Source organism: Rhinolophus sinicus, linkage group LG12, assembly GCF_036562045.2.
Source record: "Rhinolophus sinicus isolate RSC01 linkage group LG12, ASM3656204v1, whole genome shotgun sequence".
Taxonomy (NCBI): domain Eukaryota; kingdom Metazoa; phylum Chordata; class Mammalia; order Chiroptera; family Rhinolophidae; genus Rhinolophus; species Rhinolophus sinicus.
The window spans coordinates 30,428,574-30,546,663 of record NC_133761.1 but is presented as its reverse complement, the minus strand read 5'-3'; the positions used below and the strand labels follow the sequence as shown (position 1 = coordinate 30,546,663).

The 118,090-nt window shown below is 40.7% G+C and overlaps 1 protein-coding gene across 4 annotated transcripts; it reads right to left on the bottom strand.

Annotated features, from left to right (window-relative positions):
• Window positions 1-2,626: 2,626 nt before the first annotated feature.
• Window positions 2,627-77,633, bottom strand: SNX31 (sorting nexin 31). Of its 4 annotated transcripts, none has more exons than XM_019716373.2 (14): window positions 77,308-77,633; window positions 77,127-77,201; window positions 65,206-65,320; window positions 61,797-61,861; window positions 51,679-51,789; window positions 47,390-47,480; window positions 46,369-46,456; window positions 43,235-43,304; window positions 36,200-36,292; window positions 24,838-25,041; window positions 19,651-19,764; window positions 16,604-16,681; window positions 10,583-10,651; window positions 2,627-7,909 (listed from the first exon to the last, which is right to left on the bottom strand). In XM_019716373.2, the coding sequence occupies exons 1-14, from the start codon at window positions 77,452-77,454 to the stop codon at window positions 7,814-7,816; spliced, it is 1,416 nt and encodes a 471-aa protein (XP_019571932.2). In that variant the 5' UTR covers window positions 77,455-77,633; the 3' UTR covers window positions 2,627-7,813. The 4 variants fall into 4 exon arrangements, with proteins under 4 accessions (XP_019571932.2, XP_019571933.2, XP_074172587.1 ...); XM_019716374.2 differs by having other exon boundaries at window positions 2,627-7,906; XM_074316486.1 differs by having other exon boundaries at window positions 10,583-10,648.
• Between the last annotated feature and the right edge of the window lie 40,457 nt (window positions 77,634-118,090).

Sequence of the window (118,090 nt, the reverse complement as noted above, 5' to 3'; positions counted from 1 at the left end):
GCACACACTAGGTGCTTAAAAATATTAGCTTAGTAATTCTCAAACCTGACAGCACACTACAATCACCACAGGAGCTTAAAAATACTAACACCAAGGCCCAGTATTTGCATTTTTCAAAGCTGCTCAGGAATTCTAGTGTGCAGCCAGGGTTGGGAACCACTGTATTAGACACAACTAAATGAGTGAATGAATGAATGGATGAAGAACACATTCGCTTGGGGTAGGATTTTATTTTAGGAAGTTTTCTTCTGTTTAAGGAAAAGAAGGGCTTTGTCTATATTGATTATATATTGTCTTAGAAAATGCAGAAAAGACTTTCAAAAACGTAATTGAAAGCTTATCAGAAGAGACTCAAAGTGATCTAGCAACCATCCCAATGTAACCAGTTGTCTCTGCAGAAAAGAAATGTGTCCAAATAACAAGGTGTTTAATAAGCACACTGCACCTACAAGGGAAGAGGCATGTCTTGTTTTTGAGCTCTAGTTATAGTCCAGAAGGCACTTTGCTTTGTTGTAGTCCTAACAAATGACCATCAGAGGGAGACATGCTCCTGAAAGTGTTTTCCACAGGTGTCCTACCTCACATCAGACTAGCGTGAATCAGGTGTTGTTAAAAACACTCTGGGTTCTCAAGGCATAATCATGAACAAGTCACAGGGTATGAGACAAGTAGCATATATCTATCTACACCAGAATTAGATTCATTTCAATTCTTCAACAGTTTAAACATTTAAATCACCGGGGGGGGGGGGGGGGGGCGGGGGGAATGAAGCGTGTATGTGTGCCAGGCATTGTATTTACAAAACTAAGGAAAAAATTTGAAGACTAGAAGATAATATTTTCCTTCAACAACCAGCACAAGTAAACATTAAGTATTCAAGCAAAACTTTCAGAAAAGGATCTTTCTCTCTTTGTTAACTGCAAAGTAAACATTTTAGATCTCCTTGAATTTCTGGAGTTATGAAGGTAACAGCTGGACCCCTGGAAAGAAGAGTTTGGCTCTTCACTGCAATACCACTTGTTTTTCTTTGCAGTTGTCCACACCTGCCAGAACCTTACAAATTTTTACACATATATTAGACAAAATACTGTATGTCTACCGGGTACACATGTAGTGCTTCGCCCTGATTAACCTCCCCTTCCAAAAGTTAAGTAACTGATCATTAGTATGGGAATCATTTTTGCCACGGTTTAAGCAAACATATTGCTTTTTCAAAGCCTTTAAAGGTGAGTAGTGAGAGGCTGGTTTCAGTCAAGGAAACAGAACTACTGTTACAGAACAGCGGATTTATTATAGGCATTCCACCTCACACAACTGCAAGGAGTCCAGAAAGTGAAGGTTTGGAAGGGGGTGTTGGAGAAAGATAGAACATCACAAACTAGTCTGCCTGAGGATTCTGGGAAGCCAAGCATCGCTTGGGGGTCACTGAAGTGGGACCACTAAGGAAGAGCTGTCGGAGAGGTCTATGGAAGCTGTTCCCTCTGTGTAGCTACTGCGTCTGTGAGTCCCATGCCAAGCATCTGGTGGTGGGCCCAGGGTTCTGTTGGTCAGCAGGGCCAGCAGGCAAGAAGAAGAGCTGAAATGGAGTTCGGAGGGGCAAGGACAAGCTGAAAACTGTGGGCACCTTGCATTTGCAAGCCGCTGTATCTGATTGTGAAAAGACCTTCAGAAGGTAATGCCACTCCCGTGCTGTTTCCCAGTTCTCATGCAAGGTTCTCTTTGGACTAATTCTAAACTGGAACCATACAGGTGAGGGGACTCTGGTAAACATAGTTCCAACTTAACCAAGTTGTTAAAAAATAATAATAATCCAGTACACATATAGGCTCTTACAACTAATTTTGCAGATGAGAAAACTAAGGGCCATATAGTTAGGTACCATGTTTCCCCGAAAATAAGACCTAACTGGAAAATAAGCCCTAGCATGATTTTTCAGGATGACATCCCCTGAACATAAGCCCTAATGCGTCTTTTGGAGCAAAACTTAATATAAGACCCGATCTTGTTTTCGGGGAAACATGGTAAGTTGCTGATACTCACATTGCTAACTTGAAGCAGAAGCAAGCTCAGAATTCAAGTCAAAAGGGTCATCTTCCACTCCACTATCATGCCTCTCATCCTCTGTGGAACTAAATGCTCTAAGTATTTCAAGAAAATTGCAGGAAAATTTCATGCCTCACTTCTGTGTTCCCTTCCTAGGCTAAGAGTCTATGAGCGGCCTAAATACCATCACTGCACATAAATCAGACTATCTTCATTCCATAATCTCTGGGCACCTGGATTACAGGGATGTTTGGTGAGAAGCTATGCCTGTGACCACCAGATCTCACAATCACTGAGTTAATGAGATAGAAGCTATTAGGCATGTAAAAGTACTATCTTAGGATGGAGGACTATGTGAGAACATGGGTTCCAAAGCACTCAAGAAATGATCTCCCAAAGAACACTGCTGCATATCATTGAAAAAGTCAAAAAAATTCTCCAGAGTGCACAAGAAATGACGATGTTCACATATGTAATCATTTATTTTGTACTTCAAAACAACTACCAGAAACTTAAGAAGTCAGTATGTTTATAAATTTTCTCAGATGCAAGGAAAGGCAATAGGAGATAATATGGGGAAAGCTCATAGTGTAGGCTAGCCTTGCCTTTTTAAAATTCCTTTCTGGACATAAGTTTCCTGTATAACCCTTTAATATTTCCACTCCTGAGAGGCTCTGCTAGTTCAGGGTTTGTTAAGTCTGGGCAAATGAGAAGCTAAAGAAGGGCTTATGCTGATCCCAAAAGGCCCTGGGATGTCTGCTTGGACCAAATAACGAGCAGCTTGGACGATTCCAGCAATCTGTGTTGTTCAAGAGTTTGCTCCAACCCTAGAACGGCACTTAGCTCACCCCAGGGGCTCAAACTGAGTTGAAATTTTAGGCTTAGAGGGATCTTAACTCCCATATTAGTCTCAAAACAGCTCCTGGCGATCATTCAGACAGAAGTAAAGCATTTCTCAGTCTTGAAATACACACCAGGAAGTGAATTTTATCAGAACTTGCCTCAATTCTGCTCTCCTCTCAAAACACTGATCCACCTTTACAAAACTGATGCCTAAATCAGGACAAAGCTCAAGGCTATTCCACTCTGACAACAATTTTCTGCAAATACAACTAACTGGACTAATACAACTTTGGAACCTAACGCTCCTGACCAACAAGTAAGGAAACTTTTGACATTTTTATAGGGGGAAAAAGTGAACAAATAATGCAAATTGTTCTTGGTCTATGCAGTTGTTTTAAGGCAAACAGAATGAGAAAAGACTTACAAATGATTTTTATTTTCTTTAAAAACCTGAAAAATATGTTTTATATGTCTATCTTCCAACCTCACAAGGCACATTAAAAAAAAAAAGTGGAAGTAGTTGCTTTTTGTGTTTGTTTTATCAATCATCCAGCAGACTATATTTTTAAGTCCCCCGTAAAGGGCAGTAAGATTGTAGAATTTTTCTATAGTGAATTCACACTCTAAGATCTCAGCCTACCTTTACTGTGATCCCGAGACTGCATGTCACCTGCTTTAATTTTGACAAATGAAAAGAGAAAAAAGGAAAGAAAAAGAGAAAAACAACCCATAGCTAATTGCAAAATTGTAACTAATGCTTACATACTTAATTGACATAAATCCAGTTACCTGTAAGAATCTTAGGTTTAACCACTGTGATGCATGTTCAGTTGCTATATGAAAATAAACTCTGATACACAATCTTCCTACTGTCTTCCATAACATGGTGCCATACACATGCTGGGAAGTGGATGCTTTCCTTTTGTGCATTAGCAGGTATATTTATTGGTTTAGTGTCTCTGGAAAGCATACTGCTCCACCAGCTATTGTGAAGCAAAATCTGGGAATCAACTCTATAGTGAATTGATTTTTAAATAGAACTTGTCTCCAAATGGTTGACTTTTCCAACATCTATGTTTAATAACTGCCATTTCACTTGTTTTACTCATCATTTTTGTACTGCTGAAAATCAAGTTCTGAACTTCCCTTGATTGGGACCCAGAAGCAGGTTTACAACATCTCCTCCTCTGCACACTAGACCCTATTACAAAGGATTGGAGCTCCTTAGAAGTTCTGTAGGGACCAGTTTCCAGTGCAAATGAGAGCACCCATATGCACAGCAAAGCCAACACACACGCACCAGTTTCAGCCTGCTGCTCAGAGCACCTCCACCCCAGACAACTGCTGCACCACAGAACCCATCAAACATGTGCTCATGTGGACAGATGGAAAACTCATTAGGAAGTACAGCCAACTCTGTGTTCCCACATTTCCGGGAGAGAAACCACATTCGGTGCACAAACAATGCAAAAACACTAGGGTCAGTGCCTTTAAATCAAGTGAATGTCTAACCCCTTCCAAGATATTACACAAGCAAAGCCCATATGGTTAGCTAAAGACTGCCCTACAGGAAAGTACATGGTTAGGGCTAAACCAAAGATGCAAGCTCACGGTGTACTTTTTCTAAAGTTCTATCTAATTTTTCTTGTCTGGAAAATTGTTATACAAACGACTTATCTCTTAAGAATATAACAAATAACTATCATAAAGCAACTTACATGCAAACTACAAATATAAAGTGGGGGAGAAAGTACAAATATAAGAATTAAAAGCCATCTTATAAGGGATTATTGGTTAGCCATGCTTTTTCTAAGTTAACTCAGCACATCTTATTTTTGGGTGATAAGCCAAGCAAAATACATTTAACTTCTTCTTGACTTTTTTTTCTAGGATCACTGATGACAGGATTGAGATCACCCTAATGAAGGAGAGAGGTCCTTTCCACTCTATCTCCCACCACCTTGAGTGCACACTGGCCCTCTTTCAGTGGCCCAGTGGACCACTGTCCACACACTGCAGGAGGAGGTACAAACAGGAAGCATCTGGAGAAGTAGCGTAGTCTCCATTGCTGAGTTTTCTTTTGTTTTGTATTTTAGGTTCACTTTGGCCACTATTTTCTCACTGAGGCTTAGAACCTATTTGATTTTCCACAAACTAAGACAACTTGGTGATTCTCAAATTCACTTTGGGGGTGAACTTCAAATAATTTCTGACTTATATACTTAACAAAAAATTTGCTTCCCAATTGTCCACATGGCGTGCATGCAAGCCATAAGCTCACTACTACATGCTGACCTTGACTGACACCTGGCTCTGGCGAGCACGTGAGCTCTTCAAACAAAGCCTGCACAGGTTTCCTATCATAAGACTCAAGGGCCTCGGGGCCTAACTACAATTTAATCAGCTCTGCCCTTTATTCTCGGTATGATTTTTGTGCAATTTTCAAACTCAAATTTGTTTGCTATGGGCAGAGAACTTATGCCAGTTATTTTAGGAGTATTAACAGCCGTAGAGACGAAGATGCATGTCTAGAAATGATGAGAGAAGTGATGTTGGTGAATGTAGACGTATCAGGAGAAAATCTGGCTGACTGAGGACCATTTTGCAGGTATATGAGGAGTGAATCTATAGACTGAAACATATGCTGGTAATTTCCAAAGACATGCCACAGCCCTTAGGAGTTACTTGGATGATTTAAAGAATTGCTTACCTTTATAAAGGTCAGGAGTTGGCTGATGCCTCTCCTGTGCTGGTTGGCTGCGTGGTTGGGAAGGTCATTCCAGCAGCAACACCCAAAGAGTGAGGTCATTACCCCCAGGCGTGATGGGGGACTTCTCTCAGGGGCTGCAGCAGGGAAGGCCACTCTGGCAGTTGGAGTTCATACTTTTTAATCTGATAATGATATGTTTTGATCCAGAAGTGATTCAAACCCCCAAACTCCTCCTAGATAAAGCTAGGCCCATTAATCCCCAAAAGGGCTAATAGCCCCTTCTTCTCTCACAGAACTGCTAAGGAATGTGTCATTTTACAAAGTAAATTTTGAATTTTGTTTTCTGCTATCCCAGTTCCTTTATTCTTCACAGAATATACTGTGAATGCATTCATCACTTGTATTTTTCTTCTCATATTCTGGTATATATTGATGATAATCTCAATGTCTTAAAAAACCTAACAAATACAATGCTTCTGTTTTTGCCATTCTCAAACAAGGGATAAACTGCTCTACTTATCTTACAGGGATGCTACATTTGTGTATACATATATACTCTTAGCACTGTCTCCTCACTACTCCCTTAACCTAAAACGTTGCTAGCATGAAATAGATTTGCTGATCATTGCCCAAACACTGTATTCATTCTCCCGTAGGTGTTTGTCCTTTCCTTTTACGTGTGTGCCCCCATCTCTGCGTCTACTTGGCTCTACTCTTTCTTCAAAGTCCCTCTTCCCCTTGGGACTTCTTTCCTGCCCCCCAACTTCCTTTGACACACAGGTCCACACTATACATTGGACACCTAGTACCTGCTGTCTGGGATTACTCACTCTTATGTATCAAGTTGAAACATATCAAATTGACAACATTCAACTATTTCTGACCTATATAACAGCACTTGCATATAGTTCAACCTAATATATGCATCTTCTCCAAATACAAATTCTGTTTGCTTTCCTAGTGTCTACAATAGTCCCTTGCACAGTGTAGGTGTTTGCTATTAAAAAGAAATAGACCTCGACTATTTTTAAGTTGGCAAAATAGTGGATAAGCTTCTATTTTCATCTAATAAATTAACATACTCACCATGGATTATTTAGGATATTTATGATCCCTCCTGCCAAAATTTCCTACTATAGACTAAGATATAAATATAAAACTTTATGGCACTAGAAGTTATGGCTAGAGGCATTGCTTTATAAATACTGTGGGGCCTTAATAGATTCTACACTTCAAAAAGATCATTCATAGAATTTTCATCAGTAAATTCTATATTCACTAGAGTATATTTCGTATTCATTATATAATTAGTTAACAAGCTGGTTAGAAAAGAACATTAGAATATTGCACTTTATCTAACGACATTACATTACATACATTCTTCTGCCCTTCTCCCTTACTACAGTCTTAATTCTACATATAGTTAATTATCATGATAAACTGAATTTGGATAAGGAAAATCTAGCGAAAAAAACATACATATTTTTAAAGTGAAGAGATGTGTAAGGTATCTGATATCAAGTGCAGGGCCCCACAGCTTTCCAAAACAAAAATATTCAAAATACACACAGCATGATGATTATTGAGCTGAATTCAGTATCCTGAGGACAGAATATAATTACAACAGTGGAGAAACAGAGAACTGGGCAGCCTATTACCTTGAGCATATGCATATTGGTAGGCCCAGAATTATGTAAGGAAACTGATCAGTACTTCATTCCCTTCTTGCTCTGGTGCTGTGGATGGATCAGTGAAGTCCAGATTTCATTTTCCATTATTCCATTTCTTAGAGTCACATTTTCCTCAGCTGATGAGTCATGTCTTCAGAACTGAACTCCAAATGCACTTAGTGTTTTATACAGAGCCTTTCATTCATGTGGTATCAGAACATACAAAAGATTTCATGAAGCCAGGTAAACATCTATTGGAGTCGGCGTGGGGGAGAACGAGCTTCATGTTAATTGATTCAGCTTTTCCACTTGTCATTTATGAGTCATTAAAAACAAGCTGTACAACTTTGGCTCATGTATCTTTTTCATCTTGAGATTAGCAAAGTTCTGCAGGAATCTTGATGAATATGGTCCATCTTAATGTCACAAAAAAATTGTGAAGGTGTCAAATTTCTTTCATTGATGGTAGGAAGCACAGTTTCAACTCCTAACCTCTTTCACTGTCAAGACAGCCATAGAGGACATTTTAAAAAGTGAGACTTTCTCTTCAAAGACCTTCTTCCTTTATGTTCCCCAAAACACAGTCAACTTCAGCTATTTTAATCTTGCTTTTTCTTGGTCGAAAACTAGAATAATCTTTCTGCTATAAAGTAAACAGAGAGGTCAGATATGTACATGGGAGGAAATAACTTCCATAACAACAATAACAATAAAAAAAAGTCAAGGATGTTAATATTAAAAAGGCAACAGAAAGTTAACATTTGTTTAAGCAATGGCTATTATAAATGGTTTTATCCTGTAGAAGATGTATTTTGGGTTAGGTGTACATCTGTTAGGGCTGAGAGCGCCCCTTGCTGGTGTGCCCAGGTAGCTCTGTCCAGAGTACCTTTCCAAACACTGGAATGTCTACAGGTTAACACTTGAACTCTGCTTCTCCTCTTTTTCTCCTTTCTTACAGCCATGTGACAGTCAATTTTTAACTTCACCCCAAATCTTTACTGTACATCCCACACAAATACACATTTAAAAAAATATAATAGTTATTTTAAAACATTTTAAGAGATTATGGTGGCTGCAAACCTCCAGTGTCTGAGTAGTCAGCCTTCAGTATTTATGAAATCTCAAAGACAGGACCATGGAGACTATGCTTTGGCATTGGCAAAATAAATGTAGGACACGTCAACAGCAGATCAGCTAAAGAAACATTTTTTTTCTATGAGGGATTTGTCTTGATAGAGAGATCCCATGGCAGAGTGGTTAAAAAAACAAACAAACTTTATTTGTTAAACCGCAAATAAAGGCTGCTTGGATTTGGACACTGCCTCTGCCATTTACTAGCTGTGTGACCTTGGGCAAGTTACTTAACCTTTCTGTGTGTTTTCAGTTCTCTCGGCTATAAACCAAGGATAATAATAGTACCTGGGGTGTTATGAGGACTCAATGAATTATACATGGAAAGTAATCATGACAGTGCCTGGCACAGGGTAAGCTCTATAGAAAGGTTTGCTATAAGGTATATAAATATCAAATCACTATGTCGTATGCCTGAAACTAACACGCTATTGAATGCCAACTATACTTTCATAAAAAAATTAAAAATAATCAAAATGAAGAAACAAAAAAGAAAGATTTGCTAAAATAAGTTGGAATTCAACATGGTGGGATGGATACCAGGCCCGCTTCTGACACGCTGGCCCTGCTCAGAGCATTAAGGAAGTTTGCCTGTTTGGCATTGCTGCTCCTCTAAGAGGATAACGGAATTAGCATCAATGCTGACCACAGTTGTGCTGTTGAGTTGCGTTGCCTGTTGTTCTAGGACAGTGGCTCTCAAATTTGAATATTGCATCAGACTCAGTGGGAGGATATGCTGAACACAGCTTGCTGGCTCTCACCCCCAGAGTTTCTGATCCAGTGGGTATTGGGCCTGAGAAATAGAATGTCTAGTAAGTTCCCAAGGGATGCTGATACTGCTGGTTTAGGGACTACACTTTGAGAACCACTGTTCTAGCATAATGGTTCCAATCCTGGCTGTACATGAAATCACTTGGGAGCTTTTAAAAACTCTGTTACCAGTCCCCAGCCATCACTAGTTTTTAGATGTCTCTAGGTGATTCCAGTATGCAGCCAAAGTTGAGAACCACAACTCCACATGGTCTCTCTGCTGCCGAAATGGATGCATTTAAATGATGGAGTGATTGCCACCTACATTTTTACAAATTAAAACAATTGAGGCTCCGTGTGGTGTTTCCCACTGAGGTGCTTATTATACGTTCTGATTCAGGGCCTCTACCTCAGATCTACTGCATCAGTCTTTTGGGGTGCAGCCCAGGAGGCACATTTTAATAAGTACCTCAGGAGTCCCTTATACACATTTAGGTTATTACCTGAAAAAACATAGCCAGTAAGTGGCAGAGTTCTCATGTCCTGTCTCTGATCTAAGTAGCCAGATATATTATTACGAAAGAGAGAAAGCTTTATATTTTAATCTGTTTTAAAATTTTTCCTGAGGTTATTGACTTAAGAAAGGACCCTATATACTTATATATTTATAAATACTATCCCCATATACTAAGTATTTTTATAAATACAGCAGAGACTGTGACAAGAGCTAGACCAATAATAAATTCCATTCAAATGCTGCTTAGAGGCCACCTTTATTTCATCCATCTACACTAAGATTTGAACCTATAAAGGAAGAGTTGGCAAAGGACACAGCTCTGGAGTCATAGTGCCTGCTTCCTTCCACCATTGATTACTGTGCAACCTGGGGCAAATCACTTAACCTCCTGTGCCTCAGTTTCCTCAACTGATTTACAGGACAGTAGTAAGGATAAAAGTGCTCAGAACAGTGCCTGGGAATAATGAGAGCCTATTAATGCTTTCTATTATGATTTTTACATTACTGTTATTGGCACAGCAGATTTAAATTCTCAAAAAGAATTTTATAAACTTAAAAGTTGTTTTATATAGAGTACACTGTAGAAAATCCATGAAACTAAAATATACAAACTAGAAAGAGAATTTTCCAAAAAATGCATGGGGTATAGAAGGTAATCACTAAAGAATTTTGTGTTCTTCTTTAAAAAATTTTATGTAAAAACTCAGAAAAGCATTTCTCCCAGCCCTAGTGGGGGTTACAATAAACATACTACATGTCTCTGATGGCCCTCCAATTGACCTAACCTACCTGGAAGAGCTTCTGAAAAAGAGAATTCTGGCTTACTCTTGAAAGTAGAATGACATTGGTTACTTAGTAGGGGGAAAAAAGGGCAGATTTATCAAAATTATAATGTACTAATTACATAATTTTACTCACCGACTCACTTTGCTGACTTTGTTGAATGTGGTATTTTTTACTTTTGCCTTGTTCCGGAACTTCAATCTGCTAAACAGATTAGAAAAATATCAGTCAGTACAGCTCTGAGAAGCAAGCATGCAAATACCTTATTTAACCAGCACATTTCCCCTTCCACAATAACCCTCGTAATGGCCCGGTCAGCAGGCACACCCGCTTCTAATCTGCATAGTCTCTCTTCATTTTCCAGTGTCTAAATGGTACAGTAATCGAGTCGCCAGAAGTTAAGTGAAGCTTAATGTTTAACCTTGGTGGTTGCCTATGGATACTGTGATTTAATGCAGATTCTAAAAGGACTTCACATGAAATGAACTTCTAAATCCTGAAATAATCCACAGAACTCCAATCCATATGCTGAATCAAAGCCAAATGGGGCTTTGATTAATCAAAAGGCACCATTAATCAAAAGGGAAGAATCAAACTGAAGTTTAAGACACTTGAATCTACCTCATGTACATAAGGTAAACTTAACATAACAGTCAGACTCCCAGCAGAAAACAGATGGCGCCCTCCTGGGGTGACTGAGGAGAGTTTTAAAAAGGAACTATTTAATGGAGGTATGGACAGGATTAAAGGGAATTAAAGAAAGGATGCTGAAGCCACCAGGGGCTAGCAATAAGGGGGGTAATTCTTAGCACCTCTGGGCCTGAAAGGGCAAGGAGAGCAGCTGGTGCTGGAAGGGGAGTAGCTATAGCTGCCAGGAGGAGAGGTCACCTACTGGAGTACAGCCCTCAGTAGAGTGCTGTGCCAACTGTAGAGACCCAGAAGGCACAGAGTGGGAGAAATAAATACCCACTCTCGCTTTTCTTTCACTCTCCAATCTCGCTAGGTTTCCCCATTGGTGAGCCTGGTTGGAGGTCAGAGGGCAAGGTCACAGCGCACGAAGGTCAGTCTCCAGGGTACAGAGAAAGTGGAAGAGAGTAGAAAGTGAATCTGGAGGGGCAAAGAGAGGGTCTGGTACAGCCAATAAACGTGACCTAGCCAGGGTTTCGGGGAAAGAGTTCTTAGACTCTTCTTACAGGAAAAGAACTACTGTTAAACAACTATACATTATGTACATGTCTTATCACTCTCTCACTCACTGTGTCTCTTTATTAATCGCCTTTCTCTCCAACAAATAAGCTCCTTGATGCGTAGTCTTGAACCAATGCATGGTAAAAAAAGGCATTCATAAATGATAGAATTAGGGGTGAATTATTAAGTTGTTTATTATTGCTTATTATTCATGAGCATACAGAGCGGGACATTTCCAAATAAATGGGGTAAATAATGTGACACTGCAAAGAGCATTATCTTTTAACTATGGTTAACTTAATTTTGTTGTAAAATGTATTGTTTTGAAGTATGCATAGGACTTCCTTTAGGTTAGTATTATTAATAGAAAAGTTCCTATATTTGAGGCCTACCTCAGTATTTAAAAAAAAAAAGTCACTTATTAAGTCTCACTAATAAGAACTTAATATTCTGATGTTTTATGTGTTTTGCTATATTGTTATTATTATTATTATTATTTTACAATATTACATTATAGTGTATAAATAGTCTTGGGCAGTGAAATACAGAATTATGGAAAACCTCTTGGACTTTTTCTCTCTCCTAGTCTCCTCATCCTCTCCCTCCCCCTCCCTATATAAAAATAAATAAAATGCTAAGTAATTTCTGATATAACTTGTTTCCTTGACTTATTTTAATAATGCTTTACTAGGGGAAATAAAGTTGGGGGGAAATCGTAACCCTTTTTCCTAACACAGTATATTCCTGAACTCTCTCCTTCATCGATAGTTTCTGATGATAATCTAACCACTTATTCCTGCATAGCAGTGTCCCCCGGCTCTCTAAAACTTTGTCTTCCTGCTATGCTCAAGCCATTTTCGTGATGGCTGTAACGTGTCTGCATGAGCTATTCAAAATATTTTTGAACTGAATGAGCTTTTCAAAAGCCAACATTCCTGGGGCATCAGATAGTACCGCCCTTGGTGTGCCCCCTCCTTACCACATCACAGGAACACACTTCAAAGCACCCATCTCTGAGCCCAGTGGCGTTTTACATAGTGTGACCTTACCCAAAATGAAAAATAAGTAAGAGAGAAAAATATATATGGTGATAGTAGTTGGGGAGGGGAGTGAGAGGTATGAGGCAAGCGGGAAGCAGAAGTTCATCTTGTTGTTGCCATTTTTCAGAAAAGCTATGTAGAGATTCAGACCCACTTTTAAGTGGACCTAAGGAAAAAATATACAAACAAAACAATTAAACTAGGTATGGATTATTAAAAATATAAAATGTTTTACAACTCAGAATATTATTCACCAGCATCATCCTGATACCTCTCATGTATTTCTATTATGGTTCAATATACAAAATAATAACAGCAACAATGCACTTCCAGAAACTCCCTAGGAGTACATCTACTGCATAAAATACATCTGCTTTTTGTTGTTTGTGTCTTATATTTCATTACATGGCAGAGATTGCTGATAGCCTACTCCATTATTCATTCTGCCCTTCTTTCTTAGTTATGTGGGCCTCAAGAACACATACATCTGCCAAGAAGGACTCCTTATGATTAACAGGGCCTAAATTCATAATCAGAGTCTAACAACCATTGTTTAGAGGCCTCTCATGCACACTGCATATTAAGGAACAACCACAAACTGAACCAAGCCTCCTGCACTTTGTATTGCTGGCTGAGCTGAATCTTATAACAGAGTTCCTGGAATTGTATTTCAACCAATGCGCTGAGACCTGCCCTATCCAATGGAGCTGTGCAACTATATACTTATTTGTGTCTTTTTTTTTCTTTTTAAAATTTTTATTGGAGAATATTGGGGGACAGTGTGTTTCTCCAGGGCCCATTAGCTCCAAGTCGTTGTCCTTCAATCTAGTTGTGGAGGCTGCAGCTCAGCTCCAAGTCCAGTTGTCGTTTTCAATCTTTAGTTGCAGGGTGTGCAGCCCACCATCCCATGCGGGAATTGAACCAGCAACCCTGCTGTTCAGAGCTCATGCTCTAACCAACTGAGACATCTGGCTGCCCCTCATCTGCATCTTTACCAACCAATCCAAGTGGCTCCATAATGGCCATTTCAGACTTGTGGTTCTGACCAATCAGGACAGTACTATTTGGAGAAATCACCTTGTGCAAATCTGGATTTCTTATTTGCGTAAAAATGGTTCAATGAGGTACAAGGTAGGCACTTTCTCTATATATGTAGGCCTCCCCTTTGTCTCAGTGGAGAGCACTTTCTGTTTCCACTAGAGGCTGCCTCTCACTGGTTTGCAAACTGTTCATCTGAATCAAGTTTCTCCTCTTTCTGCATCCCAGACTGGGGACTCCTGTTGGCATAAGATTAGTGGCAGTGACTTTGTTGACAGTAATAACACCTGAATTTATTTGGAGAGACAACATACCCTTCAAAAAGACTACACTTACCAGCTCCCTTGCAGTTAAGTGTGGGCCTGTGATGTGACTAACTCTTGGCCAATGAGCTGTAAGCAAAAAATTTGTGTGGGACTTCTGAGACAACTTCTTAAAAAAAAAGAAGGGAGCCCTTCTTCATATTTTCCTCATACTTGTTCCCTAGAATGTGGATATAATGACTGGATCTCAAGCAGCCATATTGAGCATGAGGTAAAAGTCACTGAAGATGGCAGAGAGAAAAGCTCTCTGATGACATCATGGAGCTACCATCCCTGCCCTAGACTCCCTATCTCTGGGCTTCTCTTAGATGAGAGAGAAACAAACTTTCCTTTTGCTGAAGACACTTATCTATTTCTAACTAGTACAATTTATCTTCAAATAAAATAATCCTTGTAATTCTGTAGTGGTTAAAAGTAGCACATATTAACAAAACTTATTTAGGTTTTTCTGTAGGAGCATTTGTTATTTCTCCTGGTTTGCAGTTAATACTGCTTTTAAGAATTTAACATATTTTTTTACTGTTGAGCATTTACATTTTTCTTTAGTGCATTTGTTTGACATCAAAGTTTAATGATCTCTTTATAAACATTTCAAAACTTACCTTTGAAAACATTGCCTAAAGCTAACTAAGCTAATTAAGTTGGCACTAATTTTCTTCTTTTATTCTTTCCTTCTTACTAGGATGAAACAGTACTATTTAATCTGCTTCTAGGGACCATCCGCTTTATTTATGGGGCTCATTTGGTTACAGTTTCTTCAATGTCTCTCCCCTTCCCCATATTTTTCATGATTATTAAAATCTTGAAATCTATGCTGCCTTGCAAAATAGAGACCTGTTTCCTAGTCCATACAAGCCCTCTATAAGTGATACACATCAGTTCAGACTTTACGTGTTTACCTAGCAAACAAGTGAATGTCACAGTCACACACTTACATGGCTACTTTAAGCTCTACAGTTGTTCTCATCAACTGTACTTTGATACAAGTCCCAGAAACAGTTGAAATCCAAACAGCTGATCTGTCTGCTCTTTTTTCCTGCCAGAGTCCCATTCTACCCAGGGGTTTGTAGATGAAATTCCAGATTGAAATGTGGACTATCCCTACAATATCCTCTTGAAAACCCAATTTTCAAGAGGAAGGGTATTAACTTGTCTTTTCAAGAGCCAAAATAATAAAAATAAAACTTGAGAATTTGGATAAAGCAATACAACGATTGACTGATACACTGATTTTGCAACCAGGGATAAACTATAGATTTCATTTTGTGTGCAGATCTAAGGAATGTAGTTAGTGTGGTTATTTTTCTTGAAAACTTTATAAATAGATCACTACTTTTTTTATTATTATTATTGAGCAAACTCTTTAGCTCTTCATGGTAGAAGTACTTCCTGCATCAACTAGCTTACATTTTATTCAACCACATTTGAGGGCACTTCTCCCTTTTAATAGGGCTATTTCAGTTAATTACTTTTCTCTTTCTTCTTTTTGTGTATATAATAACTGGAGCCTAAGGGGATCCATCCTGCCTAAGAGGTTAGATTTTATTACTCTTTTAAAAAGAGCATCCTTGATTTTTTTTATTGCTTTGATTTGCTACTCTAGTACATTTTGAATTGTTTAAATACCAAGAGGCAGTACATTTTATTTTCCTTGGAGAAATACTTTCAGTTCTGGAAGAAAGAGATAAAATACAACTATTTGCTTAGAAAAAAAGCTGCAAAGTCAAGAAAGAGCAATGTTAAAATAAAGATGTCATCCATCCTCTTATAAAGAACTAAATTTAAATGAAAACATTAGAGAATATTTCCAAATGTTTTCTGTTGTATTTTTAAAGATCAGTGTAATATTCTGAGTTACATTTATAAATGTCAACCAAGCATTAGTATTTGTAACCATGTTTTAAAAAGCAAACTGTACTGTCTTATTGGGGACATGCTTTTATGATCTTGTAACAAAGCAAGTAGAACAGTTTAAAACCTCAGTAACTCTTTTCACAGCCTGCCACCAACCCTTTCAATGAGTTATTAGGTTCTTATTAAAGAGATGTAGACTAGAAAAACAAGTAACAAAGTAACTTTCAGAAAGTAACAAAGAAAGTAACAAAGCTTACTTTCACATTGAGAAAAAAGTATAGGCGGGAGAGCTTCTTTTACTCAATGGCTTCTCCCAACTGATAAAGGCATTTTAATATGGCACAGTGGAAGTATCATGAGGCTGGGGGTTCTTCCTAGAGACAAAACTGTAGAGTTTAAGATAACTGCTGTTGTGTTCAAGACCCCTCAAGATCCCGACTTTATGATGTAGCTTTTATGGTGAATCCAGAATCCTCCATTTGCGGGGAGGCAGAAACACAAAGACACAGGGTAAAGGGTTAGAGAGTTCTTAGCAATGTAAGAATGACTTCTCCTTGGAAAAAAGGCTTGAATGTTCAAGACTGAGCTCCCAAGGGGTAGAGGTGGGCCAGTGGATTCCATCCTTGAGGCCTAGACTCGAAGGCCTAGGTTGCTGATCAGGGTAGTTTAGTGGGAACTTAAAGTGAAACGTATACACAAATAAGAGCACTTACCATTTCTGGATTCTCTGCTGCTTGCTTTACCATCTTTTCTGAGATCATCTTTTTCAAGCAGCTACTCAGCAAAAAAGCCTAAAAAATCCAGAAAAAAAGAAGTCTCTCAACTGAAGAGACTTCATTCTCTTCTTTCCCTCCTCACACCATGAAGCAGATTTTGAGTTCTGCCCTCCAATAGTATGAGTTTGGATTTCTTCAACTTCCATAACTTTGTGTAAGGTGCAATTAGCAAGTAATGATAAATTTTCTCAATCATGTAGATATATTTACAGTAAAATTTTAAAAGACAGGTGAGAAATGGCATGGATCTCATTACTTCTCTTTTTCCCTTTTGAAACTTCCCCCTCACATCCCATTTTTTTCTGTTACTTTGCAAGCAGCTCATGTTTTACAAGCAACAAATAATAAAAACTGCTTATTACTTTAACCAAATAAGCTGATGCTGTTCAATCTTACGGTTAATTGTATGCATAATAACTGAGACACCTATTATGAGGCATAAATAGTAACCTGTCTGCTTGAAAGACTATATTAAGCGCCTTACGGCTTTTACTGAACTAAAAGAAATTAGTTGTTTTTCTTCACTTTCTTATTTTTCTGGTATCTTTAATCATTCACCTTCAAGTCTGACAGTTGCCCCCAATATCACCTGTGGCTTTACTGTTCGTTCATCATGGTTAGTCCAAGACGTGTTATGCATCTTGCTACACAAAAGCTGGGGCTTCCTTGTTCCAGGATCTTTACCCCTATCTGCCAAATATAAGGTACCCTATAATGTTCCCATTTGTTCCTTTCCCATTAATTCTTTTTCTCTCTTGTTTTGCTCTCAGTTCTTGCCTTGCTCTCTGTTCCCTTTCAGCGCTACCAAGGTTTGAGACAACTGCTGCTCAAAGTTTGAGGCTAGGTGACCTTAGTATAGGCTGAGTTTGTGCTCACGGATGGTCACTGCAATGGGAGTTGGGTGGGGCAGAGATGATGGAAAGGAGGAAAGAGAGAGAAAACTCAGATTGTGGTGGTAGCCCACGTAGAAAACTCTTGGAGGATAGTTCATAGAAATAATTAGAGGGAGAGTGGGCTACATAGAGAGAACATCTCAAAGTCTTGCAGACTATAGAACATGATAGGAATTCACTTTATTTTAAGGGGACAGAACGGTGGGAAGAGAGAAGAAAGACACTGCCACTAATAAAGAAGAGTAACATACGCATACGCAGGGTGTATATACAACAACAATAAATGTTGACTTCTTGGTTTTGATAAGAACTAACCCTGTTTATCTGTGTATATATGTAACCTACATAAAACCAGGGTATGAAATAGTTAAACAACTACCCCTGAGCTGAGGCAGCTAGGAAGGCTGTTTAATGGTGTCCCACAGGTATGGACTGATTTGCATTATTATACAATGTACATAAATATGTAGGTTAGGACTCTGCTATAAACCAGGTAATGTTTATTAAATATAAAAGTACTGAGCTTTTGTTTAAAGGGCTGAATAAAGATTTGGGCCCAAGTCCTCAGTTGTATGTATTTGCAAGGCACACAGCCACATTTCTGCCTTTTGCAGAAGTAGCCCCTGGGTGCATATCAATAAACCTACACTCCAAAGGAAGTAAGGCCTTACTAGGAATCATTTAAAAGAATGTTTATTATACCTCTCTATAGTGGCTTAAACTCATTTGCTACAGACTAGATTAAAAGACCATAATAAAATTTAACTATTGCACTTAGCAATCTGGGGGAGGGAGGGTGGTTTCACTACTAAAATCTATCTCTCCAAGTGACTGCAAATCTTGCGTAAGCAAACATCCTGCAATTTCCCTAAGAATGCTTCATATTAAAGGTAAACCTGAGGACCCATTTCTTTTACCTAGGATTTTCGTTTAACACTTCATGTTTTTCAGAGAACTTTGATATCTATTATCTCGTGATCACAACTGTACTACAAGTAGAGAGTTGAACAGACCTTTGGCTACCTAAAACCAGAATGCTCCATGGAACTTAGTGTGACCACCAGGGACTCCAGTTGAGCATAATGTTGACAAAAGGATTACTTTGCTATTTTTGTTTCATTTTAGAACATTTGTAGTTTTGACTCCAAATTGAAATTACTTAAGTTAGTTCAGTAAAAGGAAGTTTTATATTGAATTTGGTGTTTAGAAAACTAGATCTTGTTTTCAGAATTGCTTTTCCAATTTTAGTTATAAGCCTGTGGCAGACATGGACAGTTTGCTATCCAACAGCCCCTTTCCCTTCTAACTGAACACTGTTACAACAGATTTTGTTTGGAATGACCAGTGCTCGGCTCCAGGCAATGACTCATGCTTATTCTGAGCTGATTATGAATCCTGTTCCTCTTTGCTACATGCTTGATTTCTAGACTCCCTTGCAGCTAGCAGTGGTCATGCAACCCAGTTCTGGCCAATGAGACATAATGGAAAGCCTACCGGGCGCTTCTGGGGTAAAGCTTTTGCTTTCCAGATAAAAGGGATAGCATTTATCTGCTTGGAAAAGATCAAGAGAATTATAGAGATGCCAGTCATCTACCTGTGGTATTCTTATTCAGATGATAAAAATCTATATTGTCTAAACCAGGGGTCAGCAAACAAATTCAGCCCCCAATCTATTTTTATAAATAAAGTTTTATTGGAACATTGCCGTACCCACTTGTTTACATACTGTCTGTGGCTGCTTCTGTGCTACAACAACAGAGTTACGTAGTTGCAACAGAGACCATATAAACCTTAAAATCTGAAGTGTTTACTATCTGGCCCTTTGAGAAAAAGACTACTGACCCTTGATTTAGGCCACTGTTCGTTGAGTCTTCTGTTATCTAGTAACAAAATTCTTTTTTAATTGATATAAGGCTGTGGTGACTAGTAAAATAAAACAAAACAAAAAGCAAACAAATTATATTAGGTCAAAAAGAAATTGTGTAGCATATTCTAGCACTCTGCTCCAGTTGGTAATATACTTTGTCCACCCCAGCAAGCAAGAGAGCATTTCAGCATAGGTCATTTTCATGCTCTGTCCTGAGAACTCACCTGTTTGGTGTAAATAACAAACCACTGCCAGCGACTATCCTCGCTATACTGAAATCTGAGCTCTAAGTTCTGGTTCAGAGTTCGCTGGGGCCCATCCATATCCAACAGAGTCCCCTACAGAGAAAAAGATATTATTTGATATTCAATAGAAATTTAAGTGTCTCTTATGTGTTGGCAAAATATCAACACAAGTGAGACCGCCCTTATTACAAAAAGCTATCAGTCTATGAGGAAACATGAGAGTAAATCGTCACTACAGTTGGATATAATAAGTGTTGTAAGAGAAGTAAACACAGGTCTATGGAAGTAAATAGGATGGGCATCTAATCCAGACCAGGAGGGTAAAGGTAGGCTTCTCAGAGTTGGGGGATATGAGCAGAAATAGAAACTAAGTTTGTCATGTGTGGGGTTTTTTGGGGGCCTGGGGGAACAAATGGTTCCTAGCAGAAGAAATAAGTACAAATTCACTGAGGTGTGAGGGAACTTGGCACATTAGCGACATGGCAAGGGATTAGTGTGGCTGAAGCACAGGCTGCAAGGCATGTGAGTGGTGAGAGAAATTTAGGGAGGGAGGCTAGGGCCACATTCCTGAAAGCACAGGAGGAAGCACCTGGGATTTTTGCTCTACAGCATCTCTTCCATTTCCTCCTAGTAACAGAGTCTCACATTCTCTTGGGAAAACCTTCCCTCTTCCACTGCGGCTTTCTAGGTAGGACTATCAGGGAACACTGCCCTCCTGGGTGGCACCTGATCCAAGTTCATGCAATTGAACAAATATTCTCTGTGCTCCTCATCTGATTCCATAGCAGAGAGACTCAAGGAGCAGCTCTTGAGAAAAAAAATTCCTAGAAAATTTCCTAGAAAATCTGAGCTTCTTTTGCTCCTGATTTTCCTAAATCTCTGCTTCAGCCCTTCCTTTAAATCAGTGAGTTACCCCGTATCCTTCCAATAAATTCCTTTTTTCACTAGAGCCACAATTGTTAGTTTTTCTATTGCTTGCCACCAAAGGGCCCTAACTCTTACAGATTTTACAAGCTAAGTTAAGGAGTCTGGACTCTAGTTTGAAGGCAACAGGCATGTATTAAAAGATTTTAAAAGCTGGATAATAACACAATTAGATTTATGTTTTAGAAATATTGCTCTGACGCCATCAATGTAAGAAATGAACTGGGAAACAACTGCTTTGACACTGAACAACAGATAATACATGACTATTAACTCGGGGAGAAAAAAAGTGAGGTGAGTCCTACACTTTTACAGTTTACTGCCTGAGGGAGTCTCCAGGATTCAGAGCAGGGACGGGGGACCCAAATAGAGCCCCGAGTTCTTGCTGAGTTGAAAAGAAAGAGATAGAAGTTTGAAGAAGTTCAGGTTAGAATTTGTGGGACAGAAGACCAAAGACAAGGGCTTTATACAGAGACAAAGCTCCAGAGAGCTCCTTTCAGATCTTTAGTTGAATAATGATCAGAGTCCGTGTGGGGATGTACAGATGTGCACGCACATCTATGTATGTGAGGCTTTATATGGGTGAGTTGTATGGTATATAAATTATATCTTGATAAAGCTATTACAAAGGAAGGGAATGATTGTGTGGTGCTGGTGGAGGGATACAAACATAGGTCAGTGGAACAGAATAAAGAATCTAGAAATAGACCTGCACAAATATGCCCAACTGTTTTATGACAAACATAGAGAAGCAATTCAATTGAGGAAAGATAGCCTTTGTAACAAACAGTGCTGGAACAATTGGACTTCCATAGGCAATAAAGGAACCTTGTTCTAAGTTTCACACCCTATACAAAAAGAAACTCAAAATGGATCATAGACATAAATGTATAACCTATAACTATAAAACTTTTAGGAAAAAACCTAGGAAAAGAACTTCAGGATTTAGGGTTTGGCAAAGACTTGATACCAAAAACGCAATCTATGAAAGGAATAAACTGATGAATTAGACTTCATCAAAATGTAAAACTTTTGTTCCATAAAATGCCTGTTAAGAGGACAAAAAACCATAGAGAGAGAAACTATTTGCAAACCACATATCCAACAAAGGACTAGTATCTAGAATGTACTAAGTGCTCTCAAAACTCAACAGTAAACTAACAATCTAATTAGTAAATGGGCAAAGGATATGAAAAGACATTTCACCAAAGAAGATAGACAGATGGTAAATAACCACATGAAGAGATGTTCAGCATCATTAGCCATGAGGGAAATGCAAATTAAAATCACAAAGAAATACCATTACACACTTATCAGAATGACTAAAATAAAAAATAGTGACTATACCAAATGCTGATAATGATGCAGAAAAACTGGATTACTCATACATTGCTGATGGGAATGTAGGTTGGAATAGCCACCCTTGAAAACAATTTGGTGGTTTCTTAAAAACTAAACATGCAACTTCTATATGACCCAGCAATGCACTCCTGGGCTTTTATCCCAGAGAAATAATGATCTGTGCTCAGACAAAAAAAAAACTATACATGAATATTTATAGTAGCTTTACTCATAATAGCTAAAACTGGATACAACCAGGTGTCTTTCATTGGGTGAATGGTTACACAAATATTGGTCAGTCCATAACATGGAATACTGCTCAGCAAAGAAAAGAAACCAACTACTGATATACACCACAACCTGGATGAATTTCCAAAGAATTATGCTGAGTAAAAGGTTACATACTATAGGATTTCATTCATGTAACATTCTTTTATTTTTCTTAAGGTAATCAATTCTCTGCTTTTATTTATATTTCTACCTTCTAAACACAGTCAATTGTTATAATTCATAGTAGTCATGTTCTATAAAGTCACTGTAAACACTGAATTACTGAATACTGAACATAGACCAAGGGGAAATACAGGTTTATGTCCTGTGAACCTCTGGTCACAACATTTTCATCAACTGACCAATATATAACCTCATTTTATGTGTGTTTGTTTTATTTTTAAATGGTTTTACTGAGGTATGGTTGATATACAATAAACTGCACATATTTAATGTATATCATTTTATGAGTTTAGACATACGCATACATCCATGAAACCATGACCACAATCAATGTAATAATTATGTCTATCACCTCCAAAAGTTTCATATAATATTCTTGAAATGATGCACTATGGAAATGGCAGACAGATAGTGGTTGAGGCGTTAAGGAGGAGTAGCGGTGGGAGAAAGTGGGCATAACTATAAAAGAGGACATAGCTATAAAAGGCCAACATGAGGGTGGTGATGGAAATGTTCTGACTCTTGATTGTACCAATGTCAATATCCTGGGTGGTGATATTGTACTATAGTTTTGCAAGATGTAATAATTGAGAAAAATAGGTAAAGAGTACACAGGATCTCTGTACCATTTCTTACAACTGCATGTGAATCTACAATTGTATCAAAATTAAAAGTTTAACTAAAAATAATGAACTGTTCAAAGCAAAAATAATTGTAATGTGGCATGAGGCTAATAATATATGTAGAGATAAAGTTTGGCAACCACTATCATAAAGGACAGAAGGGGCAAATAGAAGTACACGGTTGTCATGTTTTTACACTTCTTGTGAAGTGGTATATTTGAAAGTAGACTAAAATAAGTTAAAGATGTATATTAAAAACTCTTAAATAATCATAAATAAATAAAAAATGTATAGCAAATTTAAAAAGCCAATAGTACAAACAAGTGGAATCATAAAATAAGACAGGAAAACACTGATAAAATGCAAAAGGCATAGACAAATCCACAATTATATTTGAAAATTTTAACACTCCTTCAGTAACTGATAGAACAAGTAGAGAGAAAATGTAGAAGGCTATAAGAGATTTGAACACTATCAACTGATTGACATTTATAGAATAATCTACCCAGTAGCAACAGAATACACATTCTTTTCAGATGCACATGGAACATTTACTAAGATAGATCAAATTTTGGGCCTCAAAACAAATTCCCATAAGTTTAAAAGGACTGAAATCATATGATGTATTTTCTCTGACCCCAAGAGAGAAAAAGTGAAGCAGGAAAAAGGGTTAGGAGGCTGTTGGATCCATCTAGGCAGGAAATATTGGGAGCAAGTGATGAAGGTGGAGAGAAAGGGAGAATTCTAAAAAATAACAAGGTTGTAGAATGCATATGTCTCCACCAGCAATTAAACATGTAAGGTAAGAGAGAGAGAAAAGTCAGAGATATAATTTCAACGTGACCTGTTTGGTAATTAGGGGGTGGCAATAGAAGTCCCATTTACCAAGATTGGGAACACAAGAGGAAGAACCCTAGGATGGGCATGAGAGAGAAAGGATGAGTCTGGTTTGGGGAGAGGTTGAGTTTGAGATGTCCATGAGACAGCTGGTGAAGACGTCCAGAAGGCAGCAGGAAACACTGGGCCTTTTGAGAGGGGTCTGGGTAATCGATTTCAGAGAATACATAGAGGAAAGATGCTAGAAATAGAACCCCAAGAAACCAGCATTTTTGGAATTGTCAAAGGGAGACGTGGCCCACAAAAAGGGGAGGAAGGAGAGGGAGACACCTAGTACTCTTCCAGATAAAAAATTCCCATGGATTCTGTGGATTTAACAGCTGGTAGTACAGTTGCTTTAGTAGTATTTGCCCTCTACTAGTTAACCTCAGTTTCCTGTGTAAAGTGGATATTCCCATTTAGTTCACTGAGTTATCGTAAGAATTAAATAATAGATGTGGCAGTGTCCCACACAGCACCTGGTACAAAGCATGTACTCAACAAATCCAATCATAAGGGTTTCTTTTGGAAGATGGCAATATAGGTATGATGCCAGTGGTCTTTAAGTATAACTGGCTGGACAGCATCCAGTTTCTAAGGATAGAGATCTTGTCAGTACTAAGTACATATTGAGTGTTCTATACATGGTAGCTGTTATTTCTGTATGCTGTTATTACTATAGCCACCCTTCAAGCAATAGAGAAGCCTATTGTTGGAAGGTGGAAAGATGGCTGTTGCTACTGCTGTGGGTGGGAAACTTATATCAAACAATAGATAAGTTTTACCAGTGGGTGACACTTACTGTGGCTTAGATGTTAGTTCACTCAAGGTACTGATTCAAATGGCAACTTTGTCGCCCTAGTGTCAACATTGTCACCCTAAAACAATAGGATTTTAAATCATGAGTGGAGATGTTAAATCATGAGTAAGGCAGTGCCAAGATACTCACAAGGAAAGTGACCTGCCAGCACTTCACTCTGTTCATCTGGAAAATGATGTCCTGGGTCTGGTTATCAGGCAGGGTTATGGAGCAGCTGATCTCGTTATTGCCCACAGAAAGAATGGCCCCACAGCCCGGTTCTGGGTAGTCACAGGTACAGGGGTCCAGCTGCATGTATCCATAATGCTGTACCTCCTGGGACAGCTCCAAAAACTGCTCCAAAAGAGGGTGTGAGAGGTAGGAGGAAACAAAAGACCATTTGATGAAAACCTCACGTCAGAAGCTACTGCCATTCTAGGAGGACACATGGTATTAAGTTACAGTGAATGCACCTTTTTCTTCTGGACAATATGAAGACAATGCGCCCTGTGCTCTCTGACAATAAGGCCTGGGGTAGTTCGTGTTGGGTTCTAACAGGGCACAGACCATTTCTGCCTCATGGCATTACGTCTCTACTCCTGTTGCGGTGCTTGCTACATACTGGGAATGAAAATATTGGATGTGTGAATGATAAATGAAGAAATGAGTAGAGGGAATAAATGAATGAGCAGATATGATTCATCTCAGCAGATTATAACAGCAAAATAAACAAAAAGTATACATTTAAAATGTGGTCTTTTAAAAAACTAAGCTGAAGTCTATGTAGGAGGAAAGTAGTTCATTTTTACAGTAGTTCATTTTGTGATGGTGATGTCATTGTCAAAGAAACAGATTTTGGAAATAGACATGAAATGAGAGCAAGAGTAAGTCTGCTTTCTTAACAGAGTTTCAGACAGCCCCAAGTGTCAAGGGAACACTTTTATGTGATGTTTTGAAGTTTAGATTTTCCCTCTGCTTCTGACATGACTTAAGAACAGAGGGCAGCTGCAGTTCACAATTGTGGTCCCAGCATCCCATCCTGTTTATGTCTATTGAGGACTTATCATTCTTTTTAACAAAGTGATTATTGACGGTTGCATTTAAATAAACTGCTATCAGCTTGATGACCTCTACCTTGTTCTTCCAGCTTTCACCATGGTCCTGCCTGCTAGTATGTGAGATGTGTATGCACAGAGGGGAGTTCTCACTTTAACAACTTTAACACATAAATTAGAAAAACCACCCAGTGACAACCTGGCTCTTTCCGGTTCCTTTCCTGAAGCAAGGTAACTTACGCCTCCCTTTCAAGTACTACATGAAGCACTCTCTAAAAAATGTGCTGAGACACATGCAGTACCTTTGGTACAAGGTGGGAGAAGTATTTGAGGCTCCTCTCCCTCCCAGCCACCTGTTGTACCAGCTCATTGTGCTGTAGCCCAGGCATTCCCCTTAGGAGATGCATTAAGCTGCCGGGCCTCCTCTTGGGTCAGAAATGACAGGTTGTGAGTAGATGTTACTTGTGCAGGGGTGGAGCCAGGAGCTGAGTAATCCTGCCACACAAAGCATATAGTTTCATGCTCTTCCTACAAAAGTTTCTTATTTGTTATATGGTATAAATCATTAATTGTTTAATAACACTTTAAGAATTGTAATAAACTCTTAGCTGCAATGCTCTAAAAGAGATGAAAACTTTTTGTTTAATTAAATATTAAGCTGCATTTCACAAGAAATTTGGTGATGAATAAGTAACTTGTTTAAAATACTTGCTGGCATTTGCCATTCAGCAAGAGGGTGCAGTAATATTACTGATTGCATGAAAACCAGAAGACAGAAATCTGCAAGGATTATCTACTCGAAAATAGTTCTAAGAAGACTGTGGGGCACCTCCATTTGGGACCCCTGACCCTTTACTTTTAATATACTATCCTCTTTTTAAAACTCCAAAAAAAAAAAAAAAAAAGACTGTACCTGGAAAAGATAATTTAACATGTGTAACTGCAGAAGGTATGTTTATATATTTTCATTTAGATCAGAGGTTTCCAAATGTTTCTGCAGAGCCACATAGTAAATATTTTCCATTTTGCAGGCATATGGTTTCTATTGCAACTACTCACCTCGGTAGCTCTACCACAAAAGTAGCATTGGACAATACACAAGTGAATGAGCATAGCTGTGTGCCAATAAAATTTTATTTACAAAAACAGTTGCCCATACACCATAGTTAGCCTATTTGATTTAGATAAAATGACTGCTTCTTTAAATGAATTTCACTAATTTTTCAGTTCTGAGTTTTGTTGTATATGTACATAAAGTAAAGCAATAGTTGCTAATGTGTTGGCTCCATTAGCAGAAGAAGAATTTCACAAACATTTAAATAATGCTGATGTTATAGCAGTATCCTTAGATGCTTCAAGAGAAAAATCACTTAATTTGAATAATGATTCAATTTTTTTTCAGAGAGTAAAACACTCACACACACCCTGTCCCCACACAGCGTGTATGAGTCAAACGAGCCATATTTTAACAGAAGAAATGGACTCCGCTTCATTCTGTTGTCTTTTTTTATTCTTTACACTTAGTCAATGTTCACCACTAAAGTATTGATTTTGAACAAAATGCAAAGAAAACTTAGAGGACTGAATTTAGAAGACAAATTCATGCATGTGAAGTTTTTAAAAGACCACCGTAAAAATTGTATCATAAAGACTTCTGGTCAAGATGGAGGAGTAGGTAAATACTGTGCTTGCCTCCACCCATGAGAATTACAACTAAACTACAGAACAACCATCATGAAGAACCGCCTGAAGACTAGCTGAACAGAAATCCTATAATTAAGGACATAAAGAAGAAGCCACAAGACTGAAGATGCAGAGTGGGCTGGTCCCACATCACATGTGGGGGTTAAAAATTGGGAGGGATATATCAGCTGCAGAATTCCCCCCTGAGAAGTAAGGGATACCAGTCCCACACCGGCTCCCCAGCCCAGGGTTCCAGGGCCAGGAAAAGAAGTCCTCATGACTTCTGCCCGTGAAAACCAGTGGGGATTGTGGCTGAGTGAGACAAAGGGATGCTGGAGATCCAGGCATTCCTCTTAAAGGGCCCATACATGGACTTACTTGCTGAGGGATTCACTCACTCCAGCACTGGGACAGGAGCTCAAAGCGCATTGAGGAAATACAGGGATGAACTGAATTGTCTGGTTTCAGAGTGAGGGCTGGAAAGGCAGCTTTCTTTCAGACAGAAGTGCTGGCAGATGCCCTTGTTCCTTGGTTGAGTCCTCCCACTACAGAGCCTGCAGGCACAGGTAGGCACCAAATCTAAGTCTCCATCAAACCTGGCTAACACCATTCACCCAGCCCTGGTGATTCCCTGAAACACTGCCTTATCCAACTTGTGGGACCACCGAAGCCTCTTCCAGCAGTTTTTCCACACAAATAGCTTGACTTGGCTCATTCCGTGGACTTTCTAACATTTCTCAAACATTCACAACCCCCAAACAAGCAGCAGCTGGCCTAGGCATGCCCATATCACTTGGTAAGTGGCCCCAAGCTCAGCACCAGTGGCAGCCAGCCTCTTAGTTCTCAGCTTAGCTCTTCCAGGTGCCTCCAAGTCTAACACAAGTGGCAACCATCTACAGATCACTTTGTAGCTCATACCAAATGGCACCAGACTGGGCACAGGCAGTGGCTGACCTTGTCCTGTACCAGAGCCCCCACCAAGGAGCCCCAGAAACCAACACACCCAGTGGCCAGCTTCAGACCATACCAGAAAACCACCCTACCACCTCCACAAATGACACACCCAAAGGGTGAAGTAGGCAGGCACCACTGTCCCACTAAAGTGAATCCTGATCTGTGGGGTCAGTCCCTGCACAACAGCTCCTCTGCTCTAGTCACAGCCATTCCTCACAACCAAACATCCAGAGAGTCAATTCCTCCCACTAACATGCCAACAGCAATCAATGCTCAACTACAATTGGAGGGCACACACAAACTACACAAGGGACACACCTGGAGCACCTGGCTCAGGTGTCTAGGGAGACTAGGCCACTGGCCCACTCAAGACACCTATCAAATAAGTCCACTCTACCAAGACCAGGAGATGTAGTACATTTGCCTAATACATAGAAACAGAGAGTCAGTCAAAAAGGGGAGACAAAGAAGCATGTCCCAAATGAAAGAGCAGAACAAAAACTCTAGAAAAACAATGAAACAAAATGGATACAAGCAATCTACTAGTTGCAAAGTTCAAAACACTGGTTATAAGGATGATCAATGAACTTAGGGGAAGAGTAGATGAACTCAGTGAAAACTTCAACCATGAGATAGGAAACATAAAAATGGAGATTAAAAAAACATAAAAAATAACCAGTCAGAAATGAAAAACACAATAATTGAGATGAAGAATACATTAAAGGGAGTCAATAGTAGATTAGATGAAACAGAGGCTTAAATCAGTGATTTTGAAGACAAGAAAGCAAAAATCACCTAAACAGAACAGCAAAAAGAAAAAAGAATACAAAAAAATGAGGACAGTTTAAGGGGCCTCTGGGACCACATCAAGTGAAACAGCATAGGGGTACCAGAAGAAGAAAAGGGAGAGCAAGAAATTTAAAACCTATTTGAAGAAATAATGATGGAAAACTTCCCTGAACTGGTGAAGGAAGTAAACATACAAGCTCAGGAAGTGCACAGTCCCAAAAAAGATGAGCCCAAAGAGGCCGACACCAAGATACATAATTAAAATACCAAAGGTTAAAGACAAAGAGAAAATCTTAAAAGCAGCAAGAGAAAAGCAGTTAGTTACCTAAAGGGAGTTCCCATAAGACTGTCAGCTGATTATTCAACAGAAACTTTGCAGGCCAGAAGAATTGGCACGAAATGTTCAAAGTAATAAAAAGCAAGGGACCTACAACAAAGATTGTAATACCCAGCCTATCATTTAAAATTGAAGGAGAGATAAAGAGCTTCACAGACAAGAAAAAGCTAAAGGAATTCATTACCACCAAGCCAGTATTACAAGAAATGTTAAAAGGACTTCTTTAAGAAGGGAGAAAGCAAAAAAATCAAAGAAGATCAAAAGTATGAAAAAAATGGCAATGATTGTATCTATCCATAATCACTTTAAATGTAAATATATTAAGTGCTCCAATCAAAAGACATAGGGTAGCTAAATGGATAAGAAAACAAGACCCATGCATATGCTGACAACAACAGACCCACCTCAGATCTAAAGATATACATAGACTGAAAGTAAAGAGATGGAAAAAGATATTTCACACAAATGGAAATGAGTAAAAAGCTGGATTAGCAATACTTATATCGGACAAAATAGACGTTGAAACCAAGGCTACAATAAGAAACAAAGAAGGACATTACATAATGATAAAAGGATCAATCCAACAAGAGCACCTAAACCTAGCAAACATCTATGCACCCAACATAGGAGCACCTAAATATATAAAACAAATATTGACTGACATAAAGGCAGAGATCGACAGTAACACAATCATAGTAGCAAACTTTAAAACCCCCATTGACACCAATGGACAGATCTTCCAGACAGAAAATCATCAAAGAAACAGTGGCCTTAAATGACACAGTAGACCACATTAATTTAATGTATATTTTTAGAACATTTTACCCCAAAGCAGCAGAATATATGTTCTTTTCAAGTGCACATGGAACATTTTCTAAGACAGATCATATTTGAGGCCACAAAATAAATCTCAATAAGAAAAGACCACAATAGTATGAAACGAGAAACCAATTACAAGAAAAAAACTGAAAAAACACAAACACATGGAGGTTAAATAACATGCTACTAAATAATGAATGGGTCAACGAGAACAAGGAAGAAATCAAAAGACCCCTTGAGATAAATGAAAATGAAAACACAATGACATGAAATCTATGGGACACAGTGAAAGCAGTCCTAAGAGGGAAATTCATAGCAATGCAAGCCTAAAGAAAACAAAAAAAATCTCAAGTAAACAATCTAACTTTACACCTAATGGAACTGGAAAAAGAACAGCAAACAAAGCCTAAAGTGAGTATAAGGAAGGAAATAATAATGATCAGAGCAGGAATAAATGAAGTAGAAGCTTACACAACAATAAAAAAGATTGATTTTCAGAGCTGGTTTTTTGAAAAGATAAACAAAATTGACAAACCTTTAACCAGACTCATCAAGAAAAAAAGAGAGCGGGCCCAAATAAATAAAATAAAAAATGAAAGCAGAGAAGTGAAATGGACACCACAGAAATATAAAAAAAAAAATTTAAGAAAATTTTATGAGCAACTATACGCCAAAAAATTGGACAATCTGGAAGAAATGGATAAATTCCTAGGATCAGACAATCTTCCAAGGGTGAATCAAGAAGAAACAGAAAATCTGAACCAACCAATTACTACTAATGGAACTGAATTAGTAATCAACAAGCTCCCAACAAACAAAAGTCCAGGACCAGAGAGCTTCATAGGTGAATTTTACCAAACATTAAAAAAAAAAAAAAAAAAAGTTAACACTTATTCTTCTCAAACTATTCCAAAAAACTGAAGAGAAGGGAAGGCTCCCAAGTTCACTTTATGAGGCCACCATTCCCTGATCCAAAACCAGACAAAGATATTAATAAAAAAAAAAAAAAGGGAAAGAAAATTATAGCCCAATATCCCTAATGAACAGAGATGCAAAAGTCCTCAACAAAATGTTAGTACACTGATTTCAGCAATACATTAAAAGGATCATACATCACAAACAAGTAGGATTCATTCCTGGTATGAAAGCTTGGTTTGATATCTGCAAATCAATGTGATACACCACATAAAGAAAAAGAAAAATCATACAGTCATATCAATAGATGCAGAAAAAGCCTTTGACAAAATCCAGCATCCATTTATAATAAAAACTCTCAACAAAGTGGGAATAGAGGGAACATACTTCAACATAATAAAGGCCTTATATGAAAAACCCACAGCTAACATCATATTCAATGGTGAAAAACCGAAAGAAAGCATTTTCCTTAAGATCAGGAACAAACCACTTTCACCACTTTTATTCAACATAGTATTGGAACTCCTAGCCACAGCAATCTGACAAGAAAAAGGAATAAAAGGCATCCAAATTAGATAGGAAATAGTAAAACCCATTATTTGCAGATGACCTGAAACTATATACAGAGAGGACCCTAAAGATTCCACTAAAAAAAAAAAAGAATCCACTAGAACTGATAAATGAATTCAGTAATGTAGCAGGATACAAAATTAATATTCAGAAATCGGTTTTGTTTTTATACAACAATAATAAATATCAGAAAGAGAAATTAATAAAACAATATCATTTATAATTGCACCAAGAAAATACCTAGGAATAAATTTAACCAAGGAGGCAAAAGATCTGTATTTGGAAAATTATAAGACACTGAAGAGAGAAATTAATGAAGATACAAATAAATGGAAGCACATACTCTGCTTATAGATGGAAAGATTTAACATCATTAAAATGTCTATAGTACCCAACGCAATGTATTGATTCAAGGCATCCCTATCAAAATACCAACGACATTTTTCACAGAACTAGAACAAATAATCCTAAAATTTATATGGAACCCAAAAGACCCTGAATAGACCCAGTAATCTTGAGAAAGAAGAACAAAGTTGGAGGTATCACATTACTTGATATCAAACAATACTACAAGGCTATAGTGATCAAAACAGCATGGTATTGGCATAAAAACAGAGACACAGATCAAAGGAACAGATGATAGAGCTCAGAAATATGCCTATACCTATATGGTCATTTAATCTATGACAAAGGAGGCAATAATATACAATGGAGTAAAGACAATCCATTCAATAAATGGTGTTGGGAAAACTGGACAGATACATGCAGAAAAATGAAACTGGACCACCTTCTTACACCATATAGAAAATACACTCAAAATGAATGAAACACTTAAATGTAAGACCTGAAACCATAAAACTAGAAGAAAACACAGGCAGTCAACTCTCTTGACATTGCTGTTAGTAACGTTTTTTCTGATATCTCTCCTTGGGCAAGGGAATCAAAAGAAAAAAAAAGTAGGACTACAACAAACTAAAATGCTTTTTGCACAGCAGAGGAAACCATTAACAAAGCAAAAAGGCAACCTGGTGAATGGGAGAAGATATTTGCCAATGATACATCCAATAAGGGGTTAATAAGCAAAATTTATAAAAAGATCATACAACTTGACACCAAAATAACCAACAATCCAACTTAAAAATGGGCAGACGGCCTGAATAGACATTTCTCCAAAGAAGACATACACATGGCCAATAGACATGAAAATATACTCAACATCACTAATCAACAGAGAAAAGCAAATTAGAACCACAATGAGATATAACCTGATACCTGTCACAATGGCTATCGTCAGTACATCAACAAACATCAAGTGTTGGTGAGTATACGGAGAAAAGGGAACCCTCATGCACTATTGGTGGTACTGCAAATTAGTGCAGCCACTATGGAAAACAGTATGGAGGTTCCTCAAAAAATTAAAAATAGAACTACCTTATGACCCAGCAATTCCACTCCTGGGTACTTATCCAAAGAAATCCAAAACACTAATTTGAAAAGACATACATATGCACCCCTGTGTTTACTGCAGCACTATTCACAATAGCCAAGATATGGAAACAACCCAAATGCCCATCAATAGGCGATTAGATAAAGAATTTGTGGTATATCTATATATGGAGTATTTTTCTGCCATAAAAAAGAATGAAATCTTACCATTTGCAACAATATGGATGGACCTTAAGAGTATTATGCTAAGATAAGTCAGAGTTAGAAAGACTAAATGATTTCACTTATATGTGAAATCTCAAGAACAGAATAAACAAGCAAACAAAACAGAAACAGACTCATGGATACAGAGAATAAACTGATGGTTGCTAGAAGGGAAAGAAGTTGACGGCTGGACAAGAGAGATGAAGCAATTATAAAGTACAAATTGGTAGTTACAAAATACTCATGGGGATGTAAAATACAGATTGGGAAATACAGTCACTAATATTGTAAAAACTATGTATGTATAGTGTCAGATGAGTACTATACTTATTGGGAGTATCCCTTCATAAATTATATAAATGCCTAACCACTATGTTGTACACCTGAAACTAATAAAAATAATACTGAATGTCAACTATAATTTAAAAATATGCAGTAATGGAATTTAAACTACAACATAGGGAATATAGTCAATGGTATTGTAACAGCTATGTATGGTGTCAGATGGGTAGTAGACTTGTGGGGTTATCACTTTGTGAGGTATGTAAATGTCTAATCATTATGTTGTTTTTGTACACCTGGAACTAATAAACAAAAAGAATATAATTAACATTTTTAAAAAAAGAAAACAAAACCCTTACATATGTTGCCTACAAGAGACTCACTTCAGATCAAAAGACACACAGACTGAGAGTAAAGGGATGGGACAATGATATTTCATGAAAATGGAAACAAACAAGCAAAAAAATCTGGGGTAGCAATACTTATACCAGAAAAATAGACTTTAAAACAAAGGCTATATAACAAGAGACAAAGAAGGACCCAATAATTCCACTTCTTTGTGTATTTATCTGAAGAAACCCAAAACGCTACTTCAAGGGAGACACGTGCACCTGTACATTCATTGCAGCATTGTTTACGATGGCCAAGATGGGGAGGCAGCCTGGCTGGCTGTCAATGGTTGAATGTATAAAGAGGAGGTGGTATACACACATATATATATATAATGGAATATTACTCAGCCATAAAAAGGGATGGAATCTTGCCATCTACAACAACATGGATGAACCTACAGGGTACTGTGCTAAGCGAAATAAGTAAGACAGAGAAAGATGAAAACCATGTGATTGTCCTTAAATGTGGAATCTAAAAAACAAAATAAGTGAACAAACAAAACAGAAACAGACTCATAGATACAGAGAACATTTTGATGGCTGCCAGATGGGAGGGGAGTTGGGGGGATGGGTGAAAATGGAGACGGGAATAAGATGTGCAAAATGCCAGTTATAAATACTCATTGGGATGTAAAGTACAGCATAGGGAATATAGTCAATAATACTGTAATAACTATCTATTGTATCAGATGGGCACTAGACTTATCAAGGTGATTACTTTGTAAGTTATATAAATGTCTAATCACTGTGTTGTACACTTGAAAATAATATAATATTGTATGTCAATTGTAATAGAAAAATAAAAAATTATTTAAAAGAATAAAAATTTTAAAAATAGTATTATAAAATCAGATGAAACAGTCATCATGGAAAATAAAATTTGTTTTGTGGCAAAAATACAAATTTTGTTAGAGCATAGCAGCATGGTTAAAACCAATATTCTTACTAAATGAAAAAGTTTATAGAGCATAAATGTCCTCAGAAGTGGTAATTGTATCCAAAGTAGCAGAAATATTCTAGCCATCAAAACAGAAGCTGTAGGGATGGCCGGTTAGCTTAGTTGGGTAGCTGCGTGGTGCTAATAACACCAAGGTTGCCGGTTCAATCCCCACATGGGCCACTGGGAACTGCACCCTCCAAAAAAAAAAAAAAAAAAGAAGCTGTAATTGTAAAAGTTTACAAACAGGCAGAGAAATTGAACTCCAAAACTTCTGTGACAAAGCTATGATGGAATACCAAGAAGGAGAATATACTAAATCATGGCAGTATGTGCTTTTTCCTTTTCGTCCCCCAGTCTCATCAGTAAAATTCTCAAATTATCACAGACTTTGAAGAATTATTCTATATCAAGCTAAGTATAACTGAATTCTCTAAAGTTTGTTCAAAATCAATGCTTTAGTGGTGAATAATGGCAAAGTCTTAAAGAATAAAAAAAGACAACACAATGAAATAGAGGCCATTTCTTCTGTTAGAATGTGCCTTCTTTGTCAGACTTGCATGTACTTCTTGGGGGCAGGGGTGTGTGACTTGGCACCATCTTCACAAAGTTTTAAAAATGGCTGTTTAGAAATATATTCTAAAGAATAATAGAATGTGTACTCAAAGACCGAGGATGCAGCTGCAGTGTGTAGGGACCTTCAGCCAGGAACCATACCAGGTGTTGGGAAAACACAGGGACATATATATTATTAGACACAGTCCTGAGGCTCATGATGCTCGCTGCCAAAGTGATTTATAGCAGCAACAGCTGGAAAGAACCTGACTTTCAATCTCAGGAAACTGGTTAGCTAAATGATAACAAAACGTAAAATGGAGTACTCTGTGGTCATTAAAAATGTTGAGGGTCTATATTAATTAACTTGATAAAGGATTCACAATATATTATATTTTTTAGATTCTTTAAACAAAAAAGTCTTTATTAATTTTATAATCAGAAAAATCAATGAAAGTATTCTCGTTGCTTTAAAAGAGCCCCATGTTGATGGTCTTATAAATTACCAACAGCTCAATTCCAATATGTTTAATTCCCTTCCAAGGGATTTCTTTGGGTGCAATATTTGATTTACCTTTGTTTGGTTGTCTTCTTTCTGGAGAGCCTCTAATTTCTGCCTCTGCAACTGGGTCGGTTTGGCCCATTCTTTTTCAATGTCCTGTATTGCCTTAAAACAACATAAGTTGTAAAATCAGCAACTTAACAGAAATGAATTACTCTGACAAAAACATAGTCATGTATGAAAGGCTATAAAAAACAGACCCAAGAGGACCTAGTATGTCATAAAAGTTACTTTTTAGTGGGTATAGAAAGATTGTTCAATGGTTTGGGGACAGCTGGCAGCACTTGAGAAAGAAAATAAAGTTAGCTCTTTTCCCACACCACCCAATCAAATAATTTCAGATGCATTAAAGATCTAAGTATAAAAAACACCATAAAAGATCCAGAAGAAAACAAAGGTGAATATTTTTATCTGATCTTGAGATAGGTTATATCTTTTTAAGATAAAAATACAAAATGTCACAATGAAGGAATATATAATACATGAAATATAAAACACATGCACATAAAAACCACTAAGAACAAAACTAAGAAGTAAATGGCAAACCAGGGAAAATGACTGTATCCTATGTGGCAAAGAGTTAATATTATTTCCATAAAGAAATAGGAAAAATGTCCTAATAGAAAACATCCCTAACAGAAAAATGGACAGAGGATATGTATTGGCAATTGACAAAAATGAATTCCAAGTGACAAACTGGATATATATATATATATATATGCATATATATTTAACCTCACTAGTAATCAAATAACTTTTTTTCCCATCTCAACTTAGCAGAGACTAAAAAGTATATAATATTGAGGGTTGGAAACAGGAAGCTTCATATAGAATTGGTACAATTTAAATTGATACAATTAGCCTGCCCTGCTTTTATTTATTATGCTTTGAAAGGGTTTTCCATTGATCCTCAATTAGACTGTTAACCCCTTGAGGGAAGACCCTGTGTCCTTCACCTCAGTGTGGCTTGTCCAATGTCTTACATACAGCAACACGCAATAATTCTTTGCCAATTATCAGGTGCTTACTCACACCTTAGTCTGAACATAAATCTATATATTTCATCCCTCAGTGATACTGGCAGGTTTTACCTTACCTCTACGAGGAGAATGAAAAGCTGAATAAATTTTTGACATTGCTATTTAGAGAGAAAATGAGATGAGTTTAGAGAGAAGAAAAATAACATTTACTGAGAACCTGTTTTAGATAGGATTTCTCAGTTGCTTTTTCCAAACTATTATGTAAGGTAGGAAAATTACCACATTTTATACATGGGTAAATTAAGATCTAGAGAGTTTAGGACTTTCAAGATGACCCAGCAAGTTGCGGCAAACTTGGATTAAAACGCAGATCTGACCACTACACCAGGTCCTCTTATCCCTTCCCAAGCCACTGAATTCTTGCCACATAAAAGCTACCCAACCCAAGACTTTCTTCTTGTTGCCAACTGTTCTCAAAACTGAACCTGGACACCACACTAGAATGGATTCAGGATGGGTGCGAAGAATTAAACGCCATTTTCTGTCCTGAATTCTACTTGCGGTCAGAGTCCTGTAAGGGCTGTTAGCTCAGGGCAACGATGTCTGAGAGAAAGCCTGGCTAAATAAAGAAGGGAAACAGCCATCACGGCAGTAAGTCCTAACCGAAGACACATCAATAATCATTAGGGCAGCTGGGACTCAAACAGATACTTAAATGTCTTACAGGAGAGGAAACATAACTGTTTTTCTTTCACTACGTTTGAAAATATTTTACCCTGATGAAACGTAGGCCCAGAATTGACCAAGCCTTCAGTACGAGTTCACAAGTCATCACTCAAATGCATTATATACAGTACCTCACTCCAGATGAGGAAATCAAGTTTAGACAAATGTCTCTACTTAGTTCTGTGGTTCCCCAAAGACCGGCTGATGGAGACTCACACAGAACCTAATTTTTCAAACCATGTGAAATTACATAAGTCATGGTTTTCATGAGCTTCAATCACACGTACGCTAGTGCTCTCTGCAGAGGGTACACTAGTGAGAAATAGAAAACATGTGCCTCTTTTAACAAGGCATCAGCCATTTGGCTCCAGCTGGTTGCGGCTGAGCAAGGCCAGCGATGTGTGACCAGCCTGGTGGGCCGTGTCCAAGGGCACCGGCCACGGGGGCATTAGGAGGCTAATGAGCAGCCCACAGTCCCCTCACCAAGCCATGGGCCCTGCCTGGATGAAGGGGCACTTTTTTCAAACTTGCACAGTTACCATACGGGCCCTGCTGAAATGCAGGCCCAGAATAGACCAAGCCTTCAGTATTTTTGAGAAAACCCCCAAATTTACAATTTTATATGCAATCTTGCATTTTGTTAATGTCAGTAAAATTTTTAACAAGAAGAAGAAAGGAAACACATTGTGGGAATTCACTTGATCCTGACACATCTTGATTCACATCTCTGGACACATCTGCTTTAGAAAAATCAGAAGAGTATGCCTTAGTAGTCGTTTGTGATGGCACCGTTATTTATCAGTGCTCATAAGAACTTCTGCATTAACTCTTTAAAGGGATGATTGTTCCTGACTCCTTCACATATCCTAGGCACCCCGGACACAGCCTCTGCCCTTGGCAATGCAGAGTCTAGCTAGGGAGATACGTATGTGAACCAGTATTTACAATGCTGGGTGAGAAGCATCAGAATAGGGGGTTTAAACAAAAAACATGAAAGCAGAGGAGGGAGGCATTTTCTTTTGGGAGGAGCCAAGGAGGGCTTCCCAAAGGAGGCAGCGATTTGGGGTCTCTCCCTCCCGCTGACCTTGGGCCTCTTTTGATTTCTCAGAACCTCCACTCAGATTCAGGGAATACTAATGATGACAATGATAATGGCACAGGTTATTATGACATCACCTCCAACTTTTTGAAGACTTTGCCAGGCAAAGAGCTAAGGTTTGAATAACAGTCTATTTAAGCTATGAGAAAACTTAGGGCCTGTTAGTTCCACCTCACTGCTTAAAAGGGAGTCGTAGTTCTAGTTCCAGAAGGAAGAAGTGTCTGGGCCAAGGCCACGTGGAGAAAGAGCCAGTGGCAGAGCAAGGGACAGATTCATCTTTGAAACTGCAATTCAATATGCTTTCCACAAACCCTCTTTTTTCCAGCTATTATATAAGCAGAGGAAATACCATCCATTCTCTCTGGGGTGCAATTCTATAACAAAGACAGATAAAAATCATATTACGATGCTGGCCGTCCCTACCTCTCACCACAATGTGACCCTGGAAACCATGCCACAACGACCCTATTTCCCACAGGAACAATATTAGAATTAGGTAACGCATTCTCAACCAAGGATGTCCTAGCAAATAAACCATATATAAATGTAGTCACACAACAGCCTAGCCAACTGTCCCCCGTGTCTTTCCTTAAGGAAAGAAGAGTCTGTGAGACTGTGCCTTTCTGGAACTCTGTTCCATCCTTGTGTTTACACCTTATGTCTCTCTGTCTGGTCCCCAAAAGATGGTTTGCAGCTAAAGACAGGTAAGATATCTCATGGGAGATACAACCTGAGCCAGGCGGAACCGAGTGGGGACCCCCAATGAGCTGCCTTAGAAAAACATGGGAAGGGGCCTTGCCTCCCCTTCCCCCTGCCTAGGAAAAGCCATTGCTGGCTCTGGCTTTTCCTTTACACCTATTTGTGAGAGAAGTCATGAGAACAATAAAGATCAGTTCTCTCCACTTGTCTCAACAGAACTGTTACAATATGAGAGACTTGACCCTGAGAAGGTACATACCTTAATTAAGACATCAGGGGACCTTGTGCTTTGGCTGTTTACAGACAAAGGGTGATTGGAATAAACACTGTTCTGCTATGATGTATGAGTCTCACAGGCCGTGTAAGAAACAATGTTACTTTCTTGTATTTGTATACCTATCAATAAAAACCTTCAGTAGGCCTTATTCTGGGCTCCAGTCCTCTGAGACTGCGAGATCCCTGGCCTTCGGAGATTTTAACTGCATTAAGTCTCTGTTTCTTCTTAAAAACTTAACCCAGGCCGCCCCGTCTCGCACCCTCACTGCCCGTGTTGCGCTGGACGTGACACATAAATAATAATGTATCATAATAGCAAGGATACAATGCTGATGAGCCTCAGTAAACATTTAAAATGGTAAATTACCTGCCAACTACTATAATATGGGTATAAGCACACTGCACATGGTTATATGTGGATCAAAGTATATTATGAAAGGAACTCAAAACTATGTTCTAGCCATAAAAATGCAACAGTGGACATTAAGCATGTATTGAGTGATACTCTGATATGTCTCCTTAGAATTTAGAAGAGTCTTACAGAAATGATTTAGTAGATGGTCTTGATCTCTTAAAAAGTCACCTAAGGAGGACTGGATATTAAGGTTGTGACTCATCTGACATTCTGGTTGCTGGGATCCGTTTTGTCTGCTCAGTTATGCACCTAAGTTCTTAGCCCTGTGCCAAAAGCCAAGGTCCCTGCCTGAGGCTGGTGGTCTAGTGGGGGAGATGTGTACATAAATAACGTTCTATTTTGTCAAAATGAAGATACTGTTGGTTCTCAGATAACCATGATTTTGTGTGACACCAAGAAAAAAACACTGTCAATTAAATAATAGCACAGTGCCTTGTGACAGTCCTGTATGGTGCATAAGTCAGTCATGCCAGCCTCTTCCAGTAACTACTTCCATTTCTTCGGAGGCATTTAGCAATTTCTCTTGCCTTTTACTGCACTGCTCAGCCTGTGCTAGGCAGTCCATTTATACATATCTTAGTATAAAGCATAGCAGTTTCCTCTCTCTGGGCACAGAAAGCACCTGTTTGTTGCTTTGCAAGAAAATATGGAACTCCCGTGTTTCTCTGAAAAGAAGACCGGGTCTTATATTAATTTTTGCTCCAAAAGATGCATTAGGGCTTATGTTCAGGGGATAACATCCTGAAAAATCATGCTAGGGCTTATTTTCTGGTTAAGTCTTATTTTCAAGGAAACACGGTATGGTCATTTTTTTAAAGATGAACATTTGCTTTACTAACTATAAAAAGGAACTCTGCCACTCTTTGTTTTTCAGTGTAAGTGATAACTCCCATTCCATGTAGAATTATAGTGTAACTAACGTCCTGAAGTAGTTTAAAATGACAATTAGGCTCAATACATGCAATATATCAGCAACACACCTACTTAGCTAAAGGGAAAACAATACAGCTTTGTATCAGTTAGCTACTGCTGAATAACAAACCACTCCAAAAATATAGAATTGCTTAAAATAATACAATTAAAGCAATGTAACTGCTTAAAACAAAACCAAAGTCACCTAAGGAACTATGTGCCAAGGCTGTTTTCCTCTTCTGCTCTTCAGGAATCCAAAGCAGCACACTCCACCCAGTGAATATTACAGTAGGTTTTATAAATGCTTGTTATTCCTTTGAAAAGCTCACTGAAAGTAATGACTGACCTGTATTTCTCCCCTCTCTTTAATTTCAGTTTATGAAAAGCTACAGAGTATAGCAGCTTAGAATCATGCTATATAAAAGCCACCAGCAATAAGTATTGTTAAATCCCTTTTCTTCATCCCACTGAATCCTTTGTCAGCAAACTTTGTGTTTCTTCTTACAACGTGGAGGGTTATTATGAGTTTATATGAAACAATGCATTTAAAACAAGCATTACAATGTCGGGCCCACCACAGGGCTTAATACTAATGTCATGCCAGAAACAGTTATAGCTTCCGGGGATACAGCAGTGAACAAACAAACACCTGCTTTTGTGGAGAAATCATTCTAGTAGGGAGAGAGACAATTTAAAAAATGTTAAAAATGGATAGACAAACATACACACATATATTTATATTTGTGCGAGTGAGGGAGGGAGGGAGGGGGAGAGGGGGAGAGAGAGAAAGGAAATGCTAAGGAGAAAATAAAACAAGTGTGCAAAGATTTAGGGTTTAGTCTGAGTGAGATGGAAAGACTCGGGAGAATCTGAACAGGGCAAGGATCTGACCTGCCACTCTGCCTGCTGTGTGAGAACAGACTGTGGGATCTCTCATGGAACTCCTTAAAAGAGGTTTCCACACCTCCCTCCCAGAGCTGCCAGGCCTTAGAAAGGATCGGGCCTCCCATGATGCTGACTTGGGGAGCCCTGTCAGGGGTGCTGGTGAAGCAGGAGGGAGAACTGAGATGGGGGTAAGCGGCCGCGTATGATGAGGCAGCCTCTGCTGACCATTACACTGCTTAGCAGAACCTTCACCACGTGAGCTGGAGAAAGGAGTGGAGGCCAAACTCTAAATTTACTTTTCTGGGGGTTGGTGGGTAGGGGGAGACAGGATCAACTACATAATTTGCAGGGCCTAATGCAAAATGAAAATGCGGGGTCCCTTGTTCAAAAACTACTGAGAATTTCAAGATGTGACAGCAGAGCATTAAACAAGCAGTGGGTCCTTCTGAGCACATGGCCCAGTGCCGGCTTCACAGGCCACTTGCCTGTGAAGCTGGCCCTGGGGGCTGGAATGTCACTTGTTGGCTCAGGGAAAAAGAAGATAATGCTAAAATGAGATTTAGGGACCATGTGTACCTTTCAATTATCAGGGATGTCATTTCTAGGCTCATGTAGATTAGCCCAGACGATGGGTGTCAGCTGCAAATTCAGACAATGATTGTTAAAATGGAGGTAGAATTCTTTTTTTTTCCTCCAAACACTCTAATTTTTTATTTTGATATTTTTTACTGTGGTAAAAAATATATAACATTTATAACTTTAACCATTTGTAAGTGTACAATCCAGTGGCACTAAAAACATTCACACTGTTGTGTCACTGTCACCACTCTCTATAGCTAAAACTTTTATCATCCCTAGCATAAATTCTTTCTCTACGAAACAATAACTTCTCCCCTCCCCCAGCCTCTGGTAACCTCTATTCTACTTCTGTCTGTATGAATTTGCCTACTCTAGATATGGAGATAAAAGTCTTAACTAGTATAATTCTTTCTAATGGCTTCAAACCCAAAAGACTTATAATATGTGGTGTTTTGATGGTTCTTGGTTTTCCTCACCTGCATATAGATCAACTTCACAGCTGCTCTGCAGTCCATCAGCATGGAATCGAGGGATGGGTCCATGTACCTGCATAATTGAGGAGTATTAGGTTAATTAATTTAACACGGCTAATGGGTACACCTGGGAGCTCATGGGCTCTGAAGTGGTGCCTTCTACACTTTGAACCTACACCCCCTTTTCTGACCAAGCTCCACCCATCTACTTGCCTAACCTTCAATTTGTCCCTCCATCTCTTCTGTTTCCTTTCCGTATACTGTAAGCTCTTGCCTAGTGGGCACTGAGAGCAAAGATGCAAAATAATAATAATAATGATAAAAGCTTTAGGGGAATGCTCTGTATCCCTATTCACACTCAGCCCCACTTGAGTCACCACGTCCTGCATGCGTTTTCCCCACCCACAATACCTGGCATTCTCATCTGCCCAGTGCCCACATTCATATCACCATCCTGTACCCAGGTGACCTTTGTCTCTTGTCTGAGCTGCTCCAGTAAGCTCCTCACCAGGCTTTCTGCCTCAGTCGTGTTCCCTCAATCTCACGCTCCACATTCCAACTGGAGTGGTCTTTCCTGAGTAACCTTTTGATTCTCATAGTCCCAGGAGTTAGATTATTTATCCTGCTCACTTCCAAGTCCCTTCATGGTATGCCCCAGCTTTCATTTCCAATTTCATCTCTTACTCCCCTCCCCAACACTCTACATTCCAATCATATTTTCTCCCTTCTCCCACTGCCTGGAAGACCACACCCCTCACAGACCGCCTTCCCTGGCTTATCTGCCCCTCCGCAAGCCATATTTTCATGGCCCCTCCTCTGATCCCTACTCTGCAAGGCTGTGTTAGGAGCCCACTCTGTGCTTCCTCAGCACCTGAGTTTATCTTGATCACTGCTCTGATCAAGTTGATATTGACACTAGGTGTGAAGACCCCTGAGCTTAAGGGCTGGGTCCTATTCAGAGTTGCGCCCCTGGCAAAATGACTTGTCTGTCTAATGTCTGTCTAATGGAAGCAGAATCACCAGGATGAAATGAAATAACAGTTACTGTATAAGCACAGTGTCATGCTAAGAATTGACAGAAACTGTCAATAAAGGATGAGCTACGGCTGGTCTGTAACAAGTCTGGTCAGAGGTAAGCAGAATCACTGCACTCAGACGTGTAGGGCGAATAGACCGATGGCATTGGCTTAAACAAGGAAAAGGATGAAAATGTTACTTAAAGAGCAACTTCATTACTTACATTCCATTTAGCTATTTTACCCACTCTCCCAGGGGCCCCCTGTGGCAGAAAATAGGAACTGTTGCATCAGAGAGTTAGAGCCCCCAGACCCATCCCAGACTGGGGCTCTCAGAGGCCAGGGCAGGGTCTGGAAGGAACTATATCATTGGAGAGATGCACCAGGGAATTTATGAACAGAGAAAAATCCCTAAGACTCCAACTAGGCCTCACTGCAAGGCCTCACCTGCTGGGAATCCCACAGCTCGTGGCAGTCAAGCTAGGCTCCCTGCTCCCATCTCACTCTGGAAAGGGGACCAGGCACCTGTGGGATGCTATGCCAGGTTCTCACGTTCCAGTGAGCTGATTCTCACCTCTAACAGGTGAAATGGGACCACCTTTCATCCCAGTTCCCATGAGCAAAGGCAATCTGCCTGGATACAAGATGCTGGCTTGTTATGCAGTAGACATTTTATCATGCACTTCACTTATGATCTAGAATTTACCCATTTAATAAAGACACAGGCAAAGCCCAATTTCTAATTCGAGCTTCAAGGTGAGGAACAGAATCTTCATCTGTCCTGTATCTCAAGTTCCCTGGAGAGCTCGTGAGCAAAAAAGTCTAAGCCCCAAGGATTTTTGTTGTTACGATTATCAGCATTATTATCCTCAATATAACAATAACAAACCAGACCAAAAGTTATTGAGTATATGACCCCATATAGATAACTTTATTTAACCCTCACAATAATTCTATGAGGTATACGCTATTGTTATTATTCCCATTTTACAGATAGAGAAACTGAGGCTTAGAGAGCTTGTTGAATAACTTGGCTAAGGTTATTCAGCTAAACCCTATGAGGGTTGGGATTTAGATTCATATACGTTGATCCCAGGAATAACTGAGTTCAGCCTCTTACTATACTAAGCAGCTTCCATAACTACTCTATAAACGCTTAGATGGAATTGCTAGGGGTTTTTCCTTTTCCCTTCTCAGGGTTTCACAGATTTTGACCATTTCTCAGAAATACTTTTGAGTAACAGTAAATGAACTTCTAGCCTTGCTGGGTATATTCTTCCAAAATTCAAAACTGCAGACTGGAGGTCTAGCAGGGCATCACAAAGTCAAGATAACTGCTATTCCTAGATTTCAAAATGCCTTTCTTTCAAGCTTCTGTGCTCAGATTACAGAATAACTGGGCTGGGAGAGGGTAAACCAAAGAAGCAATCCAATGCAGCCATGGGAATAAACCCTGGGAACTACAGGTTATACGATGTGTGTGGGGGTGAGCTGGGGAGTGTCTTTGTTATTTTCTTTTTGTTTGCTCTCCATAGGGCCCTGTGTTTCTGGGGGGAATGATAGTATTTTCAGCAAAGTGTCCTATCAATCTGGGAATATAGCTGGCCCTGGTATAGATGCATTTATTGTTGGAATCCTTTAGGAATGTAATCCGACTGTTTACAGTTCAAGTGCACTCCGAGTTGGCTGAGTCCACCTTTTGCCTTCAGGGAACACCACAGTTCAACAGATGAATCAGACCTGTTTGTAACCATCAACAAGTTCCTTCAATTAATAGTCAGTAACCCATTCCAAAACAAGTCCACAGCCCACAATTCTTCACCATTACCTGCTTCAATCCCACCCCAACAGCCCTTGTTTTTCAAGCCGTATCTTCATGGCTGCCACCCTCAAGACACCACCCCTCGAGTATTTCCTTGAGACCAGTATAAGTCATCTTCAACATCCTATCCTTTCGGACAAATAGCCTTGTTCATTCCCCCCTCTCTCTTCTTCACTGCTTTCCTCTTCACCTTCCCAAAGTTCCTGCTCTGTCATGAGCTGTTGGGCTGTGAGACTGACAAATTCTGATCAGCAATGGTAAGACAGCCTCAAATGCCTACTGTCACAATGCTTACTCACCACTTCCTGAGTCCAACCTTGCAGTTTTCCACTTCAGAACTTCGAAGACTCACATAAGGGAGTTCAAAGTCTGCCAATTTTTTCATGACTAGAGAAAGGGGAGAGGACATCTTACGGGTTGAAACAGCACAAATAGTTTACATACAGTGGCTTTAAAATGAGAACACAAAGCACTATGTTGGAAAGAATAAAATACAATAATAATATTCTCTTACACATGTATGTAGTTTTTAACTTTCTAAATTTTTTTCAGAAAAATAAATAACATTTTAGTCTCATAAAATACCAACACCATGAGAGAGAGAGAGATTTTACACTGTGATACAGATGAAGAAACAGGTTCAGAAAGATCCTGTGCCTTCACCAGCACACCACAGATCCCAGTGGCCACGCCCACACACAAACCCTTAACTTCCAACTCAGAACCACCTCCCCACAGTTTCATGAAGACATATGAAAACTACTTGAAGATAACTGATAGCATTTCACAACTGAAAAATTTGCAATATCTAGAAATGCACTATAAAGCAAAAGCTATATGAATCATACTGTCATCTTTCACTATCTCATTACATCTTTTTTAAGAATCTAAGAACTTATTTATGTCATCTGCATTTTCTAGCAAATATTCCTTAACAAGGAGAAATTATGGCAATGGGGGATGCCCTAACGCCTGGAATTTAGCGCTCCATCCACAAGGGAATTGTGGTGTGGCTGGTGGTCAGCAGCCAGGGCACAGTGGTGAAGGTGACATGGACATCATTTGGGACCGGGGCAGATAGGAGAGGAAGTTACTGGAAAACCCTGACCTCTTGCTCCTATCTGTGCCACCTCTCTGGAGCTGCTCATCCTGAATACAGACACAACCTCCCACCCATAAACTTTTGATCCAGGGGCTGAGAAAAGTAGTAGAGACCACACACTGGGGAGTTCCCCTGGGGGATAACCAGCTGTGACTCCTGCATCTCCTGGGCGGAGTGCCTGCCCATACCTGCCCACCCTGTATTCCTTCTCTCCTTACCAGACAGCTTGCCCTCCTTGTAAAACTGAATGAGAAATAGGCCGAAGTAGCCCAAGAGCTCACGACATAGTCCAATTTTGTGTGACACCACCTTTAACCAAAAACAAGGGGTGGGGAGGGGAGTTATTAGTATCCACCATGCTTATCGTAGTGTGCAGAAAGAAGTTGAAATTGCCTATAAACATCTATAAAAGTGCTTTAATGGGCTAGCAGACATTAAATGTTTTCTAAATCTAAAAATGGTACATACTCATTTGAGAAAATTTAGATATTCAAAAAAGTTAGAGTGAAGAAGAAAATCTGTCTTACCACAATGGGCCTGAACTGGCCTCAGCTGAGGTCGGTTGCCCCCTCCCAGATGTGGAGTCTCCGGGATCATTTTGGACTTTATTGTCCACTGGGGGGCAGCAGTCATTCTCAATGAACATCTATACTTCTGTCAGAGTGCCCCCAGCGCCCTGCACTTCCATTTGCCTTCCTAGGGGCTGGATTGCTGGAATGGGAAAAAGGATGTTCCCCCACTGCTTGGCTGTCATATAAAAGTGTACCAGCTATTATCTGCCTTTGACACTCCAGGCCTGCTTCTCTCTCACGTCTCCTGTGATGTTCAAGTCTAATTTATATGGCATTTTTGCAGTGAAATCCTCAGATTCCAGGCTGGGGCTGCCCTGATTTCATATTTCTTTTTGACGTTCACATCAAAAGGCTTTCATTTCAACACCAATGGGTTCGTTTTTACCAACAGGTCACAAGGCTGTAACATTCACCTGCCCTTAGCAGGACCGTCCATGCTACCCCAGACTCTCTCCCTTTCTACCGACCCAGGCCAATCCCTCTTTAAGACTGGGTTCCTGAGTGATTTCTTTGCATGCCTCACCTGAAATCTCTGGGTCATCTCTAACACCCACGGACTCGCCTTTACAGCACTGTGTGAGCTGATGCTTCAGCCATGACTCCAAGTTCTCCCGGTGGAAGTTGTCCTAATACCAGGCTCAAAGGGGGACCTTTTCTTGTCAGAGACCTGAAAATTACCTCGTGGGGCAGTCTTACTAGGTGGATGGTATGAGAAGGTGTCCTTAGGACAGCTTTGCAAATAAAGAGCCTGGGAACTTTTTATAAGTTTACTCAACACTTAACCCCATTCTCCTTTCTACCTCATTCTCCCCCACACCTCTGTAAAACAAACAAAAAAAACCTAAACCACAACACAGGGCTCTGTGTGCATGGGTGAGTGTGCGCTGATAGGTAACATTGTAAAGACATCTTGTCCTAAAATAAATATGACCCATGTCCACTCAAATTATTAGATTTCTCTCTTCTCTGACTCATTCCGTGAAGACCACAAGCTTACATGCCAAGGCGGATAGAGGAGTGGGAAAAGGAGAATGGAGAAGCTTTTATATAATTTATATAGACATAAATAGAAGCACCTTCTTTTGAGAGGAGTAAGCATCTACGTAGAGACACAATAATATTTCCTTCTTAGCAAATATTAACAATGCTTCAAAACACAAATGCCAGCAATAAAACCATATTAGCGCAAATGCATAAAAAATGAAAAAAGGATTTTTAGTATACTGTTGGTCTTTAAAGAGTCCAGCAAGATGGGATTGAAGTCATTGGTAACAGCAAAGTGAGAGTAACAATAGCAAGTGTGCTTGAGAAGATACAGACCATGATTTTTAATTACAAAATTTAAATTAGTTTTATGCCAGCTATAGAATTTCCCAGCCCCTGGAAGAGAAGCCACATTTCTGTTTGGCCATGTGCTCACTTTACCTTTTATAGAAACTCCACCACCTTGAAGGTAGAACCTCCAGTTAAACGTACCTGATACTAATGATGTCAGTGTCATGGGTTGGAATTTCTCACAAGCAATGTGATTGGAAGAGAGAAAGCACATTTTTCTGAGATCATAGATGTGCCTAATTAAATTTAAGCTATTAGCTACAAGGTGAACAGGACAAAACAGGTGGTACTGTAGAACCCTAGCCTTACTGCCCTACTCAACACTTATTTAGCACTCCCTCTTCTATCAATAACAATACCAATTATGATCAGTAATCAGAACCCACTGTTGAAGGAACATGAACTATTTCTATAATTCCTTAGACACTGTCTTGAAAAGTTAAGTAGCTTACCCAAACTCACACAGCTACGACATGGCAGCTGTCATGCAGGGCAGCCTGCGGGGTCTCTGTTCCTGCTCCCCACATAAAAACACAGGATATGGCTATGCCAAAAAGGAACACCCACGGAGCCATAGGTAGGGGAGTCACACCACTATAGTCTCACTGGAGGCTGGATTCACACGACGTGCGACCTGCTGTCTGCTTTGTTGCCAACCAACCAACTCTCCTTGACTCCCCAGCGCAGCCGTGGCAGTTATATCAGTGGCCAATGGCTAACCGGCTACAGCTAACGGCCAACTAGCTACAGCTGATGGCCATCTACCACCTGAGCCAGCACCTTTCTACGTGAGGCCGAGAGCCTGGAAACTGCTCTCTGGGGCTCTGTCCCCACAGCAGTATTTTTATTTGAATCCAGGACTTGTCCTAGCCGCAACAGATAGGAGACCCCAAAATCCCACCAGCAGGCAGTTTCAGCTGCAGGTAAGTCTCAGTTGGCCAGTGAACCCCGTGTGTTGAAAACATGTCAATAATAATGTCATCAGGCAGGGCAGGTACTCTTTAGTGCTCCACAGGCCCAACCATTTCCAAATCATCTTACATCCGCAGCTGCGCCTGAGTTACCTGCCTGGCCCCAGAGGGATCTGAGTGTGTGGTCCTCACTGGTACTATCCTCCGCCTTCATTCATGTGCCTGTCTCTCATTTTGTAGGTCCCAGGAAGGCAATTGAGGGAACTTTGATTTGGGGTTTTTGGGGGGATAAATCCCCTAAAACATTAAGCATCAAGGGCGTTTGATGCTTTTTAGAAAGCTCATTCTGGAAATCAGTGTAGAAGATTAGCAAGACTGGAAGCTGGGAGGCTAATTTCAGGGCTGCTATAGAAATCTAGCTGAGAATGATGAGGGCTCGAAACAGGAGTGAATAGGAAAGAGACTTGGGATACAGTGGCCGGAGGACTCGGGGGACAGGGAGGAGCCCAGGGTAACTTCCCATTGGGTGGCCTCAGTCAGCTGATACTATTCAACCAGGTCAGCAATACAGGAGCCATGAAAAGGCTGAGGTCGGGTGTGTGCAGTGACTTTAGCAAGAAGAAAGGTCCAAAACAATCATACTCAGATGGGGCCAAGACCTAGAGAAGGGGTGTTTCCTAATCTGGGGACACAAACTGCTCTTCTGAGGCCAGGAGGGTACCAGTGGGCTTGAATCTGAATCTCCAAGCTAGAAAGAAGAGCCACAATGCAGGGAGGAGCCACCCACCCCCACTATCTTAGGTAAAGACAGCTTGAGAGCTGGGAGCCCAATAGGCAACATTTCTGTTCATTTCCGGCTCAGAAGGCATCAGATACCATGACCCTAGCACGAGAACTTCCGGTCCCTGGCAAGGTCCTAGAAACTTCCCCACTTCCTCCTGTTTATAACTTTTTATGCTCCTAGGTATGTGTCTCTGGAGGATTAGAACTAAAACCCTCTGAAGGAAAGGGGCCTGGGAGCACTGTGTGGATGTGAAAAGACGTGTCCCCTCAGCAGCCCAGCTCAGAAGGAGGATAGGCCTGGGGCAGAGCTGGTGACGACCACATCTGAAGGGGAGGATGCTTTCTGGGGCGTCCTTGGAGTTCTCAGAAAACTGACTAAAACCGGGAATGGTACAGAATTAGACCCACTGGGGTGTGGATTTCAGTGGCTTTCTCTGTGGGGGAGGAGGGACACGTCTTTCAGCCTTTGAGAAATCCACTATCCCTGTCACTCTCTCCTAGAATCTGTCACCAGTCCACCTGGATGCAGCCTGTTTCCTACTCATCTGGGCTCCAGCCTCCTTCCTGCTCCCAACAGTGGAGCACCCCATAATAAAGCACTTTTCATGTTTCCAGGATACATCCCTAGCTGAGTTCCAGGAAACTGACAACAGCCTTAAGAAAGCCCTAAGAAGTCTCCGGAAAATTGATGCCCATAGAGAAAGTAAAACCAAAGGGGCTAGGGGAATGGCTGTAGCTCAGATTCCCTGGTCAGTCTTCCAGAAAACCCCAGCATCTCTACAGAGAAGTCATCCAGAGTAAAATGAGAGGCAGGAAGCTTGTGGAAGATAACCAATCCTAGTCCCTGCCTTCAAGTACAATACTTCCTCAGTTTAATTTTGGGGCTGGTGTTTGGATAAAGTTTACCTCTAGGACTCTTTCGACAGTGTCTGATGTTAGAATGTCAGCTTGAATGCTCCTTCCATCAGGCAAAAATACGTCCAGAGAGGCTTTCTTGGTAGTGATGCCAAACGTGTCCTGTGAGCAAAGGGAAAGCACAGTCAGCCCACACAGCCTCAGGGGCCCCTCGCTGCCCACACAGCCTCAGGGGGCCCTCGCTGCCCACACAGCCCCAGGGGCCCCTCGCTGCCCACACAGCCCCAGGGGCCCCTCGCTGCCCACACAGCCCCAGGGGCCCCTCGCTGCCCACACAGCGTCAGGGGGCCCTCGCTGCCCACACAGCCTCAGTGGGCCCTCGCTGCCCACACAGCCTCAGGGGCCCTCGCTGCCCACACAGCCCCAGGGGGCCCTCGCTGCCCACACAGGCTCAGGGGCCCTTGCTGCCCACACAGCCCCAGGGGCCCCTCGCTGCCCACACAGCCCCAGGGGCCCCTCGCTGCCCACACAGCCTCAGGGGGCCCTCGCTGCCCACACAGCCTCAGGGGCCCTCGCTGCCCACACAGCCTCAGGGGCCCTCGCTGCCCACACAGCCTCAGGGGCCCTCGCTGCCCACACAGCCTCAGGGGGCCCTCGCTGCCCACACAGCCTCAGGGGGCCCTCGCTGCCCACACAGCCTCAGGGGCCCTCGCTGCCCACACAGCCTCAGGGGCCCTCGCTGCCCACACAGCCTCAGGGGCCCTCGCTGCCCACACAGCCTCAGGGGCCCTCGCTGCCCACACAGCCTCAGGGGGCCCTCGCTGCCCACACAGGCTCAGGGGGCCCTCGCTGCCTAAATAAACCACAAGGCATCCACTTTAGGAAAGAATCACCCGCGTGAGCCTTAGTGGTCTCAGATTTTAACTCTCATTTTGAATATTTCCAGGCATCCCTAAAAGTCCATAATGTGCAGTAATTTATGATTCTGCTATAGTGAAAATCTCAAGTGTGCAAACTCTGAGGCCTGGGGCAGCAAGTCACTGTCTGCGCATGGGTGCCCAGCTGAGTGCAAACACCCGCAGCTCAGTGAAGCTCTGCTTGTGCTTATGTATTCTGTGAGGGGATGTATGTGTGCTAGAGGTGAATGCAAATCTGGGGACCTGTGAGGTTCCGGGGTGGGGTGCTCTAGAATGTCAAGGACACGCTAGACACTGGAAGGCTGTCCGAGTTTAGGAAAGTGCAAAGCTGAGGATAGTGCTCAGTTACCACAGAGAGAAGGACCCCCAGGAGGGCATGGCCAGTGGTTGCCCAGACAGGCCTCGTAGGGTAGCTGCAACTGGGGGTAGGCTGTTTCTAGCACCTCCCAAAGGGGATCCTGTCAGTTCACAGAGCTGCCTCATGGCCAGGAGGCTGAGTCAAGTCACAGCCTTTCTCATCCCAGGATCTACAATAGGATTAATGTTCCATCATCCACTGTATATACTAAGCTCACTTCTCTCCTAGGCATTTAGAATGGTACAAGCTATGGGTCATCTCCGGGAGAACTGAGAGTCACTCAAATCGTTTCTGTGTTCTAAACCTACTATATAAGCCAGAATATTAGTAATACAGAGGGTGGAGTCAGGGGGTGGGGTGTGATCTCTTTTTAGTGACTAAAACTTTTTATCCAGCCCAAGTATCCTTTCTGGTATCAGGTTGGGGAGAAGAGATCCAAATCGTCAACCTGAAGATTGGAGATTGCAAACTTGGGGCTCAGGTAAGCTGACCAGGTGAAACCCTTCCACCTTAACAGGCAACACCTCCCTTTTCCTTAGTCTTCCTGAACACACCCCCACCCAGCCACGACCCCTCCCCCATTCCCAGACAACAGATGAGATATTAGGTTTTATAGGAAACCAGAGGGATCCAACAACTCAACCACATTGTCCAGTTATCTCAAAAGGCCAATCACATTAGTGGCAGGCTTATTTTGCCTAATTTTGCTATCAAAAGGCAAGCTGTGACTTTAAATTTTAACTCCCCCTCTCCATCATACTTATAATTACTAAGTTTCTATGATTTGTAACCTAAGCACTTTAGAAGAGAAAATCTGCTGTTTTCCGAATTCAAAAGGCTGGTCCAAAAAAACAACATATGTGTATGAATGTATTATGTCTATACATATAGGCAACTATGTAAATAGCATATTATTTATGAATAAACACATCTAATTTGTTACATACAAATATACTGTTAGGTCCTGATACTGATCCTTGTGCTGTGTGCTAACTGCTCCACATACAGTAGCTCATTTAATTCTCAGAACAACTCCATGAGGTATAGATACTTATTAATCTCCCTTTTTTCAGGTGAAGTAAAAGTTCACAAAGGTTAAATAACTTGCCTGAGGACACACTAGATGGTGGCAGAGGCAGGAGGCAAGGCCAGCTCCACATGACTCTAGGGCCTGGGCCCTAAGTAGAGTGGACACATCCCCCAGCTGGTCCAGGAAGGTTCCAGTATGAGCCTGGCATCCAGCATTGCTATGGACTGAACGTTTTTGTCTCCTGGCCACGCTCTAGCCCTCCACCCCACCCCGCATTCATATGCTGAGGCCCTAACCTCCAGTATGATGGTGTTTGGAGCCGGGGCCTCAGGGAGAGGATGTGTTAGGTGAGGTCATGTGTCTCAGGATGGGATTAGTGCCCTTATAAGAAGAGCGACCAAAGAGCTTGCTCTCGCTCCATGCATGCACAAAAACTAATTTATGTCTCATAGGTCTAGACATTTCTGTTCTTAAGCTACCCAGTCTGTACTTTGTTATGGCAACCAAAGTGGTCTAATACATGTGTAATAATTATAGCACTCCTTTCACTCCCCAAAGTGTCTGTTTGGATAAGTTATATAGCCACCTGGTTACCACCATAATACCAGCATAAGGTACTATGTTATGTTGTTTCCCGCCACATAAAATAAGTTTCCGGCTACATAAGAATTTGCCACTTACTGATCACTGTGTTTGTCACTCTTCAAACAGTCCTATGGCTTCTCCCTGTCAGAACTGGCCTTGGAATCAGCAAATGCAGAACCACCTCCCAGGTTTTCCCTCCAGGCATCCAGGGCTGGGACAACCCATTTCCCAGAATCCTTTGAGAATCACTCCAAGCCCTTCCACAGAATGTCAGGGCCACCGGTTTGCCTCCTCCACCACATAGGCTCTGAGCAATCCCCATACAACCTCAGGCCATACTTTGTTCACTTCTACTTTTCCAGGGGAATTTTGGAAGGTTTCCGTAGTTCCCTGCAGTCATTATAGCTGATTGATTGTGAACCACACCAGGACCCCCCCAAAACCCCATACTTAGCTGATACACAGGTAATCAGCGATAAGGGATTCCCCAGAGTAACTGTTGCAAATAGTCCTTTTCTAGATACACCTTTGCTCAGGTGTTGGGTTCTTAAAGGTTTTGGGCCTATAATCACAGATATCTGTTGCCTCAGGGGAAAACCACTCACAAAATCAATGGAAAGAATGTGAGTGTTTTTTGATGATTCTAAAGGAAAGCCTACCATTAACTTAGGTTACCTCAATGCAACTGCCAATTCAAACCATATTACAGACCAGTAAAATATCGAAATAATATAAATGCATGTCTTTATTAAATTCTTCTGCGAAGGAAAAGTGAGGATGCAGATTGGACTGGTAGAGCAAGTCAGATTATAGATGGCCCTGAAATCAGACACTTGAGAATTTTATTAAAAAGGCAAAAGGAAGCCATGATGATTCTGGATCAGGGAAATGGAAGGATAGAAATAGAGTTATAGAAAGATTTGTCTGGAAGTGTGGTGCAAATGGACTAGAGTCTGGAAGATGGGGGAGACTCAAGATAGGTGGGTTGCAGTAATCCGTGGGTAAGGTACTAAGAGACTGGGCCAGACCACGGGCATGGTTAAGAAGCACACAGTCCACAGAGCAGATGCTTAGGTGAGCCGCCTACCTTTCCCTCTCACTGCATGTGACCTTGTATACACCTGAAAGGTCCCTTTCCTTCTTTACACCTCATTCCTTCAGCTCTAAAATAAGGATGGTAATAGCGCCCACCTCATAGGGCTCTGGTGAGGATTCAAGGAGGTAACATGTGGAACTTGGAACAGCACTCATTACAGTCCCTGAAATGGCAGCTTTATTGCTTTGTTATTGTTGGGAATGAGGAGGAAGTTATATCTTTGATTTGAATTAGTGGCAACAGATAAAAATTAAAGGAATCAAGGAAAGAGTCAGGAAGATGTTTTCAATACTCATATCTAATCAAGTTCGGAGTCCTGTACATTTTATATCTTAAACTACCTCTTGAATCCATCCCATTTTCATCTCCAGAACCTTAGACCCAACAGACGTCTCCTCTCTCCAGACGCCTACCATGGCCTCCGTATTGGTCTCCTGCCTCCATTCCATTCTTTCCCTCCTATAAAGCACTCTCCATACAGCAGCCAGATTTTACATATATACTCTTTAGGGGTTTTTTTCCAACTTAAGGACATTTATTTGAGGAAGTGTGGGGGAAGTGATTGAAGCCCCCAAAGTCCTTGGCATGTCCTTTGGGACTCAAAACACAGGAGAGAAATATTTTTTAATGCAAACCTAAGAATGTCCTCTTGCTTAAAATCCTCCAATATTCTTACATTGCTCATTGGACACTAAAGAGAAAAGCACTGTTTTTCTCTATTCACACCAATACTTCTGACACTAACTACCTGGAGTTAGCACAGACCCCAGAGGTTCAGGGCTCAGTCCCACAAGGCTGCCCCTCCCCAACTTCAGACACCAGTCGCAAGTCCAGGCCTCTCATACTTCAGGCCAACCAGCTATTAGTCGGGGGTTCCCATGACACACTCCTCAAGTTTGATAATTTTCTAGAACAGCTCACAGAACTCAGGAAAGCTCTTTACTTACAATTACCCATTTATTATAAAGGATACAACTCAGGAAGAGCCAAATGGAAGAGGCAAGGTATGTGGGAAGGGGCGCAGAGCTTCCATGCCCTCTCCACGTACGCCACCCTCCCAGCACCTCTGCATGTTCACCAGCCCTGAAGCTCTCCAAACCCTGTAGTTCAGGGATTTTTATGGAGGCTTCCTCACGTAGGCGTGACCAACTATTAACTCAATCTCTCACCCCTCCCCAGGGGGCTGGAAGTTGGGGCTGAAAGTTCCAACCCTGTAATTATGCCTTTGACCAGTCCCCATCTCGAAGCTATCTAGGGGCCCCCAGTGACTAGTAATGTCATTAGCATACAAAAATACACTGTTTTTTATACAAACTGCAGTAACATTGGTTTATAACATTATATAAGTTTCAGGTGTGCAACATTATAACTCCACGTCTATATATGAGTCTTAGAAGCTCTGTGTAAGACAAGCCTATCACCCCATCACTCAGGAAATAGCAAGGGTGTTTGGAACTCTGTGTCAGAAACCCAGTTCAGAGACCAAATATGTATTTCTTATTCAGTCACAGACACCCAGCCTTTTGCCACTGGTCAGGTTGAGACAAGTCAGTTGGCCACCACCCCTTAACTTTCCTTCCTCCTTCTCTCTAGCAATTATCATGTTTCCCCAAAAATAAGACCTAGCCAGACCATCAGCTCTAATGCGTCTTTTGGAGCAAAAATTAATACAAGACTTGGTCTTATATTACATTATATTATATAAGACTGGTCTTATATTAAAATAAGACACGGTATTATATTATATTATATTATATTATATTATATTATATTATATTATATTATATTATATTATATTATATTAAAGACCCAGTCTTATATTAAAGTAAGACCGGGTTTTATATTAATTTTTGCTCCAAAAGGTGCATTAGAGCTGATGGTCTGCCTGGGTCTTATTTTGGGGGAAACACGGTACCTGCAGGTTTCCTCCCCCAGTGGAGTTCTGGTTCCATTAGAAAGAAAGAGGAAGGAAGTTGAGGGTATTCTCCTTCAGCTGGGGCTGCTAATTTTGAAACAAATGGCCATTTTTTCAGAATGGAGGGAGGCTATGTGAGAATGAAGTCAACAAAGAGAAAAAGCAGAGCTTGGAGTAGAGAGTGGGAAAAGAGTGCCAGCCAAACTTCGACTTTTCATTTAAATGAATAAATTTTGCATTTGTGACTTTAGTCCTTGCAACTGAAAAAGGGCTGACTAATAAGGAAGTAGCTGAATTCTACCTTATCCACTCTAAGTGTTTATTTGTTGAATGTTCTTGGCTTTTTTATACTTAATTTGTTTACAGCTGGATTAGATGGCTGCTTAGATGATAAACTCCTTCAGAGCAGGGATTATGCAATAAATTTATTTTGAACAGTGCCTGCACAAATAGGTATTTGAAAAATCTTGGTGCTGTATTTCTCAAAATAATCCAAGTGAGAGGCTGAAACAAAACTAGGATGGTGTCATCTAAAACGGAACATTTAAACATTGATTGTTTATACACATTACCTCCCTCTCTAGTCCATCACTGCACATTTACACTACTGGTATTTTAGAAGAGAACATTAATATTAAAGTCTCCAATGTTCTGTTTAACACAGCAACAATGGTTTCAGTTGAGATAACTTTCTCTCAGTGGGTAACCTCCACATTAAGGCAGGTAAAAGTTTCAAGGATCACCCAATTCTTTGCCACTGGTTGGAATGAGACACATTGGCTAGCAATTGGCCCTCAGTCTCCTTCCTTCTCTCTGGCATGTCCTACCAGTTACTTCAGTCAATAGAGTTCTGACTCACACTCTATTTCAACCTTCTTCACTTTCCCTGAACCACCAACCACATCCCTCAACCCACCAGGTGGCCTCGCCTCCTATAACTACAAAAGAAACATCAAGAAGGGACTCACTCTACTTATACTCATAAATCTTGGACCATGAACGTTGCCTAGCCCTATGTTTGTCTTTCTCTTTGTCTCACACTTGGTTTAAAAGGCATCCTTCCTCCACTCAATCCCAATTCACGTTCAGTCCTCCTTCCTCAAGTACTTGGTGCCATTGCTTATCAAGACCAATCCCGCCCACTCCAGTCTCAAACTCTCTTTTTCTACTGGCTATTTCCTACTAGCAGGAAAACTTACTCAAGTCTCAGCTTTAACAGAGACTCTGCATGGATCCCCTGCAAGAAAAGAATCTGACTGGATAGACTGTGGGGAAAATTCTGTTTTCAGCACTGCGATAAGTATGGAAAGAGTCATATGTTTAAAGACAACTAAACATATATTTTTCTTTTAAATGATGCCTTTTTAACTCCAGGAATAACAAAAGTTGTTTTAAAAAGTAAAGGTAATTATAAACATTATTTATTCAGCAGTAAGTAATAGTTACATATGTATTAAGGTGATCAAAATACTAAGGATTTATTTTTTTTAATTGTTACATAACAAAATTGGGGAGAAGAGGGGAATGGAAGAAGGTGATACTAGAAAGCTGGAAGAAAAAAAATAGCTGAAACCCTCATCCCCATAACAGGCAGTCAGTAGATAATGTCTACAAATTGAAGAACAAGAGAAAGTTAGAGATGTATGTCATTAACCTCCAGATTTTTAAATCTGAAGAAAAAGCTAAAAGATTTGAAAGCTATTGCCTCTGGAGAGCAGGAGATGGTTATGCTATAATCCTTTTTAGCGCTATTTTACTTTTTAAAATATGAGCACATTTTGCTTTGGAAAAAAATTATTTTGAACAATATGGTAAATAGGATAAATTATGGCATCGAAAGACCTTTATATTATGAAATAAAAGCCAGTGTACAACAGGTGAAATATTCTAGGTTTGGCATTGTGATCAAGGAAAAGTTTGCCTCTCTTTGTGATCTGAATTTTATTAGAATGTGTATAATTAGTAAAATGTAAAAGCAACACACAAAACACATTAGAGGAAAAAAGCCAACTTGGTAGATTTGGAATGCAGAAAAACAAAACCTTAACTAAGCTGTCATCCTGATCTAGGGTGGATCAAGAAACAAAATGAACAATTCACACTAGAAAATGGAACACATTTATCTTTAAGAAACATAGAAAGTCTCCCATACCACGGACTGCCTGAACACACTTTAAACCATGTGCTAACTCCTTTCATCAAATTTAATAACCTGAGAAATTTGTTAATTTCCCAAAGATCAATCAGAGTGCTTTATTGATTCTCTCTGAGGTAGAGGATGTCTGATAGCCATGGTGCTTATTCCTGAGTTTTCTTATCCAAGAAAATCCATACTTGGACTCGCCAAGCTGTAAATTTCCACCACCTTTAATAATGAGCCCTAATCATTTAGCTACAAGGGAAACATCCTTAAGAGGAAATGAGGAAAATGAGGAAATACATCCTTGAAACATAGCCACGATGGGCAAAACTTCCCAAATACATAAGTTACCCTAACTTCCCAGGCACACAAAAGCCACTCCAAATACCTTCTCAGCCTTTTTCTCTCAAATACATTGTTCACACGAGGACATAGAACATGACAGTTTAAGAACCAAGAACATAAAAAGGTCTTTAGTCTAAAGACTTCAGTTTTTCCTTTTCAAAAGTCCCTTCATCTACAGCTAAGATGGCTATACTGGATCTTTTTAGTAATAAAATCCAAATATTATCATTTATCAATATACGTCTTACTTCCCAAGCTCCTAGAGGCTGTATCTTATTTACCTGTGTATTGCCTGCAACACTTGGAAATATGTTGTGGTGGAATGGCAGTGTACTCTGAAGTAAGAGGATTCAAGTCTCCGCTCTGCAAGTTTCTTCTAGCAATTTTACCTTGGAAAATTTTATAAAACTCTGAGCCTCAGTATCCCTGTCTAATGAAACTGCCTAGGAGTTCTTATGAGGATTAAGGATGTGTAATTGAAAATAGCTTAGAACTTAGCATCTAATAGGTGCTAAAGATATATTAGTTCCTCTTTTGTTTTTGGATATTGTATACAATAGAATTTATTGTATTTCCAATAAAGTTATACGCTTACATTAAAAAAAAAAATTCCGTTCATCTCGAAGGTGATCGATCACAGAATATAGTAAGTCAAGTGAGTCTAGACACACAACACAAGGGGGATCCAGTGGGAGGCAGGGCTAGGTAGGCTACAACACTCTAGAAATACCTCACAACCTCAATGGAACAAGGGCTCTGGATCCAGGCTTCCTGGGTTCAGATCCTATCTCTTCCACTTACAAGACAGGCGTCCTTAGACAAGTTACTTAACCTGAAACCTGAAAAACAGATACTAATAGCACCTCTTCTAACAAGTTGGAAGGGAGAAATGAGCTACTGTACCTAAAGCACTGGCCTAGCCCAGATTAAATGTCCCTGTAGAAGCAAACCCCTCTTATTTTTGCAGCTTGCCTTTGGCCATCGTTGGCAAAGGCTTCCCTCAGACTCCTGGAAGGTCACATGTATTCATGTTTCTTATGTTGTGCGTCCTTGCCCAGAGACGGGAAGATGTTCTTGTACTTGCTCAGCCCTGGAGAGCCAGGTCTGTGAGTCTGTGATTATTTAGCAATAACCACTTGGAAACGGCAGGCCAAAAACATATGAGACGCAGTGAAAATATCCAGGTGGGGTCTGTATAATACTGAGGTGAGGAAACTGCCTCATCCCTCTCCTTGGGCTCCTTCCATGGTCTGGGACATCCACGTATCACCACTGCTCATTCCTGCCCTCACAGCTCCCACCAGCCCTGCAGGAGCAATCCTTTTTGCTGCTGGTAAATCACTCTCACCCTAGAAGGAGCCAGGGAAAGGGTCTACTGGCAGCTGGAGAAGGCCCACCCCCCATAAGAAGTGGTGACTGCTTCCCTTTTCCTAATATCGGTCATGAGTCTCCCAGACCACCAGATATTACGGCTTTGTTATTTTTCCCTCTAATGGAAATAAAAGCTAGAGTAAACTCTTATCTCCCTGCCCACCCCAGAAATCTACCAATACGAGCTTAGATGTGACTTTCTTTAGAAAGGCTCCTGACCAAGATGCCTTCCACCACAGCCCCCAGACACACGCCCATCCTGTGTCAAGTCTCCAATGTTCTGTTTGACATGCAACACTGAATCAGTTGAGGTAAGCGTCTGTGGGGGCTGATGGCTGGAAACGCTCACATGGTTAACCAAGACACATGTTCTGCATCGAAATATGACATTAGTAAAGAAGAGCAATCTTACCAGCTGTACCCGTTTTAAAAAATCAACGAAGACATCACTTCTCAACATGTTTGGGTCCACGGTTACTGAAAAACATGGACAGCAAGCTAGGTTAGCATGGGGCTGGGTTGATTTCTCTATTAAAATGCTCTGTCCTCCAGGGAATCCTCCAGGCCTTGCCAGCACATTGCTGCCTCCTTGAAGACAGTGGACCTTGTGACCTCTCAGATACATGAAAATCTGCAGAGCTTGCCTCCTCCAGGCAGCCCTGACAACATGAACCCCTCACACCAATGCCATGTGACTGTTTCCAGGAATCTCCCTTTAGTCATGCATACCCAAATCGCTCCATGGCCATCTTACCAAAGGGGATGCATGAGACTTCCTGATGATGTGGATAAAGGCCACGCCTGGGAAAGTGACCCCTTAAGCACTGTAATCATTTGTGAAAGGCCAGTTGTTAAAGGAGGGTTTTTTTAAGATGTGAGAAAATAAACCAAGAGAGAGCAAACATTTTTTAAATATTACATTTTGAGCTGGGAAGGGCTTATTTAACAGGTCTGAAGGAGGCATGTTCTCCATTTCAAAAGATGAATGGGAAATAGATGACTTCTAAAATTTTCAGTTACTGTGTTTTAAAAGAAAATGTGCAGCCATGAGAAATAAGGAGGATAAATCTATAATTGCTGATCTAGAATGATCTGTCAGATATGTATTTTAAGAGGAAAAAATCAACATACAGAAGAATTTTCTTTCTTTGCTATGAAGGACATCTGTTGAATTGTTGATGAAGTTTGAATAAGGTCTCTAGATTAGAAAACATTATTGTATCACTGTAATTGCCTGATTTTGATAATCATATTGTGGTTATAGAAGGGAATGTCCTTGATCTTAGGAAATACAGAAGTATTTAAGGGTGAAGTGGTTTGTGTGTGCAACACAAGTGTCTCAAAAGTTATATTTATATGTACACATACACATACATACACACACATAACACAAACACACATAGGAAAATGAAAGAGAATGAAACAAATATAAAATGTTAACATTTGAGAAATCTGAATGAAGAGTATACAGACATTTTTGTGTTATTTTTTTGTGACTTTTCTGTAAGTTAGAGATTCTTTCAGAATAAAAAGTTTTTAAAAATCAGATAAAGTATGTAAATTTCAATTAGCGTTAAATCATAAATCCTCTCTGAACCCAAGGTCATTAAGTTTAGTACCTATGTTTTCTTCTATGTAATTTATTGTTTCAAGTTTTATGTTTAGGTCTTTGATCTATTTTGAGTTAATTTTGGTATATGGTGACAGCAGTCTAGTTTTATTCTTTTGCACATGGCTTTCAAACATTCCCTCTTCTTATTTCTTTTCTCCATTGTATGTTTTTGGCTCCTTTGTTGAAAATTATCTGCCCATATATATGTATGTTTATTTCTGCATTCTCAATTCTATTCCATTGGTCTGTGTGTCTGTTTTTCTGCCAATACCACGCTGTTTTGATTACTGTCACTTTGAAGTATAAATTGAAGGCAGTGAGTGTGATACCGCCAGCCTTGTTCTTCTTTCTTTGGATTGTTTTGGCTATTCAGGGTCTTTTGTGATTCCATACAAATCTGATATTTTTTTTCTATTTTATGAATTTGATCTCAAAGGCAAGGGAAGTACAAGTGAAAATAAATGAATGGGACTATATCAAACCAAAAAGCCTCTGCAAAGCAAAATAAATCATCAACAAAGCAAAGAAACAACCAACAGAATGGGAGAAGATATTCACAAACAATACCTCCAATAAGGAGCTAATATCCAAAATATACAAAGAATTCATACAACTCAACAACAACAAAACAAACAATCCAATTAAAAAATGGGCAGAGGACCTGAACAGCCACTTCTCAAACAAATGGCCAACAGATATCTGAAAAATGCTCAAGGAAAATGCTATTAGGAAAATGCAAATCAAAACCACAATGAGCTACCACCTCACATCTGGTAGAATGGCTGTTACCAACAAGACAAGTAATAACAGGTGTTGGAGAGGTTGTGGAGAAAAAGGAACCCTCATACACTGCTGGTGGGAATGTAAGTTGGTATAGTCACTATGGACAACAGCATGGAGGTTCCTCAAAAAATTAAGAATAGAATTACCATATGACCCAGCAATCCCTCTTCTGGGTTATCTACCAAAAAAAATCTGAAAACATTTATCCATAAAGATATGTTTACCCCTATGTTCATTGCAGCATTATTCACGGTAGTCAAGACATGGAAACAACCAAAGTGTCCTTCAATAGATGATTGTATAAAAAAGATGTAGTTCATATATACAGTGGATTATTACTTGGCCATAGATGAAATACTGACATTTGCAACAACATGGATGAATCTTGAGATTATCATGCTAAGCAAAATAAGTCAGACAAAAAGTCAAGAACCATATGACTTCACTCATATGCGGGATATAAAACGGAAAGCATCAAATGAACAAGACAAACAAACAAAAATCATAGACACAGACAACAGTTCAGTGGTTACCAGAGGGTAAGGAATGAGGGGGGTGATAGATGAGGGCAGAGGGGATCAAATATATGGTGATGGTAGGAGAACTGACTCTGGGTAGTGAGCACACAATGTGATATACAGATGATGTGTTACAGAATTGTACACTTGAAACCTATATAATTTTACTCACCTCAGTGTCACCCCAATAAATCTAATTTTTAAAAGTTTGAATTTCAATTAGTGTTGAACAAACAGGGATATAATACACACTATTATACACTATCCTCAGATAGTTTCGGAGGAATACATAAGACACCTGTAATAGTGTTTATTTCTAGAAGCCTGGGTGGGGGTCTGGGGTGGAAGGGAATGTACCTTTTATTGTATACGGTTGACACTTGACATCATGGGGGTTAGAGATGCTGACCTCCATGCAGTCAAAAATCTGAGTATAACTTTTGACTCCCCCAAAACTTAACTAGCTAATAGACTTTTGTTGACTGGAAACATTACCGATAATTTAAGCAGTCAATTAACACACATTTTGTGTGTTATATGTATTATATACTATATTCTTACAATAAAGTAAGCTAGAGAAAAGAAAAAGTATTTCTAAAACCAAATCCAAAGGCCACGTATTGTATGATTCCATTTATCTGAAATGTCCAGAACAGGCAACTCTATAAAGACAGAAATTAGTGTAGTGAGTGACAGGGGCTGGTGGAGGAGAGAACTAGGGAGTGACTGATAATAGGTATGAGGTTTCTTTCTGGAGAGATGAAAATGTCCTCAAATTAGATCATGGTGATGATTGTACAATCCTGTAAATATACTAATAACCACTGAGTTGTATATCTAAATGAATGCATTTTATGGTGTGTAACCTAAATCTCAATAAATCTGTAATAAAAAATCCAAATACTTACCATTTTGCAAATATTGTTCCAACTGGTCCCTCCTCTCATCCGCCATAGCTGTGGTCATTGCAAGATAGTACTTTGGTGGAAAAGGAGGCAGGCAATTTCCAAAGACCCGTCTCAGCTGAAAGATCCAGAAAACACACATTTATGGCCAAGAGTCTCTAATTCAAGGTTAGTGAGACATCAAAGCCTCCGCTTAGGGCACACCTCACTCCAGCATTTTATTTAAAATTAACTCTTTCTAGTGGCGAAAAGGAGGGATACTTTGGCTTAAGGAGGAATTTATTTCAGTATAGGTTTCTAGAGATATTATTAGACATATCACAGAGTGACAACTTCATTCTGAGTTTGGTAGATTTGGGGTACATTTTGATTTTTCATTTGTTTTTACAAGACTGCCCACTACTCACATCATACAATTTCTTTAATTTATACAAAATAGTATCTGTGATATCAATGACAATGGTTAGGAATTTAATTCCCCACCCCACCTCCACCAAATCTGAACATAACAGATGCTTACAGCTGTGCTAATATGGCAGCCACTAATCCACCTGTGGCTAGCAATCACTGGAAATGTGGCTAGTCTACGTTGAGATGTGCCGTAAGTGTCAAAACACAATGCACATTATGAAGACGTAGTTGCTTAGAAAAGAGAATGTAAAAGATCTAATAATTTTTATATTGATTATATGTTGAAATGATAATGTTTTGAATATATTGAATTAAGTGAAATATATTAAAATTACTTCAACTTGTTTCTTTTTATGCTTTTTTAATCAGGCTACAGAAAATTTTAAATTACATATGTGGCTTATATTACTTTTGGACAGTGCTAGTTTATAGAATTCCTATAAGGCTGACATGCGATCCCACTAGAAATCCAGTCAGACCATTCCCTCCCTCCTACCCATCCACATATAACCCAAGACAATGGCACTTATATTTCTGCAAGTTAATAGTGGGTGCATTAAAAATAATTTTTAAATTAAGATAAGCAAAGTGCATCATCTTCATTCCAGTCCTACCCTTACAGTGGTGGCTTGAAGATAAGGCACAGCATCATTCTCTTTAAAATAGGAGAAAGGAAACCAATAAGGAACCCAGTCAGGTTTTAATATGGCACCTCTGGAGCAGGTGGGCTAAAACTCTATTATCAAAACCAATGGCTTAGGGCGGCCAGATGGCTCAGTTGGTTAGAGCGCGAGCTCTCAACAAGGTGGCCGGTTCAATTCCCGCATGGGATTGTGGGCTACACCCCCTGCAACTAAGATTGAAAACGGTGACTGAACTTGGAGCTGAGCTGTGCCCTCCACAACTAGATTGAAGGACAACGACTTGGAGCTGATGGGCCCTGGAGAAACACACTGTTCCCCAATATTCTCCAATAAAAATTAAAAACAAAACAAATACAATGGCTTAAAGAAAATGAAAGCAGAGCTGAGAGAAATGAGACTGCAAACAGGTAAGAATTTTAATTCCATGGCCTTTGTCACAAATACAATGTGGATTTGGCAAATATTTACCTTGCACAGGTTCTAACTTCAAAATGCATGGAGAACCTCACCACTTCTCTCCACCCTCACTGCTGTCAGCCCAGTCCAAACCACTGTCTCTTTTTCAGATTATTGTACTTCTAAGAGATCTCTCTGTTTGTGCCCTTGACTCCCTTCAGTTTATTCCTAATTAAGAATCTAGGAGGATATTTAAAATGTAGGTTAGATCATTCTCCTGCCTTGCTCAAATCTTTCATGGTTTCCCATCTCACTCAAATAAAGACAAATATCCTTAAAACGGTCTAGAACTGTGCCATCCAATATGACGTCCATTAGCTACCTGTGACTACTTAAATTTAAACTTAATTAAAATGAAATTAAAATTCAGTTCTTCAGTCATACTAGCAACATTTCAAATACTCAATAGCCACTCGAAATATGGCAAGTTCCTACTGGATTGGATGAAGCCAATAAGGAGCATTTCCATAGCACAGCAAATGCTATTGGACAGTGTTTGCTTAACATCTAGAAAGTTATTATTAATTGCCTGCCTATAGGACAGATAGAGCATCCTGATGTGTTTTGTTTAGACTGCTAGGTTGTTGTTTGATTTTTAGAGAATTTGAATTTGACCCCAACATTTATTTTTGTGATTTAAAAATGTTTAAACTCATGTCCTGGAGGGAATATAGAATGGGATAGCCACTTTGGAAGATAGTCTGACAATTTCTTATAAGCTAATGTAGTTTTACCATATAACACTCTATAATATTTACTATGTAATATCCAGTAATAATACTCCCAGATATGTACGCTAAATTTGAAAACTATGTCCACAAAAACATGCATGTGAATGTTTGTAGCTGCTTTATTCATAACTATCCAAAACTAGAAGCAACCACGATGTTCTTCGATATGTGAATGGAAAAACATACTGTGGTACATCCATACAGTGGAATATTATCCAGCAATAAAAAGAAATGTGCTGTCAAGCCATGAAAAGACATGGACGAAACTTAAAAGAATATTGATAAGTGAAAGAAGACAGTCTGGAAAAGCTGTATACTGCATGATTTCAATTATATGACATTTTGGAGAAAGCAAAATTATAGAGATAATAAAAAGGTCAACGGTCCCCAGGAGCTTGGCACGGGGGGCATTAAATTGGTGAAGCAATTTTTTAGGGTAGTGAAATTATTCTGTATTATACTGTCATTGTGGATACATGATGCTATGTTGTTGTCAAACCTATTAAACTTTACAACACAGCCTTAACATATGAAAATATTTTAAAAATCATTTAGGAGGTAGGGGAAAACCCAGGATGGAATGCAGAATATGACAAAAGAAATTAACTATATTACAAATGTCTGAAATATAGCAACAAAGGGAAACAAGTGGCGTGATCAGTGAGTCTGTAAAACTAAAGGCAAAAGAAGTGTACATAAGAACTGTGTTCTAGTTGATAAAATTGTTTCCTTATGTAGGTACAGCTCATATACTGCTCATATACTCACTCCAATACTGCTATATGTGCGTACAGAATCAAACAATTAATACCCAGATGGCAGTAAGTGGGAATCGGGTTTCTCATTGTTGGAGTGGGAGTTTACAGATAAGTAAGGGGAGTAGGCTAGAAAGATCCATTGGTAATGGATTATAGTTGGGGATATTGGTATAAACTCATGTTTAGCTTAACATACCAGGTGTAATACAAACTATCGTGAGGGTAGACGGGTGGCTCAGTTGGTTAGAACTTGAGCTCTGGGCAACAGGGTTGCCGGTTTGATTCCCACATGGGTCAGCGGGCTGCGCCCTTCGCAACTAGAGTGAAGACAACAAGCTGCTGCTGAGCTGCCAGTGAGCTCCTGGGTGACTGGATGGCTCAGTTGGTTGGAGCGTGTGCTCTCAACCACAAGGTTGCCAGTTCGACCCCTGCAAGGGATGGTGGGCTGTGCCCCCTGCAACTAAGATTGAACAAGGGCAACTGGACTTGGAGCTGAGCTACACCCTCCACAACTAAGACTGAAAGGATAACAAGTTGACTTGGAGCTGATGGGTCCTGGGAAAAACACATACTATTCCCCAATAAAGTCCTGGAAATACACACTGTTCCCCAACAAATTCCTTTTCCCCTTCCCCAGTAACATCTTTTTTTAAAAAAAATCTACCGTGAATGTTTAAATTTAAAAAAAAATTATTACAGTAAAAGACACATTGCCATTAATCCTCCTCAAAATACTTCCCCTCACTTTGAACACACTTATCCCACCATTCTTGCCACTTTCTGAAGCAGTTCTGGAAGTCCTCTTTCATGATTGTCTTTAGTTGTGCTGTCATGGCTGCCTTGATGTCCTGAATCAATTCAAAATGTTTACCTTTTATGGTCATTTTGACTTTGGGGAAGAGCCAGAAGTTCCATGGTGCCATATCTGGTGAATAAGTCGGATGAGGACACACCGTAATGTTTTTATTTGACAGAAACTGCTGTACCAGAAGTGATGTGTGACACAGAGCCTTTCCACTGTGCTCAAAACATACAGTGAATGCTGCTACCTAGTGCCATCCAATGGAAAGGCAGGGATCTTCGATACGGGAAGCGGCATGTTGAACCTTAGTAACAGTGTGTGACAAGTTTCAACTTGTTCAGTGCAGTCAGTCAGGTGCGAGCTACGGTTGAGAGAAAATGTGTTTTAAAGTGTGCCGTAAATCATCCTCCATCATGATAACACTCCATGTCACACGTCGCTTCTGGTATATGGCAATTTCTGTCAAATAAAAACATTACAGTGTGTCCTCATCCACCTTATTCACCAGATCTGGCACCATGTGACTTCTGACTCTTCCCCAAAGTCAAAATGATTCAGGACATTGAGGCAACCACGACAGCACAACTAAAGACACTCATGAAAGAGGACTTCCAGAACTGCTTCAGAAAGTGGCAAGAATGATGGGATAAGTATGTTCAAAGCAAGAGGAAGTATTTTGAGGAGGATAAATGGCAATGTGTCTTTTACTGTAATATTTTTTTTAATTTAAACATTTACCATATTGTCAGCTGAGAGGAACTGGAGGCAACAACAGTGCAGCAACGAACACACCTAGCACCCAGATCTTGGTTTCTAATACTGTTCTCCAATAAAAGCTTCCAGGGCTCCATGGAGAAATGGCTGAATCTAGGACTGAGGCAGTAAAGATGCAAGATACGTCTGGAGCACTTTGTAGCACCAGAAAACAAGGAAGTGCTCAAAACAACAACAGCAACAAAAACAAAAAAGTCAACAATAGGGGTACATGAAAGAGACATAGGAGCAAACTGAAAGTGCTCCCACAGGCCAAAGCTAGAATAATTTGAGCAACAAAATGAAGTAGTATTGAAATATAACCCAAAGTATAAATATCCAGGAGTCCATACAGATATAAATTACTGAACAAATAAATAAACAGGAGCAAATAGACAAATCTCCTGTACAGAAGAATCCCAAATAATTTATGTAGACACTCATCCCGCAAGGAGATAGAGTATAACTTCCCACTCTTTAAGTATGGGCTGTGCATAGTGACTTCCTTCCAAAGAGTATACTGTGGAAGGGGAGGAAGAAGAGTTACAGAAACCTGACAAACACTGCCTCAGTAAGGTGATCGACGTCAACATCAACAGTAATAAGTCATGTTGCTAGCAGGTGCCCTTGATATGATGTGATTAGAATGGCATTTGACCTTTGTCGTCTCCCTTCCCAAAACACATCACCCCAGTCTGGTCATGTGAAAACATGAGATTCCAAGAGAGGGACATTCCACAAAATATATGACCAGTACTCCTCAAGACAATCAGTCATTAAAAACAAGGAAAGTCTGAGAAACTGTCACAGCCAAGAGGAGCCTACGGAGATATGACAACTAAATGTAATGTGGTATTCTAGATGGGCTCCTGGAACAGGAATAGGACATTAGGTGAACACTAAGGACATTAGGTAAAGTCTAAATAAATTATGGACTATACTTAATAATATTGTATCAATACTGGTTCATTAACTGTAATAAATGTACCATATTAATGGAAAACAATAGGGAAAATTGGGTGGAACTCTGTATTATCTCTGCAATTTTTCTGTAACTCTAAAACTGGTCTACAAAATTAAAGTTTATGTAAAAAGAACTGATATTCTGGCTTCTCTTGAAAAATCAGAAGGTCTGGAATAACTGGGTTCCCATTCTCTCAGGCAACCATCGCCTTTAGAGACCTAAGCAGTTCCCACCACTCCCCATGGCCTCTCACCTGATCCACATCTTTCATTTAAATTACCTGCCTGACCCCTGTAGCCATTTAAGTTTGCAAACTTTCTTCTAAATCTAGAAGTATAAAATAACAACAATTCTGTTTCTTTTAAATTCAAGGATATTTTCCCGTCATGCCAGAGACTTTCCAAAGGCAACTAGGATGGAGCATCATCCCCGGCAGGTCTGCTCAAATATCCTGGAATTTCTGTACCCCATCTCTGCTAATTCCATTAAATAAAAGCAAAGTCCTGTCTTCTTCGCATGCAATTCTTTTTTGATTAAGTGATCTTTAAAAGGCAATTGTCTTCGTTGGCACATGTTCATAAATGTCACAGATGCTCCCAAATTGGGTTGAATCACAGAAGACTTGAACCAGCAGGGCTGCCTGGGTTATCCATCTGTAGGAGAGCAGCTTTCAGAAGCCCTTTCCCTAAGGCCAAGGTCTGCAGGGGGGAAAGTCAACAAGGATTAAGGTTCTAATACGCATCACAGAGCAAAAACTCTCCCAGCAGGTTTTACAACCTGAGCTCACTTCTCAAACAATCTTTCCCCTCCCTTCTCTAATATTGGTGGAAGGGGGAAGATAAACATACAGTAAACTGCAGTCAAGTCTGCCAAAAGTCACTCATCAACTCACAAGTTCTTCAACTCTATCAAAATACAGCTTTTTCTACTAGGCTCAGACAGCACATAGTTTAGGTATTAAAGCCAGGAGCATGCTGAGAATTTTCTGGTATTACAGTGCAGCCCACTCTTTCAAAAAATTGTTTCAAGAGACCAAAAGGATAACACACTTCTGTCCCTTTGTTGTGAGGTGTTTCAGTTTGTTTGGTCTTTTTTTTTTTTTTGGAAAGACCATGTTCAGATAATATAATTTTTTAATCCCAGCACAATCTCCTGTGATTTTTCCATCATGCAATTCTGCATTTTAACATGAAGAAGGCTTTACCGGTCAATTGAAAATATTACCTCCTTCTGGGCTACGCACTCACAGGCTGATCGGAGACAAATGGAATTACAGACACAACGAACAGCCTTTCTACAGTCTCTTTCTCTAATGTTGACTCACTCATCCCACCTCTTTAAGGCCCCTTGTAATCAAAATCCCACATTCTCCAGATAAAGAGCCATAACTCAAAGCAATCTGGGCTGTGGCAGCTGGTACCAAAGAACATTAGCCTGCAGCTTATACATCATCCCATTTGTTCCTCAAAACAACCCTGAGGCAGATGATCATCACCCCATTCACATCGCCATCCTCCCACCTTGACAATGAGGGTACCTGACAACATCCTGTCACCTTGACAACCTTGACAAGATGACTTAACAAGAAGCGTAACCTAAAGCTTAGGGAGGGAAATGCCTTAGACCAAGGTCCTACAAGCTGATGAGTGGCAGAACTTGGACACAGTTTCTTCACTACTTTTTCCTTCTTCTCCCCCATCCCTCCTCCTCCTCCTCTTTTACCAAATGTCTGTTGAATGTGTACTAAAGCAGGATTCTTTAAAATGCTGGGTAGGCATGCCTACAGCCTTCATTCCTTTATTTAATATTTGGTTTTTGCAACTAAGTAATCAGGGCAGACAAAATATACAAACAAAAAACAGAAACATGGCAAGGTCCTGCACAGGAATCAGAGAAAGGCATCTCATGCCATCAAGCGGGACTTCCCAGATGAGGTGAGGCTTGAGGGGGGCCTGGAGAAAGGGCTGGTCCCTGACCAGTTGGCCAGAAAGCTGGAGTCTTTCCAGGAGGGGGACATGAGCCAGGCAGAGGCAATGAATAGGGCAGCCTGATACAACAGCGAGTTTGACTGGGGAAGAGGGAAGATCAGGTGAAAGAGGGAAAGGAGCCAAGCTGGGTCTGCCCTGGGCAGGAAGAAAGCCTGGACCACTGCACATGGTCTCACACAACCCTCCTCTCCCAGTGAAGGATCCCCACTGCCATGTCTGATGCTAGCAGGACATTTGCAAAGAGGAAAGCATCTCTTCATAGAGTCCAGTATCACTTACACAGATGGCCAGTTAAATGTTACCTTCACAGATTTCTTTCGATCCATTTGAGGGAGATGGTGCAGGTTAGGGCAGGGACATAAATCAAACTGGTTTTATTCATCTAAAGGCACAGAAAGAAGTCAGGTCAGGCAGTTCACATGGTGGAGAGATGGGCAGCATTCAGCAGCAGTGGGGGCAAGCCGCCAGACCTGGAGGGAGCCTCACCAGGGGACAGGACTGCAGGCAATGACTTCAGACAACTGACCTCTTGGAAACATAACCACCTGCACCCAGGTTTGGTCTTACATGCATGAGCTAGTTTCCACATAGCTTGGCTGAGAAGGAGCAGGGACCATCTCACCTAGGCCAGGGGCTCCTCCTCAATCTTAGAGTTCTAATACACAAGCAATATAAAACAATATATGACACATGAAATAGAATCCAGATCTTAAAGCCAAAACTCACATGTGCTCAATTCATAGTCTTCACCTGATTTAACACAGGGCATGGCATCTAATAGGAACTTAGTAAATTTTTCTTTAGTAAATGAGTAAGTCAGTTAATTCTATAAGATGAAATTTCTATTCTATCAGGATGCAGAAATTCTCAGAAAATCAATTGGAAATACACTTACATACTCAACACACACACACACACACACACACACACACACACAAATAGAGCCTTTGTATTGTTTCCTTTTTTATAGTGTAAATCAGATTTAGAATTCTGAGTCATTTCACATCTTCTACGGAATAGGAAGAATAAAATCCAGATGAAAAGTGGCTGGGAGAGGTCACCCAGTGTTTGCCTCAGACTTATGGTTGCTAGATAAAATACAGGATTTCCAGTGAAGTATGTCCCAAATATTGCTCGGGATGTAGTTATACTTAAAAAAAAAAAGGTAGTTGTTTATCTGAAATTCACTGGGGGTCCTGTATTTTTATTTGCTGTATCTGGCAACCTTACTCAGACTCTGTCTATAAAACGGGAGTGATGACGATTGCAGTACAGGCGCTTGCTGGGCAGCTGGAATTAAGTCCTGTGCCTGGAACTCTGATGACAGAAAGCAGATCTTCGTTGCTTGGGGCGAGAGTGAGGGGATCAAGGGCAAAGGAAACAAGGGATCTTTTAGAATGTGGGAACTGTTCCCTATCTTGATTATGGTGGTGGTAATTGTATACATTTACTGCATCACTCTAAACACCTAAAATTGGGACATTTTATGTTATTCCAAAATAAAGCAAAAGAATATTAGGTTGGTACAAAAATAATTGCGGTTTTAAAGATTAAAAATAATTACAAAAGCCGCCATTACTACTTTTGCACCAACCTAAAAGTTTGAACTCAATCATTTGACTCAATTGTTGTACTGATACAATTTATTTTGTCAACTTTGGTAAGAAACCACAAAACATAATGGGTCAGAATAGGTTCTGGAGATCAAATCCTGGTTCCAACCCTTACGAGCAGTATGACTTTGGGCAAGTTGTGCCTCAGTTTCCTCATCTGTTAAATGGGACTAACTATAATCCTAGCTTATAGAACTGTTGTAAAAATTAAACATGCTATTACATATAAAGCTCTTGGCACCAACCTTAGCACACAGTAACTGCTTAATTGTTAGTTTTTGTTTTAAATTAATAATAAATACCAATAGCCACCTAAGATCTAACTAGTTTCTTTAAAATGGGAATTTTTCCTACAGAAAAGCAAAACAATTATAATTGCAAGGTGTAAGGTAGTTGGGAACCAGATAAAGAAATCTCCACTTTAGGATCTTGAGAAACCTGGGACAAATATGAAGCATTCATTAGCACCTATTGTATACCCTACAGAAGGCACTGGGTTGTGGCAATTCAATATTTAAGAGTCCACTGCAGTGAATCACAAACAGCTTCTTGTTCATGACTTCCAAAACAGAAGATCAAAAGTTAACTCAGTTTATGTCTCTGCTTCTGCACCTGCTAGGATTTGATAGGTCCAAGTTTTTCTGAAAACAAGCACTCTCCTGAGTCTGTTGGTTAACATGGGCCAGATTCAGGAATTCTTCAAGCCTTTCGGTCAGTCAGTGTTTACTGAGCATATATTATGTGCCAGGCTATATGAAAAACTGGTCCCTAATCCTCACAAGTACTCTGTGACATTGACATCCATAACCACCTATTTGCTTATTATTTCTGATGAGAAAATTGAAGGTCATAAAAGAGGTGAGGTGACCAGCCAGGAAACGGTTAGCCAATTCCACCGTCCTCCTGCTTTTCTCTGTTACCTCCTGCTTTTCACCTTGTGAGGGCTACCTCCCCAATCCTACCTCACATTGCAGGAAAGCAGATAAGGGTGGGAGATGATACCTCAACTTCCTCATCCAAATGCCTAAAACACCTTTCCTTTCTCTTCCTTTGAGATCCCCATCTGCCTGCCACTGCAGTCTTCCCAACATTCCTAACACGTTTTGGTCACAAGTAGCTTCTCATTTTTCAGAAGTCTGAACCCATGCCTTTCCTCATCCAGTCATCTGACAATCATTGCTGAGCACCTACTGGTGCACAGGCACTGTACCATGTGCTGGCAATTCAAAGACACCACACAAATACACAACTACAGTACAGCTGGCTTTTTGTATGTATGAGCAAGAGGGCTCACTGCAGTGAGGTTTTTCATAGAAAAAATGAAACTGAGTGGTCCATCAACAGATGTTTAAAGAAAACATAGTGTGTCTACTTACTAGAATCCCAGAAATTGTCTGAAATGATTCTCCCCAAAATGTTAATAGCTATTGCCTAGGCAAGGTTCCTTCCTCACTCCCTCCCTGTCATGCAGGGTATCATGCGGGGTCTCTGGTCCCGCTTCCCAATATAAGAACTCAGGATATGGTGAGGCCAAAAGGGAACACCCACAGAGCCATAAATGGGAGTCATACCACTCTAGTCTCGCTGGCGGCTGAGTTGGAGACACAGGAAGGAGGAGCCACACTATCTGCAACCTGCCCATCTACTTCTCTCTGGCAACCAACCTCACTTGCTAGCTGCAATCCGCGTGCTAACTGCAATTCGCTCTTGTTAGCTCAGCCACCATCTTCTTGCTAGCCCCCATTTTTTGCTAGCATAGCCACGGCAGTTATATTAGTGGCCAATGGCTCACTGGTTACAGCTGACAGCCAACTAGCCACAGCTGATGGCCATCCAATCACAGTTGATGGCCATTTACTACCCTAGTGAGCACCTTTCCAAGGGAGGCAGAGAGCCTGGAAACTGCACTCCTGGCTCTGTCCCCACATTCCTTTCTTTTCTTTTTTCTTTTCTTTTCTTTTCTTTTCTTTCCTTTTCTCTCTCTCTCTCCTCTCTTTCTCATCAGGATACAAAATCTAAACAATAAATAAATAAAAAGAAAAATCTGTGCATGGGGGGGTGGGGGAGAGGGTGAAGTTTATTTCCAAACTTTACTCCTCTAACCCCCATTTTGAAGACTTGCAATACTTCTTTACTAGGATAATAAAACCCATTAGAGCACGCTAATAAATCAGTCTTCATCCCAGAGAAACCGCTATCAGGACATCAGAGTGAGAAACTACAGCGGGAAATGGCCTCCTGTCTTGATATTATTGTTATAATAACAATAGGTTTCCAAGCCTGCCAGTACTTGAAGCCTACGAATGCAGTGGTTTGAAAAGAAAAATACACACCTTTTTAAAGGGGGGTAAGCTTAAGAACTCTCGGAGGAAGGAGATTAAATACCACGTACACGATTTCTAAGACTATGCCTTGGTCTAGACTTGGTTTGCTCATTTTGAATGGGGACATCGTCCTGGGGAACAGGTAGCACTGAATTGGAGCCCACCATGGCCCAGCACCCTGCTAGGGGGAGCTGGTGGGGATCGTTGGGCTGAAACGGTTGTTTGGGAGAATCACTTGTGCTCTGTTCCCTCATCTCCTAGCTGTAGATGATTAGGAGAAACAACATGTATTCACTGAGTTGTCCGCCAAACAACTCACAATTAATCCTTACCACAACCCTGTATCGCAGATTAGGAAGGAGCCTGAAGCCTTCAAAAGACCCAGTATCTTGCCACAGTCCCGCGCTTATTCCCCACTGGGCGTACTTTTCCTCACTTGCCTCAGGTGAACCGGCTGGTACTTGCCTCGAACCAGCTTACCTGTTCGTTCCAACGATGCAGCTGGCTGTAGCGCACCCTGCAGAATAGGAACCCGTCCAGGTACACGGAGTACAGCTGCAAACACAGAGACGTCCCATCCCGGATTAGCCCAGCGATCTGCTGCGCCCCCACCATGTCACTGCCTCCTCCCCGCCCAGTCGGACCCCGGCCCCAGGCGCACCGTGTAGCGTCCCCCCAGCGCGTCCGGCTGCTGCTGGGACACCGGAATACAGAAGTGCATCTTCATGGCTCGGGTGGTGGCGCTGCGCGGTCCGCGAGTCGGGGCTCCGCCAACACTCGAGGAGCGGGACTGGAGGCGACGCAGCATTCGGCTCTGAGCCCCTAAAGCGGCGGGTTCGCCTAGCTGGCCACGCCGTCCGGGGCGGGGCCCTGCTGCGGCTTCCCCTCTGCCCTCGGAGTCCGCAGGTGGGGTCGGGGGCCGGGCTGCGCAGCCTCCTGGTCCGCGGTCCGCTGTGGCCGCGCAGCTAGAGTCCCGGGACCAGTGGAGAATGGAGCGCGTCTATGGCCAAGGGCTGGGCACCGCCCACAGCCAGTTTACACCCGAGGCAGGGCTCCCACGTGCCAGGCGGGGCCTGGGGCAGAATTCAGAACAGAGAGCGACCCTAGAGAGCGCGAGAGCCGTCCTCCGGACAGGGGTTTCGCCCTGGAGTCCATGGACTCCTGGGGGCCTCTTGGGGGAAAAAATCTGTGCGTGGGTGAGTGACTGGGGAGATATAATTCATCTGGGGAGAAGGTCCGGAGTTTTTATCAGATTTTCAGAGGGTTCCCTGAACCCCCAAAAGTTAAATATCGTTGCTCGAGCTGCATAGATGTCCTGCACTCGAGCTAAACTAGTAAATCACAAGCTACTTTCCACCCCGCTCCAACATCAGGGTCGGGCTGTGTGCTGGAGGTTAGGAGGTAGGAGGTCGCGGGTGCACAGCCAAGGAGAAACCAGGCTTCTCCACGTGTCCACTCCAGGGCCCCATTCTGATCTCTGTGGCTTGTTGAATGTCCAGTCTCCCTCACGACAGGACTGTGGTGAAAGACAGAGACATCACATTCAGACCCCAATGTTGACAGTGTCTTTAAGTAGGTGGCTTGACAGGATTGAAAATAGTTTGTGTCCCATTACCTGTCAACACTGCCTGTAGTGCACTATAAATTAAGATTTTAAAAAAAATACATAAATCTAGTAATTACTCTGACTAGTGCGATTATATTAGGTTCAGTTTTTTTTGTGTTAATATTCCTTAAATGTAACACTTAAGGATTTTTAAAATCTTCGTGTAAATGGACCAGTGCAATTCAAACCCACCTTGTTCAAGTATCAATTGTATTTTAAATGTGAGGTCAGGAATCTGAGTATTCAAAGAGCCAACTTGAATTATACCTGGATTTTCAACTGGGCTGTGGTGGGCTGGGCCGACGCTGTTCAACAGCTAATTGTATTTGTAACCCTGCTTTAGTATTTTTTAACTACTAAATATTTTTCCTTTTTTTCCCCCCTTCTTCTGCCTCTCCCTTCCCCTCCAGTTCAAGCCATTGTTTCTCAGTCCAGTTGTGTAGGACACAGTTCCCTGGCCCATACTGGTATTAAGAGCCTTGGGCTGCACCACCACCTCCCACCTCACCCCCACCCCCAGTCTGAGGCAATCAGTTGCCAGTCCTCAGTGGGCCGCTCACAGCAGCTTTTGTGGGCTACTGGCTGCTCACGGCAGCACACGGTAGCCCACTGCAGCACACAGCAGCGCTTGGCAGCCCGTGGCAGCCCATGCCACCTCACGCCAGCTCACGAGGCCCTCCAGCTGCTCACCGCAGCCCAGCTCCAGGGAGAGCTGTTGTTCACATTCTTAGTTGTAGAGGGCGCAACTCACTGGCCCATGTGGGAATTGAACCAGCAACCTCGGCTCTAGGAACACAGCGCTCCAACACCTCAGCCACTGGGGCCAGCCCAATATTTTTCCTTTTAAAAAAGATGTGTGTTTCTCTTTTTAATTAATATACCAGAAACTTCATTAAATGGAAGTGGCTTGGGCCTCTCTTGATTTCTCAAGAAGCTCTGGTTTCAAATAGATGCCAGCATTCAGTTAATTATATTCATATAAAACCTGTGTTATCTGGACTAAGCATCCCAAGTTCTTTCAACAGTCTCTCACTTTTAGTTGCTGTGGAAAGTAATCCTCCTAATTCTCTTATTTTAGTTAAATCAGGATAGAGTTCCTCCCACCTTGCCGTGGCCACTGGGATTGAAGGAAGGTAGAGGAGAGCAGCAGCCACACGTGTGTCTGTCACACGGTAGGCACTGGGCTGTCTCCCTGCTTCCTCCTGTGCTTCAATCCTCCCGTTACTCTCCCAGGTAAACATGAACAGTGACAGAACAGGACCAGAGAGTGGAGTAACTTTTCCAAGACCACAGATCATTTTATCATATGCATGAGTAGTTTATTCCGGGATTTAATCAGAATCGTTGAAGAAAGTCCCTTAAAATGCGTGTCACCCTTGGGTGAGAGCTGAGTGCCTGAAATGGAAATATGAGACTAGTGAAGAAGCACCAACGCTTGCTGAGCATCCCTCAGGTCCTGCATGCTGACTGTGTGCCAGGCTCCGAAGTACATGATGCCGTTGCATTTCCTCAGTAACAGCCAGGAACCATTGACAGTTCTGGTTTGACAGAAAAGGGGATTGAGACTTGGAGACTTAAGTTAGGGAGGCAATGTAATGTAGTGACTGAAAAAATGGCAACAGGAATTTATATCCCAGCTTGGTGTCATTTAGTTGAGAGGCTTTGGGCAAGATAGTAGACTCTTAAACTGCACTTTTTTCCTCTATGAAATTGTGTTCATAGCTGTACCCACCTCAAGGGGATTTCCAGTCCAGGGTAGATGGGCCTTAGGGCTTTTCCTCTGCCTGTGGGACATCTCTGATCTGGAGAACCACCCTAAACCAGGGCCAGGGGTGTGGGTGTCTCTGAGTGTCCCCTGGGGCAGAGGCTGGCCAGGTAGGCTCTGGGATCTAGCCAGTCTTCAGGGCAGCAAAGCAGAGCATCCTGGTCAGGCCTGTCCTCCTGGGAACTTTCTTCTGCCTGTTTGAGCACTAGTTCAACCCCATAGTGTTGTCCAAACAGGCCATTTCCTCTCTTTCACTGATGGCAGCACTGAAACTGAACTGGAACAGGACCAGACTCTGCAAGTCCCTGTCCTCCTCCACCTCTGACGTCTGTGCCTCCGAGTCATCTGTGACTCACGCAGTCAGTGACCTTTTTTGGCCAGATTACTTTGTGTTTTATTTTTTCCAACTTTATTGAGGTATAATTGACATAATTTTGTGTAAGTTTACGGTGTACAATGTGGTAATTTGATACATGTATATATTGCAAAATTATTCCCATAATAAGATTAGTTAACACATTGATCACCTCATATAGTTACTGTGTTGTTTTTTTGTAGTGAAAACATTTAAGATCTACTCTCTTAGCACTTTCAAGTATAAAATATAGTATGGTTAACAAAAGTCACCATGCTGTACATTAGATCCCCAGAACTGATTCATTTCAAAACTGAAAGTTTGTACCCTTTATTTACCATCACCCATTCCTTCATCCCCAGCCTGTAGCAACCACCAATCTACTCCCTGTTCCTATGAGTTTGTTTTTTTAAAAATTCTTCATACACTGTCTTAATATAAGACTGGGTCTTATATTAATTTTAGCTCCAAAAGACACATTAGGACTTATGTTCAGGGGATGTCATCCTGAAAAATCATGCTAGGGCTTATTTTCTGGTTAGGTCTTATTTTCGGGGAAACATGGTAAGTGATATCACATAGCATTTTTCTTTCTCTGACTTTACTTAGCGTAATGTCCTCAAGGTTCATCCATATTGCTGCAAAAGGTAGGATTTCCTTTTCATGGCTGAATAATATTCCATTGTATATATACATACCACATTTTCTCTATCCAGTCATCCGTTCATGGACACCTAGGTTATTTCCATGTCTTAACTATTGTAAATAATGCTGCAGTGGACATAGGGGTATAAATATCTCTTTGAGATATGATTTCTTTTCTTTGGTTAGATATCCAAAAATGGGATTGCTGGATCATATGGCAGTTTTTTGAGGAATCTTCATACTATTTTTCATAGTGGCTGTACCAGTTTACATTTGGGCAAACAGTGCACAAGAGTTCTTTTTTCTTTACATCCTCACCAACACTTATTATATCTTTTGTTTTTGAAAGCAGTTATTCTAATAGTGTGAAGTAATATCTCTTTGTGGTTTAGAGTTGTATTTCTTTGATCATTAGTGATGTTGAGCACCTTTTCATGTACCTGTTGGCCCTTTGTATATCTTCTTTGGGAAAATAGTTATTCAAGCTTTTTGCCCATTTTTAAAAATTGAGGTATAATTGACATATTATATTAGCTTCAGATATGCAACATGATTCAATATTTGTATGTATTGCAAAAGGGTCACCACAATAGTGTAGTTAACATCCATCACCATACATATAGTTACAAAATGTTTTATCTTGTGATGAGAATTTTTAAGATTTACTCTCTTAGTAATGAAATGTAGTATTCTTAATATAATCACCATGATGCACATTGCATCCCTGAGACTTATTTATTTTATAACTGGAAGTCTGTATCTTTTGACCGCCTTTACCCATTTTACCCACCTCCCTCTGCCTCTGCCTCTACCAACCACCAATTTGTTCTCTGTATCTATGAGCTTGGTTGTTTTGTTTTTTAGATTCCACGTATAAGTCAGATCATATGGTAATTGTCTTTCTCTGTCTGACTTATTTCACTCACATAATACCCTCAAGGTACACCCTTGTTGTTGCAAATGGAAAGATGTCCTTCTTTTTTAATGGCTGAACAATATTCCATATATATATCACTCACATTTTCTTTATCCATTCACCCGTTGATGCACATTAAGTGTGCTTCCATGTATTGGCTACTGTAAATAGTGCTGTAGTGAACATGGGGGTACACATGAGGTGTGATCGAAACATATAGTGAATGTTTAAATTAAAAAATATTTTATTACAATAAAAGACACATTGCCATTAATCCTCCTCAAAGTACTCCCCCTTGCTTCAAACACACTTACCTACCATTCTTGCCACTTTCTGAAGCAGTTCTGGAAGGCCTCATTCATGAGTGTCTTTAGTTGCGCTGTCATGGCTGCCTCGATTTCCTGAATCAATTCAAAATACTCACGGTGATTTTGACTTCGGGGAAGAGCCAGAAGTCACACGGTGCCAGATCCAGTGAATAAGGTGGATAGGGACACACTATAATGTTTTATTTGACAAAAATTGTGTACCAGAAGCGATGTGTGACATGGAGCGTTGTCATGATGGAGGATGAAATCGTTTGCCCATTTCATGCTAATGCGTTGTTCATGATCCATGATTTATGGCACACTTTAAAACACACCTTCTCTCAACCATAGCTCACACCCAACTGACTGCACCAAACAAGTTGAAACTTGTCACACACTGTTACTAAGGTACAACGCACCGCTTGCCATATTGAAGATCCCTGCCTTTCTGTTGGATGGCTCTCGGCAGCAGCATTCACCATAGTTTTTGATCACAGTGAAAAAAGGCAAGTCTCCATGTCGCACCTCATTTCTAGTACGTCAATTTCTGCCAAATAAAAACATTACAGTGTGTCCTCATCCATCTTATTCACTGCATCCGGCACCATGCAACTTCTGGTTCTTCCCCAAAGTCAAAATCACCATGAAAGGTAAATGTTTTGAATCGATTTAGAACATCAAGGCAGCCACAACAGTGCAACTAAAGAGACCCATGAAAGAGGACTTCAAGAACTGCTTTAGAAAGTGGCAAGAATGATGGGATAAGTGTGTTTGAAGCTGGGGGGGGGGGGACGCGGGTATTTTGAGGGGGATTAATAGCAATGTGTCTTTTACTGTAAAAATTTTTTTATTTTATTTTAAACATTCACGGTATTGTTTGATCACACCTTGTTTATCTTTTGGAGTTAGTGTTTTCATTTCTTTTGAATAAATACTCAGAAGTGGAATTGCTGGATCATATGGTATTTCAATTTTTAATTTTTTGAGGAACTTCCATCCATACTGTCTACCATAGTGGCTGCACCAATTTACATTTGCACCAAGAGTGCACATTCTTTTATCCACATCCTTGCTAACACTTGTTATTTCTTGTCTTTTATATAATACCCATTCTAACAGGCGTGAGGTGATATCTCATTATGGTTTTGATTTGCATTTTCCTAATGATTAGTGATATTAAGCACATTTTCATGTACTTAGTGGCTATTGTTTAACTTCTTTGGAAAAATGTCTATTCAGATCCTCTGTCCCTTTTTCAATCATATTTGTTTTTTTATAGAGTTATGTGAGTTCTTTATATATTTTGAATATTAACCCCTTGTCAGATATATGATTTGCAAATATTTTCTCCCATTTCAAAAGTTGGCTTTTTATTTTCTTGATTGTTTCTTTTGATGTGCAGAACTTTTTCAGTTTGATGTAGTCCTACTTGTTTATTTTTGCTTTTATTGCCTTTGCTTTCAGTGTCACATCCAAAATATCATCACCAAGACCAATGTCAAGGAGCTTACCACCTGTGTTTTCTTTTAGGAGTTTTATGGTTTCAGGTCTTATGTTCAAATCTTTAATCCATTTTGCATTGGTTTTGGAGTATGGTATAAGATATTGATCCAGTGTCATTCTTTTGCATGTGGCTGTCCAGTTTTTCTGGTAGCATTTATTGAAGAAGTTGCCCTTTCTCCATTTTATCTTCTTGGTCCCTTTGTCATAAATTAATTGATCATATATGAGTGGGTTTATTTGTGGGCTCTCTATTCTGGTCCATTGATCTATGTGTCTGTTTTTATGCCAGTATCATATTGTTTGGATACTATGTCTTTGTAATATACTTTGAAAGCAGGGACTGTAATGCCTTCAGTTTTGTTTTTCTTTCTCAAGATTGCTTTGGCTTTTCAGGGTCTTTTTTAGTTTCATGCATATTTTAGGATTGTCCTATTTCTGTGAAAAATGCCATTAAAATTTTGATAGGGATTGCATTGAATCTATAGATTGCTTTGGGTAGTATGGACATTTTAACAATATTCTTTCAATTCATGAGCACAGAATATCTTTCCATTTGTTTGTGTCTTTAATTTCTTTCATCAATGTCAGATAGTTTTCAGTATAAAGGTCTTTTACTTCTTTGATTAAATTTATTCGTAAGTATATTGTTCTTTTTGATGCAATTGTAAATGAAATTGTTAATTTATCTTTTTCATAGTTCATTATTAGTGAATAATGGAACAGAAATGCAACAAATTTTTGTATTTTGATTTTGTATCCTGCAACTTAACTGACTTTGTTTGTTAATTCTAACAGTTTGTTGTTTTGTGGGGGTTTTTTGGTGGAGTCTTTAGGATTTTCTGTATATAATATCACGTATCATGTCACTTGCAAATAGTGACAGTTTTACTTCTTTCTTTCTGATTTAGATGTCTTTTATTCCTTTTCTTGCCCAATTTCTCTGGCTAAGACTTCAATTATGTTGAATAAAAATGGGGAGAGTGGGCATCCTTGATTTGTTACTTATCTTAGAGGAAAAGCTTTCAGCGTTTCACCATTGATTATGATGTTAGCCTTGGGCTTGTCATATATGGACTTTATTATGTCAAGGTATCTTCCCTCTATACCCACTTTGTTGAGAGTTTTCATCATAAATGGATGTTGAATTTTGTCAAATGCTTTTCTGCAACTATTAAGATGATCATGATTTTTATCCTGCATTTTATTAATGTGGTATATCACATTGATTTTTGTGGATGTTGAACCATTCTTGCATCCCTGGAATAAATCCCACTTGGTCATGGTGTATGATCCTTTTAATGTATTGTTGAATTTAGCTTGCTAATATTTTTGTTGAGGATATTTGCATCTTTGTTCATCAGGGATATTGGCCAGTAATTGCCTTTTTTTTTTTCTTGTGGTGTTTTTGTTTGGTTTTGGTAGCAGGGCAATGGTAGCCTCATAAAATATTTGGAAGTGTTCCCTCTTCTGTATTTTTGGAAGAGTTTGAGAAAGATTGGTATTTATTCTTCTTTAAACATTTGGTATAATTCACCAGTGAAGCTGTCTGGTCTTGGACTTTTGTTTGTTGGGATGTTTTTGATTACTGACCCAATCTCCTTAGTGATAAACAGTCTGTTCATATTTTCTATTTTTTCATCATTTGGTCTTGATAGGTTATATGTTTCTATGAATTTATTAATTTCTTCTAGGTCGTCTCTTTTTTTCTTAGTGAGTCTAAATTTATCATTTTAGGGAACAAATTTTTAGTTTTGTTAATCTCGTCTAGTCTTTTCATTCTCTATTACATTTATTTATTTTCTAATCTTTATTATTTCCTTCCTTCAGCTAATTTTGGGCTTAGTTTCTTTTTCTTTTTCTCGTTCCTTGAGGTACAATGTTAGGTTATTTGAGAACTTTCTTTTTTCTTAATGTGGGTGTTTATAGCTATAAACTTTCCTCTAGAACTGCTTTTGCTGCATCCTTTAAGTCTTGGTATGTTGTGTTTCCACTTCCATTTGTTTTAAGATATCTTTTGATCTACCATTTGATCTCTTCTTTGATCCATCGGTTGTTCAGGAGTGTGCTGTTTAATTTCCATGTATTTGTGAATTTCCCAATTTCCCCACTGTTATAGATTTCTAGTTTCATACTATTGTCTCAGGAAAGATGCTTGATATAATTTCTATCTTAAATTTGTTGAGACTGTTTGCACTTGAGAAGACTACTATATACTCTGCTGTTGTTGGCTGGAATATATCTGTGTATATCTGTTAGGTTCATTTTGTCTATGATGTTGTTTAAATTCACTGTTTCCTTATCGGTTCTTTGTCTGGATGATCTATCCATAGTTGAGAACAGGGGCATTAAAGTCCCCTACTATTATTGTATTGATATTTATTTCTCTTTTAGTTCCCTTAGTATGTATGCTATATATTTCAGTGCTCCAATGTTAGGTGCTAAATATTTACAATTGTTATACCTTCTTGATGACTTCACCTTTTTATATTATATAATAACCTTCTTTGTCTCTTGTGATATTTTCAGGTGAAAGTTTGTGTGTGTGTGTGCGTGTGTGTGTGTGTGTGTGTGTGTGTGGTATAAGTAAAACTACCCTGCTCCCTCGGTTATCATTTGCTTGGAATATCTTTTTCTACCCCTTCACTTTCAGCCTGTGTGTCCTTCAAGCTAAAGTCAGTCTCTTGTCAGCAGAATACCACTGGATCTTTCGTTTTTTTATTCATTTAGTCATTCTGTGTCTTTTGATGAGAGAATTTAATTTGTTTATAGTCACAGTAATTATGGATAAGTAAGGACTCACTATTGCCATTTTGTTGTTTGACTGTTTTTTAGTTCTTTGTTCCCTTTCTTCCTCTCAAGCTTCTTCCTTTGTGATTTGATGATTTTTTGGTGGTATGCTTTGATTCCTTTATCATAATCTTTTGTATATCTACTATAGGTTTTTTTCTTTGTGGTTCCCATGAGGCTGTCATAAAATGTACTTAAAACATGCTATTGTAAGCTTATAACTTCAAGAACACATAGAAATTTTATACTTTTATTTCTTCCCCCTCACATTTTAGTTATTAATGTTACAATTTATCAATGAACATTATTGAGCTCCTCCTGTGTACCCTGTACTGTGCAAGGTACAGTGCTCAAACATGCCCAAGAGATAAGTATAATAATAACAGCTAATACTTTTTGAGAACTTACACTCTGCCAGGTTTTGTTCTAAACTCTTTACATGAATGAACTCATTTTATTGTCACGACAACCACCTGAAGTAGGTACTTATATTATCCTCATATACAAATGGAGAAACCGAGGCAAAGCAAAATTAAGAAACTTGGTCTAAATGGCAAAATTTGTAGAGTTGTGATGTGAAACAGGCAGTCTGCATCTACAGCCCTGCTCTGTTAAGTTGCTTTGCAAGCCCTCCCTATCCCCTGATACAACAACATTGAAACTAGACCAAGTAATAACGCTTCAATGGCCTCTAAGTAAAACAAAGTCTCACATCTCTCACTTTAAATCAAAAGCTAGAAATGATTAAGCTTAGTGAGGTAGGCATGTTGAAAGCCAAGATAGATGGAAAATTAGGCTTCTTGTGCAAAACAGTGAAATTGTGAATACAAAGAAAAAGTTATTGAAGGAAATTAAAAGTATAACTCCAATAATAATATGAATAAGAAAGCAAGAGACTTATTGCTGATATGAAGTTTTAGTAGTCTGGGTAGAACAAGCCAGCCACAAGATTCCCTTAAACAAAAGCCAATCCAGAGCAAAGCCCTACCTCTTTTCAATTCTATGAAGGCTGAAAGAGACAAGAAAGCTGCAGAAGGAAAGTTTGAAGTTAGCAGAGGTTCATTCATGATGTTTAAGGAAAGAAGCCACTTCCGCAACATAGAAGTGCAAGGTGAGGCAGCAACTGCTCCCATAGAAGCTGCAGCAAGTTACCCAGAAGATCTAGCTAAGATCATTAACAGTAGCTACTAAACAACAGATTTTCAATGAAGATGAAACAGCCTTGTATTGGAAGAAGATGCCATCTAGGACTTTCATACCATGTTTCCCTGAAAATAAGACCAAGTCTTATATTAATTTTGCTCCAAAAGACACATTAGGGCTTATGTTCAGGGGATGTCATCCTGAAAAATCATGCTAGGGCTTATTTTCCAGTTAGGTCTTATTTTCAGGGAAACACAGTAGCTAAAGAAGAGATGTCAATCTCTTGCTTTCAAAGCTTCAAAGGATAGGCTGACTCTCTTGTTAGGGACTAATTAGGCTGGTAACTTTAAGTTGAAGCCAATTCTCATTTACTGCTCAAAAAAGCCTAGGGTCCTTAAGAATTATGCTAAATACACTCTGCCTGTGCTCTATAAATGGAAAAACAAAGCCTTGATTATGGTACATCTGTTTATAATATGATTTACTGAATATTTTAAGTCCACTGCTGAGACCTACTGCTTAGCAAAAAGGATTCCTTTCAAAATATTATTGCTCATTGACCATACAACTGCTCACCCAAGAGTTCTAATGGAGATGCACAATGAGGTTAATGTTGTTTTTCAACTTTTATTTAAGTATGTTTTTCCAGGACCCATCAGCTCCAAGTAAAGTAGTTGTTTCCATCTAGTTGTGGAGGGCGCAGCTCACAGTGACCCATGCGGGATCGAACCGGTAACCTTGTTGTTAAGAGCACCGTGCTACAACCAAATGAGCTAACCGGCCACCCCATAGTTAATGTTGTGTTCATGCCTGCTAACAGGAGTCCATGGGCCAATGAGTAATTCTGACTTTCAAGTCTTATTATTTAAGAAATACATTTTGTAAGGCAACAGCTACCATAAATAGTGATTCCTCTGATGCATCTGGGTAAAGTAAATTGAAAACCTCTGGAAAGGATTCAGCATTCTAGATGCCATTAAGAATATTTGTGATTCATGGGAAGAGGTCAAAATATTAACAGGAGTTTGGAAGAAGTTGAAGAACCCTCATGGATGACTTGAGGGATTCAAGACTTTAGTGGAGGAAGCAAAGGAGATATGACTGAAACAGCAAAAGAACTAGAATTAGAAGTGGAGCCTGAAGTTATGACAAAATTGCTACAATCTCATGATAAAACTTTCACGGGTGAGGAGTTATTTCTTATGGATGAGCAAAGAAAGTGGTTTCTTGCAATGGAATTTCCTCCTGGTAAAGTTGCTGTGAAGATTATTGAAATGACAACAAAAGATTTAGAATATTTCATGAACTACCATGCTTCCCTGAAAATAAGACCTAGCCGGATCATCAGCCCTAATGCGTCTTTTGGAGCAAAAATTAATATAAGACCCGGTCTTATTTTAATATAATGTAAGACCTGGTCTTATATAACATAACATAAGACCAGGTATAATGCAATGTAACGTAACGTAACGTAATGTAACATAACATAACATAATATAATATAATATAATATAATATAATATAATATAATATAATATAATATAATACTGGGTCTTATTTTAATATAAGACCCGGTATAATATAATATAATATAATATAATATAATATAATATAATATAATATAATATAATATAATATAATATATAATACCGGGTCTTATATTAATTTTTGCTCCAAAAGACGCATTAGAGCTGATGGTCCGGCTAGGTCTTATTTTCGGGGAAACATGGTAGTTGATATAGCAGTGACAGGGTTTGAGAAGATTGACTCCAATTTGAAAAAAGTTCTGTGGGTAAAATGATATTAAACATTATTGTATGCTACAGAGAAGTTGATGTAGCCAACTTTATTATTGTCTTATTTAGAACTAGCCATAGCCACTCCAATCTTCAGCAACCACCATCCTGATCAGTCAGCAGCCATCAACACTGAGGCAAGACCCTTCACCAGCAAAAATATTATGACTTGTTGAAGGCTCAGATTATTGTTAGCAACAAAGTATATTTTAATTATGGTATGTACATTGCTTTTAGACATGGTATTGCACACTTTATAGACTACAGTATAGAGTAAATATAACTTTTGTACGCACTGTAAAACAAAAAAAATTGTGTGACTCACTTTATTGCAGTATTCACTTTATTGTGGTGAATAAACTGGAACTGAACCTGCAATATCTCTGAGGTATGCCTCTGTTACAGGTCATATAGATGTCAGTCATGGTTATAACATAAACACAGATCTCGAACATCAGAGTTCAAAGGACCACCCAAAGTTATCCCAAAAGATGCAATGGAAAGGAATTTGTTGCCTCTCCAAAGTGATGGGAATATTATTGAGGAAAATATCACCCAGGTTGTAAAAAAAATCTGAATTAACCATTGCTGCTTAATATCGTGTTTCCCCCAAAATAAGACCTAGCCGGACAATCAGCTCTAATGCATCTTTTGGAGTAAAAATTAATGTAAGACCCAGTATTATATTGTATTATTATATTATATTGTAAGACTCCAGCTTATAGTAAAATAAGAGCAGGTCTTATATTAATTTTTGCTCCAAAAGACGCATTAGAGCTGATTGTCCAGCTAGGTCTTATTTTGGGGGAAACACAGTAATTATACTCAGGATAATGATAATAAGCACAGCTAACCTTATAAGGGTTTACTCAGTGCCAAGCACTACTTTAATACACTGTACTAACTCTTTACATCTTCAAAGTGACCCTGACGTAAGTACTATTATCCCCTTTTGACATCTGAAGAAACAAGCACAGTGAGGTTAAGGATCTTTCTCAAGGACACACACCTCGCATCCCTCCGCAGTGGCCTCCTCTGGGCTGCTTCCCACCTCTTCAGATACTCTCCTTCAGATACAGCCCCCTTCTCTATACTTTAGGGCATGGCTTCCCATCTCGCCTTGTACCGCAGGGTTGGTTATTTCCCCTTTATATCTCAGTTCTCCTCAATGAGACACTGAATGACTCCAGGGCAGGGCTACTTCAGGAGTGTGCGGCATTGACTTGGCTTTGCCCAGCCCTGGCTTTGGACTCATGCAGGGAGTTCTAATTGAGAGCAGGGTGAGATTTTATAAAACAGGAATGAACTGTTCCCCTACAACCCTGTGTACTACAAGAACACAAGCTGTACTACCTGGGGTCCCCCAAACTAAGCGTCTTTCAAAAAGGTGAAAGAATATACCGTGGAGCTTTGATATCTTAAAGGTTCCATTCCTGAGCCTTTTGTGCCCCCAATCTTGTCAGTTTATTAACATCTGCTATGTCTTTAAATATGACCATACACTAGCCACCACCTATGATCCGTTACTATGGTGACATTTGGTTTAGACCTAGGCAGCACTTCTCAGCCTTGATTGCACATTGGAATCACCAGGGAAGCTTTTAAAGCAATACTGATGCCTGGGTCCCAGTTTCAGGGATCCCAATTTAATTGGCTGGAGGTATAGCCTGGGCATCGGGCTTTTAAAACTCCCAGATGTGAAAGCACTGGAGAATGAATAAAACCCATTATGGTCAGAGCCCCTCACAGCTCCTAGAATTCTGAAGATTGAGATTTGGCTCCAACTGCCTCTGTAAAAGATGAGGTCTAGTCTTGGAAAAATGCCTCCCAGGGAAGCTGCATTAAGAACATCCAAGCAGCTTGCTGGGATAAAATTGAAGTCTGTCAAACGTTGCCTGGGTTTTATTCAGTCTTTTCCATCCATATGTACAGTGAATATTTGTTTCTCGTGCTGCTAGAAACCTGCAGAGGAATAGTGAGTGGATGCCCAAAATGCTGAGCAGAAACATTGGCCAATAATAAAAATGTAGTTACTATGTGCTGGGTGCTATTCAGAGTACTTAATCCCTCACACAACCCTATGAAATAGATACTGTTGTGCCCATTTTGCTAATAAAGAAACTGAGACACAGAGAAGTTAAGTATCTCGCCCAAGGTTACACAGACAGTAAATCCCACAGCCAGGATTTGAAATTTGACCGTTTGGGCTCTGCAGTGCAGTGTAGGATACAAGGACACTGCAGAAGCCATGAGAGAGACAGTGGGGCATGGCCAGAGGAGACTTTGTGTGAGCACAGGTGAGAAGCTGCAGGGGATCACCACATTTTTAAGAGGTTCTTTGCAGTGGGTACAGATCTCAGTTGAGCAGGGAGGGCCATGAACCAGTGACAGCTATGTCATCACTCTCGGTGGGACTTGTTCTGGACCCACTGGCTGATAGACTTGGGGAGATTCACGGTACAAAACAACTGGTTTCAAACTGAGTGGTCCAAGCAGAAAATTTAAGAGTTTAGATTTAAGAATTTAGATTCATGTATGGATTACAGAGCAAAATCTAGCAATAAGGGACATAAGGAGCCTTGGGGGACATCACTGTCTTTTTCAGTTGGGTGTCAAGGGGCATAGCAGGACCTTCCTGAAACTACCCCATGGCACAGATCTCAGACTGATGCCTGAGCTGGCAGATCATACATCAGCTTGAGGCATTTTATTTATTTTTCTGTTTGTTCACAGGTGATGGTTATCTTTATTAGTTAGAAGTAACAAGAATGTTTCTTGCTTTTTTGAACAAAGGTAGCAATTCCAAGCTAGAAATACTTTGGTTTAGGAGTTTTTGTTATTTTGTTTTTGTTTTCTTATTGCAAAAGCAATATCCACTTATTGTAGAAAACTTAGAAAATAGAACTAAGCCAAGAGAACAAAGTGAAAAGCTTCCCAACCCCAAGTCTAAAAGTAACCACTGTTAGTGCTTTGGTTTATACCTCTTGGCACACATTTGGAACAATTTTAGTTTGTATCTTTCTAGTCTTTTTTACTCTGGGTGTATAAACTCCCTCCCACCCCCGAAATGAGGCATTTTAACATATGCTGTTTCCAGCAGACACCCCTGCAGGCTCTCTAGATTGATACTAAACAATTGTTTTTATACAAGAGATCAAGCCAGGCTCAGCTACACCACCCAGCACCTGGCTTCAACTCATTGAAGGGTAGGGGCCTCTGGCCAGAAGGAAGAAGCTTCCGTAGGTAGCAAACTCTCCACCTGGGCAGTTTCTATATACAGCAATCCCCTCTAACACTGGCCAGTTCTTTCCAAGTGGCCTGGCCTGAGGCCCTCAGACTCTGACATCTCTGAGTCTGCCCTCTCCACAGACCCAGATGATTAACCATAAAAATGAGCTAACAAAGGTATTCACACGAAAATCATAAATCCAAATAATATTTGTAAAGGAGCTGCTTTAAGAAGTACTTAGTATCAATTTCTGCTAGCAGATCAAGTCCTGGCAAATACGTCGAATATTCGAACTCATGTAGCACGCGTCATCCCCTTATGTTTGCCCAACACCAGACGTTGTGGAGCACTTTGATGAGCATTTCCACATTCGACCTTCACAACAATCCAGAAAAGTAGGTAGGTATTATAATTTCCATGTTATTGGTGAAAAAACATTGAGGCTCAAAGAATTTCAGTGATTTGTCTAAGGTCTAATCAGGACTAGTGAGGACTAGTGAGTTACAGAATCACAAATTCTCATAAGTGAGAGAATCAAAAGGTTCATCTAAACCAGGGAAAACCAATTAAGACTAGAACTGAGTGTTGACTCTGACCCAGTAATGACCACCTGGGGCACTGGGTTAACCAAAGATCGGGTAATGGCAATGGCTAATATTTCTTTTTTGTTTTAGACAGTTTTGTTGAGATATAATTGACATCTAACAAATCACATGTATTTAAACTATGTAGTTTGATAAGTTTTGACATATGTGAACCCTCATGAAACCGTCACCACAATCAAGATAGTAACTATATCCATCACCCACAAAAGTTTCTTCGTGCCCCTTTGTAATCCATCCCTCCTGCCTCTCTGCGTCCCCGTTCCCAAGCAACTGCTGATGTGTTTTCTGTCACTGTAGATCAGTTTGCATTTTCAAGAGTTCTCTATAAAGGGAATCATGTCCTATATATATTTTTTGGTCTATTTTTTCACTCCACATATTTATTGTGAGATATCCAGGTTTTTGTGTATGTTAATAGTTTTTTCCTTTTCTATTGTGTGTATATACCACAATTTATGTATTCACTTATTGATGGGCACTACAGTTGTGCCCATTCTGGCTTAAGAGCTTAACATTTCTTGAGTACTTACTTTGGGCTAAACATGCTTCTAAGTGCTTTATATATATGAAATCATTTGATCACTTGGTCAATGTCGTAACATTAAGATAGGCACTCCTCTGCTCCTTTATCAATGAGCTAACTGAAGCACAGCATGGTTGAGTAAAGTGCCCAAGGTCATGCAGCTGTTAAATGGCAGAGCCAGGATTCAAACCCAGACAGTATGATTCTAGAGCCAGCATTCTCAACTGTCCTGCTAAACTGCTATGATTACTTAGCAATGCCTGTCATGGGCAGAGCTGGGGAGATGGCAGTTGTACCATGTGTTTGCAGTACCCAAGCTCTTAACTGCCATCATTTGTCATCCAAACTCTCTTACCACATGTTGAAGTCCCCTTACAACATCCACTTCAGCTATTCATAGACTAGAGTACATTTCTAGGTATGAATTTGTTCAGCACTAGAAATTTCTGTCTCAACAATAGTGTCATAGCACAGTTGGCCTTATTTTTTCAAAAGTTTACTTTTGAAAATAAATCAGTGTAAACTAGGAGTATATGATTGTCACTGAGTAAATAATATCTTTGAAAGTTTAAAAAGAGAAATAGCTCTTTTTTTGACAGTACAACTGGAAACGACTTAACCAGCCCTTATCTGAGTGCACAGGGCTTTTGAGGAATGCCTTTTCAGAAAAATTGTTTTGTTTCTGATTTTGATTCTTTTTGGCTCTTCTTCCTCTTCCTTAGTTGTGAGGATACTGTGTGAATTACAGTGATGCCCCCACAGCTCTGAAACAGAGTGGGGCTCTCCCTGCCCCTTGAAACCCTATTGTTGAAGGGTTTAAATAAAGAAGATTTTGTTTCTTCAACAGAAATGAGAGCCATGGCTCCATGGCTGGGAATAAAGAAGGAGTATTACCAGCCGTGCCAGGACGCCCTGTAAATAACATGCCTGGGTTCGTCCTGCCTGCTGAGCCTGTCTTACTATTCAGCTATCAGACTTTGATTTCAGTTAAATAAACATGAACTTGAGGACAACCAGCTTTTCTGCATCTCTCACAGGGGAGTTGTAGGAATAAGGTTGAGTTAGTGACTCCAGCAGTGAGCTGGTCAAGCAAGGGGGCTGCTATTCAGTCAAGAGGGGAGAGTGTGTTTAGTGGGTATCTGCTGTGTGCCTGGCTCTGTGCCTGGGTTGTGGGTACTGTGGTGGATGTGCCAGCTGCCCTATGCTCATGCACTCTCATGGGGAAGCCGGACATTCAGCAAGAAAGAAAGCAACTAGAATACACTCCAAATATGATCCATTCTATAAAGGACAAGCTTAGAGGGCAGAGCACGGAGCCTGTGAGGGCTTGGAAGTGAAAAGGGAGCCATCCTGAGTCCCTTCTCAGGATGGGCAGGGAAGGCTTATCTGGACCAGGAACATTTAACTGAGTCCTGAAGAGTGAGTTGGGATTAGCCAGATGTAGAACCTAAGTTAGAGGGTTAGAAAAAAAGAGGGTTTAAGGCAGAAAATCAGCAAGTTTGAAAAAGCCTCAAGTTCTCCTGGAGAAACAGAAATAAAGCCACTGAACTGGAGTGGAGGAACGGGAGGCAAGGCAGGGCCACGGGAGCCCCATTTTGCTAATGAGGAAAAAGAGGCTCTGAAAAGTCAACTAATATGTCAAGCTTTTATAGCTGGAACTCATAATTGTTATTTTCATACAGCATTTGACTGTGTCATCCTACTTTATAAGTCCTTTAAAAAATATTCCCATTTTAGAGATAAGAAACTAAGGCACAGAAAGGGTTTGCTCAAGGTGACATAGCCAAATACATCAGAGCCAAGATTTAAATGTCAAAATTCTGCCTCCAAAGCTCTCTCACTGCCTTAGGTGGTGAGTTATTATTACTGTCCCAAGTTTAAAGATGAGAAGAGTTTAGTAACTTATACCCCGAAAGACACAGCTGATGAGGGTCTGAGCCTGAAGTTGAATATAAAAGCCTATGGTTGTTTCTTGTGTTGACCTCTGATTAAAGCCAAGCACAACACACTACCTCCCCACACCCACACTCCCACCCCTGGAGGTTGTTCTGCAGAAGATGACCCACCCCCTCACCCTGGCCATGCTTTGTGAATTCCTGGTGATCTGATTTGATGTGAGAAGAGAACTTAGAATACCTGTAGAAATAAGGTGTTAGCTTAGAATTCTTTAGAGGCAAGTAGAGAAACACACTGGAGATATAAACAAAAAGCAAAAATTTACTTAAAGACACAGGTTCTTGAAGAACACAAGGGCAGGATATAGTTGGATCTACAACTGTAAATTATATCAACAACTGTCTTTCGAATCACATATCGGGAAGGCATGGATCTTGGGACTGGAATATTTCTGAAACTTGGTTTCTCCTTTCTTCTTTCTGCACATCTGGTAATCAGTTTCCATAAATCAACTGACAGAATATAGCACATTATAGCTCTCCCCTTCCCCCACCCTACTGTTCATATTATCTATAACGGTTCCAGCCCTAGAGAGAATGATTCAGTCCACTAGACCCTGGGTTGAAATTTCTGGGAAAGAGAATTTGATCCATCAGCTATGCCCAGAAAATGGCCATAGAACATGCCTGCCAGGACTCACATGTGTGCATTTGTGTGTGTAGGGCTAGATTAGTACCATGAGAAAAATAAAAAGTGGGATCATTTGCTCATAGGCCTTACTAGGCCTGATTTACTGCGATATAACACCCCGGAGTTCACTTTCCCTTTCTCCTCCTACTTCGCAGAGGAAAAAAGTAAGTCAGTAGTAATGATGAAGTATCATTGAACAATTTTAAAAATTATATCTACAACTATCTTTCGAATCACGTATTAGGCTGAATTTTGGCTGCATGTGTCAGAGATCAAACTCGATGTAACTCAAACAAAAAGGAAATTTAATACTCTTGTAAACTGGGAAGTATCTGACTTCAGGCATGCAAAGTTATAACAATTAAGTTTGCGAACTAATCGTAGGAAAAGTGCTACATACCTCATTGCTGAATATCACTACCATCACCTTTGAAGCCCTTCCCTTGGGAAACTATGCACCTATGCCACCCTTCAAAGCAATTTTGGAACTCTTTTTCTGGAATGGCCATCAGAGGTGTCATTGTATTTCCCTTGATGTCCTGAATGTCATCAAAGTGTCTTCCTTTCAATATTTCCTATATCTTTGGGTAAAGAAAGAAGTCACTGGGGGCCAGATCAGGTGAGTAGGGAGGGTGTTCCAATACAGTTATTTGTTTACTGGCTAAAAACTCACTCACAGACAGTGCCCTGGGAGCTGGTGCATTGTCGTGATGCAAGAGCCATGAATTATTGGAGAAAAGTTCAAGTCATTGTTGTCTGACTTTTGCACACAGCCTTTTCAGCACTTCGAAATAGTAAACTTGGTTAACTGTTTGTCCAGTTGGTACAAATTCATAATGAATAATCCCTTTGTTATCAAAAAAAGTTAGTAACATCGTTGCTAGAAGGTCGGGAACTTTATTATCAGACCTGTACATGAATCCTGGAGCTCAAATATTTCTGGACTCTTTCTGTCTGGCTGTCTCTCAGTTCTACCTTCTCTCCAAATTGGCTTTGTTCGTGTCTTCTACAGATAACTGCTTCGAGGAAGCTGGCAGAGATGACTGCAAGCAGCCGGAGTGCAGACCTCATGATTCCAGGCAGAGCTGCTCAACGTGGGGAGGGAGGCAGCAGCGCCCCCTAGAGAGCATCTGGAAAATTTGTTGGATGGTTTGGGTTCTCACAAAGATGGTGGGGAGCTACTGCTTAAATTTAGTGCTACATCCAGCAAAGAATGGGAAATTCCTATAAAAGAAGAATTGTCTCATGTTCCACACAAGTTTCTAATGTCCCACTGGACATTCATGTAGATGGAAAGCTTATTTATAATTGAGCCTAGACCAACCTTATTTTATGTATAAACATAAAGTCATTTGTGAACTTTTAAAAAATATATAATTGACATATAACATTAGTTTCAAGTATACAACATAATGAATATATATACATAAATATAGTACATTGTGAAATGATCACAATAAATCTAGTTAACATCCATCAGTACACATGGTTAAAATTTTGTTTCTTGTGATGAGAACTTTTAAGATCTACTCCCTTAGCAACTTTCCAGTATACAATACAGTACTATTAACTATAGTCACCATGCTGTACATTATATGCCCTTAACTTATTTATTTTATAACTGGAAGATTGTACCCTTTGCCCCCCTTCACCTATTTTGTCCATGCCCTCCACCCCCGACAACCACCATTCTTTTCTCTGTATCTATGAACTCAGACTTTTTTTCTTTTCCTTTTTTAAAAATTAAGATTCCACATATAAGTGAATCATATGGTATTTATATTTCTCTGTCTGGCTTATTTCACTTAGCCTAAGACCTCAAATTCTATCCATGTTGCCACAAATGGGAAGATTTTCTTCTTTTTATGGCTGAATAATATTCCGCTGCATACATATACATTATCTTCTTTATCCATTCACCTATCAGTGGATACTTAGGTTACTTTTATGTCTTGGCAATTGTAAATAATGCTGAAATTAACATAGGGGTACATATATCTTTTTGAGTAAGTGTGTTTTGGGTTTGTTTGGGTTTTTTTGATAAATACCTAGAAGTAGAATTGATGGATCATATGATAGTTCTATTTTTAAATTTTTGAGGAACCTCCATTCTGTTTTCCATAGTGGCTGTACCAATTTACATTCCCACCAATAGTGCACAAGGGTTCCCTTCACATCGTCACCAACACTTGTTATTTTTTGCCATTTTGATAAAAGCCATTCTGACAGGTGTGAGGTAATTGCTCATTGTGGTTTTGATTTGCATTTCCCTGATGATTAGTGATGTTGAGCATCTTTTCATACTCCTGTTGGCCATCTCTATGTCTTCTTTGGAGAAATGTCTATTCAGAAAATGCTCATTTTTAAATTGGATTGTTTGTTTTTTAATGTTGAGTTGTATTTGTTCCTTATGTATTTTGGATTTTAATCTTTTATCAGCTATATCATTTGTATATATCTTTTCCCATTTAGTGGGTTGTCTTTTTGTTTTGTTGATGGTTTCCTTTACTGTACTGAAACTTTTTAGTTTGATCTAGTCCCATTTGTTTGTTTTTCTTTTGTTGGCCTTGCCCAAGGAGACATATTCAAAAACATATTGCTGAGACTGATGTCAGAGCATTTGATTGGGTGAGTACCACTGCCTTTCTTCAAGTTCATGGATCCTTCCGCTTCATCTGGTCTGCTATTTAACCCCTGTGGTGTGTTTTTCAGTCCAGTTACTGTATTCTACAGCTCCATGACTTCTGTTTGGTACTTTCTTATATATTTTCTTTCTTTGTTGAAATTCTCACTTTATTCATCCATTCGTCTCCTGGATTTGGGGAGCATCTTTATGACCATTATTTTGAACCTCCTGATCAGCTAAATCACTTATCTCCAATTTATTAAGAGCTTTTTCTGAGGTTTATATCTTGTTCTTTCATTTGGAACATATCCCTCCTTTTCTTCATTTTCCTTGTCTCTTCTTCATTGGTTTTCCTGTGTTTGATGAAACAGCCACCTCTCCCCATCTTGAAGGAGTGGTCTTATGTTGAAGATGAGCCTTATTGTTCTATCCTGCCCTAGCTTTTGCTTGTCAAACCTTTATGATTGTCCAAGCAGTCTATTTTTAGTGGTTTCCAGGTTGATGGTGTACCAAGACCTGTCAGTGTCCCAAAGGGGAAGATCTTAGTCAGCACCTAGATTCAGACTGATTAGAAACCAGACCCCTAGGCAGAAGCTTTTAAAGTATGCAAATATAATCTCTTTTAGGGGAAAACTAGGAGATGGGTGTTTTTGTCTGCTTCCTCTGTTGAGCCCTGGGGTGATAAATAGGTAAGAACTGTTTCTTTCTTTGCTATTATCCCATTGAGCTTGTGAACACAAGCCCCGGTTGTTGGCCACCAAACAGGTGATCAAGGAATGTCCCCTGGGTGGCAATTACAAAAACCAGGACATCAGATGTAAAACTGTGGCACCAGATGTGTGTACAAGCTCCCCTCCAGGAGATACCAGTGCTCTGGAGAATAGCAGAGGGAGACTGCAAAGATAGCATCCACCCTCTGAGGTCTCTGGAGAACATCACAGATGGCTTTAGATGTGTGTTTAATTAGAAGCCTTCCCCTCAGACTGTAGCTATGAAGATAAGCTAATAGGTCTCTTTCACAGAACAGTTGGGCTCCTTAGTATGTCTCCTCTCTGCTGCTCTACTCTTCATGCAGGTGGTAGCCAGTGAAGAACTTTCTCTGTTGGTTACAGTCCTGTGGGGCCCACAAGCATAAGCCCCACAGGCCACCAGAGTCAGGTGATATAGAGGTGGCCTCTGGGTGGCAGCCACAAAAATTGGGGGGCCAGACAAGTGTACAAGCTTCTTTCCAGGAGATGATGACAACCTGAAGCAAGGCATAGGGAGAATGAAAGATGACATCCACTGCCTTTGTCCCCAGAGAGCACCTCAGTAGGACCCTAGATATGTTGCTCAATTTTACTATACACTGAATTATTCATGAATACTAACTACCGTGTGTAAAGTGAGAGAAAATTGTACTTTGTTTTGTTTCAGATTTTACCAAGGACTCTTCACTATTAGTGACATTAGATAACACATCACTAATGGTAGTGTCACTAATGGTATTGGAGATACCATGCAGCTCAGCTGCATACATCTCCATCTGTCGTTGTCATAGTTATGGTTATTCTACATGTTTGGGGCAAACATCTGATTGTCTTACTATATCTTCAAGTGTAGTCATGCCCATGCATTTACATATTGATGCATTATTAATTTATTATAAACTGTTTTATTAAATTATTTTTATAAGATATTTTTATATCTCTTTTGTTAGGAGTTAGGAGAGCATGTTGATTTTTTTAATGACATACGTGTTATCTATGAATTCTCTTTTGGTATATTAAAGGGATAAAAAAATAATTGTTTATAAAAAGAAAGTGTTAGTTTTAAGAACCACTGTCCTAGAGGAAGAGGGCAGTCTGCTGCTCCCTCCTAAGGAGCACTGAATTGCTAACTCATAGTGAAGAGACTCTGATGGGCTGGTATGGGTCAGGACCCATCCCTGAGCCCAGGGCTCACCACAAAGTACTCTTCTTGGCTAGCCTGGTTAGCTGAGCACCCTTTGCACGGGGGCAAGGAGGGAGGCAAGGCTCCAAGTTTCACAGCCCCGCTAGAGCCACAAGGAATTGGCAGGGGTCCCCAAAGTAAAAGTGGAGTGTTCTTACCACATGCAAGCGGAAGGGAAGCTGAACAGACTAACATGACAATAATCCACAAAAATCAATACACACCAACTTAAAACCTAAGCAATGGGAAAGTGTTGATGAAATACTCTCTATCACAGCCTGCAGGGCTTACAAAACAAACCAGATTGCTAAGGGTAAGGAGAAACAGAAAATTACCATTAAAATGCAAGCAAAACTGCAAGAGAAAGCCATGAACCGCTCTAAACAACAGTGATGATGCAATAATAACAAAGCTTCCACCTAAAATTGGCAGGAATTCTGGCAATGCTGTGCACATGCACAGTGGGAGATGGCAACACCCCAGAGCAGGGTTTGACAGCCTGGCTCCTTGGTTGAATGTTAAATCAGTCCCTAGGAAACACTAGCAAAGCACTAATTTTGGTAACCCTTGACTGCGTATAAGCGGTTGTGTACAATAATGGCACTCTAGGGAATAGTATGCTCTTGTAAGAACCAAGGAAAAGACTTTCATTGTTCTTACCAATCGGTGGTCCATCTGACTTTCCTTCTTATGGGCTGCAGACTGTATTTTCTATAAAACAAAGCCTCAGGAGAGCTCCATAAATGTCACATCTCCCAGTTGGGTTTTGCATGGCACGACAGAATTGAACCTACAATACTGATACTCTAATTTGCTGATGGACGAGCTATACGTAGTTAATAATTCACTTCCCTTTATTTAATAAATATTTTTGAGCATATTCCAGGGGCTGACATAGTACCTAGCGATACAAAGACTTGAGACTCATAGTCTGGTGGGAGACCACAGTCCACAAACAGATGTGCTGAGTGGTACAATGCGCTTCTCCCCTCAGCCCCTTTCACTCCACTCTAGCCCTCCTATTCCTGGACCAGCAGCAGTCTTCTGCTTCAGGACCTTGTTTTTGTTGTTGTTGTTGTTGTTGTTTGATTTGTTTGTTTGTTTACTGTTCTGTCATCCCCAGACACTTGATCCATCCTTCTCTTCATTCAGGTCTCTACACAAATGTCTCTTCCTTGGACCACCTGCCTATCTCAGCTAAAATAACAATCCTCCTTTGCCCTCCCAGCCTTTTATTCTCCTACCCTCACTTCTTTTCTCTCCTAACTCAGTTTAATTTGTCTTCATAATATTATCAGTAGTTGATGTTAAGGTAATGGTTGATTCTTATTTTTTGAAGTTTTATTTTCCCAACACAAAAGTGCTTTTTTCCCCTCAGTGTAACAAAAAATTAAATCTTATGTGTATTGAATAGTAAGTAGACAATTTTTTTTTACTTCCACCTGAAAAGTTACATTTTGTATAAAAGTTTACAAATATAGGTTTTTATTTCGATTTTTTCAGTATAAAAAAAGCTTTCATGGCATATTATGATGTAATGCTAATTGCTTGTAGGATAGTTAATGTCAGTATTGAAACCTAATCTTTAGCTGCCATCTTGTAGATATGAATGAATGTTTACCAAACATGTATTCTGTATATTGTTGCATTGTACACTGCTGCTAAAAAGCCAAGGAATTGACAAATGAAAGGTGAGACAATTAAGTTTGCAAACTTTACACTGCGTAAGTGGACAGTAGAAAGTTCGCAAACTTAATTGTCAGACCTTATTACTGTTTTTGTGTTAAATTTAGAAATGGCCTATATAATATTTATCAATTGATATCTACAATATTGTTATGTTTAAGAGGACTTGAGGGGCCGGCCCGGTGGCTCAGGCGGTTAGAGCTCCATGCTCCTAACTCTGAAGGCTGCCGGTTCGATTCCCACATGGGCCAGTGGGCTCTCAACCACAAGGTTGCCAGTTCAATTCCTCGAGTCCAGCAAGGGACGGTGGGGTGTGCCCCCTGCAACTAGAAAACGGCAACTAGAAAACGGCAACTAGAAAACGGCAACTGGACCTGGAGCTGAGCTGCGCCCTTCACAACTAAGACTGAAAGGACAATAACTTGAAGCTGAACAGCACCCTCCACAACTGAGATTGAAAGGACAACAACTTGACTTGGAAAAAAAGGCCTGGAAGTACACACTGTTCCCCAATAAAGTCCTGTTCCCCTTCCCCAATGGAAAAAAAAAAAAAAAAAGGACTTGACATTGTAGGGTATCCCACATATTAACCTTGTGATTTTTTTAAGTTGAGAAGTATAATAGAATTAATTCAAGTTTATTAACAATACTATAATATTTAAGATAACTGGCAAATCACTGTCAAAATTTATTAGATTTTCTAAGGTTGTTTGAGCATTGGGGAAGGTTATACTTGTTAGTCTAGCATTTGAGATGCTTAAAATTGAATATATGAAATGTATAAAGAGTTTGACATTTACAGAACTTGAACTAAGTTGTAAAAGGAGCTGGTGTTTACTTTGGAGATAGCCTTGATTCCCTCTTTCTCTCGCATCCCATTTCTGATCCATTGGCAAAGCCTGTGGCTCTTTCTTTAAAATATATCCAGAATGCTATCCCTTCTCACCTTCTCCTACTTCCATCCTGGTCTAGCCAACATGATCTCTCACTGCTCCTACCCCCATCCTCTCCTCTAAGCCAGGTCCTATCATTCCTATTCCAACCTTCTGGCAGCTCCCTTTCTCCCTCAGGGTACTAACTCCCTCCCACTGCTCCCACTTTCCTGACTCATCTCCTACTGCTCTCCCCCTTGCTCACTCTGGATTCATGGCTGAGTCAAGTAACCCCCTGTGCTAGGGCCTTTGTACTTGCTGTTCCTTCTGCCAGAAGTTCTCTTTTCCCAGATGGCAACATGGCTCATCCCTTGCTTTCTTCCGCTAAAATGTCACCTTCTCAGAGATGTCTTCCCTGACCATCCTGTGCAAAACACTTCATGCCCTCCTCCCACCCCTTCACTTTCTGTCTCCCTTGGCTTGCTTCATTTTTCTTCATGGCACTTACCACTATCCAATAGATTATATACATATTTTTAAAAGTGCCTTCAGGGGCAGCCACATGGCTCAGTTGGTTAGAGCGCGAGCTGTGTACAGTGGGGTTTGCTGGTTCAATTCCCACATGGGAGGGTGGGCTGCGCCCCCTGCAGCTAAAGATTGAAAACTGCGACTGGATTTGGAGCTGAGCTGAGCCCTCCACAACTAGACTGAAGGACAACGACTTGGAGCTGATGGGCCCTGGAGAAACACACTGTTCTCCAATATTCCCCAATAAAAAATTAAAAAAAAAAAAAAAAGAAAAAGCATTAAAAAAAAAAGGTTCCTTCAAAGGCAGCAACAAAATTCACACTGACATGTCAAAGGGAGATTATATTACATTTATAATGGTTTCAGAGCTGATTGTTTTACGTTTTTAATACTGAGTATTCCTATGTTAAAAATAATAGAGCAGTGCTATGTAAGTAACGAACACTAAGTGTTTACAACCTGCTAGACATCATTCTAAGCACTTTATCCACTTAATTCTCACCAATGAGTTGGTTACTATTACCACCCCCATTTTTCAGGTAAGGAAGTGGAAGCACACAAAGGTTAAGTGTCTTCCCTAAGATCACACAACCAGAGGTTGGCAGGGCAGTAATTCCAGGCCAGGCCACCTGGCTCCAAGGCCCAGGGTCTTCACCACTTAGCTAGAATATTTTATTAAAGGCTCCTTCCCTGTGAATCGCAGAGGAAAGGTCTAGGCTTGTCTCTGCCACAATTTGGACAAACGGCTTAACCTCCACTTTGACCTGCACAGGGGCTCCCTTTCATCTCTAAGTCTTGATTAACTGCCTTTAGAGAACAGAATTTTCTGCCTATGAAAAGGGAACAGGAGAAAATTGACATAAAGGATCTGGCGCATGGGCCCATTTAGAACGGAGACACTCTCTCCATAAAAATTGGCATGCACACACAATTTTATAGACAGCTTCAGGAGGCTCCTAAATTCCCCAAAGCCCCAGATCCTAAGTTAAGAACCTCTCATATGAACAATAAACCTCAGACCATTCGAAAGGAATGTTGGTCCTCTTTCTTTGAAGAAGTTTTTGAAGAAAAGGCTGGGTTTTACATGTTTGAAATTGTCCAGATGTTGTTCAATTGCAAGAAGGGAGAATGAGGGTCCTCAGTGCTTCCCAAACCTCCTCGCTGTACATCTGAGTCACCTCGGGCAGAGGATTCTCAGCCTGTGCACTACTGACATTTTCAATGGTATAATTCTTTGTTGTGTCACTGCCCTGTCCATCGTACACTGTTTCGCAGCATCCCTGGCGTCTATCCACTTGATGTCAGAAGCAAGGGGACAAAGTCACCCCTGTTTGAGAACCACTGACATAAGAAAGCACTTAAAAAATAAGTCTTGTCCACACAAACATTTGTACCTGAATGTTCACAGCAGCATATTCATAATAGCCTAACACTGAAAACAACCCAAACTTCCAGCAAATAATGGATTGATAAATAAAATGTGGTATATCCATACAATGGAATATTATCTGGCTATATAAAAAATAGAATATTGATACATACTACTACATAGATGAACCCTGAAAACACTATATTAAGTAAAAGAATCCAATCATAAAAGACCACAAGCTATATGATTCTATTTATATGAACTGTCCAGAATAGGTAAATCTATACAGACAGAAAGTACGTTAGTGGTTGCCTGAGGCTGGGGTGATGGAGGGATTGGAGAGGAATAGCTAATGGGCACAGCGTTTCTTTCAAGGTGATGAAAAATGTTCTAAAATCAATCATGGGGATGGTTGCATAGCTCTGTGAATATACTAAAAACCATTGGCTTGTACATGTGAATTATATCTTGACCAAGCCTTTAACAAAAAGAAGTCTCTGCTGCCCCCTTTCTCTTACTTCCTATCCCAGACCTATGGAATTAGGTTCTCCAAGGGGCAGATGTTGAGAACTGGGCTTGTGTCTAAAGCTCCCCAGGTGGTCAAGATGCAACTGGCAGGTTCTCCAGTGTCTGGGAACCTCCACCAACCCCACTGTTCTCTCCAAATCTCAGGCTGAGAGACCTTTTTTTTTTTTTTTTTTAAGATAATATATGTATTTTTTATTGAGATATAATTGTCAAATTAGTTTTAGGCGTACAACATAATGATTTGATATTTGTACATATTGTGAAATGATCACTACAATAAGTCTAGTTAATACCTATCATACATAGTTACAAAAAAAAATTTTTATGAGAATTTTTAAGATCTACACTCTTAGCAAATTTCAAATATACAATACAGTGTTATTGACTGTTGTCACCATGCTGTACCTTACATCCCCATGACTTATTTATTTTATAGCTGGAAGTTTGTACTTTTTAACCCCTTCACCATTTCTCCCACCCTCCACCCCCACACCTCTGGCAACCACCAATCTGTTCTCTGTATCCATGAGTCAGTTAACCAAATATGTCAATTGATCTGTTAACCAAATACCTCACTTCTTTCCTGTCTGCATCAATTTAGTGTCAGTTTACCTGTCTTAGAATATTAGATACAGAGCACATCGTAAGCCTTGGAAAGTACAAGATGAGAGCACACACTTTAAAAGGTGACATTTGCAGAACAGGTGGGAGTTCAGGAACAGACTTCCTCGAGGTAAGAGATCTGGTCACATCTTTCGCTTTTGTGTTGCCACCATAAAAGGATCCTGCTGCATCATTCGTTTCTCATCCGTTTATTGACCATTTTCAGTTGGTGGTAACAAATGTTGGTGAGGATGTAGAGAAAAGAGAATCCTAACACACTGTTGATGGGAGTGTAACTTAGTGTAGCCATTATGGAAAACTGTATGGAGGTTCCTCAAAAAATTAAAAATAGAACTACCTTATGACCCAGTAGTTATCCCACTTCTGGGTATACATCTGAAGGAAATAAAATCAGTTGGTGAAACAGTACACTGTGGTCATGTTACCACAGCTGCTCTGTTACCTTAACTGCTCTGGGTGGCAGGTGAATCTGAGGGCTTCCTCATCTTCTTTTGCTGTTTCCCTCCTTATTAGATGGACTGTGACTGCTAGTGCTTCCTAACCACTCTGACAGGCTTGGGCTCCAATTCGGGCTTTCCCAGGCACTATGACATGTTATTTTCCTGCATTATTTTAATTAATTATCAAAACAATCCTATGAGAAACATTCTGTAATTATTAGGGTCCTCAGATGAGGAAACGAAGCCACCAAGAGCTTAGTCAATCGTCTTGAGGTCGATTGGGCATGGAAAGCCTGTGCCCCAGTGCCTGGCATTGGAACCAGGTCACATTACCATGTGCCTTATTCTCCAAGTCCTGTTCTGCTCTTTGATGATCAGTTTAACTCATCCGCGATAAGTGTTTGTGTTTGTGTCGTCTAATGACTCACTGTGGTAGGACTTTCAAGTAACACATTTGCATTTTCACAGGGACTTTCTAGCCATTAAACCATAGCCCCCAAGCCCAAATCCCCAATGCTTGGGATTTCAAGTGCTCTGGCTGATTGGGGGTGGGGGGTACAATTTTGGGCAGTGGCTCTTTCCAGGTTGCTCTGAAAGTACCATCTGCACACATAATAACATTAACTCCAGTTTACTGAAAGCCTTTCTGCTTGGCACTTTATATATTTTATCTGTTTTAATCCTTCTAATAACCTGCAAGGGTATTATTATCCCCATTAACAGCAGAGGAAACTAAGTAAGGCTCAGTGTCAGTGAGTAGAAGAGCCAAAATTCACAGCCAGGTCCTTCTGGCGTGCTGCCCCACCCCTTTCAGCGGTTAGCTAACTGAGAGTAGTTCTGAGCACTTTCTATCTTGTTAGTTATGTCTATGCCACACCCTCTAATAAACCACTCTAAACCTCTCAAGGGACTGGATCTTATTCACTTTGGGTTCCCTGTGGTATCTGTGGTGCACATAGTAGCTGCATAATACATGTTTGTTGCAGGAATGAGTGGCTGGTTAGATTGGTTGCTGCTTTTTGTTGCAGAGATAGACTCAGCCTTTGAGTGAAATACTTGAACCACATCCCAAGTCCTTGATAGTAGGTTAGGGCCACCTTCCCTATAGCAGATGGCAATGGGGACATGTGTGGTCTAATTGTAGTAGGCAAAATTTGCTGTGTCAAATACAACCTTAACTTGCCTTTAGGCTGATTGTTTTTTAAAGTCCTAACTCAATGTCTCTCTGAGGGTCCTAGATCTCTTGACTCACTCATGGGGTTAACTTGATTTAGCCAAGGGTCTTTCTGTTGCAGGTGACAAAAAACCCAACTCAGACCAGCTTACGTAAACTGGGGGAATTTATTGGCTCTCACAGCTGGGAATGACTTGGGGTTTGGAGAACTGAGGCTCCCGAGCTCAGGGGCCTGGGAATGGAATGAGGGATGCCACTCCAGCATGACTCTCCTTCCTCTCCACTTGCCAGGTTTCATTTTGCAGACAGGTAAGCACTATAAGGCAGGGAAGATTGTCATCTATGACCCAGAACCTGCCTCCCGGTGGCTCATAAGCCCAAAGGAAAAGAGGGCAGTATTCTTCCACCTTTGATTTGGGAAATTCTGAGGAAAGGCTCCAGTTGGCCCAGCCTATGCTTGGTGCCCACCACTTGGACCAATTAATTCATTGTCAGTCATTCAACAAATATTACAATTAAAATGACACCATATTTAGCTTCATGAAGCCGGTAATCTGTGTGGGAGACAAACATAAATCAATTGGCCAACAAGTGCAAAATTGCGGCAAGATTGTGGCAAGTGCATTGAGAAAGAGATAGATGGTGATATGAGAGCGCACAAGAGGATTTGACCTTGGAGGTCAGGGAAAGCTTCTGTAAATAAATGATATTTGAGCTAAAATCAAAACGATGAGTAACCTAGGCGAAGAGCTAAGGCAAGGGCTGTTAGGGTGAAAAGAGAAATATGTACAAGGCAGCATATTAATACTATGGCCTGGGGCTATAAGAAGCCAGAGTAGCTAGAATGAAAATATCCTGCAGAGAGGAGTGCAGGTGAGACAGGAGACATGGGGAGGGAGCCGTCCATGAAGTGCCTTGTGGGCCACATTAAGGACTTTTGTCTTTATCCTAAGGCCATGAGAAGCCAGGATAGAAATGGGGAATGGGTGGGGTGTCACAATCATATTTGTCATTTGAAAGAATGACTCCAGCTGCAATAGACTGGATGGAGGTGGCCCAGATGAATGTGGGAACATCCATTAGGAGGCTATCCAGTTGTTCAGGAGAGAGATGATAACAGCTGGGATTAGGTTGATAGGAGGAATGGACAGAAAAGAAATCTAGGAGGTTGAGTGGCAGGACTTGACGGCCGGATATGGCAGGTAAGTGAGAGGTTGGTATCAAGGAAGAGCTCCTGCTTTCTAGCTTACTCAACAATGTCCAAAGGGATGCAGGACTGAGGTTGGTCTGGTTAGATCATAATTTCACCCCTATAGGCAGGATCAAGCACTGTAGCTTATCAAACCTACTAGATTCACCTGGAATGGGGGAGAAATTTCCTGACGGGAAGGGGGTACTATTACCAGGAAGAGAAAAATGGAAAACTCAGCTGAACAGACCAGACCCAGCTGTAGCTCCCACAGCCCACTGCAGAGATAACACAAAGGGTCCAGGCTCTGACCTTCGTGAGATGATGGCAATAAGCACTAATCATCACTTTGCACATGCCAGCAGGGGAGATACCAAGAAACATGCTCCTGCTGCTCAGGAGGCCCCTGAGATTGTCAAGTTCACTGTCATAGGCACACACCTGTAGGGGGCACTGTTACTCTTCTCATGCACGTCTCTGGTCTCTGAGGTGGCCAACCCGGTGTCATTTTGGCCCCAGCTTAAATCAGAGGTTAAAAGGGCAGACAGATTAGTTCCAACAGTTCCAGCCAAACTGGGATGTGGCAGAAGGAGCTAAAGCAATGTTGTGGCAGCCGGGGAACATCTAGTCCTACTTTTGCATAAACACCCACAAACACACACACACTCACATGCTCCTTGGCATTCTTTAAATCTTTCCCATCATGTCAGGGAGACCTGGATCTTAAGAAGCAAAAATGCTCTTTGTTTACCTTAGACATTTCCTTCAGTGGTACCTGGGAACCATTGGCAAGTATGTTAGAATTATAAACCAAAATGATAAGCCAGTGAGGAGGTTAAAAACAACAAGAACTGGTCCTTCAAGGTCCCCTAAGGTACTCAGCAAAACCGGTTGTATTAATGACAAAGTAAAAGAAGCCAAATTGCCCAGGATGTTTGTCTAAGAAAATGATAGTGTCGCTTTTTGTGTATCTAGTGACGGATGTGGCCTTGCCAGGGTTTGCTAAGTCCTTATAAAGGGACAGTGGTGGCTGCAGGCTTTATCGTGGGGAGGATGTGTGCAAAGTCAAACACTATATCTAGCACATTGGGTTTTTCAGTTTGTTTTTCTTTTTTGAAATATTGTTTAAAAATGTGTTGGAAATAGTTCAAGTAGTTAGGAAGGGAAACCAAACTCAAGGAAAGAAAAGATACTGTGCCATAAAATAATAAACAGACAAATCCTAGGTATTTGTCACAAGGGTGTTAAATAATAGTGGAGCTAGTTGCAATGTCTCTAAACTGGTGGGAATGTTGGCCTGAAAGTATTAAGTAAACGGAAGCATTTCCAAATTGGTGGTTTCTGTACTTCTTGTGAAACAGATCTCTGGGCCCAAGCCCACTGTCAGGATTGGCAGCTGTGTCCAGGAAATCTGTGTCTTTGCTCTTTGTGGTTCTGCTCAGTAATAAGAACTACTGTTTATGGAGAGCTCGCTATGGGCCAGGTGCTCCAAGAGCTTTTCACGGGTTGTGTCCATTACATCTTCACAACAAGCTGTGAGATAGCCCTATACTCATCCTGGTTTTAAAATAAAGGCATTGAGGCCTAATGAGCTCTTTAACCAATGGGCTAATTTACTGAAAGTTAACTTCCTGAAAGCCCAAAGCTGGTAAGTGATAGTGCTGGGGTTTGAATCTGGGAAGTCTGTTTCTAGAATCTGCCCTTTCTAGAGTCTGCCAGCTGAGCTACTGCACCTTCCAGACTCTTTATTCTACCTTGTCGCTCCCTGAATTTTGGCCCTAGCTCCAGACTGGGGCCAGGCAGAAGGTAGGGAGGGCAAGCATGATAGTAACAAGAGTATATATGGAAGGAAGAGTTTACCTTTATGCTTCAACTCTGAGTTAACCACGGTCCTCCCTGCTGTCCACCTTTGGGTGATTGTTAGCTGTGCCTAGTGCTGGCTGCTTGTGCCAACAACTTCCCAGAATGTTGAGAGGACATAGAGGAGCAGGGGGCAGAGACTCATGAACCCTAACCAATATCTACCATTCCCTTTCATCCTTAGAAACAGAACACACGTTTTATTCCAGGTGGCAAAGGACCCAAATGAGACTAGATTTCCTTGTCTCCTTTGCATGCAGCCATGTGGCTAAGTTCTAAGAAATGAGATGTTCTCAGAATTGTTGTGAGAGTCTTCTGGGATTAAAGGAAGTTGACTCAACAGGGAGGTGAGTGTTTTTGTGTCCTTTCTAATGGCTGAGATGCAGTTGTAATGGCTGGTCCCCTAACAACTGGCTTAGACACTAAGGTCATTTACTCTAGGTGGGCAGTGCTTCTCACACTTTAATGTGCATATGAGCCACCTGGGGATTCTGTTAAAAATGCAAACTCTGATTCAGTAGGTCTTTAGTATGTTCCCTAGCTCTTTTCACTGATAGAGCTTAGGTGCATCAACCTTCTAAAGATATATGAGTACACCTATCACTCATGTGACAGGGCTTCTAAATGCTGTCACTCTGGGCTTCTAAATGCTGTTTTTCACTAAAAGAAACCAGGGCTCCTTGGAGAACTGGCTGATTGTAGGGCTGAAGCAGAAAAAATATAAGAAAACTTGGAGGGGCGGCCAGATGGCTCAGTTGGTTAGAGTGCAAGTTCTGAACAACAGGGTTGCCAGTTCGATTTCTACATGGGCCAGTGAGGTGTGCCCTCCACCACAACTAGATTGAAGACAATAAGCTTCCAGAGGGGCGGCCAGATGGCTCAGTTGATTAGAATGTGAGCTCTCAACAACAAGGTTGCTGGTTCAATTCCCGCATGGGATGGTGGGCTGCACCCCCCTGCAACTAAGATTGAAAACAGCCACTGGAAGGAAGGAAGGAAGGAAAGAAAGAAAGAAAGAAAGAAAGAAAGAAAGAAAGGAAAGAAAGAAAGAAAGAAAGAAAGAAAGAAAGAAAGAAAGAAAGAAAGAAAGAAAGAAAGAAAGAAAGAAAGAAAGAAAGAAAGAAAGAAAGAAAGAAAGAAAGAAAGAAAGAAAGAAAGAAAGAAAGAAAGAAAGAAAGAAAGAAAGAAAGAAAGAAAGAAAGAAAGAAAGAAAGAAAGAAAGAAAGAAAGAAAGAAAGAAAGAAAGAAAAGAAAGAAAGAAAGAAAGAAAAGAAAGAAAGAAAGAAAGAAAGAAAGGAAAGAAAGGAAAGAAAGGAAAGAAAGGAAAGAAAGGAAAGAAAGGAAGAAAGGAAGAAAGAAAGAAAGAAAGAGAAAGAAATCTGGAACAACTTGTGCCCCAAAGCAAGAAAATGCTCAAAAAATAATGGGAACTTGTCAAAAGGACACAGAAGCCAGCTTGAAGGAACTGCCATTAGTCACATCACAGACAATTTGAGCACTACAATTAATTAATGATAGTAACAGATTATAACCCAGTGAATAAAGTAGAAAGCAATGAATCCATACAGATATTTTAAAAATCAATGAGTAAACGGAATGTTTGTTGAGAAATTGGGTATTTACATAGTTTCATAGTAACTCCCTATGAAATATTTATCAATTACAAAGGAAAAATAGCAACTTTGTGGTGCCAGATACCAACTTAATCAAGTGTTCAAAGCGAACATCATCAGTAATAGGATAAATCGAGAACCAGGGGCTGCCTAACAGGATGATGAGAAGAAAGATGCGTCAACTCTACGACATTTTCACCAAAAACATACAATCTCAATATTATAAGGAATCATTAGACAAATCCAAACTGAGGAATATTCTACAGAATAACTGGTCTGTAATGTTCACAAGTGCCCAGGTCATGATAGTCAAGAACAGACTGAAGAATTGCTCCAAATTGAAGGAGATAAGCAGGCATGACAACTAACATGCTTTTAAACTACAGTCTTTTGCTAGAAAGGATATTATTGAAACAATCGGAGAAACGTAAATGGGGTCTGAGGATTAGATGGTAGTCATGTATCAATGACTTGGGTGGTGATGTTATGGTCTTATAGGAGATGTCTTTTACAGGAAATAGACACTAAAATATTCAGATTGAGGGGCATCTGGTTGGCAACTTACTCTCAGTTTAGAAAAAAAAAATTATTTGTACGATATTTCCACCTTTTCTGTAACTTTGTGATTGTTTCAAAGTAAAAAGTTAAATTTGATGTAAAAAATAGCATGCTCAGCTGTACAGCAGCTATCCATGCAGAGCATGTTTTGATTTGGAGGCGGGGACATGGATATGATTGTTTTGATTTGGCCATGTCAAAATCTCTTGTTTGAACATGTAAACATTATTCTTCTAGGGTGCAATAGACATTTCTGAGTTTTACATAGTCCAAAACTCCCCATCCCCAATCCCTCCCGCATCTAGTTATGAAGGGCTTTCACTTTCTGCTTTATTCTGAATTGGTATTTAAGAGGAACTATTATTTTTTTAAGTAAGTGAAAGGACAAAACAATAAAGACACTTTAAAAAAAAACATGCTGGGAGAAGATAGTCAAAAGGTACAAACTTCCAGTTACACATAAGTCCCAGGGATATAATCTACAGCACCATGACTATAGTGAATAATACTGCATTATATATTTGAAAGTTGCTAAGAGAGTAGATCTTAAAAGTTCTCATCACAATAAAAAAAATTGTAATCCTGTGTGGTGATGGGTTAACTAGACTTATTGTGGTGATCATTTCACAATATATACAAATATTGAATCATTATGTTGTATACCTAAAACTAATATAATGTTGTATGTTAATTGTATCTCGATTAAAATGTCGTAACTGGGTTATAGTCTAAGGTTTTGTTGTTTGATGCCCCTCCACACCCTGACTCCAGCAATCAGAACGGGCTTTAACAATATTAAGTGTTGCATTGCATTACTGAGTACTAACAGAGGACCCAAGTAGCAAGAACCACATAAGAAAGAGCCATGTGATCTAGAGGTGTCCTCTGGGCATCAGTCACAAAAATTGAGATGCCAAACAAGTGTACAACCTCCTTTTTGGGAGATACCAGCAACTTGGAGCAAGATGGAGGGAAAATGGAGGAGGGAAAGTGGAAAGATCACCACCACGGGCCTCCGTCCCTGCAGTGCACTGCAGGAGGCGTCTAGCTGTGTGCCAAATCAGCAGCCTGCCTCCCAGGGTGAAGCTCCAGAACAAGCAAACAGGCCTTCTTCACAGAAAGCATAGGGGTGTATTTTATTCTGCTGTCTGCACAGTGCCCCAGGAGTGGTAGCTGGCTAAGAAATGTCTTGTCATTTATTCCAGTCCCATGGGACTGGGAATGCAAGCCCCACTGGCCACCAGATCTCGGTGATCAAGTGGCATCCCCTGGGTGGCAGTCACAAAACCAGGGCACCAGACACATGTACAAGCTCTTCTCTGGGAAATACTGGCACTCTAGAGAGCAGCAGAGGAAGAGTGCAAAGACAGTGCCTGCCTTTCGGGGCTGGAGAGAATTACAGCAGACCCTTACATGTGTGTTTAATTAGAAGCCTGCTCCTCAGACTGTAGCTAGGAAGATAAGCTAATAGGTCTTTTTCACAGTAAGGCTGTGTGGGGACAGAGCCCCAGAGAATAGTTTACAGGCTCTCGGCCTCACGTGGAAGGGTGCTGGCTCGGGTGGTGAATGGCCGCCGGCTGTGGCTGATTGGCCATCGGCTGTGGCCGGTTAGCCGATTGGCCGCAGGTATAACTGCTGTGGCTATGAAGGATTGCCGAGGAGCCGAGCAGAGCCGAAGAGAGCCGAGCAGGGCCGAGGAGAGCAGAAGAGGAGAGCGGAAGGGAGGAGAGGAACAGAGTCGAGGAGAGTGGAGGAGAGTCGTCGGTCGGTTGGCGGAAAGGCGGACGGCAGGTCATGCGTCCGGTGGGCCCAGCCTCCAGTGAGACCATAGTGGTATGACTCCCCTACCTATGGCTCCGTGGGTGCTCCTTTTTGGTCTCACCATGTCCTGCGTTATGTGGGGAGTGGGACCAGAGACCCCGCAGGCCGCCGCGCATGACAAATGGCGCAGCGAGCAGGGTCTCCCGCACGACAAATGGCGCAGCAAGCAGGGTACGGTGCCCGCCAAAACCTACCGAAGCATGATGGAGCGGTTTGTGCGTGTGAGAGCCCAGCTTCCGAACGCCCATGAGGAGCGACACCGGGAAGGGGAGGTGTGGTCTGCCTGGGAGACTCAAGCCTCCAGCTGGCACATCACCCTCTTGGCCATGGACGGCATTGCCTTCATTTTGGTGATCTGCTGTGGCCTTAAGCTCCGAGGGTGGTGGACATCTTACAAGGAGGCCTCCACCCACTCAGACACCTGGCACGGTGAGCAAGATTCTGACCAGGTAGGAATGGCGTCTGACACTGGGCAGGAGGATGTGTGGCCCCCACACAGTATATGGTGTTTGGTGGCCACTGTTCTCAGGAGTTGGACCCCCAAGGAGGGGTGGGAGGACATGGACGGCTCTCCGGCCACTGTGGAGAGGGCCCTGCAGGCTCTGGCTGAGCGGTTGCTGGAGGAGGAGAAGGCTACAGCCGGCCGCAGGGGCTGGATGTTCCTCACGGCCTTGAGTCTCAACACGGAAAATGGGCTTAATGAAATGGCCCGGGTGCCGAACCAGGTGTCCCGGTTGGAAGCGCTGGAAGCCCGGTCTGCCTGTTAGAACAGGGGCCCCAAGGTGGAGAGTCTGAGGCAGAGGCGGAGGAAGCAAGTGGAGACAATGTAGCTCCCAACCCCCAAGCTCAGCCAATCTTAAAGCAAAGGGTAAAACGTGAGCAACCTTTGGGCCCTGGCGGTGTTGCTGCCGGCAACCCAGCTGTGACTGAGTTCACAACCTACACCCCTTACACTCCCACTGAGTTGCAGGAGCTGGGGAGGTGGTACAGACAGCGCCCTGGAGAGCCAGTCTCGGCTTGGCTATTACGTTTATGGGATGAGGGAGCAGACAGCATTCTCTACTCCCCAGGAGAGATGGAAAAGCTAGCCTTCGTGACAGTGCATCCTTCCTTGCGACAAAGGTTACAAAACTGCCATAGGTTGGCCAACAACCAGAGCAACCATTCTCTAATGGCGTGGCTCACTGCTGTGGTACGCACAGTATGGGGACAGGCTGGCGAGCTGCCAGAAACTGTGAGTCAATGGCAGTCATATACAGAACTTACGCAGATAATCCGTGAAATGGGTATGAGACATGCTATTTTTAACCTCAACATGCAGGGCCCAGATGACGAGATTTTACTGCCAGCATGAGAGATCTGGTTTTGGATACTGCACCTGCGAGTGCTTTTGGATCCTTGGTTGCTATTCTTACACCGTATGTAGGGCAATGGATCCATGAAGTTACAACTGCCATGGCCACCCTAGGGGATGTTGAAAGCCGGAGGCGAAGGAAGTTAAAACAGGAGGTCCGCACAGTTGAGACCTGGAAGCCCAAACCAAAGGTAAAGGGGCGAGGTCGCGGGCCTCAGAGAGTAACACGCGCACAGATGTGGCGTGATCTCGTGGCAGCAGGGGTCGATAGGAAGAAAATAGACCAACAACCCAATGCACTCCTGCTGGAACTTTGGAAACAGTTGCGTCTGGAACAACAATTCCGGAGAAGCATAAAGGAGGAGTCTGGGAAAGCGCGACCCGTGTCCCTCCAGGACTTCATGCAGCCACTTGAGGCCAACTCCTTTCAGCTTGATTAGGGGTGGGGCCAAGGTACCCGGTCAGAGGGGACGAGCAGGGACCGGAGGCCCCACGTGGAACTGTCCATACATTGGTCCCCTTCGAATGTACAGAGGGTTTTGGCTCTAGTTGACATTGGCGCCGACTGCAGTCTCATTTATGGGAACCCAGAACTGTTCCCTGGACCAGCAATCTGCATTGATGGCTACGGGGGGAAAACTGTGACTATGAAAGCCGTTTCCTCACCACTGGGTATAGGAAGGCTTCCCCCTCGTACCTACAAGGTTTATGTCTCCCCCATTCCGGAGTATATTCTAGGGGTGGACGTGCTACATGGCCTCAGCTTACAGACGTCGGTAGGAGAGTTCCGTCTCTGGATCTGGGTGGTGAAAGCAGTGACACACGGGCATGCTCACCACCCTCCTCAAGTGTTGCCACAGCCCTGGCGCGTGGTGACAGTGCAGCGCTGGGCTGCCAGGATGGACATGCAATGGTTGTTTCACACCCCATACAATCCACAAGCAGCTGGAATGATTGAACACTATAATGGCCTTTTGAAGCAAGGTCTCCGGGTGTCAAAACACCCTCCCACGATGCGTGACTGGGCCTCGCGTCTATGGGACGTCCTGAGAGTCCTGAATGAGAGACCACAGAAGGGAGAGCCCGCACCAGTAGAAGCTCTGCTACATTGAACGGCCGCTACCATTCAATTACAAGTTACCACAAGTGAAACTCTGTTAAAGCCAGGCTACGGCAGAAATGGGAACATTTTGCTGCCAGCACCCACATGCTTGAAAGCAGGGGAATGGCAGCAATGGACTTGGCCCTGGCAGGTCAAAAGCCCCCACTGTCGGTGGTTGGGTCTGATAGCCCCATGGGGGGCTGGTTTGACTCATGATTTGCAAGTGACGCCAGGGGTGGTGGCTGAGTGGCCACCGCAAGTGACTGTAGTATACAGAGGTCCCGATACCAGGATGATTTTGCGGGGAACCTATGTGCTCTCACTATGGCCTATTATGGGGTCCCCTGTTCTGTTACATGTTGAAACTATGCAAGGGACCCCAAGTACTGCCATAAAGGTAT

What these genes read in the sequence shown, in the direction of transcription:
- SNX31 (XM_019716373.2), bottom strand. Translation starts at nt 77,454, where the DNA reads ATGCTGCGTCGCCTCCAGTCCCGCTCCTCGAGTGTTGGCGGAGCCCCG. An exon ending in AAGGTTGGACTCAGGAAGTG is followed by an intron (nt 43,305 to 46,368) that starts GTGAGTAAGCAT and finishes TCAATTATGCAG; the next exon opens with GTACATGGACCCATCCCTCG. An exon ending in GCTGGCAGGTCACTTTCCTT is followed by an intron (nt 19,765 to 24,837) that starts GTGAGTATCTTG and finishes TTTTCTCTGTAG; the next exon opens with GGGACTCTGTTGGATATGGA.